This window comes from Bos indicus x Bos taurus, chromosome 16 (genome assembly GCF_003369695.1).
Source record: "Bos indicus x Bos taurus breed Angus x Brahman F1 hybrid chromosome 16, Bos_hybrid_MaternalHap_v2.0, whole genome shotgun sequence".
Taxonomy (NCBI): Eukaryota; Metazoa; Chordata; class Mammalia; order Artiodactyla; family Bovidae; genus Bos; species Bos indicus x Bos taurus.
This window is the reverse complement of record NC_040091.1, coordinates 72,878,253-73,020,209: the sequence shown is the minus strand read 5'-3', so window position 1 is coordinate 73,020,209 and position 141,957 is coordinate 72,878,253. Positions and strand designations below refer to the sequence as shown.

At 49.8% G+C, this 141,957-nt stretch overlaps 3 protein-coding genes across 17 annotated transcripts; 2 read left to right on the top strand and 1 right to left on the bottom strand.

Annotated features, from left to right (window-relative positions):
- The first annotated feature begins 21,473 nt into the window (after positions 1 to 21,473).
- Positions 21,474 to 52,419, top strand: CAMK1G (calcium/calmodulin dependent protein kinase IG). 7 transcript variants are annotated; one of them, XM_027565720.1, is made up of 16 exons: positions 21,474 to 21,696; positions 21,819 to 21,896; positions 22,721 to 22,847; positions 24,816 to 24,975; positions 31,100 to 31,220; positions 37,073 to 37,201; positions 40,102 to 40,176; positions 42,676 to 42,814; positions 43,461 to 43,584; positions 45,270 to 45,345; positions 46,988 to 47,100; positions 47,854 to 47,932; positions 49,811 to 49,898; positions 50,129 to 50,547; positions 51,313 to 51,440; positions 51,575 to 52,419. In XM_027565720.1, the coding sequence occupies exons 5-15, from the start codon at positions 31,129 to 31,131 to the stop codon at positions 51,401 to 51,403; spliced, it is 1,425 nt and encodes a 474-aa protein (XP_027421521.1). In that variant the 5' UTR covers positions 21,474 to 21,696; positions 21,819 to 21,896; positions 22,721 to 22,847; positions 24,816 to 24,975; positions 31,100 to 31,128; the 3' UTR covers positions 51,404 to 51,440; positions 51,575 to 52,419. The 7 variants fall into 7 exon arrangements, with proteins under 7 accessions (XP_027421521.1, XP_027421520.1, XP_027421517.1 ...); XM_027565719.1 differs by having other exon boundaries at positions 21,819 to 21,915; XM_027565716.1 differs by lacking the exons at positions 22,721 to 22,847; positions 24,816 to 24,975 and adding an exon at positions 22,549 to 22,693 and having other exon boundaries at positions 21,819 to 21,915.
- An 886-nt stretch (positions 52,420 to 53,305) lies between these two features.
- On the bottom strand, positions 53,306 to 101,583 carry LAMB3 (laminin subunit beta 3). Of its 8 annotated transcripts, none has more exons than XM_027565712.1 (24): positions 101,539 to 101,583; positions 97,091 to 97,164; positions 95,265 to 95,329; positions 94,047 to 94,201; positions 79,755 to 79,869; positions 79,197 to 79,270; positions 74,670 to 74,861; positions 74,106 to 74,169; positions 73,556 to 73,749; positions 71,563 to 71,683; positions 70,631 to 70,819; positions 68,274 to 68,429; positions 67,752 to 67,948; positions 67,442 to 67,553; positions 66,431 to 66,809; positions 64,914 to 65,074; positions 64,550 to 64,770; positions 64,062 to 64,259; positions 63,386 to 63,530; positions 59,487 to 59,694; positions 58,050 to 58,191; positions 57,480 to 57,656; positions 56,357 to 56,510; positions 53,306 to 53,813 (listed from the first exon to the last, which is right to left on the bottom strand). In XM_027565712.1, the coding sequence occupies exons 3-24, from the start codon at positions 95,290 to 95,292 to the stop codon at positions 53,677 to 53,679; spliced, it is 3,519 nt and encodes a 1,172-aa protein (XP_027421513.1). In that variant the 5' UTR covers positions 95,293 to 95,329; positions 97,091 to 97,164; positions 101,539 to 101,583; the 3' UTR covers positions 53,306 to 53,676. The 8 variants fall into 8 exon arrangements, with proteins under 8 accessions (XP_027421513.1, XP_027421509.1, XP_027421512.1 ...); XM_027565708.1 differs by having other exon boundaries at positions 96,714 to 97,164; positions 101,539 to 101,582; XM_027565711.1 differs by lacking the exon at positions 101,539 to 101,583 and adding an exon at positions 99,659 to 100,607 and having other exon boundaries at positions 96,714 to 97,164.
- Positions 101,584 to 123,998: 22,415 nt separating this feature from the next.
- On the top strand, positions 123,999 to 124,992 carry G0S2 (G0/G1 switch 2). 2 transcript variants are annotated; one of them, XM_027565707.1, is made up of 2 exons: positions 123,999 to 124,152; positions 124,303 to 124,992. In XM_027565707.1, the coding sequence occupies exon 2, from the start codon at positions 124,336 to 124,338 to the stop codon at positions 124,630 to 124,632; it is 297 nt and encodes a 98-aa protein (XP_027421508.1). In that variant the 5' UTR covers positions 123,999 to 124,152; positions 124,303 to 124,335; the 3' UTR covers positions 124,633 to 124,992. The 2 variants fall into 2 exon arrangements, with proteins under 2 accessions (XP_027421508.1, XP_027421507.1); XM_027565706.1 differs by having other exon boundaries at positions 124,034 to 124,156.
- Positions 124,993 to 141,957: the final 16,965 nt, after the last annotated feature.

Genomic DNA, 141,957 nt, shown 5'->3' with positions numbered 1-141,957 from the left:
ACTTTTACCTACCTCTGTGCTTAGACCTATGCATCCAGCTGCCTGGCACAGAGTGGACACTGGTGAATGAACAAATAAATGATGGGTGAAGGATAAACACTAAGACCTCAGCTTAATGAAATAGAGGCTCTCCCTCGCCCCCGCCCCCCTCCCCCAGCTGCTCTGGGCCATACTACTCAAAGTGCCCAACCTGGACCAGAAGCATCGGGAATCACCTGCGAGCAAGGTTTCCAGGATCCCAGGTCATCTAGACCCAGATCCGACCTTGAGAAGCGTTGCTATGTGCTCCTAAGTGGAGGCGGGCTGGTGGACAAGATGACCCCTTAAAAACCCTCATTGCCTTCTGTGTGCCCCCAGTCAACATGGCAGATATCAGACGGCTACGGTCATGGAAGGCTTAGCTTGGGGTTGTAACAGCAGAGCACTGGCCTAGGAGGGGAAAGGTGGAATTTCAACTCTTCCTCTCTGTCTAGCCCTTCCTGCTGTTCTGCTCCTTTGGGGGTCCCAGCTGACAGATCCGAAGCACAGCATGGCTTTGCTCTAACTAATTGCCAACAGTTGGCTGTAGCTACATTCCTTATTCAAAAAGCCTCATTAATCTCCTAATGCCAGTGTAGCCACAGCTGCTAATGGTGCTCTCACCTCGCAGCACCCAGTTCCCGGGGGGCGGCAGGGGAACATCCTGGCTCCTTTTGGCAGCAAAACAACAGGAAACAGCATCCTTCTCAGAGGCCTCAGCCAGTACCTGGGGACAGGGAGCCAGGCTGGTGTGGAACCTGGCTGAGCCCTGCCTCTGGCTGGAGTGGCCCTAGGAGGCCTGCCCCAATTCTAGGCCATCCGTGGGTCAGGAGCCCTGGAGTGATTCAGGCGGTGTAAGAGTGGATTCCAACAACCCTAGAGGAAGGGTATCTGCAACCTCTGGGGTGAGCTGAGCTGCCCTCTCATGGCCAAATTAAGAAGTCTGTCCCTTTATCCCTTGGGTATAGGGATAAGCTCTACCTTGGAAGACCTTGCAGGATGCTTGGAGACACGGAAGAGGTACATTCTTGGAAGTTCATGGTGATGAAGACCTGAAGAAGTTCAGAGCCTCTTTCCAAGACTTGAGTTTGAGGCTTCTCCTATGGCTCAGAGAACAGGATTTAAATGTTCTCCTGCTTCTCCTCCTCAAAGTTCTGCTTCTGTGGATTTGCCTTGCCAAGAATATAAATCCTTAAGGGAAAGGATCGGTTGTGTTTTTCACACCTGGTTCCCAGTACCTGGCCCTGCTACCCCATCAGCCATCTGCCTAGACTCACACCAGGGGTGAAGAAGAGAGTGTGAGGGAGGAAGAAGAGAAAGAAAGAAAAGACAGGGAAGGAAAGAGAGCAAGGTAGCTCTTGGGGGGCAGGTCTCTGAGTGGCGAGAATACGATGAATGTTAAGAATAAGATGCTTAATGAAGGCCGATGCCAACACATCCATCCCACAGCTGTGGGACTGGTCCAGATGGGTGAGCTACTCACTAGCCATGGGACTGAGCTGGGCCAACTTAGGGCTTTATCCTCTTTCTTCTTCTAATGTTTTAATGTGAAAATTTTCAGATAGAAATTTGAAAGAATTATATAAGCAATGCTAATTGCCTAATAATATGGTGGGTATATAGAATTTTTTTTTTTTTTTTTTTGCTGTTTTTGTTCTTTAAATGCACCCTCTGGCCTCTGTCAATTCTATCAGTATTGCCAGGGTGGATGGGAGCAGGCATCCTGCTCCCCACACAGTAGTTGTTAGAACAATACTGCCCTCTGCTGACCACAGGCTGTCATTTCTCTGAGACAGCTCTTCTGCAAAAGACTCGCGAAGTGTTGGATCAGGTTGTTCCTGCCCAGTCATCCGCTTTGTCCCTCTTGTACTGTGCATTGCCAAGATGCCTCCTTAGTGTTGTTGGGACCCATCCAGACACGGCGATGGGCACCAGGACTGAGATGCAGCTGAGCTCAGACAATTAAATAAATGTATTAGGCGAGCTAATGTCCTTGTATCTTTATTGTTACAGCCACTTCCTGAGCCCCTGCTCACATGAGGCTGAGCGCCAGGGCTGTAGTGCAATGCTGTGACACCGTTCCGTGGACAAATAACTTGAACATGCTGAGCCTCATTTTCCTCCTTGGTGAAATGGGGACCACCAGACTCTGTCCTCCCTGGAGAAAGGAAGGACTGTGGAGCAGAGAGTGAGAAAGACAGCAGTAAATGCCCAGGGTTTCAGACACACTTGAAAGAACTAGAAAGCCTTCACCATCTTAAAGCAACAATGAACCCGTTGACTTCAAGTAAATGAAGAGATTTGTTGACTTCAAGTAAAACCCTGGGCCTTGATCTGTCTGCTGTTAACTATCCTGAGATGTTGTTGTTCAGTCACTAAGGCATGTCTGACTCTTCACAAGCCCACGGACCGCAGCACACCAGGCCTCCCTGTCCTTTGCTGTCTCCCAGAGTTTGCCCAAGTTCATGTCCATTAACTCGGTGATGCCATCCAACCATCTCTGAGATAGCCAATGCTTTAATATCTCTACCAGTGGGAAAGGGTGAAGCAGAAGGGATCATCCTAAACAGCAGCTACCTAGAGGGTCAAAGTACCTGTGTAACTGGGAGCTGAGAGACCAGGCCTCCTTTTTCCCTGGCCTTTGCCTCTTGTGCTATTCAGGATCAGTCAGAGCAGTGGTTCTCAAACTTGACCTATGTCAGATTCACCTGGAGCGGCTGTTAAAACCCAGCCTCACCCTCGGCTTCTGATTCAGTATGTGTGCAGTGGAGCCTGAAAATTTGCATTTCTAACAGGATCCCAGGTGAGCAGACCAGACTGAGAACTCCCAGGCTGGGCTGTGCTGCAGTAATGACTCACAAATCTCAGTAGCTTCACACCATGAAAGTTTATTTCTTGTTCATGCTGCATATGGAATACGAGTCAGCGCATCTCCGTTACACACAGTCACTGGAGGACTCGGGTCAACAGATGGCTCATCATCTTATAGCTGCAATTGCTGGAACATCTCACCTTCTAAGCTGCTGTGACAAAGGAAAAGAAAGTGAAGAATCACATTTGGGCTTTTAACTGTCTCAGCCCAGAAGTGAGGACACTAATTATGCGCATTCACATTTCACCAGCCACAACCACTCACAAAGCCCTGCCCATGTTCCAGGTAGAAGCCTGCCATGTCCCTGGAAGGAGAGGGAGTTGGACTGGATGCTGCGGGTCACTTGGACTGCAACCCTGCCCGTCCAGCACATGCGCTCCCTCACAGGAACGTGTGCAACCTTGTCAACGTGGAACGGTGGTTATCGGGACACGCTTTCAGCTTCTTACATGCTGATCATAGAGCAGTGATGGCGATGATGATGGTTACGATGATGGTAATGATGGGAAGATGATGGTGGTGATGGTGGTGGTGGTGATGATGGTGGTGGTGGTGATGATGGTGGTGGTGGTGGTGGTGGTGATGATGGTGGTGGTGATGATGGTGGTGATGATGATCATGGTGATGATGGTGGTGGTGGTGATGATGGTGATGATGGTGGTGGTGGTGATGATGGTGGTGATGGTGGTGGTGGTGATGATGGTGGTGATGGTGGTGATGGTGATGATGGTGGTAGTGGTGATGATGGTGGTGATGGTGGTGATGGTGGTGGTGGCGATGATGATGATGATGGTGGTGGTGATGATGGTGATCACGGTGATGATGGTGGTGGTGATGATGGTGATGATGGTGGTGGTGATGATGGTGGTGATAGTGGTGGCAACGATGATGGTGGTGGTGGTGATGATGGTGATGATGGTGGTGGTGATGATGGTGGTGATGGTGGTGGCGGCGATGATGGTGGTGGTGGTGATGATGGTGGTGGTGATGGTGGTGGTGGTGGTGGTGGTGATGGTGGTGGTGGTGATGGTGATGATGGTGGTGGTGGTGATGTTGGTGGTGGTGGTGATGGTGGTGGTGGTGATGATGGTGGTGATGGTGGTGATGGTGATGATGGTGGTGGTGGTGGTGATGGTGGTGATAGTGGTGATGGTGGTGATGGTGGTGGTGGCGATGATGATGATGATGGTGGTGGTGATGATGGTGATGATGGTGGTGGTGGCGATGATGGTGATGATGGTGGTGGTGATGATGGTGATGATAGTGGTGGTGGTGATGATGGTGGTGATAGTGGTGGCGGCGATGATGGTGGTGGTGGTGATGATGGTGATGATGGTGGTGGTGGTGATGGTGATGGTGGTGGTGGTGGTGATGGTGGTGGTGATGGTGGTGGTGGTGGTGATGGTGGTGGTGGTGGTGGTGGTGATGGTGGTGGTGGTGGTGGTGGTCGTGGTGATGGTGGTGGTGGTGGTGATGGTGGTGGTGGTGGTGGTGGTGGTGGTGGTGGTGGTGATGGTGGTGGTGGTGGTGGTGGTGGTGATGGTGGTGGTGGTGGTGGTGGTGATGGTGGTGGTGGTGATGATGGTGGTGGTGGTGGTGGTGGTGGTGGTGGTGGTGGTGATGATGGTAGGCAATAACCACTGAGTGCTTACTATGTACCAGGAACTAAGTGCTTCCTGTGTGTTAACTCACTTATCTCTCACAACAGCACTAATGGTAAGTACCATTTATGCTTCCATTTTACGAATGAGGAAATTGAAACAACGTGTGCTGATGTAGTTTTCCCAGGCCACACAGGTAGTGAGACACACAGCTGGGATTGCCATCCAGCCAGTCCAACACTAGAGGCCATGTTTTCAACCACTGTCTGCCCCATCACTGTGCAGTTAATTTTATATTTGAAGAGAGAATAGAGGAGACTCTAGTGGGAAGGCCTAGTTTCTGGATAAGCTGATAGTTCAGACTATTCTAAATATAAACAGTTCTACAGAGAGCAACACCACACCAGTAACGCTACTGATATATGGAGTTGGCTCAAGCCGGATATATTAATATGAGATCCAGTTTCAACAGAAGGTCTTTAAGGCCCTCAGTGATGGCCCACAATGTCCAGAAGGCCAAGGAAGTTCCCCTAGAAGAACAGTCTTCCTAGGAGTTTTTCAGTGATCAAAAGGATGAGATAAGACATCTCTTGACTTTTCTTATAGAATTGCCTCCCAGATCATACAGGTCCTCCTAAAATGGGGACCCAGGGATGTCCTTACTCGCACTCTGTCCCTCTTTACCCCCAACCCCTCCCCTTGGCCCTGATCCACCCGGAGGAACATGGCCAGCTGTGATGTGACCATGGAAGTCTCAGCACCTCCTCTCACTACTGTTGAGCTCGGTTCCTATCTGAAAGCATCGTAGGAGCAGGCTTTGAGTCGTAGCCTTGTTGAAGGGCAATCCCAGTGAGTGGTGACTAAAACAGCTCTTCAGGTTAGAATACCTACATGAAAAATGAGCCTTTCTCCCACTGATAGTGATAGGCTCTCAAAACGTCATGGGTGATGCCAGTGAAAACCGTTCCTCTATTGTGTCTTATCAAAGACCCACATTCGGGCTTCCCTGGTGGTCTGCTGGTTAGAATCCACCTGCCAACGCAGGGGACATGGGTTCAATTCCCGGTCCAGGAATATCCCACAGGCCGCTGGAGCAACCAAGCCCGTGGACCACGACTACTGGGCCCGCACTCTAGAGCCTGTGAACCTCAGCTACTAAGCCCACAGGCAACAGCTACTGAAGCCCAGAAGCCTGGAGCCCATGCTTCGCAAGAGAAGCCGCCACTGTGAGAAGCCCATGCATTGCAATGAAGAGTCGCCCCCCTCACTCGCCACAACTAGAGAAAGCCTGCTCTCCACAACGAAAATCCAGCCCAGCCAAAAATAATAATAAATAAATAAATAGATCTTTAACCCTATGTAAATTTAAATCCCAATTTCATAAGAAATGGGGAACGGAGGAGCTAGAAAAAAGTACATCTAGGAGACAGAAATCCAGAGAGTTTGATTTTCCCTCACCAGCGGAGTAGGTCTCTGGTGCAGAGAGGGCCTTCGGCTGATCCAAGAATGGCCAGCAAAGGGCGCTAGTCTACGGCCTCAGTTCAGTTCAGTTCAGTCGCTCAGTCGTGTCCGACTCTGCGACCCCATGAATCGCAGCACACCAGGCCTCCCTGTCCATCACCAACTCCCGGAGTTCACTCAGACTCACGTCCATAGAGTCAGTGATGCCATCCAGCCATCTTATCCTCTGTCACCCACTGCTCCTCCTGCCCCCAATCCCTCCCACCATCAGAGTCTTTTCCAATGAGTCAACTCTTCGCATGAGGTGGCCAAAGTACTGGAGTTTCAGCTTTAGCATCATTCCTTCCAAAGAACACCCAGGGCTGATCTCCTTCAGAATGGACTGGTTGGATCTCCTTGCAGTCCAAGGGACTCTCAAGAGTCTTCTCCAACACCACAGTTCAAAAGCATCAATTCTTCGGCGCTCAGCCTTCTTCACAGTCCAACTCTCACATCCATACATGACCATTGGAAAAACCATAGCCTTGACTAGACGAACATTTGTTGGCAAAGTAATGCTATCTAGGTTGGTCATAATTTTCCTTCCAAGGAGTAAGCGTCTTTTAATTTCATGGTTGCAGTCACCATCTGCAGTGATTTTGGAGCCCCCCAAAAATAAAGTCTGACACTGTTTCCACTGTTTCGCCATCTATTTCCCATGAAGTGATGGGACCAGATGCCATGATCTTCGTTTTCTGAATGTTGAGTTTTAAGCCAACTTTTTCACTCTCCTCTTTCACCTTCATCAAGAGGCTTTTTAGTTCCTCTTCACTTACTTCAATAAGGGTGGTGTCATCTGCATATCTGAGGTTATTGATATTTCTCCCAGCAATCTTGATTCCAGCTTGTGTTTCTTCCAGCCCAGCGTTTCTCATGATGTACTCTGCATATAAGTTAAATAAGCAGGGTGACAATATACAGCCTTGACGTACTCCTTTTCCTATTTGGAACCAGTCTGTTGTTCCATGTCCAGTTCTAACTGTTGCTTCCTGACCTGCATATAGGTTTCTCAAGAGGCAGATCAGGTGGTCTGGTATTCCCATCTCTTTCAGAATTTTCCACAGTTTATTGTGATCCACACAGTCAAAGGCGTTGGCATAGTCAATAAAGCAGAAATAGATGTTTTTCTGGAATTCTCTTGCTTTTTCGATGATCAGAGCTTCAAATTCTGCGCTTCGGTTTGGCCTTCTCTAGTCACTCCTGGAAAGGCACCCTGCTCCAGTACTCTTGCCTGGAAGATCCCATGGATGGAGGAGCCTGGTAGGCTGCAGTCTATGGGGTTGCTAAGAGTCAGACACAACTGAGCGACTTCACTTCCTCTTTTCACTTTCATGCATTGGAGAAGGAAACGGCAACCTACTCCAGTGTTCTTGCCTGGAGAGTCCCAGGGACAGGGGAGCCTGGTGGGCTGCTGTCTATGGGGTTGCACAGAGTCAGACACGACTGAAGCGACTTAGCAGCAGCAGCAGCAGCAGTCACTCCTGGTATTTCTAGGGTTACATCATCGAGAGGGATTTGTTAAACCCAACCACAGGCTATTCAATGATCCTTGTTAGTGCATCAAAGGGAGTCAGTCTTTGGCCTCAAAATGTCAGATTTCTTCCCTGGGGTTTACAATTCTCTCATTTCCTGTTTTTCTTAATAAAAGTTCAAAATCTCCCTGGCAATGATTTTTGAAACACTACAGTTTTCAAGGCGATCTAAAAATACTGGCTATTTTGTTTAGACAGCTATCAAAGATCCAAGGCCAATTATTCCATCCATCTCCCTCTCTCTCACACACACTCACTCACAGATACACACACACACACACACACACACACACACACTTGCTCAACAGACATCATTTTCTGCTAACAGTTGAAGCCTTTGTCCACAACCTGGGGTCTGACAGAAGACAGACGACTGAGAATCAACTAAGTGCTCCAGTCAGCTACCCTGCCCTGAAGGCCTGTGCTGGGAGGGTCTCAGTCTGCCCAGGGGTGTGCTTGGCACTCCCAAGGCACAGCGCTGTAAAGCAGCGACTAAAGCGATTCTCTCTGACTGAACCTCCAGGTGGTCAAAGGCGTGAGATCACGTCTTTCCTTTCCTGCAAGAGTCAGATGGGCCGGCAGTGGGAATGGGGCTGTGGAAAACAAGCGATAACCACTCACTTGTCAGCTAATTGTGACATGCAAAGCATGTTGCTTACACAGCTCCTGGAGGGCACCCCATGGGCTCTGACTCCAGACTGAGAATGAAAAAATGAGGATTGAGGATTTCACATTTTGAGAGAACAAACCACAGAGACAGACCTGGGACCTTCCCCAGCTCGCATTCCTGCCCGTGTTGGGGGAGCGGGGAGGGTGGTAGGCAGGCGCGTCCGGCAATGCCTTGCTTCATCCCTGCCCTGCTTCATCCCTGCCCAGCTGCTCGAGCTTCCTACCCCCAGTTCAGCCCCATCTGTCCCTATGAAGGTGTAGTAGTTCGCTGTGCTGTGCCTAGTCGCTCAGTCGTGTCCGACTCTTTGCGACCCCATGGACTGAAGCCCGCTAGGCTCCTCTATCCATGGGGATTCTCCAGGTCAGAACACTGGAGTGGGTAGCTGTTCCCTTCTCCAGGGGATCTTCCCAAGCCAGGGATCGAAGCCAGGTCTCCCATAGTGCAGGCAGATTCTTTACCATCTGAGCCACCAGGGAAGTCCATGGATACTGGAGTGGATAGCCTATCCCTTCTCCAGGGGGTCTTCCAGACCCAGGAATCAAACCAGGGTCTTCTGCATTGCAGGAGGATTCTTTACCAACTGAGTTACCAGGGAATCTCATTAATTTTCTAGGGCTGCTGTAACAAAGGACTGCAGATGAGGGGCTTACATAACAGAAGTGTACTATCTCACAGTTCTGAAGGCTATGTGTTCAAAACCTCAACGAGTAGTAACGCAAATGTCCCTACCGCTTCCACTCCACCCCTCCAGTTCACATCAAACTGAAAGCCTTCTGCATGGAGTTGGTGGGGTTGATTCCTTCAGGGAGTCACGAAGGAAGGTCTTTTCCTCACCTCTGTCCTAGTTTTGCTGGTTTGCCAGCAATCTGTAGTGTTTCTTGGCTTATCCAGGCTTCCTCCCAATCTCCACCCTCATCTTCACATGGTGTACTTTCTGTGTGCATATCTGTGTTCAAATGTCCCCTTTTATAAGGGCACCAGTCATATTGGAATAGCACCCACCCCGATGACTTCATGCTGACTAATTACATCTGCAGGGATTCTATTTCCAAGTAAAGTCACACTCTGAGTTACTGGCATTGGAGGGGGGTGGTGGTTGGTGATGTATGTTAGGAAATCTCAAAATCCATATATGAATTTGAGATAAATACAGTTCAACCCATAACAGGAGGGTATACCTTCCTGCAACCACCAACTCATCTGCCAGGCCAGATGGGGTGCCCATGTCCAGTGGGTAAAGAGAAAAAGAAACCACCTATTAATTAGATTCTAGATTTAATTTCTCCAGCTTGCCTATCAGTACACAGTGGAAATCCCCCTGAGTAATAACCCAAATGTCCCCTCCTTTTCGACTCCACCCTTCCAGTTCTCATCAAACCGGAAGCCTTCTGCAAAGTTGCCCCAAGTATTACTGCAAATCCTCAGGGGCTGTTTCATGTTGGCCCTTGAGCGAGTCTCTCTGCTGCTGCTCTGAGATGCCTGGGGACTCTGCACATGCCCCTCTGATCTCACCTGCTTTGAGCCACGCAGCTCCTCCCTGGTGACCATCACTGATCCATCACACACCGTCTTCAGTGTCCTGACCTTCTCAGTACCTATCCTGTTGTGCACAGCCAGTTTGAGAATGAAGAGGAGCCCGTCAGAAATGGCTCTTTCCCCTTCATGGAACACTGTTAAGAGGCTCTTTGTGCCTTAATGGCTTACAGAGTTTGCTGAAACGACACTTTCTGGGTTCAGTAAGAAGTGCTTTTTCTTCTGGAGAGCACATATTAGCACCAAGCCAAAGGTGATTCCCAGTGACCACCACCAGTCTATACTCCTCCCATCTAACAAGCAGTGTCTTTCCCAGGAGCAAGCTGATCGTGCCTCAGAGTGCCTTCTCCTGGAGCATTCCTTGGCTCCCCTGCACGTGGGCTTCTATAGAACAATCCTGGTTTCCTAAGATGTGGCCTCTTATATCTGGACCCCATCAGCAGACATACATTGAGGTGCTTTCTCAGAATCTACTCAACCTCCATGCAAGCAGACACTGGCAAGTCAACCACGTGAGGTTCCCTGATGAGACCAGAAGCTTCTTTCTCACACTCACATCTTTCTCAGCACGTCTTAAGAATCTACTAAGTTCTATTCATGCACTAAGTAAGAACTAAGTCTACAAAGATGAATGTGACACAGTCCCTGTTCTCAAAGGATTTGCAGTCCAGCTGAGGAGACAGTCATTAGGGAAATATTTTCAACACAAAATCATGTGCTGAGTGATAAAGACACATAAATAGAGTGATAAAGTGTCACAGACTTTTTTACCTAGTCCAAAGAAGGCTCTTCAAGGAGTGGAAGCCTGAGATGACTTTTAAAGGTGAAGAACACAGGATGGGCATCCTAAGCAAAAGGAGAGGTTCTGCATGAAAAAGTCCATGAAGCACGAAACATCAAGTACCTGCAGGGAGTTGAGCCAGATCTGTGCTGTGCCATAGAGCTTGGATTTGGTCCTGCAAGCAGTGGGGAGCTGTGGGCAGATCTTAATGAGTGATATGTTCAGGTTTGCCTTACAGATCAAGCACTCTAGCAGGGCTAGCAAAGAATGGGGATGGGAGAGAGACAAAACTAGAGGAAGTAAGACCAGTTCAGAGCTCTTATGATGATCCAGGCAAGAGGTGGTGGAGTCAAGTCATGAAGGAATAGAGAATAGAGAACAAAGGGCAAATTCGTAGGAAGTGAAATCAGCAAGACTAGGAGATTTATTGGATACGGAAGCGTGAGGGAGGTTGGGGGACCCCAGATGACTCAGGGGATCCGGTGGATGACCAAGAGGGTAACACAGGATGCAGGCAGAGGAACCTGTCTTTCCAGAGGTGGAAAGACAATGTCACGTTTGGTTTCCTGGCTCCCTATCACCCCTGACGCTTCCTACTCCTAACTTCACATTAGTCATGATGAACTTGAGGGTGTGGGACCCCTGGGAGAGGTGTTCATGTCTTCCCTAAAGAATTTATATTCCAGTAGAGAAAATAGACATGTGCGATCTAAATATGTGTAGACTCAACTACCTATAATTCCACCACCCATTATCTACAATCACAAAATCCACAAAGCCCAGAAAATGCAAAGAAAACGTTTTTTAAAAAATAAATTTGAAGCTCATTTAGCAACAAAACTAAACGTGATTGACTTGTACTCACCACTGATCCATCAACTGTGACCAAGGGTAGGTTCTACATATTCATGATGGCTCCCATCAGAGCCATATGACAAGAAAATGAGAATTTCCCAGCAAAAAAAGGGGTGTACCCAGAAAAGACAAAGGGGGCTGTGAAGACCCCACAGGAGCTGTATCCTCTATTCTCATAAGAACCTGAATGCAGGCAAGATTACTTACTGACAAGTACTTACTTACAAGATTGGATGCTCAACTGCTTCAGTCATGTCCGACTCTTTGCAACCCTGTGGACTGTGGCCTGCCAGGCTCCTCTGTCCTTGGGATTCTCCAGGCAGGAATAGTGAAGTGGGTACCATGCCCTCCTCCAGGGCATCTTCCTGACCCAGGGATCAAACCTGCATATCCTGTATCTTCTGCATTGTCAGGTGGATTCTTTACCCACTGAGCCACCAGGGAAGCCCACTTATAAGATATCTTACAAAATTTACAAGATTATTTCTCCATTGTAGAGTTGAAGAAACTGAGGCTCAGATTTATCTGAAGTCACCCCACAAGGACTCAAACCTAGAATGAAAACCTCGTCTATGAGATGAGAATTTGCAAAGGGCTACTAGGACCTGAAATGTCTTCAAGACTAAAACTTACATGACTTGTCACTTCACTTTCTGGTTGCTTTGGTGATGATTAACCACCACCCACAGACATGTTTAGCACACCTGACTCTAATCCTCCCTTCTCTAATCTGGATTAGGAGCAAGATCTCTCCTAGGAGATTTTTCCTGGATCGAGAAATTGTGTGATGCTCCCCATGGAAAGAGAAAAGCCACAGAACTGTTACTGAATTTTAAAACTAGATGTAGGCTCTGCAGAAAACATGGACAGGGAGTAGGTGTGGATGGTGCGTCCGTGTCTCTGCAGGTGTGGTTTCCATATGCTGCACGTGGCATGTCTAATATCTGAGGGAGCAGGGGTCAGTTCTCCAGGGATCCCATCAGCTGTGCCAGTGTTCCCCTGCTCTAGGCTGGAGGGCTGGCAATGGATACCTGGGTTCCCTCTGTGGAGAAGAGAGGGCAAAGCCACGGTCCAGGACTCTGCATCAGTCCTCCAACTGCAGCTGAGATCCATTCAACCCTGAGCCCCCAGCGGCAGACTCAGACCCATCCCAGCTTGGACATCAGGACTGCCTTCCATTAAGGAGCCTAGAAGATCCTTTTGCTCAATGCTCCTGAAACTCAGTCAGCATCCAGCCTTTCTCGGGGCAAACATTCAACTCAGTGACAGAGTCCCTGTTTCATTCCTGCAGTGAATTCTCCTTCCTGGACCTCATTTCCAACCTGGATTCCTGTGCTGGAATCCCTGCATCAGAACTCTACCCAGTGTCCAGTTCCCGAGGGACAAGGACACTTATTTGCTTTTGTTTCCACCCTCATCTTGGGTTTCCGGGTTTTGCCCTGATAGCCACCCCGTCAAATCTCACCCCCATGCTACCAGCCAGCTGACCTCTCTGAATCCTTATTTATGTTTGCTGAATGAATTAATAAATTACTAGCTGCTATATGGGAAGCACTTAAAGACCAAGTATCTACTCTAAGGACTCAATATTTCATGAAATAACGTTCATCTAATAATTTAGCATTTTGAAAATGATAGCAAAAATGAATAAGAGATGGCCAAACACTGTGGAGAGAATGAATCACTTTGTCACAGAGGATCTCACGGAGGGGGTAAGATGTGAGCTGTTTTTAAAGCACAGTCAGTAATTAATCTTCCCATCAGGAAAGGAGAGAACACTCAGGCAAAGGAGGCGGCCCACACGAAGGCATATGGCAGGATGATCTCAGAAAACTGCCTGCTCCAGGACCCCAACTGCTGCGCCCTGCACACGTGGCCTCTTGCGGGATATACCAGCTGTTACCCATCAGCTCCCTCTCTAGCTCTGCCTTGTTCCCTAATCCTCCCATTCTCAGCCGGTCACAGGCTGCCATGAGGTCAACCTTACCTTACAGAGAAATGTCCAAAATGACTGACATTGCCTTGTTTCAAAAAGCTTCCTGGGATTTTTCCTTCCTGGGGTTGTTCCTCCCAAAGCTTCCTAGGATTGGAAAAGGAACAAGGTCTGCCTTTGGTGCTACCCTTTCCTCCTGTCCCCGGGATCTGCTGTGCCCTCGTCCAGGAGAGGAACAGAAGAAATGCCTCCTCCCCACCCTCCTTCTCATCTTGCAGACCTGGGCCCCCAGCGCGACCCTTTAGGCTCACTGAGGACCTCTGCAGCCCGAGATCAGTCAGTCATTTTCCAGTGCTACTGAGCACACTGACCTTGCCACCACAACCAGAAGGCAATCTCTTGTTCTGTCGGTAAGCTTCTAGTTTGGCTGCTTTCCCCAGAGTTTTGGAAAGCCCGGGCAGACCATTTCCTGCTTCCTCCCATCTGTAGAGGAGGTAGCAGTGCTGAAAGCTGAGTTCAAAACACCGCATAACACGAAGCATCCGTGCCAGCCCGCTCCCCCCACCCCCACCCCGCGTGCAGACTCGCCTCCAGCCCGAGGTACAGAAACTAGCCTTGGACAAGGAGTATATCGTGTCTGTTCCCAGAGCGGGGCCCAGAGCCAGAGACAAGGCCGGCCATTGTTCTCAGCCCGCAGACCTAGCCCTGGAGGCCTCCTGCCTGCAGCCTCTCCTTCCACAAGATGCTTTCAGCGCATCTCCCAAGGTCAGATTTGGACCACAGCACTGTGAACAGTCGGACAAGAGATCCGGCATCTGAATCAACCAATGGTTTTCTTCCTCAGGACTAAACAATTTCTGCTGATTTCTATTTATCATCAGCTCTATTATTTAAGTGTTCTATCTCAGGAACAATGGGAGATGAGAACATTTGGAGAGTGATGCTGCCAGCAGCCTTGGGAGCACTTCCCTCTCTGAAACTTTGGATGCAGGGAGAACAAAGGGGCTCAGCTACCCTCGGCCAGGGTGGACAGAGGGCCACGGAAAGCAAGCTTTTCTGTGGCGACTTTTGCGGTGGGCACTGGGGGTGGGTGTGTCCCCAGAACGCTGTCCAGCTCTTAGGTCCTACCATCTACAAAGCACACTCACGTTGTCACACCTACCATCTACGAGGACATGGCAACTTCCCCGTCCGCCCAGCCTCTGAGCTGCCCTCCTCTGTGTGGGGGTCCCTGCCCTGTCTCTCTCTCTTACTCACACCCCCAAAGGGTCCACATCCTGAGTGCAGATCCTTTCCCAGGGAGTTCATGTACATTGTCTCATTTAATTCTTAGGACCCTCTAGCCGAGGACGGTGATTCCCTTAGGTGCATTTTGCATGAGAGAAACAGAAAGGTTAACAAACGTGCCTGGGACCATGCCACTCATAATCAGACACTTAAAAGGCAGTCTCAAGTCTGCTCTCCCATCTGACGCCTAGCCTCCTCACTCTGATGCTCAAGGAGATGTACACATGTTAGAGAATTTCAGGGTGTATCCAGGAAGGCACTCCTGGAGGTGAACTTATGCATTCAGCAGACAAATTCCTCAACAGGTGGGTCCTTCCAGAGCGCCTCTGTGCTGGGCACCGTGGGGATGGAGACGATCAGCAGGTCGTCTCTTTGGTCCTGTCGGGTCCTTTCCAGGTCGGGGGGCCAGGGGACATGGCGGGAGGCTCAGTTATCACCCCTGGAAAGTTTCCAGCAGGTTGACATCCTGCAGATGACTGGTATGAGATCATCCACTCCTCAGAGAGACAGAACATGGGCAGGGGGGGAGGGGGAATCATCTCCATGCCTGGCACAGCCCACCCCACATAGCAGACCCCTGACACAGCCCATCCCCATAGAAGACCCCTGACACAGCCCACCTCCATAGGAGACCCTTGACACAGCCCATCCCCATAGGAGACCCCTGACACAGCTCACCCCCAAAGGAGACCCCGGACACAGCCCACCCCCATAGCAGACCCCTGACACACCCCACCCCCATAGCAGACCCCTGACACACCCCACCCCCATAGCAGACCCCTGACACACCCCACCCCCGTAGCAGACCCCTGACACTGCCTACCCCCATAGCAGACTCCGGACACATACTCGTCAGTTCCTAGAATAGCAAGGAAAAGATCAGGGCTCACCCACCCAGAGCACACATATGGAGAATTTGAGGTGAGGATTTATTGACGAAGGATGGGTCAGAAACAGTCCTACCAGGAAAGAGGTCTGCTCTCCCCCTCAGCCAGAGGGCGGACACCACGTCTGGGCAGAAGGCTGCCACTAGAGGGCAGTGGCGGCTCGCTCTGGGACAGAGGGGCCCAGCTACCCCACCTTCCTCTGGAGAAGCCAAGAGCAGCCCTGCTGTACTGAAACTCTGCCCAAGGCAGGGGACCTGGCGTCGGACACATTGTTTCGACCGGAAATAGACACAGCATTACTTTTCATATTCCACACACATCGTTTCATGTCATTTGACCCTGACAGACTCATGGGGCAGACTGACACTGTTAGCCCAATTTCACAGGGCAGAACAGGAAGATCCTTGAAATTTCCACTAATCCCAGCTTGTTTAGATAGAAAAAAAAAAGAAGAAAAAATGCTTTGGGGACAAATGTTTGGTCACCTAATCCCCAGTCTAGGGCATCTCTGTTTGTAAATGTGGTGACGTGGGCTGAATTCTTCAGTGAAATTTTCACCATCATAATTTTTATACGCCAGTCTATTTGTCCATCCCCTGCAGGGTTAAGAAGAAACAGAAAAGGGAGATTAAAATCAAATTGCACAATAGGGTGCTTTGTAAGCAGCCTTAACAAAACTTTGAATCAGACAACTGATACGCATAACTGCCTATCCACTACCCTTAACCCGCCCCCTACCGTCTTTCAAGGTCACACTGGTGACCTTGGAGAGTCATGATCGATTCCACCAGCTACGGATACAGAAATGGAGTGGGGAATGGGGAAGTAGCCAGAGATGCTGACTGAATAAGCCACCCAACACCCAGTTCTGTGGACCCTAAAGAAATTGCAAGATGCAACAAAACAGAAGAAAAGAACTGTTTGGCATCTTCTTTTGGATTCTGCATGTGCTCAAGGCAGCTCATGGCAGCCTGTTACTAATGCGCTGAACTCCATCATTAACGGGGTCAAACTCAGGACACACCAGAAAACTCTCCTTTTAGGTTTTACTCAGTGCTTTAATTTTGCAGACCTTTGTGGAACCGGCTCTCTGCCAGGCAGTAGGGCCATTCTAGAGGTCACTGAGGCAAGGCTCCTAACCCCTAGAGAACTTGTCACTTACGGGCCAAACTTGACACGTATCAGATGGAGCAAGCTGGATGCCCCTGCAGAGATGGGCTTTGGGAGAACAGAGAGGGTGGTCCCTTTTGCCTGTGGACCCAAAGAAAGGTGTTTAGATGAGGAGACTTTTTATAAGACCACCTCAAATTGAAAAAAATGAGCACACCACAGGCTGCAGGAGCAATGCAGCCCATGCCTGTTCCTGGAAGCACTAGAAATCTGGCGTCTTATCTTTAAAACATAAATACTAAAGTAGCAGGTATCATACTGATTTGCACCTGTGTGCCAGCCTGTCTCTGCTGTCCTATCATTTCCATTCCCTCCCTACATGCCCCCACCCCTCATACCCACTCCTTGAGCTCGTTCTGGTCTCTATTAACCAACTTCAGTGGGAATGTGTTATGACGTCAGTGGGATTTGTTCCTTGGCGGCCCCACCCTGCTCATTATCCTTCCCATCATACTTTGAAGATCTCACACAATTTCCTCCTTTTTGCCTCCACCAGCAGCAATTGGGGCTCCTCTCCTTCCTGCTCCCCCAGCCCAGCCACAATGTACTTCTCTGCTTTTCCAATAGGTATGGCTCCTTCCCGCCCCAGGGCCTTGACACAGGCTGTTCTTTTCTTTTAGCTCATTCTTCTTTCTTCTGACTCCAGTTTCAAAGTCCCTTCCTCAGGGCCAGTAAGATCCCCCTAACATACACTTTCTTAATGCCCTAAACTGTTCTTAGTACTTATCACAATTGTAATTGTCCATATCTGACATTACTGGTGGAACACGGAATTCACGGAATTCATTAGGGGAGGCTGTGCCTATTGCGTTTATCACTGTATGCTCAGAGCTTAGCTTAATCACCCAGGACTGAGGAGGAGCTCGCAAATATTCGCTTCATGAACGAATGGATGGAGGTTGTTTTCCCATCCCTTTTCCACCCTGGCACCTCATCATGTCTTGTCATTTGTTTTCCAGAAAGCGCAATCTGAGATATAATTAAATGTAAAAGGCAAATAGCAACGAACGGCCCCCACTATCTCATTTCTTGACCTTTACTGTTATTTCCTCTTTTTGAATTTATCTTTTTCCTTTATTTGCTGTATGATTCCTCTACCTACAATAGTAAATTCATTTTGTGATTTGAGGCAGTTTAGTAACAGAGTTGGTGCGGTGCATGTTAACTCTTTAAGCAAAAATTAAAAATAGCCATTTTAGCATAAAAAATATAAAAGACAGCACAGACCAAGGGGAGGCAGGACTCTGCTGTTTGACAGGCAAAGGACTGCTCTGTCCTCACGAGTGCACCTCCCCTTTCTCCTCCTGACCCTAACCTCAGGAAAACCCCTTTGTTCATTTGAGGGATAAGTGTGGCCACGTGGAAGCAGCAGAGGTGAGGACCTGGGGATACACCTGACCGCTTCGGCTTTTGCCAACGTCACTGTGAACTTAACTGCTTGATAAGCTCAGACCCACCAGCTATTGCGGGGCGAGAGGACACTCTCTGACTGACAAGGGCGCCCCCTTCAGGCCAATTCCTCCTCCTCCCCACTCCCGCTCCCTCTTCTGGCCCCCATTGCCTTAGGTCTTGGTGACCACACAGTTTCTCTGCTGGCTTTCCAGGCTCTCATCTCTCCCAGCATCAAACACCTCGCCGCTGGGCTCCCATCAGTACCCTCGCTTCTAAACCTGCAGCGACGCTCTGCTGCCTTGGTGGGCAAGCCCAAAGCCCCCCGCTGTTTCAACACCCTGCCCGGCCAATCTAATCTCCCGCTGCACCGCAGGCTGTCATCTCCAGCACGCGTCTTGTACGTTCCAAGCTCTGTGTTTTCCTAATCCCTTCCCCCCCACCACAGCTCCCAGATCTGGGCCTACTCGTCCTTAAGGCCCAGGCTGACTCCCATGAAACTTTTCCATGAAACCTGTCCTGACATCTCAAGCCCACAGCTGGCTCCCCATGGCCGCATCTCTGGTGACAATTGGGAGTTAATAGCATCCTCGCTGCTGTTGCTTTGTCTCTAATTGTTGTCTGTGTTTTAGTTTATGCTTAATAAACATTTTGTTGAATTGCTGATTGGGGGAAACAGTGATAAGGCCATTACAAGAATCTGAAGGGGGTCTAACTGTAAGCATGGATGTGTATGTGCACATGTGTGTGTGTGCATAGGTGTGCATGTGTTATCAGACCCAAAGCGCTCTTCCACCTCCTTGGGAAACATTTTCTAGTCACCTCTGTCAGTACCAGAGCAGTGGATGCTCTGTGCCTGCTCTGACCTGTGATGTCTGGCGTGTGACCCAGTCAGTACCTGCCTTCTGAACTCGGCATGAAGAGGTGACACTGTGCCCCCACGCAGTCTAACACCTGCTGAACCTACTTGCGTTTGCACAGCTGAGAACTCAGTCCCAGCGCTGTGGCTCGCCAGCACCAGCAGTGTGCAGGGAGATGGGAGGGAATTGGCAGGAGGAGGCCAGCGGATGCTCACAGACAGGTCCTTGCCCGATGCAAAGTGGTATCAGAATGCAAAGTACTCTTCACCACAGAGCAACACATTCTGCGTTACAAAGTACAGAACTGACTGGCTTCTGTTTGGACGGTAGAAGCTCTGTGAGTGTGGATTCTGAGTCCGACTTCCATCTTCAATCCCTAGTACAGATCCCTAGCACTGGCTTGATAAGTAGTTAAGGAGTGAGGGTATGTATATGCACGCTGGGGGAGACTTCAGAGGGGCAGAATTCAGCTCCCTACAGAGCTGCTGACATCTTTGGTGCCCATGGAACTTACCGGACAATCTCATACAGTGATAAACTCCCCGGTTCCAGTGTCCAAGCAGGAAAAGGAGAGCTGCCATCAACGATGCTATATGCAGAGAACCTAAGCACTAAGCGGAAGCTAGACCCATAGCAATAATATGCTGTTATTCTCGTGACCAATACTGATGAGTTAGCATTTATTGAGTACTGACTAGTATACCTGCCATGAGAAGTTCTATCTTATTTATTTGACTCTCAAAGGCATTTCTACTTCTGGTGGGACCTATCTGGTTCATCACTAAACACTGGCTGAGTGCCCACCCTGTGCGAGACACAGGAGGGTTAGGGAAAGGAGGTCAAGACAGCGGGAAGAGAGGCAAAATCACTCTGCTAAGAACTCTCTATTGGAGAAGGAAATGGCAACCCACTCCAGTATTCTTGCCTGGACAATCCCAGGGACAGATGAGCCTGGTGGGCTGCCGTCTAGGGGGTCACACAGAGTCGGACACGACTGGAGTGACTTAGCAGCAGCAGCAGCAAAAACTGTCAGTCCCAGAAGGGAGACAGCAGTGGAAACACAGATTAGAATTCAAGGCAGAAAAAGGGTAAGAGAGAGAGCGGTAGATGAAAAGTTTTGGGAACCAGCACAGAGGAGGGAGTGATTATTTCTCAAGAGGTAAGGAAATAATAGAAGGTTTCATGGAGGAGATGGTATTTGATGTGAGCTTTTAAAATCTATAGCATTTCCATAGGCAGAGAATGAAGAAGGGCTATTCTACCCTGATAGAGCTGCAGAAGCAAAGGTCAGGAGCTCTGGAAATCAGTGGCATGTTAGAAATCAGTGTCTTCTATGATGTGGCTGGAGCATCCGCTGGGTGGACAGGGGCACATGGGGTGGGGTGCGGGGTAGTATCGTGACAGATCCTGTAATGCCTGCCATGACGGGATGAGGCGTTTGTATTTTATTCTGTAGGGAATGGATATTTTTGAGGTGATCATTCTACCAAAAATTAAAGTTGGAGAGAGAATAATAGCAGCTCACACTTACCGACAACCTACCAAGTGCCAGTCATCATTCTCAGCCTTCTGTCTTGCTCCACTCAACTAACGCGTGAGACAAGTTCAGTGATCATCCCATTGACCAGATGAGAAAACTGAGGCACAGAGAGGTTAAGCCACTTGTCCAAGGTCACACACCCAGTTAATAGACAACCCAGGCATCCAACCTAGAAGCCTTCTCCAGAGCCTCTTTTAACTATCCCAATGGACTACTTCACCCAGGGACCAATTAGAATCTAGGTTATTACAACAGTACCCAAGAGAGAAGGGGGACCGGAATTAAGGTTGTGGAGATGAAAATAGATGTCCCCTTTTACATAAGAAAGGGGGGCAGGGGATATATATATTCTTTTGTTTGTATCTGCATGAAACGCTGGAGAGACACAGGAGAAACTGGTAAAAGCGACCACTTGTAGAGGGAAGGTAGGGGCAAGGGGTGGGTGTGGAGTGCACGGGGTGAGACGCCTTTCTGTTTGGCTTTCAATAGAATCCTGATTGCTGACCCATAGGAATGTGGTGTTTATTCAAAAAACCCAAGTGATAAAAACTGCAAAGGCACAATTTAAGAGCCTAGAGTTTCCGGAAGGAGGGGAATGGTCTCCTTGGGGGCCAACAGGTTAGGACTGAAAAGAGGATGGCAGACTTAGGGATCGGAATGCTTTACTTCTAAAAACAGGGGACCTACCACCAATACCGGGTGAAGCCATCCAGCACTGTGTCCCCCTGCGGGACACCCAAGTGCTTCTCCTCCCGTTCTGTAAGACCCAGGGGGCTCTACTGTCTCTACCTTCAGCCAGTATAGGTGTCTTATTGCTCAGGAAGGTATCTGAGACAACATATACCAGCTACAGAGTGGTTAAGAGGGAGACTGAGGCAAGCAGTCTCTGATTTTCTGTTACCACCGCATTCAGGCCGATGGCAATCTTTGTCATTTTGTTTTGCCTTTGATTCCTCCCCTCTCTGCATCACACATGTCAACGCAAACACAATCACACACACAGCATAAAAGGGGCCCTGGGCAAAAGGATTTTTTCTGGATCTGTTCAGAGGGAAGGAAAGGCAGAGGAAACGAAGGAGACATGCAAGCCGCCCTAGCTCCTTTTCCTCCCCTTTAAGACTGCTTGGTTACCGTCCTGGGAAAGAAAATCTCTGCATTCCTCCCCTTTAATTCGGTGTATTGTTGAAGAGCTGGAGCCGGCTGAGCCTCCCAGACCTGTAGGAGCTGGAGTAGGAGGACCAGGAGGACCATTCTCTTGGAGTCCCTGGGTAAGATGAACCTGCTTCTTTATTTGGTCCGGGGAGCCTTCTTCGCTTAGCCGGAGGCTGCTGGCACCAAGAGAGTGGGTTTCAACAGCCACTCTTGGAAACAACTTGGGTGTTTATTTCAGCCCCAGGTCCTGTCTTGCCTGACTCTGGAGGTGTCAGAAGGAAGTTGTAGCTGCCTGGGAAGATAAGTCTGAATGGAGGTCTGGGAGGGAATCTCTGGTGAGGGGGCAGACATCTGGCCATAACTTCAGGGCTGGTTTGAGTGGGAACCTTCTGCCCTTCTGGGCAGAGAAAGGGGAGCAAAATATTCGTATGTGCCTCGCCTGCCATGCCCGCCTGCATTCCAGGGGCAGCCCTGTCGGCTCTGTGCCTGGAGGGGCCGTCCATGTGCAGGGTGTCAGGACCGCCAGCATCCTCACCTCCCTCCCTCCTGCTCTGCCTGCATCTCTTAACCTCTGACCCATCTGTCAAATGCCCTGTTCTGGTCCTCCCTACCTGTTCGGTTGTTGTGAGGATTAGGAGAGCCAGTGTGGAGCGGGGGCGGGGAGGTGGGGAAAGGAGGTTAGTAAACAGCCTGTGGCTCCACAGACCCAAGGACCAGCCTCAGTCCCTCCCGGCCAGTCCCGGCTGCGTTAGCATGCAGAACCCGGCGGCGGCACCGCTGTCAGTCACGCGGCTCCTCCCTCGCCTTCCCCGGGGGCGCCTCTGTCTCCCCTTCCGTCTTTCAACTTCCCTAGTTCAGTTCTCAAGTCAGGATGGTCACAGGAGGTCTGGACTCACCACCACCACCCCCATCCGCACTGGGGCCCCTTCTCTCCACGTAACTTTGACGCACGAACATTAACCCTGAAGCTCCCGGAGGCAGTTGTCGGGGCTCTCTCACCGCTGCCCTGGCGGCACTGCATGGCTGGCCAGCTGCTTGTTCTGGAATCAGATCAACCGATGAAGAGGAAAATCTCTGAGAAGGGTCACGGGAGTCAAGAGGGTTCCCTCTTGGGTAAGGAGACCATCTTTCTCATATCAGAGGCTGGAGACAGTCCGACCCCGGGCAGTCCTACTTGGCTGAAGCTTTATCTAGGACCAAAGACAAGACCCCACAGGCCATAGCACAAAGTGCTTAGTAATACCTGATATGGGGACCACACTTGACAGTGAGTAATGTGCTTTTAATTAATCATCTTTAAGACAAGCCCATAGGGTTGGTGGGGCGAGTCGCATTTCCTCTGAGGCTCTACCAGGCAAAGCTGGATATGGTCGTATCCATTTGATGACAGCGGCATTTGCACCCAGATCTTCTGATATAATCAGAGACCTTTCCATGATACTATACTACAGACAGATGTGGTGTGGGTGTGAGTGTTTGTATGTGTATTAAGAGCACTCTTTAGAAAGAGAGGGCAAAACTTTGGGAAAGAAGCTCAAGGTTAGACTGAGAAAAGGTTTGAGCTGGAGCCAGGAGTCACTTAGGCATTAGATAGATGTCCAGCCTCAGCGTAAATTTGAGACAGCTGAGAAATCCAGGCTTCCCAGATAACGGGAGCCAGCCACATGTTCCAGGGGCAATCAGTCTGGTGGTGGGATTATAGGAGAGCACCCTGAGGATGAGGTTGGAGGTAAGTGAAATTCGGACAACCACCTCCAGGAAAGAGGCAACAGGTTCCATGTGGGGAGGGGTGGGGGTTGGACAGGGAGACTGCTGTGGGGGTCTGAAGGGCTGGGGCTTGTGCCCTGCTCTGTCCCTTCCTGTGTTAGATTTAGGTCATTTTTCTTAATATCTCCACCTGTCAGTACCTCCACTACAAAACAGGGTTAACGATCCCTACCTTGGGAGACATTAAACAAGATAATGCAGGTAAAGCGCCCAGCACAGGCATCACCCACCCAGGGATTCAGTCTGCAGCAGCGAAAACCTGAGGGTCTGGGTGCAATTCCTGGCGGTGGCGACTGAGATGAATCCCCCTCTAGGAGGCCAGTGCCTCCCTGACTCCCTGTCCCCCATTCACACACAGACACGCGGCCAGAAATAAATAAGCCTTGGGGCCCAGCCGCAGCCTGCCAGAGGCAGCAGAGTGAATGAGCTGCAGCATGAATGAGGGAGGGCGGCTGTCTGCAAACAGGCTTCGAGCCGGCTCTACAAACGAGTGGTCAAGGGCGAGGGGGCTGGGGCTGGGCAGCCGCCTGCGTGAAACCGAGCTAGCTAGCGATGGGGTTGGGGGGGTGGGGTGGGGGCGCTGCACAGGCTGTGGATGGTTGTCAATGCCCCGGAGCAGGGAGGTGGGGAAGGGGAAGCATGGCATAATTCAGAGCTTCTCAAGTGGTGTAACCCACGCCATCGTGAGCTCAAGATGGTCCTTCCTCCTGCTCCCACTCCCGGCAATCCTTCCTCTCACCCTCCCAGGGGTGCAGTAGAGTGAGCCCCACTTGGGTACCAACGACGCCCCCCTCCCACCCCCCACTTCCCCCACCTCCCGTGTGGAAATGGGTCTTAAAGGCAAAGTGTGGCAGACACACAGTTAAGCCTAGGTGGGATGATGTGAGAGAATAGCATTGAAACTTGTATATTACCGTATGCAAAATAGATGACCAGTGCAAGTTTGGTGCATGAAGCAGGCCACCCAAAGCCGGTGCTCTGGGACAACCCAGAGGGATGGGGTAGGGAGGGAGGTGGGACGGGGGCTCCAGGATGGGGGGCACACATGTATACCTGTCACTGATTCATGTTGGTTATGTATGGCAAAAACCATCACAATATTGTAAAGTAAGTATCCGCCAATCAAAAGTAATTAATTAATTAAAAAATAATGAGACCCTTGAGCGCTGCTTAGAACTAGAAGCCCCGATGGAGATCAGCCCACGGAGAAACCCAGCTCGGGCAGGGTTCCCTCTGTGCTCCAGTAGATCCCTTTTTGGGAGAGCAGCAGATAAAATCGTTGGTCTGCATTTCAGGACCATGATGTATGAAGCGTTATGTGTCCTCAAGCACTTTAGAATCACAGTGAGAAGGAGTCACAGTTGAGAGGCACGTGGGAGCTGAGATCCGCTGGGGAAACAGCAGACTCATGTCTCCTGCTGTGCGCTCACCCCTATTTCAATTGTTTCCCCTCTCCTCCTACCCCCAGCAATTCATCCCCGTGCCTGTAAAGTGGGCTCACGGCTTGAGAGGCTGCAGCATGCTTTTGTGCCCATTGATGTATTGGACACCCACAGGAATTCTGGGAAATGGAGACAGTAGGGATTATTAGTCCCATCCAGCAGAGGAGGAAACCGAACACACGAAGAGTAAGGAACACGCCCAGCTCTCTCCAGTGACTCATGTGTCGACCCCTCAGCCACCAACCCAAACCCCTTATTTCCTCTTTATTTCCTCTGCAAGAGTCACACAATAAACCTCAAGCAGCTTGTGAATTCTGACTTGTCAGTGCAGCAGGGTTTGATTAAACCTAAATGTGGGTTTGAGAGTGAAGTAAACTGCAGGAGGCAATTGAAAAACAACCTTCCTCAGTGACCTGGCGGGGGACAGAAGCTGGCGTGCAGAGATGGGTTTGGAGGCGCCAGATTAGGGAGAAGGCTGGGGAGGCAGCTGGTGTTCCTGGGAGAGTCTGTCCATCAAGAAGTGTCCAGGGGCCTTTCGGGTCCAGGGCCCAGGCCCGGGCAAGCAGACCAGCCACTTGAGCTGCAGCCCATGGTTGGAGATAGGTTCTGACAGCACGCACAAGGCCCGGCCACGTGCCCGCGCACCAAGAGGAGAGCAGGGCTGTGAGTGATGACAGCACGCTGCTGGAAATGTCATATATTGCTCAAGTATGCAATCGCAGAGCATCAGAGCTGGCCCAGTCCCCATTTTCCCCAGCAGGCTCTGAGCAAGCCTAGATCTTCTGGATGCTCGTAGGAGTTGCATAAGGAAAGAATTTACAATTACAATCTAGTAAAGTTGGGAGATGCCAGCTTACAGAACATGAAGCGGTGTCTTTAAAACTCTCAGAGCCTTTAATAAGCTAACATGGATCTTGACTCTCCAAGAAGGGGCGGATAGCAAATCCACTTTGGTTGCAGAGTCTCCTGGGACGAATATTCTTAAAACAAAAAAGTCAAGGAACCCCAATCTAGTTCATTTTCCTGTTTCTACTAAGGAAAAGGTGAAAGCCCAGAGATGTACAGAACTCTGCCTAGGGCTGCACAGCTCACTGGTGCCACGCCAAGACTGGAGCCGGAACCTGACCTCTTTCCAGTGCACTTCTCAGTCCAGGGGATGATGAGAAGTGCAATTTAGTCCAGGAAACTGTGGGGCCTGGGCCAGAAACTGTCCCAGCTTTGGTCTTTTAGCCCCTTTATGGCCAAACAATGTATATATTCCTCTGGTTCTGTGTGCCCTAGCCTGGAGACAGAGAGTACATTCTTATGAAAGATGAGCCAACTGATAACCTCCCTCTTAAGACCCACTGCCCTTTCTGAGTCATGCTCTCAAGGAGTGGGAAACCCCAGAGACTGTCTCAGGTGGGCTGATCCCTCTGGGGTCTGTGAAAGAGCCACACCTGCCCCGCAGGAGGGCTCTGAGGCCTGCCCAACATGCCCCAGAGGCACGCACACATCCTTGCTCAGAGGCCTCAGGTGAGACCCTGGAGAAGAAGGTGCTTCACAGAGACAGAGTTGAGAGCCATCATCCCTGGGTTTAGGCGGCAGACCTGCTGCTCAAAGATCCTCCCCTTCCCTGTGTCCATCTCCCCCACTTTACTCACATCCAGCTTAGAAAGCTACTGTTGGTTTGGGAGATATACATTTGGATTGCGTTGAATGCCTCTGGATTCTACCGTGGTGCCCCTGAGATTTTGGGACATCCGATCAGGTGGGGTGACACTGAAGCAATTAGCCCTGCTGATTCTTTTTTTTTTTTTTTAAGCACCTCGGAGCAGAGTCTTAAGTGGCTATGACTCAAAGTAGAAAACTTCAGCTAAGGAAGCCATGCAGATCAGGGCAGACAGGAATGAGGGTCCAGGGAGAGAGGGCCCAGGGCAGGGTGGGGTCAGGAGGTGACTGGATCCCTATGGGATATGGTGACGACAATGGTGAGGATAAGCTTCCTCCGCCTTCGAGTTCTGTCTGGGGCTAATACTGCCCCCCTCCCACCGCCCCCGGTGACCAGATGGAGCCTGGGAAGGAGACAAGGACAGCAGTGTTCCATGGAAGAAGTATGTGAAGCATGCCTGCCTCCCAGGCTCACAGCCTGAGCATCTCTCACCAGAATCTCATACGTAGCCATGCTGGATGCCACCAGCCCATTCCCAGAAGCTCAGAAAGGGTCACGATCCGGGGCAGAGCCCACCAGAAGGTTGTGCAGCCTTTAGGAAGAACTTTTCCATCCGTGGTCTTCCCGCCCTGCTCCCCCACTCCCCCAAGCTATGAAATTTTCTCCCAAGAGATCAGGAAGGCCATCAGTCTTGTGGAAGACCACACCACAGAGCAGGAACTAAAAGCCAGGCATTGTTCTGCAGGAATCACTTTAGAAGCAAGTGAAAACAATACTGAAGTTTCAACCTCCTCAGAATTTGTTTTTTTTTTTTTTTTTCCTCCACTGAAAGGGCCTCAATTACAGAAGTCGAGAGAGGAGGGGGAAGATTTCCAGGCAAAGAAGCAAGAGGCAGCAATAGCAGGCTGCCCCTGCCCCGCCCCAGCTCAGTGTCCAGTCAGGCCCCCAGTGCACAGGGGCAGCGAGGTCCTGAGATTTCTCCACGATCAAGGAGGGAATGAAGTGGAACTTCAGTGGGGTTTCAGACGGGGGCCCTGAGCTTTCCACGTGGCTTGGAAGATGGAACTGAATCGTTAGGATGGAGTGTATGGGAGTAGGGGTGGGCGGGAAAGATGTTTTCGTATAGCTGAGCTTAGGCTAAGAATACTGTGTTTTTAAGCTATTTAAGAGCAATGGGAAAGAAGGAACAGTGAGTACAGAGCTGCTAATGAGGCGGTGATGCCTCCTGGAGAGTGAGACCATCAATCCAAGGGGTTCCAGAAAGGGGAGTGACGCGCGCCCCGTGGATGGATGGACGTGCACTGGAAAGAAGGCTCTGGGTTGGCTCCTTACTTGGAAAAGGGGCATCTGAAGGCCTGTTGTTCTATGGAGGGGGAGACACAGAGGGAGTCGCACAAACTAATGCTGTTGCTCCTTGTAAGATCCAAGCCTTGACCCTCATCCCCTACAGCCTTCAAGACTTCTCAGCTGTTGTGTATCTAGACAGTAAGATGCATTTGGTCCAAGTCCAGCTGCCAATAACTGTGATAAGTGGAAGCTGCTAGATTTGGGGCTAAGAATCTGCAGAATAGTACCTGGCTAAAGATAGCCCTCTATTCTAATATCTCATCTTCCCCAAAGCAGTCTCTGCCACTCAGCGTTCATTTGTCTCCACCTTGGCGACTGTGCTCTCAAAGTTCGAGATCAGCCCATCACATTGCTGGTGGGTCCTCCGCTGGCCAGTGCCTGGACCCTCAGCTGCTGTGGTCCCTCTTGGCTGCCATCCTGCCAAAAGGAATAAATCAACCAATGGGCCTAGAGATATGAAGGAGGAGTACACTGGGCCTACATCTGGCTGGACCCAATGCTAAAGAATGCTTATCATTGCCCACATGTGTCTTTCATAATAAGAGCCTCTATGGGGCTTCCCAGGTGGCGCTAGTGGTAAAGAACCCGCCTGCCAAGGTAGGTGTAGGCAACATAAGAGATGTGGGTTCAGTCCCTGGGTGGAGAAGGGCATGGCAACCCACTCCAGCATTCTTGCCTGGAGAATCCCACAGACAGAGGAGCCAGATGGGCTACAGCCCTTAGGGTTGCACACAGTCAGACACGACTGAAGTGACTTGGCATGCATTATATAGCCAGGTTGCACATTTACACACTAGACTGAAATGTACAAAGGGAATATAGCTTCTTTATTTCCTATGAAAGCTTCCCCTTGGACTCCAGCCTTACCAGACAGCAAAAAGGGAAACTTTACATTTGACCTTGTCCATTATAACCTTGTCCGTAAACATATGACCTCATGGTTAATAAAGAGTCTCATTTGGCTGATCCAGTGTCTTTGAAGAAAACACACAGCCTTGCGACGACCTTTCCTCCCCCTGTTCTATTTCAAGGTGGCCTTCTGTGTTTAAGGTACTTACTTAGCCTGCTAGTGGCAGGGAGAAGGGGGACCCAGACTTATCAGGGGCCTCGCATCATGGCTCTCGGGGATCTTGCCAGAGGCTGCCCAGGGGCCTCTGCAGTGCACCGGGCTCCATCTGGCCCCTAGGGTGTCATGCTGACACCTTCCACTAAAGCCCTGACCCCAGACATTTGCTTCCATCTGAGAAGCCCTGATTGTAGCTGTCTCTTCTTCTGGACTCTGGTTGACAGGCACCCTGGTAGTTATATATCCCCTCTCCAGGGCCATGGGCAGAGGTAAGCTGGTAGATGTTTACCGTCTGGCTCTTGGGGGCTAAGAGAAGGAGTGGAAGAGAGGTCCCGATGGTAACATTTGCCTGTTTCCATTGTGTAAGTATTCCCATGGTGGCTGATTCCATGCTAACAACATGAGGCCACTGAGCATGGAGCATGTTAGACACCATGAGCTTGTCCAAGCCAGCTGCAGCCCCCTCAGGCCCTGGGAAGCTTCTGGGGTCCCTGCAGTCCATGTGACCCTGCTTTCCCACCCACCCCTGGCCACCCAGAGGCGACTGTTCAATGTGGTTGCGGTCAGAGTTCCTCCTAGGCTTGCAGTCTCCCACCATCAGGGTCCTGGGGAGCCCACTCATCCACGTCCCTGATCTCCTCTGTTCCTGGATGGGTGCTTACTCCAAGAGGGTTAGAAACCAAGATGTGTGCTTCTGCCAACTACACCATCTGTCTTCCCATCTCCTTCTCAGGATCCACTTGGGCCAGAATTGTCAGTCTTTCCACGCCTCTTCCTCCTAGCAAGAACCACGCTCGGTCACATTCTTCTTATTTCCAGGGTCTTAAGCCCCCCAGGTATGACTTAAAGGCAGAGAAGAACCTAGAAGCTACTTTATGACATGAGTCCTCTTTGACCTTCACCTAAAGAAGACCAGGGAGACCTGATCGTTTCTGTAACAAGCTCAGGTTCTGTTCTTTCTTGGTTTATCCAGGCTTTAGCACTGTGTACATACTAGCTCACTTGCTTGGTTCCTGACTTCTCCAGTCTTCTGGCACTTTAAAGCCAGTGTTCTTCATCTGACCACTGGGTTATACACTGAGTACCATAAGCAATGTTACCTAACAGTGAAATGTAACAGGAACCCATTTGTCTAGAAATGCATTGAAAAACACTAAGTAAGACTGAAGACCATAGAACTAAGTGTCAAGAGGCTAGAATGCAGTATAATATAGTAGGAGATCCATAGCTTCTGTTCCTAATCTTGAATAAGAAATCTAGAATGCAAACCATTAGCCCTATAATCTTGGCTACATGATCTGATCTTCAGATACATCCTGAATCATCCTTATAAAAGATTTGAGATCTGCTCTATCTACCACACTAGGATATAAGACCACTTCTCTGGTTCTCCAGTTCTCATTACGTCAGTCAGGAAAACAAACACACACTGACGGATGAAGAGGGTTTCCCGAAGGTACTATCTAGGGGGAGTGAGATAGGGTACATACAGCCCCTGGCACATCGTAGGTGTTGACCGTTGAATAAATACACTATTTAGTACTGAGAGAAGCCTAATATAAACTCAGGGCACATTTCAATTCAGATTTTAATGAGGAACTATTTTTACAGCACCGTGCTAAATGTTGTGGGAGTTGCAGAGGAAAAACGATGCTCATTCATCTACTATTCATTCATTTAACTCAGAATAGTAGGAGAGAAGTTAAGAATAGTAATGATTGGAGGAGGCAGCCAAGCTGTGATAATAGAAGTCCGGCTGAGTCGGTAGTCTGAATCAATAAAAAAAAAAACTTGGGGTTGTCATTTCCTTCTCCAGGGGATCTTCCCCACCTAGGGATCAAACCCGGGTCTCCAGCGTTGCAGGCAGATTCTTTACTGTCTGAGCCACCAGGGAAGCTCTAGTGGTATCATAAACAGTTCAGATCCCTTCAAGGTGGATAGTCCAATGTTAATCTATTTGTAAATGTGTTATTGTCCTTAAAGACATTTGCACAAGGGGGAGTTTCCATTATGAGAGTCTAAGCCCTGTGAGCATGGGACACACTCAATAGGCATGTAGTGGCCTGTCAATAAAATTCATCATGGTAATGTAACCTATTTTTGCCAGTTATCCGGATTTTGCTCCCCGTCCTTACTCCTAGTTGTTACATGAAGGATGTGAGTATTATAGATCCTTTTTACAACTTGTTCTCATCCTATTGGAGAAATTACCTGATCAGATCCTTTCTTCCCTTCCTCAAACCAAGCATCCCCAGAAGCTTCAACTCTGGAGGCGATGGGTCGAAAGGAAGAGGATGACTGCAGTTCCTGGAAGAAACAGACCACCAACATCCGGAAAACTTTCATCTTCATGGAAGTGCTGGGATCGTGAGTCCAGGGGCCGAGGCTGGGGCGCGGGGCTGCCTGCTGGTTGGGGGCGGGTTGGAGACAGCTGTCCTGGGCCAGCAGCAGATGATACACCATCTCAACAGGTTGCAGGAGCAGAGTAGGGGCTTCGAGGGGAGGTTCAGGGAAAGGTGCCCTGGGGTGATACAGAGGTCAATTCAGCCCTTTCCCCAAGGTTCTGCCTTCTCCCACCCCCCGCCCGAGACCCCGCCCTGCTTCCAGATCCATAACAACTTGTGAGTCCTGCCCTGGTTGCAGGGAAGAGGAGTTCTGGAGCACTTCCAGGGATCCAGTGACCTGAACCTTCCTGGGCCTCCTCACCTGGCTTCCTCATTCCACTCCCCTCACAGTGAACAGGTCAAACCCACTGTCTGCTGTCTACAGAAGGTGGTGCTTCTGAGGCTATGAAGCCAATGGGTTACACACACCTGAATTGCCTCCCACCGTCACCATCCTCTAGGGCTTCCCTGGTAGCTCGGCTGGTAAAGAATCAGCATGCAATGAACGAGATCCCAGTTCGATTCCTGGGTCAGGAAGATTCCCCTGGAGAAGGGATAGGCCACCCACTCCAGTATTCTTGGACTTTCCTGGTGGCTCAGACAGTAAAGAATCTGTCTGCTGGGTTCGATGACTGGATTGGGAAGATCCCCTGGAGGAGGGCATGGCAACCCACTCCAGGATTCTTGCCTGGAGAAACCCATGGACAGAGGAGCCTGGCGGGCTGCAGTCCATGGAGTCGAAAAGAGTCAGACATGACTGAGCACACGTGCACGGCCACCACCACCACCATCTTCTTGGCTCCATACTGAAGCACCATGTTGGAAAAATAAAGTCGAGTTATAGCCAAGCTCCTGCCCGCCTCTGGGGTGTCTGTGTCTGCCCCTGGACAGCGCTTGCACGCCTGGTGGAGCAGAGACAGCCTGCCTGGGGCTGACTCTCCACTTAGTCCTGCCTTGCCTCCAGGAGGCCGCGGCCTCTGACGCAGGCTGGCAGCGGCTCCGGGCCACCGGCTCTCATGGCCTCCAAACCCCTGCTGGTCAGCTAATTAGTCTAGGCTAATTGGGCTGGGGATGCGAGGGGCCCTTCGTGGGCTGTCCACGCAAGCCAGCTTTCCTTTGAGCCAACTCTGGCTAAGTTTAGCTCCCTCCTCCTGGCTAGGAGGCAGTGACCTTAGGCAGTGATGCTGCCCACACAGTCTCTGAAACCAGAGAGGAGCCAGCTCGGCCCTGAGAGGAGGCCTCTGGGCCCTCCCATCCCAGGCAGGGGTGGCACTCAGCACACAGGAGGGTCTCAGCGGCCACCCTGGGCCTTAGAGCATCCGCTGTCCATGAAGGGCCTTTGCCAAGACAGGGGTGGTTAGCAGGGGCGTTTGGGCAGGAAAGAAGGACAACTTATGAGTGAATCAAAAATGCTTTGCTAAAAAAATCCAGAGAAAGAGGCAAAAAGAAGCCCAGGTTGACAAGAGTGTATTCACCGTCTACTCAGACTTGTGCTACAGGACATTCGGAGACAGAGGTGTGCCACCCTCAAGGAGCTCAGTGAAGTCTGCCAAGCAGCTTCTAAACGCCAGGGGATAGGGGAGCCACCTGGGGAGCTTATTATGCCTCTAACGTTTAAGTATGAAAATGTTAAGTGAAAGGGAAATAATAGTACAGTGAACTCTGCTATACCTATCACCTAAACCCAATTGTTAACATTTCACTGTATTTGCTTTACACACACACACACTTCACCGCACAATTTGTAAACAAGTTGCATACATCATGACACATCGTCTCTGGATCCTCTGTCTGCGCCACCTGAGAACGAAGGCATTTTCTCCTATATCCACAGTGCCACTGTCACAGTCAAGAAAAGGAATCATTTCCTAGTTTCATTTCAGTCTAGGGAATTTTTGAAAAATACAGCTTCCTGGTCTCAGGATACTAAACTGGAATTTAAAGGGGCTAGGACCCGGCGGCCAGCCATCTATATTTTGTGTTGTTGGTGGTTCTCACGTACCCAGCCCAGCACTAATATGAGGGGAGCAGACAGACAAGACGGGGCAAGTCACAGCTGTTGCAGCAGCTAAGGCGAACAGAAGCTCGGGAGAAGACACCCCTGCGGCGCTCAGGATGGGGACAGGCAGCCCAGGCTGCAGACCCCGTGGCATTACCCAGGTCGGGTGATCTCGGCAGAGAGGCAGCGCCGACTTGCCCTGTTCAGGAAGCGCCAGGATCTCACAATGAAGGCGCCGTCCCCCTAGTCCTCAGCTCCCCTGGAACCACCCATCAGGGGAAAATAGGCTTTTGTGAAATCTATCCAGACATCACCCACAATTCCAGGGCCCTGGGCAGCTGTAGGGACACTTGGCAAAAGTCGTCCATTACAGAGGGTATGTCTTTGAGCACCAGGCCTCCTTTTTTCAAGGCCCAGGAGGAGATTTTTCTTCTTGGTTCCTCCCTTCCTCTTCTAGCACCCCTGCTCCCAGCAAGAGCAGAAAGCTGTTCAGAGCAGGAAACGCAAATCAAGTTCTATCATGGCAAGTGCTCTTAGCACTGAAGTTCAGCCGTCTTGCCTTCTGACCCATGCAACCTTGGCCACTCAAAACTAGCTCTCTGCTCCCCAGTCTGGCAGACGGCACAATTAAGTCCTCTAATCCCTCTCTGCCCCTGCTCCACACACACACATAAACACACACACCATGCATAAAGCAGCCTGAGCAGAAGAGCAGTAATTACCACAACATTGCACAACCCTAGGAGATGCCACTCACTGCAGGACAGATCCCCCAGGAAGCTCTTAGTTGGATCTCTTTTTCCAAGTGGACTCAGAGGGGGTGTCAGCTTTGAAATCAGGGAACCATCCTCGTGCGGTTCCAAAGATACAGGCAAAAGGAGAAGTCCGAAGGCAAACCTGAGAACATCACAGGTGGGAGGAATCTTTAAGGCCGTGTGGTTCAACGCTCCTTTATAAGGAAAGCAAGGTCTTCAGAAGAGTGGAACACAGTGATAATCCCAGTCCAAACTTCCTACCCGTTCACCCATCCAACCTCCCTCCCTCCATCCGTCCATCACACAAACACATGAGCACTTTCCACCCAGAGCCAGGCATAGGACCCGGTGTCCCTCCGCATCCATCTCCCCTCGTTCTCTGCCTCATCCATAACAAAGGGGCTGGACCACCCTCCAGCAGCCCCACCCCTCCCTGCTGTTCTGCGCTTCCAGGCTTTTTAATCCTGCTTCTTCCTCACCCCCACCTGAAACATCACTTCCAACTTGTTTTTTCCCTGGGCTAACCCTCACTGATCCCTTAAAACTGAGCTCAGCATGTTCTTAAGTCAGAGGGCCACGAATGATGTGATTCTCAGCCAACCCAAGAGGTCACTTTGTACACATTAGGGGGAAAAAAGGCCCTTTTCTCTAGCTCGTGGTCCAGAGTAAAAATGTTATCGTAATTATTGTATGAAAAGATACAGTGGCTCTGAGGTGACGGCCTCTGCTGGGGTTGTGCAGTGTGTGACCCACCCTCCCAAGCACAGCCAAGGCCCTCTCTTTAGTGTCTGTTTCCTGTGGGGTCATAGCATTTCCTGTGGATCTGTCTGTGTCTTATTTCTGACACTAGATTCTAAGCCAGACCAGTACTAATCCCAGGGCCTGACACAGAGAGGTTCTGTCAGCTCAACCCGCGATCTTGGAAAGCCTAACAGCATTTTTCAAAGTGAATGCTAATTGCTCGTTTGTCTGGGCTCTTCACTAATTTACAGGCTGCTTAAGAGCAGAATAAAAACTTTCCTTTTTATCTCTAGTGTCTAAGACTCAGTAGGTGCTCAATAAATCTTGATTGGAGGGATGGGTGAATGAATGAATAGAGCAAGCTCTGAAGGCTCTAATTAACTCGGATCCAAGTGCAGCTGGGGGAAGCAGGAAACAGACACCGGAAACCAAGCGCTTTCTAATGCAGATTCTGGATGTCCTTCCGGAAGCTGGACTGCCACTAGCCTCCATGCTAGAACCCCCAGATGGCAGGGAGAGGATGGCTCCGCTATTTCCCCCCCAACTCTGTCTCGTCTCGTTACTAACCTGTGTTCTCCCTAAAATAGTACTTATAAGGGTAATAGTATTTTACACGTGTGGTTAACTAGATGGCAGGTACACTTTCATGCACTTTACACCTGCTAACTCACATACTCTCCTCAATGTCCCTATGAATCAGATACTATTGACATTCTCATTTTTTGGATGAAGAAACTGGGTATATGACTTGTTACCCAAAATCTGAGGTTCTAACATCAGGCCCCAGCATCCACTGTTCACTAAATGTTGTTATAGCCTCGTCTTTAGAGGACCAGCGCCCCCGACACAGCCCTTAAACCAAGAAGCCTGCAGTTTGGAATCCTACCCTGTGTTCTCACTGGGTTCCAACTTCTCCATCTTCAGACAGCCTGCCCAGAGCAGCTGGGCTCTGTTTTTCGTTCTCACAGATACTACTGAGCAAGCAGATGCTCAGCCCCCTTGCCGCTGATGGTTGGATCACAGTAGTCATCAGCCTCTAAAACTAACAGAGGAGTCTTTTCTCTCTCAGGTTAGAGCCCCATCTCTCAGTGCTACTTCTAACTGCCAAGCAGGGACAACACCATGCTGAAAGTGAAAGTCGCTCAGTCGTGTCTGACTCTTTGCGACCCGGTGGACTATACAGTCCATGGAATTCCCCAGGCCAGAATACTGGAGTAGGTAGCCTTTTCCTTCTCCAGGCGATCTTCCCAACCCAGGGAGTGAACCCAGGTCTCCCACACTGCAGGTGAATTTCTCTACCTGTTGAGCCACAAGGGAAGCCCAAGAACACTGGAGTGGGTAGCCTATCCCTTCTCCAGCGGACCTTCCTGACCCAGGAATGGAACCGGAGTCTCCTACATTGCAGGCAGATTCTTTCAGTTCAGTTCAGTTCAGTCGTTCAGTTGTGTCCAACTCTTTGCGACCCCATGGACTGCAGCACGCCGGGCCTCCCTGTCCATCACCAACTCCTGGAGTTTACCCAACTCATGTCCATTGAGTCGGTGATACCTCTCATCCTCTGTTGTCCCCTTCTCCTCCTGCCCTCAATCTTTCCCAGCGTCAGGGTCTTTTCAAATGAATCAGTTCTTCACATTAGGTGGCCAAAGTATTGGACTTTCAGCTTGGGCATCAGTCTTTCCAATGAATATTCAGGAGTAATTATTCCTATCAAGGAAGCCCACACCATGTCGGGAGAAGACAAGTAAATTGACTCTGTAGTGACCTCTCTCGCTCTCTCTCTTTTTTTTTTTTTTTTAATTAAGTTTTCTCAGAATGTACAGTTGTAGCATTTGTTCACGCATCTTCACCAGCAGCTAGAGTGTCTCCACCATTGGTGTTTCTGGTGTAAATTACTTGAGCTCTGTGCTTTGAAAGCAGCTTAGTGAGTCCTTTACTAAGGAGCTCCTGAAGGCTGCCCTAACTGGGGAACCACGAAGCTACAGCAGTTGGGGTTGTAAGCGTATAGTTGGGCACTTCTTTACAGAATTTGCCATACGCTGCCTCTCTAAGATCAGCAGTGGCCTCTCCTTAAAAGGTTTGCCAAGAGGAGAAATCTGCAGACCTAAAGCAGAGTTTCTGAGAATCATTTCCAAATCGTGGAACTAGGCCAGAGCAACCAGCCCTCTAGCCCCTGAGTCAAAGAATACAATGGCATGTCAGATAGGATCTGCCATGGTGCCCATGATGACAATGAAGCAAATTACCAGCCACACCTTCTTTCATCTGCCCTTTGCTTTTGTCTCCAGCAGGGTTCCCTCGCCTGCCAGTACTAATGTTTATCTCTTGGTGTTCTCTACTCAGAGGAGCGTTCTCAGAAGTTTTCCTGGTGAAGCAAAGGGTAACTGGGAAGCTCTTTGCCCTGAAGTGCATCAAAAAGTCACCTGCCTTCCGGGACAGCAGCCTGGAGAATGAGATCGCTGTGCTGAAAAAGTGAGTGGGTCTTACTGTTGGTCAAGGACGACCAGGGGATCACAACCTTTCCTTCACAAATGACCTTTGAGAGAGACTGAGGTGGGATTTCCACCCCAAAGGTATGAACTCCCTTTGCTCGAGCTGATGAGTCAGTTTGATCCATCAGCTATATTAGCCAGACAGCTATCCTAGCTGATTTTTTTTTCATCAAAACAACTAGTGATCAACTGAGAGCAGAGCTGGTGGTACACATAGACCACAAAGTAATTAGCTCAAAGGACCAAAAATCAATTGAAAGTCAACACCAGAAAGAAGTAACACTTAAGGAAGTAGTACAGAAATGGCAACCCACTCCAGTGTTCTTGCCTGGAAAATCCCAGGGATGGGGGAGCCTGGTGGGCAGCCGTCTCTGGGGTCGCACAGAGTCGGACACGACTGAAGTGACTTAGCAGCAGCAGCAGTACAAGATTTGGAAATGAGCCTCAATTTCTTCTAACGCAAATGTAGGTTCAGTGTTCCAACTATCACGATGGAGACAACACTAGCAAGTCATCAAATGTTTACAACAGGACTCAGAAACCAAACCCCTACGGAACTCCTACAGTAATCCAAAAGTGATTAGGCATCAGGACCACAAAGATGAAGTCGAAAAAACGCTTTATCCTCAGGAACTCATATCTTTGTTAGCAGAGACAGAGGTGCCCATAACAAATGCCAGTCCCATTGGTTGTGAGCCACACTAGCAAAAGGCAGAGTGTAGAAGAGACAGAGATTCGTGTTGCCTGTATGTGTGTCTTCGTGAGTATGAATTTTAGGTACATTTTCAAAGACAACAGACCTTGATGGGTGAGTAGCATTTTATGGAGACAGGAAGGGCAGTGCAGAAAGAGAAGTCAGGTCAAGTGTAGCATAAATATGAACATAGGATCATGGAAGGGCAAGGGACATGAGGGGAGAGTTAGAACTGAAAAGCCCCTGAACTGAGAGTGGGCGCCGTCAAGGGACAGGTGAAGCAGCAGAGAAGGGGACCTGAAAGGGTGTGGGATGCCATGAGAAAGAATATCGGCTTTATTCTGTTGGCAGAGAAAAGTCATCAAGGGGTTTTAAGGCAAAATTTCCATGGTCGGTTTATATTTTAGAGCCATCCCTCTTAAGCATGGTGGTGGATGGATTGGAGGGTGCCAGCCTAGAGGGCAGAAGACCAACTGCCAAACTTTCTCAATCATCGAGGCCAGGGATGAGGACCAGAGGTGGTGGCAAGATCACGTGGCAGCAGGAAGACTGAATCCCAGAGATATTTCAGAGAGCGAGGTGGTTGGGGTTGGCTGGAAGGAGTATAAAAGAAAAAAAGCATTAAAAAAGACCTTGAGATGGAGCTGTTCTGTGGACAGGCATATCATTCATTGCTTAGGACAGCAAATGGAAAGGATGTGTAGGCTGAGACGAAATAGCAATGGGTTGCAATATATTGAATATAAATATCCACCTACCTCTATACATATTGAATAAATATATCCAGCTATCTCTACATAGGAGTGTCTGGTAGAAGTGTTGGTCTGGGCTCCAGAGAGATTAGGGTAGAGAGAGACTATAGGCTCACTGGTCCTTCTTATCATTACATTGTATCCAGTCCCTAACAGCATAGATATTCAATAAGTGTTTGTTCAGTGAGTAAATCATCAATAGATTACTGTTAGCATCATCAGCTTATAAATGTAGATGAATCCATCACAGTCACTGCATGGAGTCTGTATTTTTTTTTAACATCTTCAAGATGCTAGCTACTCCTGATTATGTGCTTACTATTCCTCAAGCGCTGTACTAAGCATTTTACGTGTCTTATCACTTTTCATCCTGATATAATTCTATGGGAGGGATATACTGTATGGACAAGGAAAGCAAGGTTTGAAAGGTTTGAGTAAACCAGCCAAGATTAGCCAAGTAGCAAATGGACCTGAAGTCAGGTCCAGCTGTCTCCAAGTTGAAGTTAATCCTTGTACTGCACAGCCCTGGGTAAAACTACCTCTTCCCCTGGGTAGAGACTTTCCTCCTGGATGGGCATGCACAGAATTGCTGCTTGCAAACCAACCCCTCAGTTAATATGATTATTCTGCTTGACTCAGCCTCTGAGTAATCCCAGACAAAGGTAGTCCAGGGCAGGGTTTCTTGGCCTAGGTGCTACTGACATTTTAGACCAATTAATTCTTTGTTGTGTTGAGGGTTCTCCTAAGCATTGCAGGGTGCTTAGCAACATTACTGTCTCTACCTACTGAATGCCAGGAACACATCCCCCGTCCCCAATTGTGACAAACAAAAACGTCAGTAGGTATTGTCAAAGATCCCCTGAGGGACAAAAGAGCCCCCGCTTGAGAATCACTGATCTAAGGCTTCCCATGGAACTGACCCTCAAAATGAGCATCTGTCTTACTCACAATATCCTGGAACAATCATCTTGCAATGCTTCCTTCTAGGTTATCCATGAGGAGGCTTAGCTAACCTACATCCCAGCTGTTGAGGGATCACACTTGATGGGATGTTTCCGAAGGAGACCTGGAGCCCCATTTTTCAAAATAAACTAATGATCACAGATCCCTCAGCTTCCCTCAGCTCTTTGAGCTTTCTCTCTAGGTAAAGTTTAAAGAGATTCCTGGAGTAACAGTGAGGTGTTTGTTCCTTGAAGTCAGGAGGATCAGTTACCCACTCATAAATGCGAATTGAATACCATGCTGGGAATCTTTTCTTTGGAATTTCTTTGTGACTGCCTACTTATCAGGAAGGCGTCACAAGGATCCTGTCTTCCTAAACATTGTCATCAGAAGTCTCTGAAAGAAATCAAAGTCCATCTAAGCTAGATCTGCTTTCTCTGTCTGGACCACGTGAACCATAGGTCACTCACGGTGACCCTCTCTCTTCCTCAGGATCAAGCACGAGAACATTGTGACCTTGGAGGACATCTATGAGAGCACCACTCACTACTACCTGGTCATGCAGCTGTAAGTGCATGGCGACCCTCTTCCCCGACACAGAGTCTGGTGGGGCCTTAGAAGCCTAGAAGAGGTTTGTCAGTGGTAAGGGAAGGATTGTGATTAAAAGACAAATCAAGGATTAGTTCAAGAGGCTTTGACATGCCAAGAGTTCTTTCTGGTTGTGGACGTGTTCTGAGTGGACCGAGAGTTAAAACTAGGGCTGATAATTGAGTTGGTATGAACCATTGTAGCCTTACCACTTGTTGAAATGGCTGTAGCCCTAACTTGTCCATCCTTCCCTGCTTCCCCATGCCTCTCAGACTTTCTGGACCGCCTCACAACCCTACAATTGAAAGGGTAGTGCCCAGCATAGCAGGAGGCCTCCAGAACCTTCCTCTGGCACTGTGGCTTGAGTCCATTTTGACCCATAAGTCCATGGTCCATAAAGAAAATGAAGTGAAAGTGTTAGTCGCTCAGTTGTATCCGACTCTTTGCAACCCCGTGGACTGTGGCCTGCCAGGCTCCTCTGTCCATGGGATTCCCCAGGCAAGGATACTGGAGTGGGTAACCTTTCCCTTCTCCAGAGGAATCTTCCCAATGCAGGGATCAAGCCCAAGTCTCCTGCATTGCAGACTAATTCTTTACCATCTGAGCCACTAGGAAAGCCCCCCGTGTTCTCTAAACTGGGTATTAAATATCTTAGCATCACTCCAGGGTAAAATTACCATGGAAGTAGAAGCCATAAGTAGATAGATAGCAATTCAATAGAAAGAGTGACTTTCTCAAAAGAGAGCCACCCAGTGTTAAAAATAAGCTGAGACTGTTCCTGTGTCCGTGTATTGGATAGAAATGGTGCCACATTACAAAGGTGTCCATGTGATGGTAACATCCAGATAAAAGCTATGCCTGAGAGTGACTGATATAGGGCTAGTCAGTGCCCCTGAGGGCTCATCCTTAGGCTCAGAGATGCTTCTGTGTATAAGGTACACACTCACACACACACTCACACACTCACACATACACATACGCTAACCCTGCAATCTCAGCAAAGGTGGATGCAGTCTTTTTGACTGATAGGCTGATTCCCCAGAATTTTATTGAGTCTACTCAGGCTGTTAACTCTTGGACTCACGTGAGGCCCAGTGAATAGTGGTAGCAAGCAGCCAAGGGAGTGAGCTTAGAGGGACCCAGAGCAGCACGAACAAGTGAGCAGGGATCACATGGCGTCTTAATGAGACCAAGTCAACAGAATTAGCACAAGTCACCCAGGTGGGAGGGTGGGCAGGTTTAGATGTCACCAAAGTACTGCCAAGGGCTTCCCAGGTCGCTCAAGTGCTAAAGCATCTGTCTGCCAATGCAGGAGACACAGGTTCAACCCCTGGGTCCAGAGGATTCCCTGGAGGAGGAAATGACAACCCACTCCAGTATTCTTGCTGGAAAAATCCCGTGGACAGAGGAGCCTAGCAGGCTACAGGGTAAAGAGTCAGACATGATCAAGCACGCACCGATGCACAAAGTCCTGCCAAGCCTTCTAGAGCATCAGCTCTAGGACCCAGGCTGCTGTGAGTCAGGAATCCACAGTCAGGGACAAAGAATATCTTTCTCATGAGCCTCCAGCTCCCACAACAGAGCCCAGAGCTTCAGGAAGAAACAAAAGGAACAGGACGGTGTGCATTTTGATTAAAGAAATTTCTGCTCCCTTATTGCTGCATGGTGCCTACGTGTGTGGATATCCACAAGCAATGTCACTTGTAGAAACTGCAGGGAGCCAAGTTCCATCATAATACATAGAAATATTAAGAAGATGCCAAACAATATAACAACCTGTCTTAGGGAGGGAATTCTGTGCCACTGACGCGTTCCAGCACTGACAGAAAACTTGGTGCAAGTAGCTAGAGAACAGCAAGACGTGAGGTTGGACCTGATCTTCAAGCGCCTGTGAACTCTCAGATACTGTACCACACGAGCCTAAAAACACTGCTATGACCCCACCTCATAAGTTCAGCTTTAGGTAACTCAGTTTTCCAAAATGAGGAAAGAAATCCTGGCAGAAGCCCAGTTAGCCTCATCTGGACTTCCTTCTCTTTCCTACTTTGTCTGATTTCAGCTTCACTTCTCCCTTTTGTCATGGCTCCCTGTGTCCCAGGCCAGGAAAGAAGGCAGCTGTGAAATATGTCCACAGGAAGCAACGATTGGAATATAGTTGATTTACAATGTTGTATTAGTTGAAAACTGACTTCTTGCGAAACCCTAAACCGTGGTATTTTCCATTTTAAAAGAGAGTTTCTAGAGAGAGGTCAATGATTGGCTAAAAGAAATGACTCCCTAGTGATAGCACTCCAGGTACTCAAAAGGATGTATCCTGAGATTGGAGTAATTCCCCCGGCATCCCTTGAACGGTGGTGCATGGAAACCTGCCTTCTCCATCAAAGGGCGCTATGTCCCCAGAGCTCGAGAACAAAGGCATTCACATCCCTTTGATTTGAAATAAGGGCTGGATTCCTGCACTTGCCCCTGTGTCCACAGTGTTTCTGGTGGGGAGCTGTTTGACCGGATTCTGGAACGGGGCGTCTACACAGAGAAGGATGCCAGCCTGGTGATCCAGCAGGTGTTGTCAGCTGTGAAATACCTCCATGAGAACGGCATCGTCCACAGAGACTTAAAGGTGCTGAGATGGGGCCCTCCGGGAAACATGGAATGATTCTTTGGGAAACTGCATGGATCGTGGGCAGTCTAAGCTCTGTAAAATGAGAGAGTTGAACCAGATGATCCCTAAGGTCCCTTTCACTCTCGGATTCTAAAACAAATCTTGGGTGACTGAACAATCATTGTTAATTTGTACCTCAGCCTTTTTCTGATTTTCACTATCCTCACCCTACGAGGTTACCGAGAAAATCCATGCTGTTCCTTGAACACAGCCTTGAATACAGTATTTAATAAATACTTATTGAGAATCAACATTGCACCAGACATGTACCAGAGTTTAGAAAGATCAGACAAAATAAGGGTTGGTTTCCTCAAAAAACAAAACAATTTTGGAGTAGTTGGGGATGAGAAGAAGGAAGGGTTAGTACATCAATAGCTATAAAGCTAAGTAAAGTCAGGGCCAAAAGCAAAATACATGGTGCTGAGTTATGGTGAATGAAGGTCAAGTAGGAAGAAGATAGGAAAAACAGAGGGAAATAAGTCTGGCCTTAAAGTCAGAAGCCCAGGATACAGCTTCCTAAGAAATTAGATATGGGGGAAAGGAAATAAATGTGTGTTTCAGGTGATTGTATCCTACGTTACATGATATTTCTCTTCCCTCACAGCCTGAAAACCTCCTGTACCTCACCCCCGAGGAGAATTCTAAGATCATGATCACAGACTTCGGGCTGTCCAAGATGGAGCAGAATGGTGTCATGTCCACTGCCTGTGGGACCCCAGGCTACGTGGGTGAGTCTGGGGACAGAAGGGAGGTTGACCAGTTGGCTACATCCCTCCACGTGGATATTACTCACAGAAAAAGACTGCTGTGAGGAGACAGTGGGATCCCAGTACAGCAGTCACGTGTGAGGTTTAGGGCCACCCAATCTATCTGGTATAAGGTTTGAGTAACCCAGTTGGTAAAGAATCTGCCTGCCATGCACTAGACCCCAGTTCGATTCCTGGGTCAGGAAGATCCGCTGGAGAAGGGATGGGCTACCCACTCCAGTATTCTTAGGCTTCCCTGGTGGCTCAGCTGGTAAAGAATCCACCTGCAATGCGGGAGACCTAGGTTTGATCCCTGGGTTGGGAAGATCCCCTAAAGAAAGGAACAGCTACCCACTCCAGTACTATGGCCTGGAGAATTCCATGGAGTGTATAGTCCATGGGGTCACAAAGAGTCAGACATGACTGAGAAGCTTTCATTTTCACTTTCAATCTATCTGAAACGCCTCTGCCTGCTCCCAAACCCTACATCTTTTAAAGACATCCTACCCTGAGCCTTCCCACTGCCCTGTCTATACTTTGGCTCTCATTTTTGCAGCAAGGCTTCCTGCTTTTGTTTTTCCACCTAGACCAGGGACAGAAACAAGACCACAAACCCAGAGATCTGTAGATTGCAGAGGGGTTGGCCAGTAGCCCCCCTCTCTCCTTTCTCCCAGTCTGGAGGAGACCTCAGCCCCCCCAACTGCTGGTATCCTGGAGGTGCAGTGTTGAGTTTGAATCTGAGGAACTTAAATATGGGCACCCAAATATATACCCAAGGACATAGCCTAGGAAACTGGCAGAAGTGGGGCCCCCTGCCTCATAGCTCTGTAGGCTTCCAGGGCCCCCCAAAAGGTGCCAACAGGCAGGGTACCAGGAGAAAGCATTCCTGGGCTCTTGGAAGGAGAAAGCCAAAGCTTAGAGCATCCACGTCTGCCCCTTCTCTCTTGGCCACTCATCAAGAGTAGTTGGGGCTGGAAGTAGGAAGTACAACCCTGACTCAAGAGAGGGAATCTTCTCTCTCCCTGAAAGAGAGGTGGTTACTTACCAACAGGTTTTGAGTCCACTGGATACAAATCACTGGTATCTGGGATAAATACCGAAGGCAGCTCACTACTGCTGCAGAGCTGCCAGTCAAAGGAAGACATGGCCCATTCCCTCATGGAGCTCTTGGGCTGATGGGGAAGATGAAGGCCTGCCCTTAGGAGGTAACAGAGACTGATGGGACAGTTCCTACCTGCCGTCTGGAAGTTCCTCAATCAATGGAACCTCTGTTTTCAGGGAGATCCCCATCTCGTGAGAGGAAAAAGTCCTTACCTTGCAGATTTCCCTAAGGATCCCTGCCCTGGGGGTCTCCCATCTGAGTGGAAAGCTACAGACCCTGCCTCCAGAGTACTAAGTCTAAAGGAGGAAACCTAGCCCTGGAGATCCCCAGTCTGATGGAGGAGTCATGGGGCCTGTCATGGGACCTCCTCGTGTATTGGAGAAAGATTTAGCCTGCTGGGAGAGACACTGTCTGTGTTGTAGGAGAATGTCTAGCCTTAAACATCAACTCATCCCAGGTGCTACCCTAACCCTCTTCTCTACGCCTCTTGCTGACCTTTGACGTGCATCCCTCACCCTCTGCTCTTGCTCCTGCTCAGCCTGACTCTTCCTATGGTTTACTGCAGCTCCAGAAGTGCTGGCCCAGAAACCCTACAGCAAGGCTGTGGATTGCTGGTCCATCGGCGTCATCACTTACATATTGTGAGTAGAAGCTGGTGTTGGCCCAGCTCCTGAGGAGTCTCAGCGCCTGCTCACCCTTTCTTCTCTCCTCCCCATCTCAGCACCTCAAGCAGCATCCACCTCCAAAGCATGTGCACGTCCACGTGCATTCACACACACACACACACACACACACACTTACTAATGCACACAGCTCCAGAGGATCTTGTCCTGATCGCCACTCAGTTATAAAAACAGAGTTCAGTGTGAACCCACTGTGCAGCCACACGGCACTCCCGCTTTCTGCATCCCACCCCCATTTACTGTATATAAATGTACTGAATCCCACTCTATAGAATGAACAGTTAAAGAAGGAGGAGACATCCTAAACTTAGAAGCCAAGGGGGCACAATATTCGCGTCTCAGATTTCTCTCCTGATAACGTCAGCCCAAGGCAAAATGATGGCCTGGATGAACCTCGTCATGGTTCCTCCTCCACAAGCCTAAATGAGGTCTATTTGCCCTGCAGTGACTCGAGAGCAATCCCCAGCTCCCCCTCGCAATTCGAATGGAGACTGGACTTCTTGTTCTCAGGCTCTCCTTTCCAAAGCTGCTCACCACCCCCTGCCCGGCATCCCTTCTCACTGATAGCAAACTTTGCTCTTGGAAAACAACCTGAAATTAATCATTTCCTCCTCAGTATGGATGCATTTCTCTATTTCCTCAAAGTATGTTGAATAAGTCTTCTCTTCAATGATATACTCAACAAATTGTCATTGGCTGTCTCCTCTGTGCCAATCAGTGGTTTAGGTTCTAAAGAATGAAGAACAAAACAGCCTAAAAAGAATCCCTTGGAAAGTTACATTCAAGTAGACATTTCTACCATCCTTCTTGAAGATAGTTGATACATCATCTAAAGAGTCAAAGTTCCCTGGTGGCTCAGATAGTAAAGAATCTGCCTGCAACGCAGGAGACTTAGGATCTATCCCTGGGTTGGGAAGGTCCCCTGGAGAAGGGAATGGCAACCCACTCCAGTATTATTGCCTGGAGAATCCCATGGACAGAGGAGCCTGCTGGACAACAGTCCATGGGATCGAAAAGAGTTGGACATGACTGAGCAATTAACACTTTCACTTTTCAAGAATCATGGGGGCTTCCCCAGGGACTCAGTGGTAAAGAATACCCCTGCAATGTAGGAGCCGCAGGAGATACAGGCTCAATCCCTGGGTCAGGAAGGTTCCTTGGAGGAGGACATGGCAATCCACTCCAGTATTCCTGGGTGGAGAATCCCATGGACAGAGGAGCCTGGTGGGTTCCAGTTCATAGGGTTCCAAAGAGTCTAACACAACTGAAGTGACTTTGCACCCATGTAGAGTCAGGGGAGGGAGAAAGTGAGGGTTTGGGGGATATAATGTAGGATATAAAGGGCCACCTGTTCCAAACTTTGGTTCCTGCATAAACATCTGATGGAACCTGCATCATTCCTGCATCCGTTGGACATGACTGAAGCAACTTAGCACATGCATGCATCATTCATGAATCAGGGGCAGACCCATGTACTGGTCACACTGCTGACTGGGGACCCTTGTTGCCTGCCCGTGTATATAGTGGAGGCTGGGCAGAGGGGAGCGGCTGGCCCAGGACGGGGTCCTTCAGCAGCATATACCTTGCTGTTCCACCGCAGGCTGTGTGGGTATCCCCCCTTCTACGAAGAAACTGAGTCTAAGCTGTTTGAGAAGATCAAGGAAGGCTACTATGAGTTTGAATCTCCGTTCTGGGATGACATTTCTGAGTCAGGTAAGACCAGTCTGAGGGAAAGACAAAATAACAGGTTCAAGGCAGAGGCTGCCAAGAGAAGAGAGCTTAATAACGGATGACAGTCCTGGCTCTTAACGGTCCCAGGGGAATCTGACAGAACAGGCTGCCAAGGAAAGTGGAGAAATCTTCATCTGGTTCAAAGGCCAAATAAATGATTTGCATCTAAGGTTCCTGCTTTTGTTTTCCTGGAGGCAGAACCGTGGGATGCCTAGAAAAGCAGGGAGGTACTTCAGACGAGGGGCCAGGAGGGCAGAGCAAGCCCAGGGGCGCGTTCCAGGCAGGAAGGACAAAACCAAGACCGAGTTTTGCCTTTCGCCTGTCCAGCCGAGAGCCTGCAAGGTCTGTGTGAGCGACGGCCATCAGTATTTGTCCTTGGGTCCATTTAAGTGGGGATCAGAGCTAAGCCAGCATTCACGCCTGTGCCCATGTGTGGTGCTGGCCCCTGACTGGTGCAGGCGGGCACCCGCGTGGCGTCAGGCACGGGGTGCCTCGTGACCAGAGATGTATCTGCAGTGCTGTGTGGGTGACACAGCTGCGTGGAGCCACTCTGGTGGTTTCAGGTGGGTTGCTGCTCGGTGGTTTGGATTCTTTTTCTCTTTCAAGACTCTTAAAATTGCCTCTTTGGAAGATGAGCTAAAGATGCCTTCTGTGCCACCCACCAGCCTGGAAGTGACTCTCCATCAGTCATGAGATCTGGTCCTTAGCTGTTGTGTCTTTGGTTGCGCCCCACAGCCAAGGATTTTATTTGCCACTTGCTGGAGAAGGACCCGAATGAGCGGTACACCTGTGAGAAGGCCTTGAGGCACCCCTGGTGAGTGAGGCACGGGTGGGCTCCACACCCTTGCTGTTGCTCCTCGGACACCACGCTGACTTTTTCACAACGCATTTCCCTGGAGTCTGCTTGCCCTGAGCTGTTTACTGGTATAGCACCCAAAGGGCACAGATCAGATCAAGCCAGAGATATAAACAGCATTTAATGAGGTGGATTCTGATCCAACAGTAGCAGCTGGATCATCAAATCGGGAATCAGATGCAGCCAGATAGACAACTTTACTCTGCTTAAGAGCATCATCTTACTCTGGGATCAAAGCCTATTCCATGCGAGGCGCTTTGAGAACAATCACAAAGCAACCAATTGGTAAAGCAGGTAAGGGGCTTCCCAGGTGGTGCTAGTGGTAAAGAAACTGCCTGTCAGTACAGCAGATGCAAGAGACAGGAGTTCGATCCCTGGGTCAGGAAGACCCCCTGGAGGAGGGCTTGGCAACCCACGTCAGTTTTCTTGCCTGGAGAGTTCCATGGACAGAGGAACCTGGCAGGTTACAGTCCATAGAGTCTCAAAGAGTTGAACACGACTGAAGCGGCTTCACACACACACACATACACACAAAGCAGGTAAAGAAAGTCTTGAAACACTTCCTTTTCTGTGTGCTACCCACCTGCTGGAAAATTTACAAGCTCCCCAGTTCCTACTGCAGCAAGCCATGGTTTTCCCTAATCTGGCCTGGCCTGTCACCTCCAACTTCATTTGTCAGGGTTCCCAACACACCTTCTCTATTCCAGAAAGGCCTAATGACTATTTTTCTCCTACCCTCTTCCATCCCAAGCTCTTTCCACATTTCACCTTGGGTCACATGTTCACCACCTCGAGGGCCCTGCCGTGGATGCGCATCCTTCAGGATCCAGAGCCGTCTGTGTCCTCCTCTGAAGCCCTGGCTCCTGCAGTCTAGACAGACCTTCCCATCTCTCTTTAACAATCACACAGCTCACCATGAATTACTCTAGTTCATGGCATGAAACAAGGCTTCCAACCTGCACTGTAAGCCCCCAGTGAGCAGGGCCACATCTGTTACTTCTCCAGGTCCCTTAGTACCTAGGAAATACTGTTTACACGGCAAGTGTCTGAGGACACTTAGAGATGGACGGATAAGAGGCTCAGGGGACAGGGAACAGGCAGCCTCTGTGGGGGTGGCCTCATAGAGGAAGGCTTCCGAGAGGAGGTGGCTTCTGTGCAAAGTTTAGAGTCAAAGGATAGTAACAGCCAAATGCCCTCTGACACTGGGCCATGGGTAAGGGATGGGGTATTAGTAAATTTTATTTCTGTAAAATGCCAGATAGTAAATGTAGTAAATGTTTTAGGCTTCGCTGGCCATATCGTCTCCATGGCAACTACTCAATCTGCCCCTCGCAGCATGGAAGCAGTATAGCCCATAGCTGAATGAATGGGTGTGTTTGTGTCACAGTAAGACCTTACTTACAAAAGCAGGCAATGAGGCTATAGGTTGCCCACCCAGCTCAAAAGCAAGTTTCTAAAGTGTAGTAATACTGATGTTAGTTGCTCAGTCATGTTTAACTTTCTGAGACCCCATAGACTGTAGCCCACCAGGCTCCTCTGTCATGGAATTCTCCAGGCAAGAATACTAGAGTGGGTAGCCATTTCCTTCTCCAGGGGGTCTTCCTGACCTGGGGATCAAACCTGGGTCTTCTGCCTTGCAGGCAGATTCTTTACCATCTGAGCCACCTAGGAAGCCCTTCTAAACCATAGGCCCCCTATGACCTTTCCAGGGGGTTCCAGCCCTTGTCCTGGGGAACTCCAGGCAGCTTACCCTGGATCTGCATGCCCAGCCCCTGCCCAACCCCTGACGGAGTCCCCGTCACCACCACTAGCCAGGTGTCCCCTCCACATCCACAGGATTAACGGAAACACAGCCCTCCACCGGGACATCTACCCATCAGTCAGCCTCCAGATCCAGAAGAACTTCGCCAAGAGCAAGTGGAGGGTGAGTTGTCCTCTCCAGGAGGCGGGCAGGCCGTCTGGGCCCTGGAGGCTGGGCTGGGGCAGCTGGGGCGGGGGGCTTTCCTTGGGGTCTCCCGGCAGACGCTGGAGCTCCCTGGACCCTTCTGTGAAATGAGAGGTGCGCACATTGGTTTCAAGCGTCCATGGGGCAGAGGGAAGGCTGGAGGCCCTCTGGGGTGGAGACGGTCAGAGACGGGTCTCGTGTCTCCCCAGCAAGCCTTCAACGCAGCGGCCGTGGTCCACCACATGCGGAAGCTGCACATGAACCTTCAGAGCCCGGGGGTCCGGCCTGAGGCGGAGAACAGGCCGCCCGTCCCTGCAGCCTCGAGACCCACCTCCCCGGAGATCACCATCACCGAGACAGCCGCCACCCCGGGCCCAAGCGCGGCGGCCCCCACGCTGACCCGGCTGCCCTGCCGGCACGGCCCCCAGCCCGCGGCCCCCGGGGGCAGGTCCCTCAACTGCCTGGTCAATGGCTCCCTCCGCATCAGCAGCAGCTTGGTGCCCATGCAGCAGGGGCCCCTGGCCATCGGGCCCTGCGGCTGCTGCTCCAGCTGCACGAACGTCGGGACCAAAGCAAACGCCTCCTACTGCTCCGAGCCCACGCTCCTCAAAAAGGCCAACAAAAAACAGTACGTATTTCCAGCCCCAGGCTTAGTCCTGCTCAACCTGGGGCTGAAAGAACTCAGGACAATGCAGCTAAAAAAAAATAGACCTGGGAGCCTCTCCCACTTGGAAGCAGCTCCGTGGTGTAGAAAAGCTCTGGAAAGGGTCGGGGGCGTCAATGGAGATGCCTCCAGCCCAGTCCCCACCCCTCACCAGCTGTGTGGCCCCCGACATGTCCATCTGTGTCTCTATTTCCCCGTCTGTAAAATGGTTTGATTGGATCACACCTGCTCAGTCTGCCCCACAGGAAAAGTGAAAGTTGCTCAGTCGTGTCTGACTCTTTGCGACCCTGTGGACTATAGCCCAATGGGCTCCTCTGTCCATGGGATTCTCCAGGCCAGAATACCAGACTAGGTACCCATTCTCTTCTCCAGGAGAATCTTCCCATCCTAGGATCGAACCCAGGTCTCCTGCATTGCAGTCAGATTCTTTGCCTTCTGAGTTACCAGGGAAACCCTACAGTGTTGCTGTCAGAGTTTAGTGAGGCATCAGGGACTATAAACGCCTGCAGGAAAGTGTGTACCTGTGAGTGGTGGGGGTTAGATTCCAGGGACACTGTGTTTTGGGAGGACTAGGGGGCTTGCTTATCTCATCCGTCTTCTCTGTAAAGGCTTGTACTTTCTGCACCTCATGAAGGGAGGTCTGAGTGGCTGCCACAGGCACAGAGGGCTACCGCGGCCCTTCCTCCTTCTCCAAATACTCCACAGCCTGCTGCGACGTTTCCTTTCCAGGAACTTCAAATCAGAAGTCATGGTACCAGTGAAAGCCGGCGGCAGCTCCCACTGCCGGGTGGGGCAGACTGGAGTCTGTCTCATCATGTGATCCCCAGGGCCCATGTCTGTCTCACTACAGTTTTCAGGTGAGGGGACTAGAGGAAGGAAGGCCTCAAGCTCAGGGGGAGAGCCCTGCCCCGGAGTCTCCACAATGGGCTACAGAGGGTATTAGAGGCGGCAGCACCCCCCAACCCCAACCCTCAACCCCTTTCCTCTCCAGGAGAGATACTCAACTCTTCTTCGCCCTTCCAAACCTGGAGTCTACCCTGCGGCGGGAGGGAAAGCAGCAGACCAAGACCTGATCGGATGCAGCAGCCGGCTGCCGCCCAGGCCAGAGCCTCCCTGAAGGCCCAGGAGCGAGCCCCAGCCGCGGTGGAGCTTCGGGAAGCTGCGGGCAGGAGAAGTGGCATCCTCCCGGGCCTGCCTGCTCCATGCCCCCCACCCCGACACACCCACCCCTGCTGGGGTGGCTCTGTGCAGGGTGCGTAGACAGCTCGTGCCCAGGTCTGTGTCGTCGTGAAAAGCTTAACGGGCTGGCCCATCTGTGTTGCCATCTCTGAGCAAAGCCATATGAAGCAGCTACCCTGCCTCCCCACTCAGCACACACATGCTCCTGCCTCTCCTTGACAGAGGGGCCTGTCAGTCTGCATGAGCGACAGGCAGCATCGCAGTCTGCCTGTGAGCTCTCCGAATTCACCTCCCAACTCCCTAACTCCCAGATGATCCACTTCTGATCGGCCTATGCCTCCACCCCCGTCCAAAAGCAGTACCACACCCTCCAAGATGAAACAGAAACCCACCACTAGGTACTGTAAGCACTTTTTATCCTGGCCGGACGCCTCCACACACACACACACACACACACACACACACACACACTCAATTAAGTAAAAATTGGAAGTCGACTGTTGTCCTTTCAGCCTGTCATTCAAATCCTGCTTCTGCTCCTTTCTCTCCCTGAAAATCAGGCTCATTGTTCTTGTCCCGCCCCTGTTTTCTTGTCCTCCGCCCCCTCCGGCTTCCTGCTCTGTGTTGTGCTGAATAAAATGGACATATTTTTCTCTATGAGACTTCTTTTGGTCCTTCTCTAAGTCAGAAGCAGCCCAGGGGCTTCTGGGCTTTGCGGAGTGGAAGACGCATGGAGAGCTGGAGGTCAGGCAGGATCTGGCGAGGGCAGGAGCTCTGTGGGGTGGGCCAGGCACCCAGTGTCGTGAGCTATACACATCGACTCATTTTCCTCTCCAACAGCCCCTTGGAAGTAGGCGCCGTTGGAACCCAGACAGCCCGGCCCAGCATCCATCCTAATGCCTGTAACAGATGAACGTGGGTTTGAGGCTCAGCTCAGCCCTGCCTGCCACATCTGTGAGCCTCTGGGGCCTTGGTCTCCTCGCCTATCAAATGGGAACAACACTGCCACCCATATCATGAAATAAAATGCACACGCTCCATAAATACTGTGATCCGTAACGACCATGCGGTTAATGTAGACAGAACACCAGCATGGCGCCTGAACCACAGTTAACACACAAATATTCGTGCCGCTTGCATATCTGCCGACACGCACACACACACACACGTTTATAGCTTCTTTTTAAAATCCCAAGAGACACAAAGTCTAGTCTTAGTTCTGCCTCTCGGAGCTGTGTGATTTCAAACAACTTCCTCCCCATGTCTGGGTTTCTATTTCTCCATCTACAAATGAGAAACTGGATAGTTGTTCAAAGATGAAAACAGCTCCTCTGGCCTCTTAAGGAAGGAATTCAGTCAGTTCCTGGAGCAAATGGGCCCCGTCTCCCTCAGTCTGGGTGGTGCGCCAGCTAGACTGGGCAGAGAGTGTCAGCCTATGCTTCATATGCCACCAGGCCTTGGGCTTGAGCAGGGGAGCACCCAGGGACCCCAGACCAGAGACAGAAACAGGCGAGAAAGGTTTATGTAACAGGGAGACAGAATATTTCCCCTCTTTGGACCTCCAGGCTCCTTTCCCAAGATTTTTATTGGACTTTTCCCTTGTGCAACGTTTTGAGTTACAGTTCTGTGTGGGCCCAGGACTTCAGCCTCAGTGGAGAATGAAGGGCAAGGACCCTGCCCAGCCAAGCGCCCTGCACTGGAGAGCCGCTGGACATGGTGACACGGGCCCGCCTCCACGGTCGCCGTCACCCAGCTGTAGCTGCCCCACCGGCCCAGGCTCAGCTGCATCCTGGGGGTGGTTCCGGCTGTGCTTTAGGCTGCGTAAGAGTCTCCTGGAGCAGGAAAGAACTGCCAGCCAGCCAGGGCCCCGGGAGCCGAGAGGGCAGATGAGGGGGCGGCGGGCGAGGCCCCGCCTCACTTGCAGGTGGCGTAGTAGAGCACGCGCCCGTTGATGTGGTTCCGAATCTGTTCCACGCGCTGCTCCAGCCCCGTCAGGTCCGCCGAGCGGAGCACGATGGCCTGGCTCCCCTGAAGCAGCTCTGACTCCATGTCTGAGGGCCGAAGGAACAGCCGGAGTGGGGAGAGGAGCCGGTGAGATGCACCGAGATTCCCAACCCTTCCGTCCCCTCCCGCCCACCTGGAGCTGCACCTGCCCGAGAAACCACCTCCACCCCGAGGGGAGCCTGGCCCCCCAAGGCAGCTCTCCCCAGCCCCTTCTCCCACTTTTAGAGAAACCAGGCCAGGACTGGACCCGGGGGTCCCCTGCCCCTATGGTTCTCCTCGGCTCTAGGCGGAGCAGTCCCAGGCCGATGGTGGAGGCCCCTGGCACCAAGGTTAGACACTCGCTGTGGTGGACCCGGTCAGCTGCCATCCCACCAGGGATCCTGGTGGGCACCAGGGCAGAAGAGCTGCAAGGCTGGATTCCTCCCCGTTTTCTCTCCCCGACACTCCAGATACACCTAGTCCTGCCCCACTGGTCCATTACGCATCCCACCTCCCAGGTTATGTGTGGAGGATGTGAAGGACTCCGAAGGGATCTGGTCCAGCCTGTCCCTCCTGTTGTCCTAGGCAGCTCGGCATTCATGGGAGCTGGTACTCAGCCTCAGCCTCAACTTCCCAGAGCAGGGCGGCAGTGGGGGTCACTGCCTCACAAGGCTCCATCCTCAGGCAGTCCTCATTACAAAATCTTCTCATTAAGCCAGAATCTGAGCATGTCTTGCTTCCACCCCGTGGTCCTGGGTCTGTCTCCTGGGCTGTTAAGACTCGATCTGCTATGCCTCCTACACGGCAGTCCTTCACATGTCTGAGCCGCATCTTCCCCAGAGGAAACCGCCCTAGTTCCTTCCTCCATGCCTCACCTGATAGAATCTCTAGGCCTTCCCTACTTCCCAACTCTGCTCACCCCCGCCCTGACCCCCGATGTACACCGGTTCATCAATATCTCTTCTGGAGATGTACTGGCCCCCACTGAACCCCATCTCCCAGGTGAGACTATCAGTGGAGTGTAGCAGGGGTTATTACCAGGTTGACATTCAGCCAGTAGGCCCCCATATGGACCTATGGGCCATGATAAGTAGTGACATTTTATTAGCTGCTCTTCTCCCCCTCCGTTCTCATTCCTAGGGGCTCCCTATGCATGATCTTCCCCATAACCCTACAATTAATGGTAAATTCCAGCAAGCAGGTAAATGCTTGCTTCAGTGAGTTTTTTCCTGGCTGGTAGTAGGCGTAAGACACACCAGTTACTACATATTTTTAATATCGCCCTTGAGCCATTACTCCCCTTATTTTGGCTGCTTTGCATTTATTAGCTCTTCTGTCAGGAGCAAGGCACTTCTGGCTTATATCAAAATTCCTGCATCTTTTTCAGGTGAGTAACAATGTGTAAGCATTTATCACTTACCAGTCATAAAGTTTTTAGCTACATTAGCCCCTGAGTAGCCCGGCCTTACCTGAGCTATACTTCTGAGTGCAGACAATGCCAGGTTGAGAGAGAATGTTTCTCTTCACTTAATTGTATCCTGTTAGCTTCAGCCCATCCTTCTGAGACTCAGAATGCTAGTTCTGTCACCCAGTGTATCTGCTACCTGCCATCCCCAGATTTGATTAGCACATTCTCTGTCTTCATACAGAACGCTAATGGACAAGGGCAGGGCAGGCACTGGCCCGGGGCTGGGCTCCTCCATCTGGGTCAGCCCCTCACACCTCCTGCTTCAGGTGCAGCTGGCCACAGCCTCGAATCCACTCACTGTCGACTCACCAGCCCACCTTTGTCCATTCCGTCCGTCTGGCTAGCCAAACAGAATTTTGTCAAAAGCTTTCTCCAAAATTCAAAGAAACTCTGGTCGTGGCATTCACAGGGCACCCCAGGGCCGTGACCCCATCATCGCATCCTAAGAGACTGAGCCTGGAAGCCCCTGTTCGCCTTTCTGGGGAGCCTCAGAACGCTTTTGAAAGCTCCATTCATTACGACTTGCTGGCTGGTTTCCTACTGCCTCCAGGGCTGTGTCTATCCCCCTCCTCCTGGCGTGCGGGTCGGCCGTGGGCACCAGCCACGTGTCTCCTTGCTCCTTCGCTACCACGAGTTTCGTCCTCGTCAACTCTCCTCCCCAGGAGGGTGGTCCTGCCCATATCCTCTATTTCCTCCCTAACCACCCTGTCCTGATGCCCCTCCTCCTCCTCACAGCCTCATCCTTCCAGGCCCACCTCAAATCTGATCTTTTTTGAACACTGCCGTCACTGAACATTTCCCTCTGACATTATGTATCCTCTGAGCCCCTCAAGCGCCTATTATTCAGGCTTTCATCACAGATCTCCTTGTGCTGTTAAATGCAGTTTCATGAAGCTAATGGCCAACAGGAAAAAATGCCCCCCTCTGAATTGCAAGCTCCTCAAAGGCAGGCCTAGTTTTGTGAACATCACCACATTGCTCACAGCCCCATTCTAGGCCTTGTCCCTGTTAGGCACTCAGGAAATCCCAATTGCTCTCACTCCCCTAGTACTGCTAGCTCCAAAGGGTGGGCCTCAGAAACCCTGGGTTGGCAGCAGCCTTCAGGGATGCCCCGCGGTCCAAGGCCCTGGACCACTCCCTCACCTCTCATCCTGTCCATCATCTCCATGGTCTCCCCAAACAGTTCCTCCGCCTCCGTCTTGACACTCAGAATCCGGCTGCCCTGTTCTCCCAGCATGGAGCTCTGATCCAACCGGTCCTTTAACTCAGCGTATTTTTGCTTTACTCTCTCAAACCCCTGAAAAAAAGGAAAAACCATTTCTGCATCACCATCATCACCATCGTCCAAAGTCCTAAAGGCCTTTGGCTAAAGGAGTTGATATCACCCACATCTGGACACGGAGATGAGGTGCCTTTTAATATCCCCCATGGGGTGGGTCTGCTCTATAAAAGCCCCTGGGCCACAAATCACACCTTAACTTCTGTACTTCCCTCCATCCGCAGCGCCTGTCGCTTCCCAGCTCACTGCCAGCGCAGGGCCGGATACATGGCTGTCACTTAATAGCATGCCTGGCAGCTTGGCCATTGTACCAGGACCACCGGCACCCTGGAGATGTTGAGAATGGCCCTCTGACCTTCTCTCTGATCTAATTCTGACAGTGATGGGGCTCAGGTTGTGCTAAATCAAGAGTGCCTGTCTGGGCTGGGAAGCCACAGACAGAGGATAAGCTCTGGGTCGGGTGTCAAGAGCCCTGCTTTGTAGACAAGCGTTGTGCCTGGACAAAATCCACTTTGTCTGTGAAAGGAGAGGAACTGGACCAGCTGTTTGCAACATCCCCAAAGTGGCTCCACCAAAAGCAGCCAAAGGTGTAAGAATCCAGAAGCTCCATCTACCCCCCACCCCAGGTATATTTCAGAGTAACTGGTACTTAAAGTGCTTTGGTGGGGGAGGTGCTTCCTAGGTGATGCTAGAGGTAAAAAACCCACCTGCCAATGCAGGAGACATAAGAGACAGGTTCGATCCCTGGGCCAGGAAGATCCCCCTGGAGGAGGGCATGGCAACCCACTCCAATATTCTTGCCTGGAGAATGTCCATGGACAGAGGAGCCTGGCGGGCTACAGTCCATGGGATTACAAACAGCTGGACAGGACTGAAGCGACCATGCCCATGCAAAATGCTTTGGAGCCGTGGTCTTATGAAGTGTACAGAGCCCACTCCTGCTCCCACTGACAGTGCTTCCTCGGGCTCTCTCTGCCCTCTTCGTACCTCCTGCGCGTTCAGCGCCTCCTTGCTGGCTTCCTCTGCCAGCTGTCGGGCCTGGGCTGCCTGTGCCTGCTGCTGCCTGGCCCGGCGGCCAAGCTCCTCCATCCGTGCTCGGAAGCCCCCCAGCTGCTGCGTCATGCCGGTCACCAGTCTTTCTGCTGGTCCCAGTACCTGCTGAACCTTTGTGGAAAAAGAGAGACCGGGGGTTTGGGGTGGGTCTCATAGGCAGCGACCTTCGGTCTTCTTTCCAGTTTTTGGGCCACAAAAACTGATGCCTCCAATCAGGGCATCACTATCACCCCCATCCAATCCCCTAACTGCCCCCAGCATACAAGCCTCCCAGCCTTCACTGGCTCAGCTGACCATCCCCCCTTACTCCTGCCGGAGCTCACAGGCCACCCCTGCTTCTGCATCAGCCACGAGGCCAGAAAACTAAAAGCTCGAAGCCAGGCCAAGGCTTGTAGCCCCTGATTCTTTAGGGCCCCATCTCAGCTCCCAGCCAGGTCCCTTCCTGACACTGTCTCTGCCTCGTGCCCGGGTCTGAACGTTCATTCCCCCACGTGGGACACTTACCTCAGCGACCCTGTCCTGGATGAGCCGCATGGAGCGGCGGGTGCCCCGCATGGTGTCCTGGGCCTCCTGCAGCGCCAGCGTGCCCTGCCGCAGGGCCCCCAGGACTTCCTCCACCTGGCCCTCCACCGCATGGGCCCGGCTCCTGGGGCGGGACGGGCACAAGGGACAGTGGAGAATTCACTCAGGGAGAGCTCTGAGTGAAGGCGCTCTCCAGTCCCGGACAGTACCTTCTCCAGCCAAGGAAAGAGGCTGAGAAGTAACTCAGTAGTAGCTTTCCATTCCAGGACCCTAGCAAGCCCCCCTCCCCATGCCAGATGGAAGGATATTCCTGGAAGGCGGAAACCAAGCCTCTTTACTGCTGTCTCCTCTGGGGACCAGCGCAACACGCTGCAGGAGCCCAGGCCATGATTACGGCTGAGTTTAATAAGGTGCGCTTTCCCCAACCACGTGATGAAAGTGATGAACACCTCGTGATGAACGTGAAAGAGGAGAGTGAAAGAGTTGATTTAAAGCTCAACATTCAGAAAACTAAGATCATGGCATCCAGTCCCATCACTTCATGGCAAATAAATGGGGTAACAGTGGAAACAGTGGCTAACTTTATTTCTTAGGGCTCCAAAATCACTGCAGATGATGACTGCAGCCATGAAATTAAAAAATGCTTACTCCTTGGAAGAAAAGTTATGACCAACCTAGCAGCATATTAAAAAGCAGAGACATTACTTTGCCAACAAAGGTCCGTCTAGTCAAGGCTATGGTTTTTCCAGTAATCATGTATGGATGTGAGAGTTGGGCTATAAAGAAAGCTGAGCTCCAAAGAATTGATGCTTTTGAACTGTGGTATTGGAAAAGACTCTTGAGAGTCCCTTGGACTACAAGGAGATCCAACCAGTCCATCCTAAAGGAAATCAGTCCTGAATATTCATTGGAAGGACTGATGATGAAGTTGAAACTCCAATACTTTGGCCACCTGATGTGAAGAGCTGACTTGTTTGAAAATACCCTGATCCTGGGAAAGACTGAAGGCGGGAGAAGGGGACGACAGAGGATGAGATGGTTGGATGGTATCACCGACTCAATGGACATGAGTTTGAGTAAGTTCCAGGAGTTGGTGATGGACAGGGAGGCCTGGTGTGCTGTGGTTCATGGGGTCCCAAAGAGTTAGACACAACTGAGCAACTGAACTGAACTTCCCCAACCACAAGAGCTGAGGCGGCCCTTGGGGACGGTGTCCAGTATGGAAGGCGGGGCCACACTGAGTGAACCTGAGCCTGGACGCTGGGTATCACTTGACCATCTGCCACCACAGTCAGCACCCCTCCTGTCTCCCAGGACCCCCCTGATTTATAGAGGTTCCTCTCTTGCTTCCAGCCACATAGCCAGGGAGCAAAACCCCAGCCCAGTCCTGGGAGAAGAGTTCAGGACGCCAGGCCATACCTGGCCTGCTCGGCCTCGGCCTGCAGCCTGCGAGCCCGAGCAACATCCTGCTTGGTCTGGGACAGCACCAGGTCCACGTTGGGGAGCCTGGCCGCAATGGCCTGGATCTCGTTCATCTTCTGCAGGACTGTGGCCGAGTCGGTGGGCAGCCACAGGGCCAGCACAGCCTCGCTGACCTCCTGGATGGTGGCTGTGTCAGTGTCGGGATCTGGAAGACAAGCCGCCCATTGGACTGGGGGAGCCCAGCCATGTTCCCCCAAGGTCATAGGCCTCCCCCAGGCCCAGCGGCATCCGTGGCATCTCCGACTAGCCTGCCCACAGAGCTGCCGCCCTCTCCTCCCAGGCACCCTGCTCTGAGAATTTCCGGGCGCCTTGCTGTGGGAGGAGGGGTGTTGGCACAGCTGTGGCAACTATGTGGCACCACAGGAAGTTGCAGGCTGGAGAGAGGAGGCAGTGCCAGGCAGCTGGCCCCGAACAATGCCTGGAGCGCAGACGTAAGCGGCCCCGGAGTGGGGACACCAGCCAGGAACTGGAACTGCTTCCTTGGCAATAAGACCCCTGCCACGTGCCCCCTCCACCTCGGGCCAGAGTGCTTGTTTGTGCAAAGGCAGATGATCATCAGGGCTTTGCTCACACATCACCTTCTGAGGGAGGCGGGCCCCGGCCATCTGATCGAGGGTGGTAATCTGCACCCTCTGCCAACGTTCCCTCTCCTCATACTCAGCTTCATCATTCTCCCGAACGTTTATCACCACCCACATGCCGAACAATTTACTCGTTTGTCAGATCTTCCGTCTGACTCCCCACTAGAACGTAAGCAACGTGAGGACAGGGACTGCCATTCAGCCACGGCTATAGCCCAGCCCCGAGCACGGTGCCTGGCACTCGGAGGCACTCTGTATACAGCGAATGAGTGGCTTAAGGGGCTCCAGACCCAGGCTTCCCCTTTTCTACTCAAGCCACCTAGGCCAAGTTAGCTAGCTTCTCTGAGCTCAGTCTCCCAATCTGTGGAAGGAGCTGATAGGAAACAATTATCAGGAATTTCACAAACCACCTCCGGGTCAGAGAGTAAGATCAGATGTACAGAGGTGGCGTCTCCTTCCCCGTGGTCACTCTACAGATTCCACTGGTACCGCTGTGGGAAGGAAGAGGGCATTGCCTATCCAGATGGTTTGCCCCGTGACTGGGACTTTTCTGGGGGCCCCAGGTCTAGCCTTATTCTGCAATCAAAAGCTTCCTCACCAGGTGGCTACACAGGTCCCAGACCAAATCCCCTCCCCATGCCAGATGGAAGGACATTCCTGGAAGGTGGAAACCGTGCCTCTTTGCTGCTGGGTTCTTACGGGGCCAGAGCAGCACATTGCAGGAGCCCAGGGCATGACTGCAGCTGAGTTTAATCAAGTGAGATTTTCCCCAACCACCTGCTTTCACAAGGACCTCCCAGTAGAGACCATCAACTGCTCGCCTAACCCAGAGTCCTACTCTCAAAATGCGGCTTAGACACGCCTTCCTAGACAACAGCCCACGGCTAGCACACCCCCACCGAGCGCCTGCCCTTCCTCCATTCCGTTTCACTTCAGCTGCGCCCGAGGGCTTGGTCTGAATCACACAGTTTCGTGGGCTTCTGAGTCTCAGGGTGGGCTCAGCAAACTTTCACCGCTCTGAGCAGCAGGACGTGGGGCGCAGAGGCTGCAAACCAGATGGACTTGGTCCCTGCCCTCGTGGAGCTTGGAATCTAGCGGGACCAGGGAGCACAACCCTGGGTGATGGGGCCAAGCACGGGGTGTGAGGGCGGCACCTGCGGAGGGGCATCTAACCACTTAGGTGCCCTTGGAGGGGCGGCTAACCCGCTCTGACGGGTCCAGAGAGGCTTCCTGGAGACTGAGATACTTAGAGGATGCTTAGAGGGTGGATAGGAATTAGCAGGTGCAAGGCAGAGCAGGGGAGAGAAAGCAAGAAGATGAATATGAGCAAACACAAGGCAGCAAGTGTGTGTGTGTGTGTGTGTGTGGCGAGGTGGGGGGCCTCCATCTCAGAGTGCAATGATCTAGAGTGTGGACCCTGGAGTTAGGCGAGCCCTACCCACACCCGCTCCAAGCTGGGTGCCCGTGGGCAGGCTTCTTAACCTCCCTGTGTCTGGCGTCCTCATCTACAAAGTGGCAGGCGTGCAGGATTAAATAATGTAATCCACGTGAGGCACTTTAGAACAGTGCCTGGCGCGTAGTAAGAACTCCGTACACCTGATTTACTATTTTTGTCACTCCCGTTGAAGACCTGGGAAAGACGGGGTCCCCTCCCTCCTCCGCTGGCCTCACGCTCTCCCGCCCTCGCTGGGTGACCCTGCGTGCCCACAGCAGCTGCTACGCATGCCGCTGCAGTAGGAGCCTGGACACGAGAACCCACGGCCTTGGAGACTGTAAGAACCACCCTGGCTCCTTCCCGTCCTGGCTGAAGCCCCTCTTCTCCTCTCTGCCCTGCGTCCTGTCCCAGGATTCAATCTGAGTTGATGGGGCAGCAGGCATCCCGCAGCCCGGCAGCTCCCTGCCCATTCACAGGAGCTGGGGCAGCACCCCAAGGAGAGGCTCCCGACCCCCTCTCACCTCTGGGGTCGATGCAGGAGGAGGGGGTCAGCCTTACTCGGCTTCACTCGGGGGCAAGGCCTCCTTATCTGGGAGGCTGAGCCCCAAACTCTGGCCTGCCCCTTCGTCCACTGTTAGGCCCCACTGGCCAGCATGCACGCGGCACGTCCCCATTCTGAGGATCTCCAGGGGGTGCTGACTGCAGCCTGGCCTGGGGCCACTCGGGGCACATCAGGCGGATCCTTCCTGCTTCTCTCCAACCTGCCACATGCACTCAGGAGGGAGCTCTGGGCTCTTGGAGCCAAGGCACCCCAATAATAGCAGGAGGAAATACTGTTACACCAGGCCCTTGGCTCCCAGCCAAGCAAATACCCTGGCAGGGACCAGAAATATAGTAATATCGGTTCATATTCTTGAGGAACCTTTCATTTTTCAAAACACATTTTCCATCAGTTGCTTGATGCCCAGAATAAACTTGTAAAATACTCTCATCTCAGTTGGCAGAAGCGAACATGGAGGCAAAGAGGAAAGCAACTTGCTCAAAGTTCAACAAATTTCCTGAGCCCTGTGCTGGGATCTTTGCCACTCCCCAGGGCAGCTCAGGAGTGCCTCGGGTTCCTTTAATCATTCAGCCAACACTGGGTGCTTTTTCAGGGACACAGTGAACAAGACACACAGCCGTCTCTGGCCTCTTGGAGTTGAGAGTCTGGTGCGGAGACAAGCAACACCCTCGTTGACAGAAGAATTCAACAACCACAGGCTCAGAGCAGTGAAGGGCCGACTCCAGAGGGGGCTGGGGGAGGGGGTTGACCAGAGAAGGTGATCAGGAAAGTCCCCTCGAGGGAGATATGTACACTCAGACCTGGAGGGCAAGAATCAGTGACCTTGGAGACAGCATTCCAGACGGAGAAAGAGAGAGAGCACCCCTGAGGTTAGCGAGAGCTGACCTGTTCAAGGACAGTTTGTGAGTCAAATAGAGAGCTGGCCTGTTCAAGGACAGTTCGTGAGTCAAACAGACGGGCTCCAAGCCACATCCAGGAGGTGACAGAGGCTGTGGAATGAAGGATGTTAGGTATGCATGGAATGCCACCCCACCTGCACATGTTTCAAAGATGCTTCAGGCTGTTGGGTGGAGAACAGGCTGGAAGGAGATGGGAGAGGAAGCAGCCACCCAGGTGAAAACGCGGACTGGTCAAGGGTGAGGAGGCGCTGATGGAGGAATGGGAAGTAGGGGGTGGGGGATCGGGGGACAGCAAACAGGGCCCTGCGGGCCAGCAGGCATGGACACATCAGCCCAAGGGAGGGTGAGGACCGGCTCACCTGAGAGGAACTCCCGCACCTGCCGGATGAGGAGCCGCGTGCGTCTGACGTCCTCCTCCATCTGGGAGCGGCTGGCGCTCACCTGCGTCTCCAGGCGCTGAGTGTCCGACTGGACCTGCGAGGCGGCCTCCTCCGCTGCCCTGATCTGCGGACACACGCTGTGTGTCAAAGTCCTCTCGGCGGCCCCCATGGAGGGGGTGGGGGTCTGCAGGCATTGGCTACCCGGGATCCACCTGGGAGACGTGTAACTAGCTTTGTTTGGCCTCACAAGAAGTGATGTAGAAACACTGGCCTCCATCTCTCACTTGCCGTGATGCCTGCCGCCTGCTAAGTCACTTAGGTCATGTCTGAGTCTTTCGTGACCCCATGAACTGTAGCCCACCAGGCTCCTCTGTCCATGGGAATTCTCCATGCCAGAGTACTGGAGTGGGCTGCCATTCCCTCCTCCAGGGGAGACTGAACCTGAGTACCTTATGTCTCCTGCACCAGCAGGCAGGTTCTTAACCACTAGAGTCACCTGAGATGCCCCACTGGCTGTGGGGCCATGCGGGCAAGTCAGCTGACACCTCTGGGACTGTGTCTCCTGGCTGCCAAACGGGAGCTCTGACTCGCCCGGGGGCTCTGTCCCCTCTGCCTCCCCCGACTACGGGTGCCCACCGCCACCCACCACACCTACCATCTGCCTGGTCTGCTGGAGCTGGGCGCCGAAGGCCCGCAGCTGCTCGGCCACCTGTCCCGCCGTCCGCAAGGCCCCACCTGCCCTGGGGAGGGCGCCTCTGCAGCGGGAGCCACAGGCCGTGCCGTTGTCTCGGGGACAGAGCTCCCCAGGGCAGGCTCCCGGGGTGCAAGGCATCTCCCTGGAGCCCCCACAGAGCTGTGGAGAGATGGGGGTGTCAAAAGGGGTCCCCGAGGCTCTGCAACAACCACTCCCATCCCACACCTGGGAAGCCAACAGCCAACAGACATCTCTGTGGCAACCGGGCCCCCAGAAACTGGTTGGCTCAGTCGCTGCTGAGCAGCCCATGCAGGGGCTGAGGGTCAGGATGGGTGGGGTGGTGGTGGGGTCTACACAGCCCCTGTGGGAACGGCGGGGCAGCCATTGGTGTGTGACAAGCCGGGCCAGGGGGCCAGAGGGGGAAAGTCGGGCTCCGCAACAGGCGTCACCTGGTTGATAGTGGGCGTCAGATCAGGCACGGAGGCCATCTCCAGCCTCAGGGCCGCGAGCTGGGGACCACCGGCTCCTGGTCCTCCTGCCACCTGCTGCTCCAGCCTCTCCACCTCTCTCCGGCTATCCCTGAGCTGCAGCAACCGGCGGGAGCTGTCCGAGACCTGCTGAGCAGCCTGGGATGACCGCTGATGGGCTGCAGTCAGCATGCGGAAGGCTCCTGGTGCAGGAGGGGAAAGAAGAGAGGTTCACTGAGCCAGCCCTGGACCCCCCAGGCCTGGAGGCGGAGGACCAGCGGGAGGGGAGCTGAAGCCTGGCCCAGCGGGAGAGTGGGGTCTCCACGCTCCCCCTCACCCCGCTCACCTGAAGGGTCGGCACTGCTTATCTTTTCAAACTGCTCCCTCTTGCTCTGATATGCGACGAGGAGGCGATTGAAGCTCCTGTCCAGACTCCCCAGGTCTCCCGGGAGGGACAAGGTCTCCTCCTCCAGGGGCAAATCAAGCTGTAGGCCCTGAAGCGTCCGCCTAAGGTAGGGGGAGAAGTTTCCACTAAAATACAGGAGAGGGGCTGCCTCCCAGACCCAGCCATGCCCCCGGAGAAACAGCTACTGAGTCAGGAGAAACAGAGGCCATCAGGGAAAGCCGCAGACGGGAGAGGATTCTGCCACGCTAAAGCCAGCATCGTCTCCCTCCATCCATACGCAGGCAGATCCAGAAAAACCTCTCTCTCCTGGATGGGTGTGAGCCTAAGGCTCCCAGCTCTCCTCTGCGTCCCCACACCAGCTTCCACGAGGAGCTTCCCTGACCCTCTCCTCCTGGGGTCCCTACAGGCTGCCATCAGCCACGCCTGGACCCGGGGCACCCGGGTCTCTCCTCTCCCCACCAGGGCTCCCAGAGCTGCTGACCTGTCGGTCTGTTTCCGCCCGAAGGGGGTCACCTGCCCTGACCCATGGTCACTGAGTTTGCAGAGACTCCTCCCTCCCCGGCCCTCTGCAGCTCCACCTGACCAGTCCCTGCCACTAGCCTCCCCTTCTCCGTGGCCAGCCTCTGCTCCATGTGCACCATCCTTCAGGAGGCCCCTCCAGGCCGGCACGCCCAGCCCATTAGATACCCATAGGCTCCCTGCTCAGCTCTGAGACCAAGGCCAACCACATACCGGGGTGGCTCGGGCCCCCCACGGTCAGCGAGTCAGCGAGGGCTCAGGGAAGGCAAAACTCATTATGAAAACTTCGGAACCAAACCTCACTGAGAAGAGGCCTCTGCTGGTAGGAGGGGGCTGTGGGTGGGACCGCTCCCATTCCAAAGGCAAACACAAGTTATTTTCAGAGCCCTGCCTCTCGGATGCCCTCCATCAGGGTGACTCATCCAGAGCTGACGCCCGCAGGAGCACCAGGCACTTGGGCTGGCGCCTGCACTCCTGGTCCCCCACTCTGCCCCTCTGTGGATAGCTGGTTCTGTCATGTCACCAAGCTGTGCCCATTTCCTCACTGGCAAGACTGACATAGTAACACCCATTCCACCAACCTCCCAGGACTGCAGTGACGGTGAAAAAGAGAGGTGTCCAAGAAAAGGCTTGAAAGTGAAACGTGGAAGTTGCTCGGTCTTATCCGACTCTTTGCGACCCCATGGAGTAGCCCTAGACAGACTAATCCTCTGTCCATGGGATTCTCCAGGCAAGAATACCAGAGTGGGTGCCATTCCCTTCTCTAGGGGATCTTCCCGACCCAGGGATCGAACCTGGGTCTCCTGCATTGCAGTTAAGTTCTTTATCTTCTGAGTCACCAGGGAAGCCCTAGGAAAAGGCTTGGTAGACGGTAAAGGGCTGTAAGCAATATGGGCCCCTCCGTGGACCCCAACGGCTCGGTGGGGAGAGGGAATGACCTGATGGAGAAGACGGCATTGGCCACCTGGGCCACCTCCTCCTCCGTGACCAAGGCATCGCCGAGGGTGGCTTGGATCTGCTCAATCTTGCTCTTGGCGTCCAGCATCCGCGAGGCCAGACCGTGGTCCTCCAGGCCCGGCTGGGGCCACAGGGCGGCGGAGGCATTGCGGAGGCCGGCCAGGCGGAGGGCCCTCTCCCGGAGGCCGCCGTCGTAGGTCTGGAAGCAGGGGTGGCAGGCCACGCACACCGGGGCGCGGTCGCAGTAGCCCCGCTGGCATTGGTCGCAGCGCGGCCCCGTCAAGCCGGGGCGGCAGAGGCAGCGGCCCGAGGCCTTGTCGCAGCCTGGCCCCTCGGTGCCCCGGAAGTCGCAGTCACAGGCTGGGGCGGGAGAAAGGATGGTCAGGGGCCAGCGCTCCAGGCCGGGGAGCCACGGCGAGGGCGGCGGGGCTCACTCAGCAGCCCCTTCGTGCAGGCGCGGCCCCGAGCTTCGCTCCCCGAGCGCACGCGTGCACTCTGACCCGCACCCGCTCTGGCGGGGTGGGCACGCTTGCTCTCCCGCCATCACGGGCGCAAGCACCCGAGGCAGGGTGCCCCTTCCCAGGCGAGGAGGCCGAGGCCCAGAGACGGGGAGCAACCCCGCCGGGGGCAACAGGGCTGGGAACAGACTGGGGTCTGCCTGCTCTCGCCACCACTTGCCAAACTGACCACCGCGGGGCTCACTTTCCGCATCAGTGGAGAGGGAGGAGGGGGTTGCCCCACAGCTGGGAGACGCTTTCTCAGGGAAGAGAGGCGCAAAGCAGCCCTCCTGTCACCGGGACACGGGGACACGGGGACATGGAGACATAGAAACACGGGGACATGGGGATGGGCTAGCAGGGGCCAAGTACTCTCACGGGCTGCCAGGGCCCAGCCCCCGTGGACCAGACACCACAGACCCACACGCCCCCCAGCACAAGCCCAGCCGAGCACGCACCCCCCACGGCGTAGCCCCCACCACTCAGACAGCGCACCTCGGCATCCTGCGGCTGCATCTCCATAGGTCCTGTCGGGACACTGGCGGATGGCTGCGGCGCGGCAGGTCAGGCCCCCGAAGCCTTCCCGACAGGCGCACTGCCCTGTGAACTGCGGGGGAGAGCGGGTCAGCGAGCGGGACTCCCCGGCGCACCCCAGCCGCAGGGGCTCCCGCCAGGACACAAGCTCCGCAGTCAGACCCAGGACGCCCCGCCGCAGGCGCACGTATTCGGGCCTGCCAAGGCCGAGAGCCACAGGGAGGGACGTTCCGGGGCTCTCCAGGGGCGTGGGGGCCAGCCCGCAGTGTACCTGGTTGCACTGGGGGCCGAGGGAGTTGTGTGGGTCGCAGGCACAGGGCTCGCAGCCCCGGCCGCTGGCCAGCTTCCAGTGGTGGGGGGCACATTGGTCACACTTGGGGCCCACCACGTGGGGCAGACACACGCAGCGCCCAGTCTCCTCGTCACACGGCACGTCCCGCCGGGCGCCCAGGACACTGCAGTCACAGCCTGCACAGGAGAGGGGCCGCTGAGCTGGGGGCGGGGCACCCAAATCCGTCCCCACCACCCCCCAGAGGACACGCATCAGGGAGACGAACCCGGCGGGGCCGCTCCCCCGCAGAAAACCTGGAAAGCCAGGCCGCCACGCTTTCCCTCCAGTCCCAGCACCTGGCCACTTGGCCAGCCGCCCGCCTCCCCCGGGCGGGCTCTGTCCCCCTTCCAAGTCAGGCCTGCAGGAGGCTGCTGGCACAGCGGCCAGGCACACCGCATGGGGAGCAGGGCCGGCCCCAGGGCCGCTGCCCCGCCCCACGGCAGGCTGGGACCCTCTACTCACGGCGGCAGCCCTGCGGGTTGGAGAAGGTGAGCTCCGTGAACCCCGGCTTGCACAGGTCACAGCGTTCCCCCTGCACGTGCTCCTTGCACACACACTGGCCAGTCAGGGGGTCACAGGGTGCTCCAGGCACTGCCCCGTCGGGATCACACTCACAGGCTGCAAGACAAAGGCGACACCAGGGGGGCAGAGAGGAAAAGCAGAGCATTGGGAGCGCATTCTGGTTCAAATTCTTATCCTCCCTACCCCACTTCCTGGCTTACGACCTGACCACCTTAGTCAAGTTATTTAAGGTCCCCTGTGCCTCAGTTTGCTCATCTATAAAATGGGGATAATTATATAACACTCATGGAGCCTCTTATGAGGAATAAAGCAGGTAGCACAGGGCTTGGCACATGTTGCTGTGCTGTGCTGTGCTGTGCTTAGTCGCTCAGTCGCTTCTGACTCTTTGGGACCCCGTGGACTGCAGCCCGCCAGCTTCCTCTGTCCTTGGGATTCTCCAGACAAGAATACTGGACTGTGTAGTCTATTCCTTCTCCAGGGGATCTTCCCAACCTAGGAATCAAACCGGGGTTTCCAGCATTGCAGGCAGATTCTTTGAAACTCATTGCAATGTGGATTCTCCTGCATTGCTAGCTGAGCGACCAGGGAAGTCCTTGGCACATGTTATGTAGTACGAAAGTTTCAGTTGGCATGATATACTGAACAAACCACTCTGTGGCCAGCACTGAGCTGGGCACTCTTACGTGTTGCCTTATGTAATCCTATCATAACCCTGAGAATTCACCATGCTTATCCCTATTGTACAGATGAGGAAACTGAGGCTCAGAGATGTTCCAATAACATACTCAAGGTCATACGGCAAGTAGTGCTGGAAATGGAAGTCAAACCCAAGCTTTTCTCATTCTTTCCGTAAGCAGATCATATCAACCGCAAGTGAACCAACTTTCTTTCACCCTAACACCTGGCCCCTTTCACAGCTTTCAAAATAGAGACTCTTACTTCTGGAAAGTTTTGCCTGATTAATCCACCTGAATCAGAGTGCTTTCGATTCGAATTGTACAAACTCACTGACCCTTGTTGTATGCGCACTATGTCGCTTCAGTTGCGTCTGACTCTTTCAAACTCCACGGACTATAGCTTGCCAGGCCCCTCTGTCCATGAGATTCTCCAGGCAAGAATACTGGAGTGGGTTGCCATGCCCTCCTCCAGGGGATCTTCCTGACCCAGGGATTGAACATGCATCTCTCGGGACCCCTGCATTGCAGGTGGGTTCTTTACCGCTGAGCCACCCAGGAAGCCCCACTGACCCCTGTGAATGTGTCTAGTCACTCCTGGGTCTCTTATGTTTCTTCAGTAAACATTTCTGGAGCATCAGTTATTCATCTGTCATTGTGCTAGGGCCCAAGGATACAAGAATAATCCCTGCCATAGAGGAGTTCTTAATGCTGGCCGAAACAGAAAAATAAGCAAACCACATTACAACCTGGTTCAGTTCAGTTCAGTTCAGTTCAGTCGCTCAGTCGTGTCCGACTCTTTTCGACCCCATGAATCACAGCACACCAGGCCTCCCTGTCCATCACCAGCTCCTGGAGTTCACTCAAACTCACGTCCATCGAGTCGGTGATACCATCCAGCCATCTCATCCTCTGTCGTCCCCTTCTCCTCCTGCCCCCAATCCCTCCCAACATCAGAGTCTTTTCCAACGAGTCAACTCTTCACATAAGGTGGCCAAAGTACTGGAGTTTCAGCTTTAGCATCAGTCCTTCCAAAGAAATCCCAGGGCTGGTCTCCTTCAGAATGGCCTGGTTGGATCTGGTAAAGGCAAGTAAACGGGCCAAGTGCACCCTCATTTTCCTGCGTGTGTGGTTTCTACTACCAAACAGTCTGTGTGTTTCCTGACAGCAGCAACTGTATCTGATGTTGACTTTTTTCTTTCCTATGCTCAAAAAGGGCTTCCCTGGTGGCTCAGATGACAAAGAATCTGCTTGCAATGCAGGAGACCCGGGTTCAATCCCTGGGTTGGGAAAATTCCCCTGGAGCAGGGCCTGGCAACCCACTCCAGTATTCTTGCCTGGAGAAACCCAGGGACAGAGGAGCCTGGCGGGCTGCAGCCCATGGGGTCGCAGAGTCGGACACGACTGAAGTGACTAAGCAGCAGCATACTCAAAATAAGTTCTACATAATGACCGACTGACCAATTGACTGACACCCAGAGAGGCTGGGTGACTCGCTTAGGAAGGCACAGCCAAGTCAAAACAATTGCCCCCAAGTCTTCATGGGGACTTCATGTGAGTCCTCAGGGACGTGTGCTCTGTTGAGCCCAGAGCAGATTAATAGACAGATGAGCCCCTACTCACGGATACAGGTCTCCTGAATGGGAGCCCCAGGACGCCGGTTCCGGAAGTAGTGCAGCTGACAGCGTTCACAGTTCCTGCCCTCAGTGTGGTCCCGGCAGTTGTCACACACACCTCCGTGCGCCCCCTGGCTGGCAGCAAACACGGCTGGGTCAAAGTGACATGTCTCTGAGTGTCCGTTGCAGTCACATCCTGAAAAAGGAGATTCCTGGGGTTGAACACTAGACCAGCCTCGTTGGCATCTACAAAGCACGCTCCATGCTAACTTGCTGGCATCCCCAGTGACTCTGTAAGATGCCCAGGTCTGAAAAACGGGGACACTGAAGCCCAGGGAGGCTTGTCTAATTTATTTCAGTTCATACAGTAAGAAAGGAAAACAGAGAACGCGGGCCTCCCGACTCCCAATGTGGGGACTCATCCCAGGATGATATCCGTGTGGGGCCAAAGAGAGAGCTGTTCAAACGTCCCATGCCAACCCTCCCCCACTGCCACCATGGGTCTCCTGCTGGGTCACTGTCGTTCTCTAGGCTGGGACCCTGGCTGTCCTCATTTATGGAGGGAAGGGCCCTGCCCCCGGGGGCCCATCTGAAAGAGAAAGAATGACAACAGGGAGACCAAGTGTGTCCTACACAGGATAAAGCACTGGAGAGGCTGGAGGAAGGAGGACCTGGGTTAGCACGAACGGCATGTGGCATCAAAAATATGAACCCACCCGTGGTCCCTGTGAGGTCTGGGCGGTGGGAGGATGCGACTCACAGGCCCTCTCCTTCCCCAAAGAGCAAGGAGAGCTTTAGTTACGGGGCAATTGGTTTAGATTTAAATATTAATAATAAAGATGAGATTCTCCCCGTGTCCCAGAGGAGGTCATCACGGCCCAGAGAGGCCAGCACCCCAGCCAGTGGTTGCAGGGGAGGTGGGGGGTCCCAGGCTCATACTCTGGCATTCGTGGGGGTCCTGGTCTTCCGCGGGTCTCCAGGGCCAGTTGTTGTAGAAGGGCGCGCAGCGCTCACAGTTGGGGCCGGCGGTGTTGTGTTGGCAGACACAGACCTCATGGACCTGGGGGCGGGGCCATCGGTCACCAGGAGGAACCATCACAGGAGCGTCCCAGGGACAGACTTGCCCTCTCCTCTCTGACCCTTCCGCTCGGCTTAGACCCCAGGGTCCAGCTCGGACCCCAGCTCCTCCAGCCTGCACTGAGCTCCTCTGACACTCCCAGAGGCCGGCTTGTGTGGTACACGTGTGCGTGTGTACATACACGTGTGTTTGTATGCATGCACATCTACACTGCTCCTCCTGTTGGGGTTTTAAAAGCGCGGTCCTTGCATTTTGGTATGGTATCCATCCCCATACTGCCCAATGCAAAACAGCGCCTGGAAGGTTGCTCCCACAGCCTTGTTGGTAAACTGCAATTCTTGTGGGCCCTCTGGAGATTTTATTCCAACAAGCTATGACTGCAGTTGTTTGGCTAATGAGACTGTGATGATGAATTGTTACTAGACTCATTAAGGTGCAGAAATAGAATAGCAATTGTGTGCTAATCGTCCTCCAAATTAAGCTCACCACCCGCTGGCTGGCATCCAGGACCCGCACTGTGTTTGCTCCAAGCTCGCCCTCCACTCGCCCCTAACAGCACAGCTGAGCTGAACTGGCTGCTCCCTGTACAAGCCCCACGTCTCCCCACCTTGTGGCCTGTACTGATGCTTTGCTTCCTTCCTAGAAGTCCCTTCCCCCTCTATTCACCAGCGAGATCCTTCCCAGCTGGAATGGCACATCCTTCATCAGGCCTGCCTGCTCCCTCTAACTCCATGGATTTCAACTCTGGACGCACTTAAGCATTATTTGAGGAGCTTTATATATATAAATGCTCAGGCCCAATTCCATCCAATCTCAGGGACAAGGCCCAGACATCAGTACTTTATAAACTGGTGTTTCCATGGAGTAGCCAGAGTTAAGAACCACCGGGGCTGGGCAGGCCCTCGCCCTCCTCTACATCCTTATACGCCAGTGATCACACTCAGCCTGTGTTCTGGTCTTGTGTTTTGGGGCCCTAACGGCTGTCACATCCCTGGCACCAGTCTCCCTCTGGCCTCCTCTGCAGCCTGGGGGAAGCACTGGCCCAGAAAGTGGAAAGGAAAAGGCTGTGCAATGTTCCTGTCCCCTTATTTTCCCTAGCAGGCCACCTGATAGGATTTCATCGTGTGCCTTTATCACTAGAACAAGTATCCTGCTCCCGATTGTTAATATTGTAGAAGCAGGAAAGTGAAATGACAGCTCCCTCTGCTTCTTGGTCCAAGGGTCTCTCTCCTCTGCTGATGGCTCTCAAGCCTGGCTTCCCAGCAAACGCCCCTGGGTCACTTGTTAAGCTGGAGCTTCCCTTTCTATCCCTGACGCATCTGACTCAGCTGCTCTGGGGTGAACTCAGCATCCGTGTTAGCCTCTGTTCTCTCCTCCTGTCCCATATCTCACCTCTAAAGGGAATTCAAAGTCCCCCAAACCAGGGACTCTCAATCCTGGCAAGCTGTTAGAATCACCAGGAGCTTTAAATAATAATAATACAATTAGAGTGTCTGAGGTAGGGATCCCGGTGATCTTTTTAGCTCCCCAGGAAATTATGATATATGACCAGGGCTAAGAATCAATGCCTTGAGCTCCCTGCAATACCCATGCATGTACTTCTACTTACACGTATACTTATACTTACATCTATGTTACTGAATAAAAATCATCTCAAATAATAAAGCAGATCCAAAGAAGTGCTACCAAATGGGACCTTGAAAACAATAACCATTTACACTCATCTTCGCCATCGCTAAAACAGTCAATACTCAAGTCTTCAATCAAGTGCCCCACCCCTCTCCAGGGGTCCCGAGGATGCCCGCAGTCTGCCCCGCCCACTCCCCTCTCCCTTCCTGCCCTGGGCTGCCACACCTGCACGGTGCTGGAGGGGCTGGCAGGAGTTCTGGAACTGGGGGCGCAGCGGTCCGCATGGCCATGGCAGAGGCAGCTCCCATGCAGACGCAACTGGGACACAGCGTAGTAGGCACTGGGAGGGTGGTAGCCCCTCTGGGGCACAGGCGCCAGCTTGGTGAAGTTGACCCTCAAGTTGGTGATCTCCCCCAGCTCTGCGGAGAACGAACAGCAAGGAGGGAGGGGGCAGGTATGGGGGGAAAAGGAAAAAAAAAAAAAAAATGAATTTAGACACAGAGTCTCCTAGGGCAGGACAATAAGGAAAGGAACTCTGGTCTCACTACCCATCTTCCCCAACCCTCCTACAACAGAAAAGACCCCCCACAACCCTGACTCGGGCCTTATGAGTGGCTGGCCAGCACCATACCCCTACGAGCTTAAGCAGGGCCGGTATTCAATCCAACCACGTTGACAGAGGCAGCAAAAACTAGGAAATGTCCATGATCTGAGCTGCAAGCCTATTTTGTTCTCTACCCACAGTCCCACGGGCTAGAGGAGTAGCCACACTGACCTTGAATTTTTTGACTTTGTGTGGCTGGGATCCCAGAGGCTAAATCCATAAGGTTGAGCTGGACCTGCAGAGAGGCGGAGTAAGGGGAGACCCAGGAAGAGGTGAGCTGTGGCCAAGCCCAGAAGTCCTCTTTTCCATTTGATGCCCTGCCAAATGTCTTGAGGGTGTCCAGAGGGCTCCTTCCCAGGTGGCATGGTGGTAAACATATGCCTGCCTACATGGAGCCGCAAGAGATGTGGGTTTGATCCCTGGGTTAGGAAGATCCCCTGGAGGAGGAAATGGCACCCCACCTCCAGCATTCTTGCCTGGAGAATCCCATGGACAGAGGATCTTGGCGAGGACAGAGGACCCCTACAGTCCGTGGGGTCGCAGCCAGACATGACTGAGCATGCACTCACATGTACTTCTCCTAGAGGGGTCACTGTTGGGGAGCTCAGGAAAGATAGCAAGGCTCTGCCCGAAGGAGGGGGAGGGTTCTCACAGATTCCCCAAAGCCTGGGTGACCACGTGACAGGAAGTGGGAAACCTCTCCCCATGCCTATTTTTCAGGGTGCCCTCTCCTACCTTGGCCCCGTTCGGGTGCCCATTAGGCCTCTGGGGCAGAGTCTGGCACCGAGCATCCTGCCAGCCCTGGGGTTGGCCCTGGCGGACCCAGGGGAAGGCAGAGCCGCAGTCAGCAGCCAGGTACTGGTACACCTGCCAAGTCTTGCCGAAGTCCGAGGAGCGCTCGATCAGCAAGCCTGCAGGCACGGGCCCCTGCAGGGACACACAGGGTGGGGGGGGGTGAGGGAGGCCTGAGTGACCCCGCCTGGGGGACACGGTCACAGAAAGACGCTCTTAAGTGCTGGCGGCCCCTGAGAACCCCAGTGAGGAGGGAAAAGGAGGGCTGCACGGAGCAAGTAGGCTCAGGGGCACTGCGGTCTGATCCTGCTGGCAAACCACGGGCCCCAGCAGGTTTTCCCTGCTTCTGCAAACTAACAGAAAGCAGATCTAACTTCCAGAAGGCACGATCCCTACTCAGTCCACCAGGCTGAGGCAGTCAGGCCAGAAAATTCTCCCACGGGGCTTCCTACAGCCAAACACTGATTCTGTCCTTTCCTCTTTTTTCTCCCACATCCATGGTCAGAGCTCAGGTCCCTGATCGCGCTCAGCCTGGATTCCTGCAACAGCCTAGAACTCAAGCCCGCCTCAGCCTTTCCAAGCCACGCCCCCACACTTCACCTGCAGGGTTATCTGATCACATGGCTCCCTGCATGAGACCCTTCGATGGGTCTGCACTGGCCTACTTCTGCCCTCAGTGATTCCATCCATTTCTCATGGCTTTCCATGTTGTCTTTATGCTGACAGCTTCCAGCTTGGAAAACTTCTTTCGGTTCAAAAACCCAACCTCCACACAAAGAGAACTTCCTTTCTAAAACGTAAAACGGGCTACGACTCTTCTCTCCTCAAAACCTTCCAATGGCTTCCCTACTCTGTTTCTTTCCAAGCTTTATTGAGATATTATGGATGTGCAATATACGCCAGTGCAATATACGCCATCATCAAATGTGATGATTTGATAGTCATATATAACAGAATGATTATTACAATAAAGTGAGTTAACACGTCTATCCTCTTACATAATAATCTTTTCCTGTGTCATGATAACATTTCAGGTCTACTCTCTTAACAACTTCCAGGTGTCTAGTACAGTGTTAATAATTATAATGGTCACCACGTTGTCCATCAGATCTTCAGAACTTATGCATCTTATACCTGGACCTTTATATCCTATGAGCAGCACCCCATACCCATTTCTTCCTCCCTCCAGCCCCTGGCAATCACCATCTTCGTCTCTACGTTGATGAGTTCAGGTCTTTAAGATTCCCTATATAGGGCTTCCCTGGTGGCTCAGACGGTAAAGCGTCTGTCTGCAATGCAGGAGACCCAGGTTCAATTCCTGCGTTGGGAAGATCCCCTAGAGAAGGAAATGGCAGCCCACTCCAGTACTCTTGCCTGGAAAATCCCATGGACAGAGGAGCCTGGTAGGCTACAGTCCATGGGGTTGCAAAGTGTCGGTCACAATTGAGCGACTTCACTTTCACTTTCTTTCATATATGTGAAGACATGTGGTATTCATCTGTCTGTCTTAGTTCACTTAGCAGAATGCCCTCAAAATCCATTCATGTTGTCCCAAGATCTCCCTCCTTCTTCATGGCTGAATATTCTAGACTCTGGGTGTGTGTGTGTGTGTGTGTATACACGTGTGTGTGTGTGTGTGTGTGTGTGTGTACATGACATTTTCTTTACCCATTCATCCATTGATAGACACTTAGGTTGTTTGCATCTCCTGGTTATTGTGAATAATACTGCAATGAACATGGGCGTTACAGACATCTCTTTGAGACAGTGACTTCATTTCCTTCCAGTATACAACTGGAAGTGGGATTGCAGGATCATATGGTAGACTTTTTTTCTAATAACTTTTTGAGGAACTTTCATACTGCTTTCCACAGTGGCTGCACCAATCTACATTCCCTCTAAGAGTAAACAAGTGTTCCCTTTTCTCCACATCCCCACCAACACTTACCTCATCCGTCTTATTTTGGCCACACCACACGGCTTGCGGGATGTTCCCCGACTACAGGGATTAAACCCAGGCCATGGCGGTGAAAGCCTGGAATCCTACCTGCTAGGCCACCCTGATCTTGATGATAGCCATTCTGACAGGTATGAAGTGCCAGCTCACTGTGGTTTCCACTTGCTTTTCCCTGCTGGCTAACGATGCTGAGCATCTTTTCATGGACCTGTTGGCCCTTTGTACGCCCTCCTTTATTAGAGGCATTATCTATGAGGCATAGAGGATAGATAGAGGATTATCTATCCAAGTCCTCTGCTTGCTCTTCCTGAATAAATCTGAACTCCTGACCATGCCACTGTGCACCTCCATCTCCTCACGCCCTCAGTCACAGCCCGTTTGCTCCCTCCTCAGAGCCTTTGTTCATGTGGCTTCCTTGGCCTGGGATACTCCTCTCCCCTGGTGGGTTCTTTCTTTTGTTCTCAGCTAAATGTCACTTCCTCACAGAGATCTTTTTATACCCACCTAACCTGCGTTCTTCTGCCCACACTCTGCCCACCCACCACATCATTTCCTATTCTGGGATCTCATCTGCTGCCGTCGTAAATGTCACCACAATTTCCCATTACTTATCTCTTGGTTTCCTGGGTTTTTTTTTTTCTTTTTCTCCCACCAGATCAGGGTGTCCCAACCTTGGCTTGGCACTGTTAATATCTGGAGTTGATTAATGCCTTGCCATGGGGACCATCCTCATCATTATAGGATGGTTAGCAGCACCCCTGACCTCCACTCACTAGATGTCAATAGCATGACCACAGCTGTGCCAACCACAAATTGGTCTATAAATGGCCAAATACAACCTGGTTGAGAGCCATGACAGTAAACCACAAGCACCCCTGTCCAGCTGGTTCACAGTTGTCCCCCCAGCATCTAGCACGTAGTAGTCATTCAGTACATTTGTTGAATGAATACATGAATCTTTCATCCACTCTCCTTCTCCCCATTCACATCTGTAAACTCATCTCTCTTCAGTCTGTAGCCTCCCGTATCCTTACCTCTCACCACCATACACACATTTGCCCTTCCAGACCCTGTGTGCATTCTTTTGCCCCCTCCCCCAATTATATACATTCTTGTCTCTTGCTTCTTGGTCTTTGTACTTTGCTATTCTCTTTGCCTGGAATGAACTTAATCTTCTCCTGGCTATTACCGGCCTAAGAAGTTTCATCTTCCTGTGGGTGTATTCTCTGATCATCCCCACCAAAGACAGATCAAGCTGGGTGCCCCCTTGCTAATGTCTCTAGTACTTCTTCCTACCAACATCAGAGCACACGTCCCACTGTCTTGCTACTGGTTCTTTGTCTTGAGGATTGTGATCTAGTTTTATTCAGCTGTTTAGCAACATATAATCGATGTTCAATACGTGTGTAGCAAGAATGGACAAATGAATGGGTGATGACAAAGCAATAAGACCACGAGTATCCATCCAAGTGAACGTTGCCTCTCAAAGCTGTCACCATTAGGGACTGGGCATTTATTCAAATGGCTCTAGCATTTCTCAAAATACTTGAGACCTATTCTTGAGGCTTCTTTGGTGACTCAGAAGGTAAACAATCTGCCTGCAATGCAGGAGACCCCTGCACTGGGTCAGGGGTCTTCCCTGGAGACCCTGCATCTTCCCTGGGTCAGAAGATCCCATGGAGAAGGGAACGCAACCCAGCCAATATCCTTGCCTGGAGAATTCCATGGACAGAGGAACCTGGTGGCCTACAGTCTATGGAGTTGCAAAGAGTTGGACATGACTGAGCAACTAACAGTTTCTCTTTTATCATTCTTGAGGTGAGGTTCTTACAGCAACTTCCTCAGTCATGTAGGAATTAGGTCCTATTGCTTTATATTCCCAGTTCAATATTACCTATCCTGATCATCTATTCTCATCAACCAAGATTTATCATTAAATATTTGAATATTCCCGTAGAAGGAATAAAATCAAATCTCTGTAAAGGAAAAGAAAAGACCCTGTCACTAATGAATGAAAATGTGCCCTCCAAAAGGCATATCTCCAAAGGCTAGACTCAAAACCTGACAAGTAACGGCACTGAACGAACCAATGGCTCTGAAAGCACATCTCACATGTGGCTTGGCCAGTTCCTTGCTGTTGGTTAAACTCCATCTCATCAGCAAAGTTATTAAAACAGAGTATACACAGAGTATACACAACCGTATGAGCTGTCATTACACAACTGTATAAGTAGAATTGGTCTTGGAAGAGCTGAATTAATTAGATGGGCTGAGGATGGGAGGTGCAGAAAGGTAGAGGACAGAGGGGGCCTGGAGGTGCCACTGATCTCCCGGAAGTGGTACTTCTGCTGTCACCATGATATAGGCTCAGGGTTAAGTGTTGCCCCAACCTGAGGAAGGGAGACCCACCCCGCATGTGGTACCATCACCTCCAGCCTGAGCTCCCCATGAGTCCAAGCCCACGTGGCCCAGAGTCCCCCTCTCCTACCCACTGCCATACCCAGGAAACACACCTTAAAATCCATCATGATGTCCTGAAGCTGGAATTTCCTGTCCAGGTCCAGCTGCAGAAAGACAGGGCTCACATCTGGAAAGACACAAAACCCAGGAACTTTAGAGCAGAGACTGTCTACCTTCCCAGGCTCCAGGAAATCTAACTCTGATTTTCCCATCTCCCTCTCAGAGAGGCGTGGTGCCAGTACGTTTCTACGTATAGCACCTATTCAAGATCCCATGTCTTCTCGGCCAAATTTCCTTCCCACTGTCCCTTGATGTCTTTAAAACCTTTAGACTTTCAACTCCTCAGCCCAACACAGATCTGTTCCCAAAGCCCAGTTCCTTCAGCAAGCCCACTGCGACCAAGTAGGATGAAATGAAGGCATTTCTCTCTCTTCTTACCTTTTCATTAACCTCCAATAAATTCTTCTACCTACAACATCCGAAAGGCCTCAAATACAAAGACAGAAGGTTCTGCTCACCAGCCACCCGTGTCCCACCACCATAAGAAAGCCATGGGAAAACCCAAAGGGCCCCAGGGCACCCTGCACGTGGAGGTGGTGGCAGGCGCTTACCGTTCTGTGACTGCCACCAGCGCGTGGGGCCCGAGGATGAAACCACGTTCTCCACTTGGTGACTGTTGTAATTGTGAGCCACCCTGGAGTCACACTTGCAGCATTTCATCTGCCACTGCGGAAGACATCAGAGACTCACAGGTGGGGCCTTTGTGTACTGGGAATTCTCCCTGTGTATACTGAGAGCCCAGAGCATTCTCTCCATGGAAATGCTCCCCTAAGGGATTCATGGATTTCATTAATACATTTAGAACGACCGGCCTCTCAAAACAAGACTAACTGGTCATCTTTCCATTTAAGTCCTCTGTGTCAGCCCCCAACACATAGCTAGATAAATAGTAAATAGATGCTGTCATTGGGAGAGAGGTATGAGGCTGTAAAAACTTAATTTTTGTATATGACCTTGCCTCAGAGAGAAATGTGCAAAGAGTGCTAAGGGCAAAAAGAAGAAAGAAGGAGAAGCTCACGTCGATTTAGTAGCCTAGCAGGCTACAGTCCACGGGCTCAGACATGACTCAGTGACCAAACTACCACCACCACGTCCTAGGTGTAGGCTAGAGAGTTCTATCACTCATCTCACTGAATCCTGGCAGCCTGGGGAAAGTGGAGTTTCTTAGGATTAGGAAAGGGGACAGGAAAAAAGGACAAGGGAATTTGGGGTTCAGTCTTAGTTCTCCTCTGTCAATTGAGTGGATATTGAAGTAGAGTCATTCAATCATTTGACAATATTCATTAAGGCCATACTACATCCTAGACCCTGCTCTGGGCTCTGGAGTTGTAATAGTGAACAAAATAAAGACCCAGCCATCAGGAAGCCAACATTCTAGTACCATTTAGATGATCTTAGAGGCCTTCCAGCACTTGACATCTGTGACTTTAGGATCTTTCCCAGTTTGGCATCCCCTACCCACAGGAGTCATGTATGGATGTGAGAGTTGGACTATAAAGAAAGCTGAGCACCGAAGAACTGATGCTTTTGAACTGTGGTGTTGGAGGAGACTCTTGAGAGTCCCCTGGACTCCAAGAAGATCCAATCAGTCAATCCTAAAGGAAATCAGTCCTGAATATTCATTGGAAGGACTGATGCTGAAGCTGAAACTCCAATACTTTGGCCACTTGATGTGAAGAACTGACTCACTGGAAAAGACCCTAATGCTGGGAAAGATTGAAGACAACAGAGGATAGATGGTTGGATGGCATCACCGATGCAATGGACATGAATTTGAGTAAACTCTGGGAGTTGGTGATGGACAGGGAGGCTTGGGGCGTTGCAGTCCGTGGAGTCGCAAAGAGTCAGACATGACTGAGTGACTGAACTGAACTGAACTGACCCACAGGAGAGAAGCCCAGGATGTCCAACCAGATGGAGCTTTGTAGGCAGGTGTCCCAAGGTCAGGAAGGCAGAGGAAGTCTGCAGCCTTGGGGCTGAAGGCAGGGTGTCTTCCCCATGAAGATCTGGGTTAAAGTGGGCAGCCAAGGAGGAAACAGCCTCACCAGGGAGGTCCCCCCAAAACATAACCTTCCTTGGTCTGCCCATACCCTGGAGTGAGACAAGAGACTGAACTGAACCCCATGGGCTCCAGAGCAGGGCAGAGATCATCAAGGAAAAGAACACAGCCAGAGGATTGGCCCTTGTTCTTTTAATTTGTCCATAATGTGTGAATGTGCATACACTTGCATATGTTTGCATGTGTTTGCCCTGGCGCATACACGCACACACACACCACTGAGACATCATGACCTTGCCTAGGTTCTTCATGCAACACACATACAACCTGTTTTCTCTGAGTAACCACGGTCCCAAACCTTGTGTCCAGCAGAAAGAACACTTTTCAGAGGGCTCCAGATTAACGTGCATGTTAAAGCAAGGCTTGGACGAGAACCTCCCTGAATTGCAAGTCCTTCTGGGCAGAGGCGATGGTACCTCCCCACACCCCTTGCCTCTGTTTCCCCTAAGCCTCCACCCAGCAGAACCAGGAGAAAGCTCAGGAAGCCGTCTCTGAGGCTTTGCAGCCCCTGAACCTTGGTCCCATCCAGGGAAGGCCCTAAGCTGGGGAGGATGATCCATCAGAATGGGTGTTCTGGGATTCTGGGATTCTGAACATGTGGATCATCTGAACATGACCCACATGTTCAGCAGACATGCTGAACCTGTGAAGCTGACAGCTCAGTCATCAGACCCATCAGAATGGGTGTTCTGGGATTCTGAACATGTGGACCATCTGAACATGACCCACATGTTCAGCAGACATGCTGAACCTGTGGAGCTGACAGCTCAGTCCCGAAGGGAAGAGTTAACGTGTCAAGTCTGTGCCTTGAGTTACAGAAACTCTTCACCCAACATTGCTCTTCCCCCAGCGCCACTGAGCAAAGCCTGGAACAGTGGATGAAGCCTGGAGGGGAGCCAGGAGTCCTGGCTCTGTGAGCCTCTGCTTCCCACCCCATTTTCCAGCTCCCACCACCAATCTGCAAAACAAGAGGATTGTCCCCTTCCTGGAGCTTGAAGGTGTCCTCATCACTTCCTTAAGTGCTTTATTAAACTATAATTTTGGTATGATATAAATGAACCTATTTACAAAATGGAAATGGACTCACAGACATAGGGAGTAGACTTATGGTTACCAAAGGGGAAAGGTGGGGTGGGGGGAGGGTTAAATTAGCAGTTTGGGACTAGCAGATACAAACTATTACATAGAAAACAGATAAACAAGGCCCTGCTGTATAGCACAGGGAACTATAGTCAATATCCTACGATAAACTGTAATGAAAAAGAATTTTAAATGATTATGAAGTACTTAAAATACTGTGGGGAGATGTTTAGTGCTCACATAATGGCTGGCACGCGCGCCTTATATAAAACAGCAGCCACTGTCCATCCTTTGCCGGGCTACATTCTTCCTCACAGTAAGATCTCCACTTGACAAGCTGTTCATTTAGTGTCCGTGCGTTTGCTCCCAGTGTTTATTTGCCATCTGCCTCCCCCTGTTAGAATGTGGACTCCACAAGGGCAGAACTTACTTTCCTTTATGCTGTATTCCAGTTGCTCAGCAAAGTGCCCAGCACTTAGTAGGTCCTCTGTAAATACTTCTGGAATGAATAGTAAATGCTCACGGAGAAGGCAATGGCAACCCACTCCAGTGTTCTTGCCTGGAGGATTCCAGGGACAGCAGAGCCTGGTGGGCTGCTGTCTATGGGGCCGCACAGAGTCAGACACGCCTGAAGCGACTTAGCAGCAGCAGCAGGAAATGCTCAGGAAAGGCTCGCACTTTCATTTATATTATTGCTTGACCCTCCCTTCCTGAGTTTAAAGAGAGGTGTGAGAGAGTGAGGACATGACCAAAATCAACATGAAATGACTGGAGTGCCGACCACATGCTAGGTACTGTATCAAGAGTTTCAGTGCAATAACCTATTTAAGCCTGACAACCACCCTACGTGTAATATTATTCCCATTGTAGGTGTGAGAAGACTGAGGCTCCAAGAGGCTCTGTGACTTTCCCGATGACTGATGGCTAGTGCCGGCACCAGCGCCAGACAGGATCCCTCCCCACGCCCTTCTCTTCTCCTCCTCTCCTCCTCTTCTCTCTCTCTCCTCCCCTCCATCCCTCCCTCTCTGCCATCCTCTCTTCTCCACTAGGAAACCATTTGGGTGCACTGACATTGCAGCAAGGAAGTACGGTCAAGGGTGACCATCTCTGTCTCACCCACAGGGCTCAGGTCACCCTGAGGCTGACCACAGCAGAGAAAATGCTCTGGGAAGAAAGCTAGTTTGTCAGGCTAACCTCACTCAGTTAGCGCGGAGACTGCACGTATGTCAGCGGCTAACACAAATACCTGAGCACTTAAAATAATCCTTTCTGGGCAAAAGCCGCCTCTTACTGGCATCTGAGTCTCCTCTAGGATCCTATTCTGGTCCCTGGCAGCAGGCACACCCTCCTCCCCACTTTGCCTGGCCTCCCAGAGGCAAACTTCTCCACCGCCCGTCCTCTGTCTGAGCTCAGCACGTGTCCCGTGGAGAGACAGGGGCCAGCTGCCTTCCGGTGACCTGTCATCCGAGCTCCTCTGGGCTTGCTGGGAACGGATCCCAGCCTGTTCTCTGGCCAAGAGAGTGCCAGAGACAAGGCTCTTTTTTTCCTTGGGCCATGGGACACGGGAGCTAGAACAACCCAACCTGGGACTCAGCAAATGCCCTTGATATTAAATGATGGAATATTATGTAACTTTTCAAAAGACTGTTGACAGAAAGATTTTAATTGCATGGGGGAAATGCTTACAATGTTTTATGAAAAAAAATGATAATGTTTTATGAAAAAAGTTGGGCAGAAGCTTGTATATACATCATGATCACAAATCCACATTTTTTAAGGAATCAGTAGGTAGAAGGCAGTGCACCAATATATTAGGTTGAACCAAACGAAATGGCTAATATTGAGCTATCTTGACCCACAAAAATGGCAGCTGCATACAGCTTAACCTAATTACCTCTGGGAAACGGGATTACAGGTAACTTTTTTTTCTTAGTTATTTTTTAATAACTTTCAATGCCTTGAATATATATTAACTTTTATATCCAGGCCTTGTTTTAAACAAACTCAAAAGGCCCAGGATACTCAGCATGGTCTTGCCACCCTGTGTGCTCCCTGTCTTCACAGTCAGTCTGGGGCACCCCAGGCCTCCGCCACCTGCCTCCACATGTATAGACAGTGATGATGGATCAGATGGGCTCATGAGCTGAACACCTATGTGCCTTCATCACAGTAACGTAGCTAAAGGAGGGGTTTATCTCAATCCTCAGACACAGCCTAAGCCTCCAGGCTTGGGACAGGTATTTTAAGCAGCTCTGCTTGTCAACCAACCAGAGGGAAGGAGACCTGAAATAGGGTGGCTTATGGCACAAGCCCGCATGAAGACAGGCTGCCAATTCCTTCTCTTTCTGGGCCTCAGTTTCCCTTTCCATTTTATTCCTGTACGTCTACATGCAGTATGTGTGTAAGAGTGTGTGTGTGAGTATGAGTGAGTGTGTGTGTGTGAAAGAGAGAGAGATTCTCAACACAAGGCCCTTCCCCTCGTGTGTGCTACATGCCTCTGCCTCTCCCAGAGATGGAAGCTCCCAGCCGCAGCTGCCTCCCTCTCCAGGGTCATTTGGCCAGCACTCCCCTGGCTGGACTACCTCAGAGACGCAGCGTTATTATCCATTCAGTCTGTCAGGCCTCCAGCCAGCTTGGCTCCTGCTCATTCTCTGTCTGGAAAGGCTGGGCCTCTTCCCTTATCCTGGAGCTTTCTAGAAGCTCAGCAGTCTGGCTGGAAGACAAACCAGAGAACTATGGGAGGGCAAATGAGACAGCGGGAGCCTCAATCACAGTGGAGAGGGTGGAACAAGGAAGGCAAGGCAAATCAAAGCTCTGTGTCTTAGCAGAAAAGGGAGCGAATTCTGCAGGGAAATGGGAAAACAGGCTCTGCTTAGCCATGGCCAGCTCCCTCCCCCCGAGCAAGTCAGAGACGGCCTATGTCCATCTAAGGAGCTGGAGTCAGGGTCATGGCTGTCAGCCAGGGCCAAAAGAAAGACAGCCGGAATCCAAAAAAAAAAAAAATGCAGCTGCATATAAGACATTCCCTCCACTTCAGCTCCCTCATTGGTAAAGTGCAGGGGTGGGATGAGATAATGAAGCTCCTTCTTGCTCTAACATGTTATTAGAATTCTCCCCAACTCCAGCTTATCTGCTCAGAGGTTAAAGACACTCCAAACAAGAATGCAAAAGAAGCAAGAGAAAAATAAGACGTTGGCCAAACATGGTGCTGGAGAAGCACTCTTCCCAGCAAAGTGAGCAGGGAAAGACGGACCCTGAAGGCCTTGGTCAGCAAGACGAGACTAGTCTCCACTAGACTCCCACTGTGATCTATGTGTGTGTGTGTGTGTGCGTGCGTGCTCACTCATGTCCGACCCTTTGCGACCCCATGGACTGTAGCCCAGCAGGTTCCTCTATCCATGGGATTTCCCAGGTAAGAATGCTGGAGTGGGCTACTATTTCCTACTCCAGGAGATCTTCCTGACCCAGGGATCAAACTGGCGTCTCCTGAATCTCCTACTTGGCAGGCAGATTCTTTGCCACTGAGCCACCTGGGAAGCTCCTCTGATCCACAAGCCTCATCATTTATATGTCAATGGATATTGCCAGCAAAGGTGAAAAATCAGGGCCTGTTTTGGGGCCAGGTGGGAGTGGAGCCCCAGTGCTATGAAGCACTGTCATAAACTAACATCTTGACCAAAGCCTTAACTCAGTACAGCTCTTATCTCCATCGAAACCAAGTTCAGAAAGCTCAGTTCTGAAGCCGATGACCAAAATGATGAATACCACAACACTGCAAAATTACACTGCATGAGTATAATAGCTGAGAAAAGAAGAAAAGGTAAAGGCAAAGGAGAAAAGGAAAGATATAAGCATCTGAATGCAGAGTTCCAAAGAATAGCAAGGAGAGATAAGAAAGCCTTCCTCGGTGATCAGTGCAAAGAAATAGAGGAAAACAATAGAATGGGAAAGGCTAGAGATCTCTTCAAGAAAATTAGTGATACCAAGGGAGTATTTCATGCAAAGATGGGCACAATAAAGGACAGAAATGGTATGGACCTAACAGAAGCAGAAGATATTAAGAAAAGGCGGCAAGAATACACAGAAGAGCTATACAAGAAAGATCTTCATGACCCAGATAACCATAACGGTGTGATCACTCACCTAGAGCCAGACATCTGGGAATGTGAAGTCAAGTGGGCCTTAGGAAGCATCACCATGAACAAAGTGGAGGTGATGGGATTCCAGTTGAGCTATTTCAAATCCTAAAAGATGATGCTTTGAAAGTGCTGCACTCAATATGACAGCAAATTTGGAAAACCCAGCAATGGCCACAGGACTGGAAAAGGTCAGTTTTCATTCCAATCCCAAAGTAAGGCAATGCCAAAGAATGTTCAAACTACCACAGAACTGCACTTATCTCACACACTAGCAAAGTAATGCTCAAAATTCTCCAAGCCAGGCTTCAGCAATATGTGAACCACGAACTTCCAGATGTTCAAGATGGATTTAGAAAAGGCAGAGGAACCAGAGATCAAGTTACCAACATCCACTGGATCATCAAAAAAGCAAGAGAGGTACAGAAAAACATCTACTTCTGTTTTATTGACTACGCCAAAGCCTTTGACTGTGTGGATCGCAACAAACTGTGGAAAATTCTTCAAGAGATGGGAAAACAGAACACCTGACCTGCCTCTTGAGAAATCTGTATGCTGCTCAAGAAGCAACAGGTAAAACTGGACATGGAACAACAAACTAGTTCTAAATTGGGAAAGGAGTATGTCAAGGCTGTATATTATCACCCTGCTTATTTAACTTATATGCAGAGTACATCCTGTGAAATACCAGGCTGGATGAAGCACAAGCTGGAATCAAGACTGCCGAAAGAAATATCAATAACCTGAGATACACAGATGACACCACCCTTATGGAAGAAAGTGAAGAAGAACTAAAGAGCCTCTTGATGAAAGTGAAAGAGGAAAGTGAAAAAGTTGGCTTAAAACTCAACATTCAGATAAAAACTAAGATCGTGGCATCCGGTCCCACCACTTCATGGCAAATAGGTGGAGAAACAATGGAAACAGTGGCTGACTTTATTTTTGGGAGCTCTGAAATCACTGCAGATGGTGACTGCAACCATGAAATTAAAAGATGCTTGCTCCTTGGAAGAAAAGCTATGACCAACCTATATAGCATATTAAAAAGCAGAGACATTACTTTGCCAACAAAGGTCCATCTAGTCAAGTCTATGGTTCTTTCAGTGGTCATGTATGGATGTGAGAGTTGGACCATAAAGCTGAGTGACAAAGAATTGATGTTTTTGAACTGTGGTGTTGGAGAGTCCAGCACCACAGTTGGGTCTTGAAAGTCCCTTAGACTGCAAGGAGATCCAACCAGTCCATCCTAAAGGAATTCAGTCCTGAATATTCATTGGAAGGACTGATGTTGAAGCTGAAACTTCAATCCTTTGGCCACCTGATGCAAAGAGCTGACTCACTGGGAAAGACCCTGATGCTGGGAAAGATTGATGGCAGGAGGAGAAGGGGACCACAGAGGACAGATGGTTGGATGGCATCGCTGACTCGATGGATATGAGTTTGAGTAAGCTCTGGGAGTTGGTGATGGACAGGGAGGCCTGGTGTGCTGCAGTCCATGGGGTCGCAAAGAGTCAGACACGACTGAGCAACTGAACTGAACTGAGACTCTGACCTGAGCATGACACATACATTATCTCATTTTATCCTTCCAAAATCTCTGAGGTAGGCATATTGGATCCAAAGTGGGTATCTTCATTTGACAGATTAGGAAGGCAAGTCCTAGAGAAGCTAAGAAATGTGTCCAAATCCGCAAGACTAGGAAGAGAAGCAGCAGGAATTCCTCTCCCAGGCGCTCTGTCTCCAAACCTTCTCATCCTGTAGGGCTTCGAGGGACACAGCAGTCACGTGACAACCATGGGTCATTGCAGGGACTAGAGGTGGTTTTCAGGATGCTCCTTCTCTTCTCCCCTAGTAAGGGCAGCCTCACCCCCCGCCCAGACTTCTCCAGAAACAGAGGTGTCCTCCTAGACCTGAGTGCAGACTGTTGGTTTGCATTCCTGGACCTCTGAAAGTTCTACCATTGACAGTGGTTCCTTTCACCGCTGAGGGCAAAGGAGCAAGGGCAGAGAGCTTCTAGGGACCTGATTCAAGAAGCAGCGGTGTGAGAGGCCAGGCCAACAAAGTCGTGAGGCTGCCCAAGTTTGTGTTCAGGTTTCCATCTCACCTTTTTACTCCCTTCCCTCCTTTTAACCCCACAAGACGCACTCCCCAGTCCAAAGCTGGTAACCAGGACCCCCAAATTTCACGTTCCACATCCCAAGTTTTGCTTCCCTCTGATAGCGACTCTTTCCCGCAGTGATCTTTTTCATTTTCTGCTATCTCTTCTAAAGTTACTCATTCTTGGTCTCATTCTCTTGGGATCCTTTGCAAAAGCCACAGCTAATTTTCTGATAAGCAAACCCTTGTTGAAATATAAATGATGATAGATTAATATGACGCCATTCCCAAGGGCATCTGTATTTTAAACAAAGAACTCAACGATGTTTCATCCTAATGAAGATTCACAATGGCAGGAGATTTGAAAGTTTCAGATCTGCTAAGATCTCCTGGGAAACAGGAGGGCAGATATTTTGGTCAGAGACAGGCTCAAAGTCCTCTATGAGCAGAGGACAAGGACCTCAGGATGGATTTGAACACATTCTCACATTCTCTGTGTACACGTTAGCCATGCCAGAGGTCAAGAAAACAGATATCTGTCAAACACAGAAAGGCAGTGGTTGTTGGGTGTGTGCCTGTGGGTGTGAGTGTGCTTATGTGGGGTGTGTGTGTGTGTGTGTTAAGAGGAAGGGATGTCAACTGGCTACTGGTCCTCAGCTTGTTTCCAAGAGATAAAAATGACAGCTGTTTGGTTTACACAGCTAATTAACCTGAGGAATGCACTGTGTAAGACTGTTATTAAGGCAGCTGGATAATTAAGTTTTCCCCCAGAAAGGGAGGGAGTGGGGGATAAATAAAGCATCTAAGGGAACAGACACAACATTGGAGAAGACTTTGTCAAGAGCAGAAATCAGGGCTGGAAAGCTTCCAAGCAAAACCCCTCTGTTCCCCAAGCAGCGTGCACCAGCCCAGAGAGGACTGAAGGTCATGGCTCAGCCCCTGCCAGGGCCCACCTGGCAGAGATCATGGCTGACCCTCAGGGTCACATGCAGCCCAGCCAGAAGCCTGGCACACGTGTGAGAGCTGAACCAACAAAGGCTGACTAATTCCCTCATTTCATGAATGGGGAAATGGCGGTCTAGACAGAAGCCATGACCTTCTCAAGGTCACATTCCTCTTCTAAGTGTCAGAGACAGGACCAGACCTAGAAAGTCTTCACCCCCCATCAGGAGACTTCACTAACCACGACTGCCTCTGGGTTATCCAGCAGCCAGACTGAAAATCAGATGTGCGGTGGTCAGTGGGCCAGCCCAAGGGCAGGTTGACTTCAATAATTATGCAACTGCACGTCCTGATCTGAGAAGTGCTCAGGAGAATGATTGACAGGTGGGGCAGCCTCTGCATGCAGACACAGGTCCCGGGAGGCCAGTGGGCAAAGGGCTGGGACATGTAGCCCCTTCCAGACACCAGGCCCATGGTCACTTGGCTCCTTTTTTTATGTGGTCCACACAACCCTGGAGGAGGGCATGGCAACCCACTCCAGTATTCTTGCCTGAAGAATGCCGTGGACAGAGGAGCCTGGAGGGCTACAGTCCATGGGGTCACAAAGAGTTGGACACGGCAGAAGGAACTCAGTATGTGCGAACACAGCAACTCACTGAAGTGGGTGCTATCATCCCTCCCCTTTTCAAATGAGGATCGACGGCTTGGGGAAAGCACAGAAGGAAATGAGGGTATGGAGACATCACAGACATTTTCATCCATGCCTTGGGCTTTAGGGGGAAAGGGTATAGTGAGTTTACCCAGAGGTTACCTAGGAGCTGGAAGAGAGAGAGCCAGTTTCGGTAAAGACCAGTCTGGGTTCAAGTCCGGACAGTTAATGGGTAGTCAAGGCAGGGAGACCCAGAACAGCAAAGCTGGGCAGGGCGTTGGGGGACAAGGCAAAGCTGGCCGAGTCCTAAGTCCTTTGTCAAGGCTGCAGTATGGACACGAAGGCCAATAGGATGAAGCCAGTGAGACAAAAGTAGGCAGAAGAGGCGATGGGCCGACAGGCTAAGACTGGCCCAGGAGAAAGCAGCCATGCTCTGAGGTCAGGAGCTGGGAGAGGCCGTTTTGGAACTGGAAGGCGTCCCCACTGCCCCTGAGTTTCCCCAGAGTTGCCAGGGGGCAGCGAGCAATGCTACAATGTCCAAGAGTCATAAATCCCTAGTGCACTTGCGTTTACGTCACCCCAGAAGGCAGGCAGGCAGCAGGGGCCGGGTGATTTCTGCTGGGCTCAGGGCCCACCATGTCACCCCTGCAAGAAACTAGAACAGAGGCGCTAACCGGGGGCTCTGACTTAACTAAGGTGTATATGTGGCAGGAGGGGCTGGCAGAGAGGGATGGGGAGGTTGGGGCTGAGGGGCAGGCCTTGGCAAGGCAGCTTTGTACCATGCCGCCCTCCTCTCCAGCTGGGCCTGGCCACTGCAGCACCATCTCTAGCCACTCAGAAAACTCAGTTCCTATGCATTTCCATCAGGGAATCCCAGCACACACCCAGACCTTCCCATGGGGATGGGGATAATAAGAGCTACCTCATGGAGCACTGTGAAAATTAATTGAGATAATTTATATAAAACGGACTCAGTCTAATGCCTGAGACATATAATATGTGCTCAATAAACTATAGCTTTACAATAATATCGTTTAGTAATAAAAATAAACTTAAAAACTGAAATTAGAACTCATCAGAGTTGTATCTGGATTCCTAATTTTCATCACACAGCCACCCGTGTGCCCGGGGAGGGTTCAGGGTCCACTCGGACAGAGGAGTATCCATGCCTTCATGTATGTCTTCACTACAGGCAACCAATGGCCTCTGGGAGGGGAGGCCGGGGAGAAAGAAGGAAAGAGAAATCAGACAAGGCGGAGAGGAGGCAGGTGGGGGAGAGAAGCTGGTTCCCCACGGTCAGCTCATTCCCAAAGAAAACTGGAGCAAAGAGCGACACGAAAGACCATTGGTCTAACACTCGTTCATGGAAGAGGAAAGCGAGATTTAGAGGGGGTGATCTTTTGCCCAAGATCACACCATGAGTTAGTGGCAGACTTTGGGCTACACACTGCACTCAAGATGCCCTTCCTCTCCTCTTCCGATAGGTTACATGGATGTATTCCCCCTGGTAGACAAGGGGAAGAAAGAACCAATGCATCTCAACTTTCACAGCAGCAAAATAGCTGAGGTTTATCCATCCCCTGGGTTGCAAAAGTCTAGCCTTCTCTTCTGCAAGCTCCCACGTGTTCTCAAACTGCTGCTTAAGTGCAGGGGAGGCAGTTAGCTCCCTGGGGCATTTGAGAGAGGCAGAGGGCAGGACAGGATGGAGTGTGGCCTAGAGGGAGGGCGGCTGTCCAGGCACGCCTGGTACTGAGCCTCTCTCAGCAGCCTCAGATCCCTGCCTGATTCCCATCCCTGAAGGTGGCTCCACCCAAAGAGAGGACCCAGCAGAGGACACCCTGAAAATTTTAGACATGGCTCAGTGGTACAAAATTGGAGGGTGAGTGGGAAGGAGGCAGCTGGACTCATTCTGTTGTCTGGAGAGCTCCCCACTGCCAGGTTCCCTGATGCCGGTGGAGTAATCTAGGCCCACAGGGAGGACTCGCCTGCTGCTGGCTGTCTTTCCCAACACTGTCAGATGGGCTTTCTCACATCCAAGTGGGTGAGGTGCAGAAACCACAGCCACCTCCGCGCAACACCTCCAAAGCCAGGACCCAGTGCCATCTATGATCACAAGCGGCCAAGAGGACACAGGAGGCTAAGGGAGCAGTGAGGCCAGAGGTGGGGTCAGACGCCAGGCATGGCCCTGAGGACAAGGAGCGCTGAGAGAGAGGGAACCGCAGACACCCCAAGCTGCCTTTGGGCCATCAGCCGCTCACTCCCTTTCTTGCTCTGTCTTTTTAATGCCAAAGATGCAGGGACTCGAGGGAAAACGACTTCCTCCCTCTTTCCTTTGTCCAAATCTGTGTATTGAGGGCCAAAAAAAAAAAAAAAGGCCAAATGAGACAGGCAGCTGGGAAACAAGCAAACACTGGGTGATTTCCACCTTGGGCAACACAAGGAGCAATGAAAGACCTCAAACTTACTGAAGGGAAAAGAAAAGCAAAGTTCCTACCAGAAAGGCCCAGAAGGAAAGCAGGAAAATCACAGTGGCTCTTTGAAAAACAAATCAGTTGCTTAAATAAGCCAAGCGTTCCAATGCCTGGATTTGCTCAGCTGGGCTCCTTATCAGCTCAACCGCTGAGCCTTCTTGCTAACCCCAAGTCCCTTTGCTTTACCTCACCGATCTGTGTCCTTTAATGGCAATTTGAATATTTTCCCAGGGGGAAGGATAATTTAGGAGCTTGGGATTAACAGATACACACTGATGGGTATAAAACAGATAACCAACTTACTGTAGGGACTTACTGTATACCACAGGGAACTATGCTCAATGTCTTAAAATAGCCTATAATGGAAAAGAAACTAAAAAAAAGACGATAACTGAATCACTTTGCTCTAACCCGAAACTAACACAACATTATTAAGCAACTATCCTTCCAAAAATATGTTTATTAATTTTCACTGGAGGATGCTTTCTTGACAGTGTTGTGTTCGTTTCTGCTATACAGCTAAGTGAGTCAGCGATATGAACACGCACATGTATCCCCTCTTTTTTGGATTTCCTTCCCATTTAGGTCATCACAGAACACTGAGTAGAGCTCCCTGTGCTGCACAGTCAGTTCTCATCAGTTACCTGCTTTATACACAGTTGTGTATCTATCTCAATCTCAATCTCCCAATCCATCCCACACACACAAAAAAAATTTTAATTAAAAGGAAATTCTGCAAAATAAATAAATAAATAAAGCCTCCCGCTTCACCCAGGGTGGTGAAACATGCAGACCAAACATGCAGAGACGGGAGGTAAACAGGTTGGCTCTTCACACATGACAATTAGAAAACCCAGAAGGACAGCCTCCAGCCTACAATCACACAGTCTTCCGGTAGCTCCAGCCCCACCCTTAGCCCAACATGGGCAGAAGAGAAGGCAGCAGAGAGTGGCCAGGGCACAGCTCCATTCCCGCTCTGGCAAGAAGACAAGCCATGCACACATCCCAGCATCTGTGTGCCACCAGCCTTGACTCCGTCCGTCAAAGCTGGCACCTCACCCTCCACACACCTAAAGGACTGGTCTTGATCTACTGCTTATGCCCCAGATTTGAGCGACTATCCTGCCCAGGCCCAAGGGCTGAGAAAAACTCCAGCTTTATTAAGCAAAAGAGGAAAAGGAGCTGTTCAGTTATAAGTCATTTTGAGTATGTTTTTCTCTTGCCCATCGAAGGTGGAAATTCCTGAGAGGCAGAGATCCTGCCTTATGCTTTGCTTACATTCCCCACAGTGCATGGGGCTGGGCCCACACCTAGTCCACTCTAAGTGTTCAGTGAACAGGTGGCGGGCTCCTTGCATACCCCCAGCTCGCCCTCTTCCAACCCCTGGAGGCCGTGGAGGAAGAACCTACCTCACCATATTGGGCGCAGTAGGTCTCAGGCTTGGTCAGGCCACAGGTGGATGAAGCTCGGAGAAACCGGGTCCTCCCTATGAGCAGGTCCCCAACGGGTGGATAGCAGGCCCCACGGGAGCATGCTTGCTGGGCACACAGGAGGCTGGGCAAGCCTGAAATCACAAGGGGCTTAGGGGGTGCTTGGGCACAGCCTAAAGAGAGGGCAGTCTAGCCGGCCACCCCAGTGCCCCCCAAGGAAGCAGTCATCCATTGGCAGGGCTAGACCCTCTTCCTTGCCTTCATGCTCTGACCCGCTGGTGGTGGGAACGGTTGCAATCCTGGTGCTGTTTGGTTTTTTAAAAAAGCTGATTTTATAGTCTGTAACTCTCAGCTTTAAAAAAGTAGAAGTTGATCCTGAAATGTGGCATCCATATGTGGCTTTTAGAATTGAGCTACAGACACACGCTTGGCCACAGCTCTCCTCGCCTGTTAATGGAGCAGCGCTGGCTGCTGGCCGTCTGGGGGACACAGGGAGAGACTTTCATTCTGTCTGCTCCTTTATCTCTAAAACTCACGCTGTCACACTTTGCAAATAACCAGCTGGTAAAGAATCCGCCTGCAACGCAGGAGACCCCAGTTCTATTCCTGGGTCTGAAAGATCCCCTGGAGAAGGGATAGGCTACCCACTCCAGTATTCCTGGGCTTCCCTGGTGGCTCAGCTGGTAAAGAATCTGCCTGCGATGCAGGAGACCTGGGTTCGAGTCTCTGGGTTGGGAAGATCCCCTGGAGAAGGGAAAGGCTATCCACTCCAGTATTCTGGCCTGGAGAATTCCATGGACTGTATAGTTCATGGAGATACAAAGAGTCGGACACAACTGAGCAACTTTCACTTCACAGCTGCAGCTCCCTGAATATCGAGAACTCAAGCCATGATGGCTCTGGGACCAGTTAGAGAGTGAGAAGATGGAAAATAAATTCAGCAGCAGAGCACTGGGGCTGCCATGAACCACCCTCAGGTAGGAGGAAGAAGACATTTGGGAGCCTTTCAAGAGTCTCATCTTCTTCAGAGGCCCCAGGACAGAGAAACCTCATGGGCATCCCAGTAGATAAGTGTTCCAAACCCCAGGACCCCGGGTGATGGGTGATGTTCACACTTTGGTAGACTGTCCTCCCACCCACGGCTGGTCCCCTCTCTGCTGTGTGACAGGCCCCAGAAGGACGGGAAGGGATACTCACCAAAATACAGGAGAAGGAGCGGCCTCATCTTCAGTTGACGAGGCGACCTCCACTCAGGACCTCACCTGGGGCAGAGCAAAGCAGCCTGTGTGAAGCCACACAGACCCCTAGGTTGCACTAGCCCTTTGCTGTTTCTGGCTCGAGTTTTCTCAGAAGCCTTTACTCAGGGCCTTGGTCTAGGACACTTCTGAACAGCAGGCGCATCTATAGCCAAAACCTGGAAGACGCTAGAGACCTGGCCCCCTGTCCCAGCTGGCACGTGACTTCCAGGCTGTCCTGGGAGAATGTCACTACATCCTCCTGGACTCCAGCTCCCCGCTCTGAAACAGATGGGAGGGATCAACCCTGCCCTGCCCCCCATGGTCAACAGAGCAAGTTGGGGAGCCAGAAAGGACTAGGCCCTTTGCAGGAGAAGTCTGTGGCCTCAATGTCACCCTAGGAAAGAGGATTGGCCTTTCTCAGGCCCTGGCCCACCTACAGGCCCAACAGCGAGTGGCTCAAAGAGGCTGGTGGCCTGGAGGGGAGCCCTCTCCTGCTGTTGGCATGGTCTCCAGTATCAGCCACGGCCACCCTGAGGGTGAGACTGTGGTGCCCGCTTCTCTAGGCTGAGCAGGTTGTGGAATACAACGGGGAAAGAGAGGGAGGCCTGGAAGTGTTTAAAAAGTGAGTGAGGAATTCATGTGAACTGGGAGCAACTCAAAATGTCTCCATTGATGCACTGGGGCTGTACAGGAGGGCTGGGGTTTGGGAGGTCACAGAGCAGGGATTCTGAAGGAGGCTGGGGTGGGGGTGATACTCGAAGGGTCCTAGAGGCAGGGTGCTGCCCTGCTGAGGCAAGCCCCGCCCTGCTCATGGGGCGCCCACCTCTGCCTCGGATCAGATGCCCACTCTGCTCCAACAACAGCCACACATTCTTTCGGCCTGGATGGAGGAATGGGGGATTTGGCAGGACGGGGCAGGTGGGGACTGGCGACCCCCTGACATCTTTAAATCAAACATCCTGAGGCTTCAAACTCCCTCCAATCCCCTATCAGAGCAGTCAGGGGCCCAGGGAAGAGACAGGTGGCCTGAGCTCACAAAGCTAATTGTGGCCCAAGAGGAAGACCCATCATCTGGCTTCCTCCAGGGGCTGCAACCTCGCCCCCTCCCTGCCTGGAACTAGGCACTGTGAGAAGTTCTTAGAAGAGGCCAGCCCACCCTCTCCTTCCTTCTTTGTGTCCAGCCCCAGCTCTGAACCTGCTGTCTTCTAAGTCACCGAGACGCTTATCAGATGGGAGAAAGCAATCCGAACAGTGGCAGACTCGACACCCAGCCTTTGGATCCCAGTGGGCTCAGCTGAAGCTCCCAGGAAGAGGAAGGAATCTGGACCTGCAGCCAGGCCCCAGACACCCAGGCACACAAGCCTGGGCCCACCCCGCCCCCACGGGGCAGATGAGACAGGTAACAGACCTTGCTCCGTGCTGCTGCTGTTCTTTCTCCCGATCACCTCTCCGAGACGCTCCCCTTGAATGTGGGGGTCTCCTCTCCTGGCTCCCAATTTTTAAACAACGGCCTCACCTCTGGAGACTCCCCGGCTGGGCGTCGCCGGCTGCAGGGCGGGACTCAGGAATCTGGCCGCTGGCACACCCGTCTGCCGTCACAGCACCCCCACCCGCCACCCCAGACAGGACTGGGCAGGTGGAGGCGGTCCGGAGGCCTCATGGCAAGATCGGCAGTGCCCACCTACTTGCTGTGGGGGGGTGGGGGTTGCACCAGGGAAATGTGAGTGATGACTGGAGACCAGGATTCCTGGGGACCGGTGGGGTGAGGGGGTGATGGCCACTCACATTGTGACAGCCGCTGCGCTGGGTGCTTTCCCAAGGCTCGTAGAGGTCAGCCTCTCCCGGGATCCTGGGCCACCCTGGACAGAAGACCATGCAGAGAACAGAAGGATCAGGGCTTGCATATTGGGTATTACAGCCCCAGACCTGTCAGTGAGCTGGAAGGGAAGAAGACACAAACATCGAGGACCCTGGAAAGCACCAGACCCCTCCCAAGGGAAAGCAAAAAAGTGGAAAACCCCTGCTTCTTGTGGGGCAGGGGGGATTAAAAGGTCTGGTTCATCAGGAAGGGGTCAGAGCCCAACCCACCCAAGAAAAGCTTAGGAGGACTCAACAGGCATGAACTCTAAATGTTTCCCCTCTGGCTCCCTCGCAGCCTTGGCAGGGAGCCCAAGGACAGGTAACTACCTGTGAGTCACGGCTCCCAGCTCAGGGAAAGGCTGCTCTCCCAGCCCTTCCCACTGGGCAAGAATGCCTGCCCGGAGGGCCAGAAAACAGATCTGACCACAAGGGGTGGGAAGGGAGGGCTGAGGCACAGCTGGACCGACTTCCCCTGGGCCCCCGCCAGGCCTGAGAACACAGCTGCCTTTGTGGGACGCTGGGCGGCTCCTGGTTCGGGGCTTTGGGCTGCGAGTGGCTGTAATGACAGTCACAGGACCAGAGACAGGGGCTGGTCTCGGAGGACATGCCTCCCCTCCACCAGGCGAGGGTCCGAGGGTTTTTAGAGAGATCTGGAAGGACACCCAGTCCAGATCTTGGCCGGGCACAGCCTACCTGGGCATTGTTTGGACACAGTCACCTCCAAGTTTCTATTAAAAGAGACTCTAATTGAGCTAGTCCAGCCTGTCAGTGTCTCCTAAGCAGGAACTGGAGGGTTGTGTCCAAGAAACTGGTTTGAGAATCCTTCAGGGCAAAATGGAGGATTTTGTGGATTAAATGGTAAACTGGGCATTTCTAACCCTCAGATTTTCATATAGCCCAAGAGATTTAGATAGGCAGGAGAAATACCCTAAGTAGCAAATGGACAATAAGCCGTTTAGATGAAAAAACGGACATTGCCGTACATGTTAGCGTCTTGACCCGTGTAAACATTCCAATAAAATCTGGCTTAACAAGCCAGGATCAGTACAAGCAGCTGGCCTTCCTGGGCCCTGCCTCTGCAGCAAGAACACACACACAGCCCTACAGCCCCCTGCAGGGAAAGGTCACTGCTCACACCCCCGGGGCTTTAAGCCCACCTGCCTGGTCTCTCTCTCCACCCTGCCAACTCCCTGAATGCAGGGCTTCCAGGAAGCCTGGCTGCTCATGGAGCTCTGTCCTGTACCCACCGCCAGGAAGACGATGTGACGAAGAGCTCAGGAATAGTTAACTCAGCAGAAGGAGCAGCTGCTGCCATCCCAGATCCCCAGACAGGCGGGGTGGGCAGGCAGCAGGAGGCTGAGCCCTTTAAACGCCCCTCCTCCTCTCCCCTTAAGAGGCCAGGAGCCCAGGTAAATAGGTGCAGGCCAGGGCAGGTCCCAGCGTGGTTTGGCTTCACAAAGGGGAAAGCCAATTGCTTTGTGTGGGCCCCTGCACCCCATTCCGCGTTCCCAGCCCAGTCCAGGATGTTGCTTTGGCAAACCCCAAGGAGGGCCCAGCCAGCCAGCCTCACCCCTCGGGGATGCTGAGCACTTCCCAGTGGGGATCTAGCCCCCACCCCCCAGCCCCCAGGACAGCAGGGCCCAAGGCACCGGCCGTAAACTTCAGAACTCAGTTTGTTCAGAGACAAGAAGTCTAATACAGAGGCAGAAGCAAGGGCAGGACCTGGCAGGGACTAAAAGCAAGCTGGGCACTGCTCCGACAGCCTCCCCTCCACGTCTCCTTCCTCTCCTGCCACCCACCATCCTGCCCCAGAGCCCCCACCCTCAGCTCCCCAGAGCCTTGGCTTATTAGAACCAATGCTCAGGAAAGGGGTTCTCCTTGACCCCCTGTTCCTCTCGTACTCACGTCTGTCCATCCAGCAATTCTGTTAGCTCCCCCTTCCAAAGGCAGAGGCAGCTGACAGAATTAATCTGGTGACTCAGGCGGTAAAGAATTATCCACCTGCAGTGCAGGAGACACGGGTTTGTCCCCTGGGTCGGGAAGATCCCCTGACGAAGGAAATGGCAACCCACTCCAGTATTCTTGCCTGGAAAATCCCATGGACGGAGGAGCCTGGAGGGCTGCAGTCCATGGGGTCGCAGAGAGTCAGATGTCACTGAGAGACTAACGCACACACGCCCCCAGGTTACAGAAACGACACCGTGTCCGGGCAGGCAAGTCTCCCCCTCTGCCTGCTTGTCCGCCATCCCTCACGACATCTCAGGGGTGGCCTGAGAAGCTGCCATCTCCATCACCCATCTGACAGGCTCAAGCCGTCCATGTTGCCAGGGCGATCAGCCAGGGTCTGATGAGTGAGAGAGAAAGGCCTACGAAGCAAAGAATGGAGGGAAGGAGGGAGAAGAGAAGAGAAGAGGTTGAGAAGGTAAGAGAACCTGGTCCAGGCCGTGAATGCCAAATCCCAGGTGTAAGAGGAAGGGACACCGGGTGACTCACGGCTCGGGCACCACCTGGACCCAGTGAGTCATGGCTGAGTCCTCGTCTGTGGGGCTGGGTGAGCTCCAGGAAGGGCCCTGTGGATCCGCCATGTGACTAAAGCTGGCGTGTCTACACTCCGGCCACAGCTGCTCAGCCGCCCAGACAGTCGGTCACTCCTCACGCAGAGAGAAGAGGTAGGGCTTTCTGAACTCAGGCTGGAGCCCAGCCTCGGGCGGGGACCCGGAGAAGGCAGAACGGGGCCCTGGGCTGCCATCGTGGGGTGACTCTCTTCCACAGAGTCTGTCTTCCTCCTGAACTCAGGGTTTCAGAAAGTCTGGGTTCCAATGACCACTTATTAGGGGACCAAGTTCTTGAAGATGTACCTCACTGTCCTCATCTTCAAAGAAAGGATAAGTGTTCACTTCATGGGGACACGGTGAGTATGAAATGTGGGGATACATCTACAAGCTTAGAACAGGGCCCGACCCAGGCTTTCTGAACTCAGGCTGGAGCCCAGCCTCGGGCGGGGACCCGGAGAAGGCAGAACAGGGCCCTGGGCTGCCATCGCAGGGTGACTCTCTTCCACAGAGTCCGTCTTCCTCCTCCCTCCCCTTCCCAGCCTGAACGGCCATCAGACCTGCAGCACTTCGATCAGCCCAGGCCTGCGGTCTGGGAGAGACCCGGCAGTCGGCCGAAGTTAACCACAGCTGACATCCTCTGGCGAGCTCGCTGCGCGCTGGGCCCTGTTCTAAGCTCGTAAATGTATCCCCATATTTCATACTCACCGTGTCCCCATGAAGTGGATACTTATCATCCTTTCTTTGAAAATGAGGACAGTGAGGTACATCTTCAAGAACTTGGTCCCCTAGTAAGTGGTCATTGGAAACCAGACCAGTTGCTCAGCACTCAGGTTCTTCACCACCGTTACTCAGGCGCTCAGTCATGGACGACTCTTTGAGACCCCATGGACTGCAGCACGCCAGGCTTCCCTGTCCTTCACCATCTCCTAGAGTTTGCTCAAACTCATGTCCATCGAGTTGGTGATGCCATCCAACCATCTCATCCTCTGTCACCCCCTTCTCCTCCTCAATCTTTCCCAGCATCAGGGTCTTTTCCAATGAGTTGGCTTTTTGCATCAGGTGGACAAAGTATTGGAGCTTCAACTTCTTAACCACTACTTAGAGTTTAAAGTGGCCCAAACTCCCTGCCTCCACACTTGGTAAGCCTTGACCAGAGTCCACCAGCCTCTGAACTTGATGTTTCCCAAACCTAATCAGGACCTGATATCTGAAAATTGTGCTTTTGGAGCACTAACATGGACCAGAGACTCCTGGGAAAACACCGATGCTACAGAAACACCCAGAACACCCCCCACGAGGTGACTTTCTGTTTGTTTTCCCATGCAGACAGTGTCTTCTGTGTGGGCACAGGTGGAGAAGTTACTGGGCTCCAGCTGCCCCATCTCAGAGCCTCTGGCATATATGGGCAGGATCTCCCCATCATGCCAACAGGAAGCTGCTCTGAGTGAGGACAGGAGGGCCCCACAAGGGGTGGGAGGACAGAGAAGGTTAGCACGGATTGCTGACAAGATTAAACAAACAAGATAGAATGTGAGGACTGGATGACACAACTCCCCTGTCACCAGAGGAAGGGGAATCCCCTCCTCTGAGCCCAGGGCCCCAGTTTCTTCCAGGTCCTATCTCCCAGGTCCTAGGGTGCATTGCCAGATGCCCCCCCCTCCTGAGGGGTATAGCCCAGTGCAGCCGGCAGTGTGGTGAGGTTGAAGGCTGGCTCCCGGCTCCCCCGAGAAGGAGGAATATCTCGGCATCTCTGCCACTTTTGCTGACCTCCCAAATTCCCGAGCTTTTCCCAGGTGGTGCTAGTGGTAAAGAACCCACCTGACAATGCAGAAGACATAGGAGATGGGGGTTCCATCCCTGGGTCGGGGAGATCTCCATCCGGAGGAAGGCATGGCAACCCACTCCAATATTCTTGCTTGGAGAATCCTGTGGACTGAGGAGCCTGGGGGGTACAGTCCATGGGGTCACAAAGAGTCAGACATGACTGAGTGACTCAGCACCCACGCCTCCTCAGACGGGTTGGCTCAAACCACGGCCCCTCTCCACCCCCCACCGCCCCTCCCTCTACGGTCCAGTCATTGCCCTCCTCGAACTAGGTTCTCAGAACCTAAGTCCAACCTCTGTGCACTTTGGCCACAAATTTGCCATGTGGAGCTGGCCACGTGGCTGAGAGGAGAGAGGCTATACCTGATGCGGGAAATGCAGCCACAGGTGAGGTCGGGACCCACTGGGCATGGCCAAGAGGGACCAGAGTCAGAGGGCAGGGGAAACCAGCCTCGGGAAATCGGCTCCCTGCGCTAGCAGAGGGGACTTTAAAATTCCAAACGTCATCCCTAAAAGGGCCACCAGGAAGAGAAACTCAGGTTCCTACTGTTCAGACTGGCGTCTGAGGGTTGAGTACGGACAAATGAGCCTCTTGCAGTTGGAGGGGGAGTGGGCACAGGTGTGTCTGGCTTCTTGTCTGGAATCAACCGCACCTGAAGGTGTGGAGTCAGCACTTCCCTTCAGTGCTTGTGGCCACATAGGGTCTCTGGATGGACTTGAACAGCTCCCGGACCTAATGCCACTTCTGCTTCTCAACAAAAGCACAGACTTGGGAGAACCCTGCTCTGGGCCTCAGTTTCATCCTTTGTAAATAGACATGTTGGATTTTACCGGTTCTCAATCCAGGCTGCCCTCAGAATTACTTGCAGAACTTACAAAATCATATACTTAGGTCAGGCCCCAGCCAGAGATTTAATGGGTGGGCAGAGGGGCAGGGACATTGACAATGTTTTTAAAGCTCCCTCGAAGCCCCCTCCAGGCTTCCCCAGTGGTTCAGCAGTAAAGGATCTGCCTGCGAACGCAGGAGCCTCAGGAGACACTGGTTCGATCCCTAGATCGGGAAGATCCCCTAAAGGAAGGCATGGCAATCCACTCCAGTATTCTTGCCTGGAGAACCCCATGGACAGAGGAGCCTAGCAGGCTACAGACTATAGGGTTGCAAAGAGTCGGACACGAGTAAAGCGACTTAGCATGCTCGAAGCCCCCTCCAGCTTTAGGATGCCCTGCTTTCAGGGCTGGTGGCTTAGGATAGCACTTAAAAGCCTAGAGTTGGAAGTGAAAGAAAAGTTGGAAAGTCTTGGTTCTTCACTCACCAGCTGTGTGACTCTGCACAGCCAAGGCTACTTGCATCCAATGGGACAAATAACAGTCCACCTCACGGATCCTTGTAAAGATCAAAGGGAACGCTGCATACAGGACTCCCAGCAAAGTACCTGGCTGGCCGTGTGCTCTATCAAAGTCTGTCCCCACGTGTGCGTCACACACACAGGCGTTGGGGTATGAGCAGCAGTCTTCACAGCTGCTTGTAACAAAAGCAAACCCCATTCCATCCAGATGTCTGACAGCTCTCTTACCAGACAGTGGGCCAACTGGGAGGCCTCGGGTCCCCCATTCCACTCTGTTCCTTGGGGCGAAGTAAAATTCTCGAAGAGCAATGATCTGGACCCGAAAGGAAGAGAGGCACTCAGGGGGCCAGATGAGCTAAGTTCCTTGAGAGCAAGGTGACACTTCTGGCCTTCCTAGACAGGGAAAGACACGGGGTGGGGTGTTTACAAACAGAGGGCAGAAGAGCAAGCTGGAGCATAACCGACATTGTTTTATGGCCTCCAAGAGTTAATAAAACCAGAGTCCAACACCTGATAAAGAGAGGAGTCAAAGCTGGTCTGGACCGCAGCTTGTTCCTTACCTCGGAGCAATTGCCCAGCAAGTCTGAGGGTGACAGAGAAAAGGCACTTTTTCCCTCTGGAGCCTCTGCTTTCTGCTGCTGTTGCTTAGGCTAAGCCGTGTCCGACGCTTTTGTGACCTCAGGGACTGCAGCCCACCAGGCTCTTCTATCCATGGGATTTCCCAGCAAGAATACTGGAATGGGTTGCCACTTCCTTCTCCAGAGGATCTTCTAGACCCAGGGATCGAATCTGTGGTCCCTGTGGCTCCTGCACTGACCGGCAGTTTCTTTACCATTGAGCAGCCCGAGAAGTCCATATGTACAATGGGATATTACTCAGCTATAAAAAAGGAATGAAATTCTTGCAGCAGCATGAATGCACTTAGAGATTATCATACCAAATAAGGTCAGTCAGACAGAGAAAGAAAAATATTACATGATAAACTCATACGTGGAATCTAAAAAATAGTACAAAGGAACTTGTTTACAAAATGGAAACAGATCCAGACATAGAAAACAAATTTACAGTTACCACAGGGGAAGGAGGGGAAAGGGATCATTTGAGAATATGGGATTAACAGATGCACACTCCTATATATAAAACAGAAAAATAACAAGCATTTACTATACAGTGAAGGGGACTAGATTCAGTATGTTGTGATAAACTATCATGGAAAAGAGTCAAAAAAAGAATATGTGTGTACATATATATGTGTGTGTGTGTGTGACACAATATTGTAAATCAACTATAATTCAATTTTAAAAAAGAAAAAGGAAAAATACCCAGAGGACAGGGAGAGAATATCCAAAATGTTAACATTTTTCATCTCTTTACAGTTCCTCTGATGCTCTCATCTTCCACAATAAGGCTATTTTACTAGAACAATCAGTAAAAAATAAAAAGTAAAATGTTTCAGAAGGAGAGAGATTTTGTCCACCTACAAGTGATTCATCTTTCCTCTCTTTGCTCCCTCCTTTGCCCTGAACCTTGTCCACTAAACCCACAGACTGCCCCAGTGATCTACAAGTTTTCTACATCTTTGTATATTTCATAACACGTGGTTTCCCCTTCTTAGGAAGTGTTGCTTCTTGAGGTTGTTAGATCTATTTCAAGAAAGCACTTAACGCAGTTCCTTAGTAAATGTGTGAGAAAGTAAGGCATCACTCAACATCACATCTACAATAGCTCATTCAAGCATCACAGCAGACTTTTAGGGTGGCTGTTCGAAGGATTTATTATTATTCCCTTTTTTATAGCTTCAGCATTATTTGGTAGCTTGTTCAAGGTTTCCAAATGCAGTTGACTAAATATGTATCCCCAGAAATTCATATGTTAAAACTCTAACTCCAATGTGATGGTATCAGGAGGCGGGGATGTTGGGAAATAACTAGGTTTACATCAGGTCATGAAGGTGGAATCCTCATAGCAGGATTAGTGCCCTTAGAAGAAGAGGAAGAGACACCAGGGTCTGTCTCCATCAAGTGAGAACACAGCCAGAAGGCAGTCCTCTGCAAGCTAGGAAGCCAGTTCTCACCAGGAACCCACTCTGCTGGCACCTTGATCTTGGACTTCTAGCCTCCAGAGCTGTGAAAATGAATACCATGTTGCTTAAGCCACCTATCTGTGGTATTTTGTTACAGCAGCCTGAAGTGATGAAGACACAGAACTAGTGTTTTAGCCAATATGGGCTTCCCTGGTGGCCCAGACAGTGAAGAATCTGCCTGTAATACAGGAGACCCAGGTTCGATCCCTGGGTCAGGAAGATCCCTGGAAGAAGGGAATGGCTACCCACTCCAGTATTCTTGCCTGGAGAATCCCATGGACAGACGAGCCTGGCAGGCTACAGTCCATGAGGTCACTGCAGTAATAAACTAACTGCAAAATCTCAGCAGCTTAACACAACCAACAAACGTTTATTTGCTGCTTGCGCTGAGTGCAATGCAAGACGACGGCGAGAGGAGGGGGCCTCTGCTCCACACAGTTCCCCAGGGACAGCTACCATCTCGTATCTGCAGCAGCCAGGACCGTGGTCCTAACAGCCTCGGCGACAAGGTTACATGGCACCGAGGAACTCTCTCCAGTTACCCCAGGCTTCACAGTCATGTGCTTAGGACCTACTGGGCAGAACTACTCACAGGGCTCCAAAGAGATCTTTCTGCATGTCCACAGGAGGAAAAGGAAATAGGACTTAGTGACCACATAGTATTGTCCACCACAACCAGTATGTGGTGAAACCAGAATCCAACAGCAGATCCTTAAGTTCCCCAAATCCCTGCTCTTCCCACTCAATGTTTGGCCTCCCCAAACTGACAGAATTTGCTTTTCATAAAAAAAAAAAATAGAATTTTCGTGACAGAATAATTTATAGACTGTGACTCCTCAAGGAAACTGGTAGGGAAAATGGCCATAGTGAATGTTTTAGATTTGCAAAACCAGTCACGTATGAATGTGAGAGTTGGACCATGAAGAAGGCTGAGTGCTGGAGAATTTATGCTCTTGAACTGTGGTGTTGGAGAAGACTCTTGAGAGTCCCTTGGATAGCAAGGAGATCCAACCATCCATCCTAAAGGAAATCAGTCCTGAATATTCATTGGAAGGACTGATGCTGAAGCTGAAGCTCCAATACTTTGTCCACCTGATGCGAAGAGCTGACTCATTGGAAAAGACCCTGATGCTGGGAAAGATTGAAGGCAGGAGGAGAAGGGGATGACAGAGGATGAGATGGTTGGATGGCATCACCGACTCAATGGACATGAGTTTGAGCAAGCTCTGGGAGATGGTGATGGTCAGGGAGGCCTGGCGTGCTGCGGTCCATGGGGTCGCAGAGTCGGACACGACTGAGCAGCTGAACAGCAACAAAGCATCACAAGATGGCCTCATAGAAAAACCTTAAGCACAGGCAGTGACATCTCTACAAGTGGTACCCAGAGGGTAAATATCTTTGAGACATTAACATCACTCCAGACTCTAAGGGAAAACCCATTGGGGATGAGGGCAAATCTTCAAGAAGATTCTGATATGCTGTTAACCAACCATCCTAGTCCATCAGGACTCTCCTCGCTTTAGCCCTGAGTTTCACTTCCCAGGACACCCTTCAGTTACAGAAAAATGCTCAGTCACCTGGTTGCACACTGATACTTTTTCTCCCTGACAGCTTCTGAAGACATCATCTCAAGTGGTTCAGCCATCTCTGCATGAAAATGCACAGTGATCTGAGAAAGCAAAGTTGGCCCTACATCCAAGAAAAACCCAGGAGGAAATAGCATGTGAGAATAAAACTCTCCCACAGGAAAGGGCTCGGGAAGCTATTTGGATATGGGCTCACTTCAGCAAAATGGTCCTCTTTGAGGAGTTGGGGGAAGAAAAGACTATGACTCTGCTTCTACTGCTGCGTCCTGATGTGCAGGAGGCTTTTCCCAGCCAAACATCAAGGATTCATAACGAGTTTATAGATGCATCAACGCCTCCATCTTTTTCAAGTCGAATATCATTAAAACCATCCACGTTCGGTGTCGTCTTGAATTTGTGCTATTCTTGACATGCATGTACACACAAACACATACACAGGTGCACACATACAGAAGCACATACAGGCCTTTGCACTTTTTCCTACTGCATTTTGTTTTGTGAGTTTTGGCTTAGCGCTCCATTTGCGAAGTTGGATTTGGTAAGCACTTTGACCTATACACGCTCCACCATCTCCAGGTTAAAGTCCAGACAGAGTCCACAGTCAGGCTCCCAGAGTCCTGCTGGAAAAAAAGCTGCATTTTTGGCCCTAATTCACACAGCCTTGCTTTACACAAGTGCTCTGATCCAGCCATTTCATTCCCTTGACCACTCTTAGGCTCTTTTCATCTGGCTCTGACTGTCTATATTGCCCTTCCCACCTCTTGTGTACTTGGCCAAATTCTAAATCCAAGATTCAGATTAGATTCTGGATAGGTGATGGCTTCTCTGCTATTTTCTGTAAATTCTTCCCAAACTCCAGTAGTAGACTTTACAGATACAATTCAATTAACAACCAGTTCTAATCTGTCTTGTAAATCCCTTCTTTCTCATATTTACATACTTAGGGCTATTCAAGATTTAGTTACTTTGTGATTTGCTCCCAAATCTGGGTTGCAAACTCCTTAAGGAGAAGGGCAAACCTTGGCCACTCTTTTTATCTGCTGAGTTACGCGCACCCATTGTCTACACATAGTTAAAGGCTCAACAAATGTATCCTGATGTCTTAGTGGGGCTTCCCAGGTGGCACTAGGTAAAGAAATGCAGGAGACATAAGAGGTTTGATCCCTGGGTTGGGAAGATCCCCTGGAGGAGGGCATGGCAACCCATTCCAGTCTTCTTGCCTAGAGAATCTCACGGACAGAGGAGCCTGGCGGGCTACAGTCCATAGGCTCACAAAGAGTCGGACATGACTGAGGCAACTCAGCATGATGTGCTAGTGTGAATCCTTGATGCAAGGAAAAACCTGCCAAAGCGTGTTTGATGAATATGATGTCGTGAATATCATCCTATAACTCCCTCTCAAGACAACATAGATAGAAAATCATCCAGAAAAAGAAACACCATTTTTATCCCCTTAAGAATTAGGACCTGAGAAAATTCACGAGGAGTCGATCCACTGATCAGCAGACTTCCACAGCTGTGCTTCCTGCCCCGTCCACCATGGCTGGGGACAGAATGGCCAGGAGTCAAATTGGAAGTAGATTCAGTATTTGGCATTGAAATATTTCTGGAGTTGAGCCATGGATCCGGGTCCTCAAGACATCCAAGCTTTAAGAAGCCTGAGAGGTAACGAACTGGGTAAATATGGGTCCAAGGGAGGGGAGAGCACAAAGGGAGAGAAGGTCTTGGGAAGTAAGAACTAAACACGATTCAAGGGTTCTTGGTCACTTCCAGAGCCAAGGGACACGTGTAGCAGGAGGTCTGTCGGCCCCTGCCTGTCCTTCCGCCAGGGGTTTCAGGCCTATCTCAACCCTTGGCCAATGAGCGTCAAGCCTGGTCCATTAAGAACCCCACCCCAGGGGCTTCCCTGGTGACCAGTGGCTAAGACTTCACCAGTGCAGGGGCGTGCGGGTTTGATCCCTGGTTGGGGGGGCTAAGATCCCATATGCCTTGAAGCTAAAAAAAAAAATCCTAAAACATAAAACAGAAGCAATACTGTAACAAATTCAATGAAGAATTAAAAAATGGTCCACGGTTTTAAAATCTTTTTTTAAAACACTGGCAACTTAAAAAAAAAAAAAAAGGAACTCCATCCCATAGCTAACTGAGTCTAGGTGTATGAGTTTGTCTAAGTCCATTCACTCACTGGGGACCAGCAGTGTCCCAGGGCTGGCACGAGCATTGCGGGCGACATCTCTCGTTTACATCCCTCTGTGTATCCTGACAGCTGCTCTTCTGGCCTTTCTGCCTGGGTCTCTAACAGGACCCGGTCCCCCTCACCAGTTATCCTCAGGGCCTGAGCTTGGGTCTGAATCGTCCCGGCACAGCAGCCTGCTCACTGACACCCCCTCCGCCCACAGCTTCTGCCTGGTCCTCATCCTCAGACTCTGAGCTTTTCTTCCAGTTTCTCCTCACGTCTCAGCAAACCCTTCTGACTTTTGACCAAGAAACACAAAGACATATTGAGCCATTCATTCACAAAATAAACATTTACTAAGTACCCACCCAATGCCAGGCATCCAGGGACCCCGTAGTAAATAAATCAGATGCATCCCTGTCCAGAGGGCGACTACTGTCTCTTGGGACACAGACATTAAGTACATCATTGCCAAACAACTCATTAATCATGCAGCCAGAGGGATCTCATCTTCTTTCGCTATCCGAGTCACTCTTTCCTCTATTATGCAAACAACCCTAATTCTGAGAATTCTAGGGAGATGCTAACAGATGATGCAAATTCTCTCTAGTCGCTGCTTATTCTCAAGCACGCTTAGCTTCCTTTTTACAATTTCTTCATGCCGCCCCTGATCGCTCCAGCCTGTTTTGGCCCCAAACAAGAATGTGTGGTCCTTTCTCCATTCTCCTAAAGACAAAAGACACAGCTGCTGAGTTTGAGAGGTTTTACTGAAAATATGAAGATGACATAGGGAAATTACAACCTAAAAAGAAACATTCAGCTTACACTGTCTCCAGAATCCATCCAACATTACGGCCGGTTCCCGCTGCCACCTCTCTCCTTAGCTCTATGTCTTCCCCGGGTTGCTGGTACCAGGGTCTTTCCTCCTTTTAACCAGCCAGGAGTCTCCTCTCTTTGTGAACTCACTTCTCCCATCTCACCCCCTGAAGACCGCCATTTACATGGTAAGAACCCAATATGACCCATCAGCTTTGTGATGAAACTACTCACTACGACTTCCCATACACCAGCCTGCATTCATTCATTCTTTCATTTCAGAAATAATTACTGGGGCTTCTCTGGTGGCTCAGTGGGAAAGGATCCACCTGCCAATGCAGGCAATACGAGTTCGATCCCTCGCTGGGGAAGATCCCTCGTGCCTCAGAGCAACTAAGTCCGTGTGCCACAACTACTGAGCCTGGGAGTTGCCACTACTGAGCTCATGGGCCCCAACTACTGAAGCCCACACACCTTAGAGCCCCGGCTCTGCAGCAAGAGAAGCCACCACAATGAGAAGGCTGTGCGTCACAACCAGAGAAACGCCGAAAATAAATAATAAATAAGTACAGTTATTTAAAAAAAAAACAAATAATTACTGAACATGAATTTTATACTGGGCATTGCACTAGGCTAGGCCAAAAAAAAAAAAAAAAAACCAGCAAACAAGATAGACCCTTCCCTTCCGGAGGAGACACACGATAAAGAAGTAAACTTCGACAATTGAAGCTTTTAGTGCTTTGTATTAAAAATTTTTAAAAACCAGGGTGATATGATAGATGGGAGTCTCGGAGTGTTGGAAGTATCACTTTGGAAAGGATAGGTAAGAGAATTCTCTCCGAGGAGGTGACCCTCGGGATAAGCCTGAGAGATACAGGGCTGGACTTTGCAAGGCAGGACTCAATGCCCCCCTCAAAGCTTGTGCCAGCCCTGCACTGGTGGGCCCCAGTGAATGAATGGACTGAGACAAACACAGCCACCTAAACCCAGTTAGCTGTGGGATGGAGTTCCTTTTTTTTTTTAAACACGTATCTAAGGTGCCGGCAAAGTAGAGGCAACAACATTTATTTTGAAAAATTTTAAATCTAATATATTTTAAAAGACACAACAACAGGCACCTCGGGCAGAATTAGAGTTCTGTCTCCCCTACATATGTTTTAAAGTTTAATACTGTTTTTATTTTTATTTACAAGGGCACATTAGAGCCCTCAATATTTTCAGGGATTAGAACCTCTGAAGTCTTACTCAGCCCTAGGGGATAACAGAAAAGTGTGTCTCAGGCAGAAGAAAGAGAAGTCCAAAATTTCTGTGGCTGGAAAGAGTGTGGCGTCTTCTGAAGGTAGGAAGAAGGGAAGAGAACTGTATGACTGAGGTGGGAGCTAAAACCAGTGGGACATGTGGACAGGGGCATGTCTCAGACAGGGGGTGGTTTCTAAACACTGGGTTATGTGTTTAAATTAGGAGAATTCCCTATTTTTTTTTTTAAATTTCTGATGCCCCCAGGCCTAGGGGGTGGGGGCTTCCCTGGTGCTTCAGATGGTAAAGAATCTGTTGTAATACAGGAGATCCAAGTTTGATCCTTGGGTCAGGAAGACCTCCTGGAGAAGCAACCCACTCCAGTATTCTAGCCTGGAGAATCCCATGGAGAGAGGAACCTGGCAGGCTACAGTCCGTGGAGTCACAAAGAGTCGGACACGACTGAGTAACACACATGGGCTGGGGGGTCGTGAAGTTGGTATTTTTGAAAGTTCCTCAGGTGATTCCAAGTTGTAGCCAGGATTAAGACCACTGACATGGGGCCTTGTAACCAATTAGAGAAAAAGAAAAGTGAAGGTGAAAAATACAGACCCTCGAGTCAGACAATCTGGTTTTGAATCCCATTTCTGCCTCTGACTAGCTGTGTGATCCAAAGCACACTACTTAAGCTTTCTGTTCCTCAGTTTACCCATCTGAAAAGTGGGGACAATAGTTTACCCACTTTGTAGGGTTGTTTGTAGGATTAACGAGGTAATACATACAACAGTCTTAGAAAGCATGTATTAAGGATGCAATGACTCTAGCTTTGACTACTCTTTGTGAGCAATAAAGGCAGCTTAGCTCAGGTGGCAGGTGCTAGAGGTGAAAAGACAGAGCCAAGTTACATATCTGGAAGCAAACAAAGCTTGCTGAAAACTGGCTGAAAGAGATGAGGCAAAGAAGGGAACACGTGCATACCTGTGGTGGATTCATGTTGATGTATGGCGAAACCAATACAATATTGTAAAGTAATTAGCCTCTAATTAAAATACATAAATTTAAATTAAAAAAGAACAAAACAAAACCAAAAAGCTGGTTTCCATGTTTGGGACTTTAAAAGTTGGGAAGGATGTGGTTAAAATTTTACCAAGATTGGGAAGACTAGGAGAGGAGTACATTTTGAAAAAGACAATGAGAAAGTTCCATTTTTACGTGTTTATTAAGTTAAAAACACTATATTCGATACCCAAGAAGAGGTACCAGGACAGCTTAATGTGTCACCCTGGAGCTCAGATTTCAGAATCAGCATATAGTGTTCCATCCAACATGGTAGACATTAGCCACACTTACAAGGCTATTTAATTTAAACTTAGGTTAATTAAAATTGAATAAAATTAAACATTCAGTTCATCAGACACTTTAGCCACATTTCAAGTGCTCAACAGCCACATGAAGCTAGTGGCTACCATGTTGGATTTAGAACATTTAAATCCAGCGCAGATTTAGAACATTTCCATCACTACAGAAATTCCTATAGGAAAGCACCACGCCTCAATCCATGGAATTACAGGAAATCCTCTTTGAAGTGGTTCATAATTCTGGCTACACATTGGAATCACCCCAGGAATTAGGAATCAGTTCATCTGGGGGAACTTCCAGGCAATGGTAATTTCTAAAAGCTGCCAGGATGATTCTAAAGTAGAGTCAGAGCTGAAAACCCCAGACCTACGGAGATAATACAGGTGGAGAAGCAGGTTATGATAGAACCCTATGGTACCCCAATCTCAAGGGCAGTGATCCTCAATTTTCGCTGAACACTGGAATCAGCTTTAAATATTACTAATGCCTGGGTCCTACTTGGAGGGATTTCTGATTTAACTGGCCTAGAATGCAATCTGGTCTTCAGAAATTTTAGAAGCTATCCAGTTACTCTAATGGGTATTCAAGACTGAGAACCACTGGCTGATAGAGGAGAAAGATGTAACGAAGAAGAGCTAGGAAGAAGCAACTAACACAGCATGATAAAAACAAGAGAGCGCAGTGACCCTGAAGCAGAGAGAAAATGTTTCTAGAAGGAAGAAATGGTTCTATCTGTTGGACAAAATTCAGTTCATTTAGTAAGCTTCCCATTAGATTTTGTTGGGATGGTGCTAATGGGAGCCATTTGGAAGTGGGTCAAAGAATGAATGGTCGATGAAGAAATACAGTGATTGTAGACAACTGTTAGTAAACAGTTCCAGTTATGAAGAGGGGCAAAGAATGCTGGTAGCAGCTGGACAGTGATTTGGGGTCATGGACTAGGTTTTTTAAGACACAGATATTAGAGTATGTTTGTATGTTGATGGGATGCCATAATAAAGGAGAATATGATTATTCAGGAAAGAGGAAGGCTCTGGCAGGAAGTTGACTTCCTATCCAAAATCCCTAGCCTCCTTCCTACTTGCTTAAAGATCCCCAGGGCTTTTCAAGTCCCCAGGGCTGTTGTCCTTTCCCCAGTTCAAAGATTAGCCTTAGCCAGTGGGTCTCAAGCTTTAGCATGGGTCAGAATGACCCACAGGGCTTTTAAAAACACAAATAGCTACTCCAGCATCCAGAGTTTCTGATTCAGTAGGTTTGGAGTAGGGCTCCAAAACAGCAACAACAAAAACCTACTTTTCTCATGAGTTCTCAGGTAACACTGTTCTTGCTCCAGGAAGAATCTTTGAGAACCACTAATCTAAGGTCATGACGGTAATCCTTTCCTGCATAAGTAGCTTTTGTTTCCCTGATAGCTCAATTGGTAAAGAATCCCCCTGCAACGCAGGAGACGCTGGTTCGATTCCTGGGATCAGGAAGATCCGCTAGAGAAGTGATAAGGCCACTCACTGCAGTATTCTTGGGCTTCTCTTGTGTGGCCCAGCTGGTAAAGAATCCGCCTGCAATACAGGAGATCATCATTTAATGCAGTTTTAGGGATGGGCATTTAGTTCAGTTCTGGCCAATGAGAGTAAGTCTCTAGGAAGATTCTAGGAAAGGTTTCTTTGGTGATAAAAGAAAACAAAGAGCCTCTGTCCTTTCACCAGGGGTTGTCATAGTGAATACGATGCCTAAAACAGAGGAAGCTATCTTAAAAATACCTTGTGAGCCAGACTGTGGCAATCTCCATGCTGAAGATGGAACACGGGAAAGAACCGTGTTTTGTTTTGTTTTTTTCATAATGTTACACCACTGAGGGCTTCCCGGGTGGCACTAGTGGTTAAGAACCTGCCTGCCAATGTAAGAGAGATAAGAGATGCAGGTTCTATCCCTGTGTTGGGAAGATCCCCGGGAGGAGGGCATGGCAAGCCACTCAGTACTAGAGCCTGGAGAATCCCTATGGACAGAAGAGCCTATCGAGCTATGGTCCATAGAGTCACAAAGAGTCGGACACAACTGTAGCGATTTAGCATGCATGCATGCACACTTCTGAATTAAACCTGGAAACCCTGTCTTGTGAAACTAAAGCGCTTTCTTACTGTTAAACTGTTTTGGATTAGATTCTCACTTGCAGCCCAAAGCAACCTAAGTTACTCCTAGATTCCCAAGACCTTAAATAGGTGAGCCAGGATGAAGTGAAGGGGCAGCTCTCTATAGGAAGAACTGAGGATGCCTCCTCCCTGGTACTGTGACAGAAGGTGGAGAGCATATGTGTTGACGCAGATAGATTTCGTGGTTGGAAAATGAAGTAGCTCCTCTCTGATTCCTCCTATTCATTCCTTCCAGGGTGTGAGGCATGAGGAAAGAAGAGGATAATAGCCTGTTTGAGAAGAGGGGAGAAAGTCTGGGAAAGTCTTTTTAGAGAATAAGAAAAATGACTAGGAAAACATTAACTTATAGCTAACTGCTCATTTTCAATTTGTGATCTCAAATTTATCGAAAATAAACACCCTAATTGGACAAACGTCTCCAGTTTACTGGGTGCAAATAGATACAGAGCAGATAGCTGACTCCAACCATGGTTAAATCTTTCTGGGTAAACATGACAGAAACAGAGAAAGGCAAGGAAGTACAAGATGTCTTCAGAAAGTGCTTATGATGGTGGGCCATATAATCGAAGCCAGATTCTCCTTATCCTGGGGACTCTTCCACAATCCTCATCAAGTTTTCACTGGGTTTTCTCCCGTCGTCCCAGCGGGAGCGCCTAGCATGCTCCTTGCATTAGCTCCCTATTGCTGCATAGCAAATTCACAGACTTAGTAGCTTAAAATAATATTCAATTATAAGCTCCCACTTACGTAACTCAGAAGTCTGAGCACAGCAGCTCGGAGACTCCCAAGGCTAATATTCAGGTGGCTACATTCTCATCTAGAGCTCAGGGTCTTCTTTCAAGCTGATGTACCTGCAGGATAATTCAGTTCCTTATGGTTGCAGGACACACATCCCATTTTCTCTCTGGCTGTTGGCTGGGAGCCACGTTCACCCACATTCCTTGCCACATTGCCTCCTTCATCTTCAAAGTTAACAAAGGAGATTTTCCCTCACTTTGAATTAGTTTCACACTTTGAATTTCTTCTTCAGGAAGAGCCCAATTCCTTTGAAGGGCTCACCTGCTAGTTTAGGTCTATCTGGATAATCTCCCTTTCTTAAAAGTGGCTGTGTCAGACTTAGAAAACAAACACAATTGTCAGGGATAGTTAGGGATTTGGGAAGATCACGTACACACTGCTATATTTAAAATGAATAACCAACAATAACCTATTGTAAAGCACACAAACCTCTGCTCAATATTATGTGCCAGAACTATTTTGCTGCCTAAAATTCATCAATGGTTCCCACTTCCTATAAGATAACCCATTCAATCTAAGACAAACTGATCAGTTCAGTTCAGTTCAATTGCTTGGTCATGTCTGACTCTTTACAACCCCATGGACTACAGCACGCCAGGCTTCCCTGTCCATCACCAACTCCCAGAATTTACTCAAACTCATGTCCATTGAGTCGGTGACACCATCCAACCATCTTATTCTCTGTCATCCCCTTCTACCCCCGCCTTCAGTCTTTCCCAGCATCAGGGTCTTTTCCAATGAGTCAGTTTTTCCCATCAGGTGGCCAAAGTATTGGAGTTTCAGCTTCAGCATCAGTCTTTCCAATGAATATTCAGGACTGATCTCCTTTAGGATGGACTGGTTGGATCTCCTTGCAGTCCAAGAGACTCTCAAGAGTCTTCTCCAGCACCACAGTTCAAAAGCATCAGTTCTTCAGCGCTCAGCTTTCTTTATGGTCCAACTCTCACATCCATACATGACTACTGGAAAAACTGTTGCTATGACTAAAGACCTTGAGGAGTGATGCATTGTGCTAGTCTGAGAACACTGTCCTGAGCAGAAGAGAGATACTTCCTACCTTCACAGAGCATACAGTCCTGCAATGGACACAGACAATAATTATGACAGGGACAATGAGGTGACTGTGTGGGCACGTGCAGCAAAGGGAACTAGCCTCATCTGCGCAGTAGGGAATGCCTCCACGAGGAGGTGGGGGGATGGTGACACTTGAAGGGTGAGTAAGAGTTCACAAGGTCAGCGAGAAACATGAAGAAAGTGTTCTAAGGGACACGAACAACATGAGGAAGGACCTGAAGTTGTGAAAGAACATAACGGTGTGGGTGGCATCAAGAGAGCGAAGCTTGAGGGAAATTATATATATATAATGAAACTGGGAAAAAACAAAGGACAAGATCATGGGTGAACTTCCAAGAATCTGGGCCATTACCCAAAGGGCAATGTGGGGTCCACTGAAGGGTTTTAAAAAAAGTGTGACATGGTTTGATTTTTTTTTAAGATCACACTGGATTAGATTGGACTGGATTGGATTGAATGAATCAAGACCCAAAGCAGACAGATAAACTTGGAGCACAGTAGTAGTCCAGCTAAGACAATGGGGGCCTTGACTAGGAGGGTGGCAAAGAGGATACAAAGCAAATAAAATCAAGAGATATTTAAGGGGTAGAATGACAAGTCTTGCTGAGTGTTTGCATATGAGAGATGACCGAGAGAGGGGAGCAAAGGATGGTTCCCAGGCTTAGGCCTGAGCAGCTAAGTAAATAGTAAGGCCTAGATTAAGAACAGAGAAGGCAAAGGCACCCCACTCCAGTACTCTTGCCTGGAAAATCCCATGGATGGAGGAGCCTGGTAGGCTGCAGTCCATGGGGTCGCTGAGAGTTGGACACGACTGAGCGACTTCACTTCCACTTTTCCCTTTTATGCATTGGAGAAGGAAATGGCAACCCACTCCAATGTTCTTGCCTGGAGAATCCCAGGGACGGGGGAGCCTGGTGGGCTGCCATCTATGGGGTTGCACAGAGTCGGACACGACTGAAGCAACTTAGCAGCAGCAGCAGATTAATAAAGAAAGTTATGCAGGTTTATGGAGTAAAAATATTGAATTTAGCTTTAGACATGGTAAGCTTGATATCTGCAAGATGTCCAGGTGGAAATGTAGAATAGGAAGGGAGACACACAGGTCTAGAGCTCAGATTTGTATGTCATCTACAAAGAGGCAGTAATAGAAGGCTTGGGAGCACCCTAAATTACCTAAAGAGAGCATGCAGGATAAGAAAAGTGGCTCAGGGCTAAGTCCTGAGAAATGCTGACATTGAGAGGTTAGATGAAAAGCAAAAGTGAGAAAAGAACTAAAGAGTGTCCATAATAGGACAGCAGGAAAACTAGGAGAATCTGATACCATGGAAGCCAAGGAGAATGTGCCTCTAGAAGAAGGGAGTGTGCGAACGTTCCCAGGCATGGCAGAAGCCGGTGACTGTTTATGTAACTGCTCGCTGTCGGCCTCCTGCTTCCTACCAATACTTCCTCCTCCTCTCCTGCCATGTCCCCAAACCCAGCCTTTATGCTCCAACATCCACCTCTCAGACCTCCTCTTGGACCGTGCGATGTCTCTCATGCATCCTCCCTTTTTCCTTCGCAGGCCTCTCTCATCCTGAAGCCCCAGTCCTCAACCCCTCCTTTCCCTCCCAGAATCACCTGGTGAACACTATGTATCCTTTAACACAGCAGTCCCCAAACTTTCTGACGCCAGGGGCCGGTTTCCTGGGAGACCATTTTTCCACGTATGGGGACGGGGCTGGTAGGGCTTGGGGTAGGCGGTAATGCAAGTGATGGGTGCTGGATGAAGCTTCGCTCACTCACCTGCCGCTCACCTCCTGGTGTGCAGCCACGTTCCTAACAGGCCGTGGACCCTGCTGGACCCTGCTTTAACACCCTAACGGCTCAGACATCACCCACTCTCAGGCCTTCTTTGACCATCTCCTCCCCAAATCCGATCCATACATTTCTCATTCTGTTTGTTTCCCTGGCATACAGTTCTGACTGTGCTCATCCTAGTAGACTGTCATAACTTATTTAATGTCTGGGGTCCTCTGCTTGACGATAAGCTGCTTGAGGACAAGGAGGATTTTGTGCTCTGCTTTTTTTTATAGCTATACTTGACATAGTATCAGACATATGGCTGATACTTCAGCAAAGTATCAGCAAAGATCCTGGACCTTATTGCCGCCACTACCACCTAGGGAACACGAATGCCCTGGGCCAGGATAAATGACCAAGAGAATTGCTGACATGGAGCAGGAGGCAAAGAACTGAAGAGTAAATAACGACTGAATCACCTGCTTCGTTCGCACCAGACCGCCAAGCCCATCATAGGGCCCTAGTGTGAGCATCGCCCTCCTTTTACAGATGAGCAAATGGAGACTGGAGAAGTTAAGTCACTTGTCCAAGATCAGACCCTGGAAAGAGGAGTCAGACTTGAAGGAACCCAAGTCTGATTGACCCCAGAACCCCATACTAAGTCCAGCTAGTACTTGCGCTTGAAGGAAGTTCCTTGCATGGATTCAAACTTGTAAAGTATAGGGGTTATGTGGGGAGAGAGAGGTTCCAGAGGGAAGGGATATATGTATACACATAGCTGATTCACTTTGTTGTACAGCAGAAACTAATACAACATTGCAAAGCAAAGTATACTCCAACAAAAAATGATAAAGTAAAAAAAAAAAAAAAAACTTGTAGAGTACAGTACTGGGTGTGTGCTATGTGGGCTGCAGGGCATTTCTCTTCCCAGCCCATGCTGCTGGTTCCAGCAACTAGTGGCTCTGCTTGGCCAGAAGCCATGAGGGACAAAAGCAAAATGTCTATGAACGGTCTGTTCCTCAGTATTGATTTGTCAAGGCCCTGGGGTCCTGGGAGCAGGTTGGAAGGGTGCCTGAGAGTGAGCCAATCACTGCAATGTCAGGCACTCGGTTGGAAATGGAAGTGAAAGGTGAGGGAGTCAGAGTGGAAGGGACTCAGCCGAGTTGCCAGGTCTTGCGCAATTTCAAGCCCGTGGCTCTGAGCCAAGGACAAGACACTGTCCCTAAAATAACCTCCCCAAAGAGTCTTTACTGACCATTTTGCAACCATTATCCCTGCTCTGACTTGCAGGTCAATGCGACTAGCATTGATTGACTCCTATTAGATGTTAGGACTGTGAATGTTACAAAGGCCTGGCCTTCTGTAGACACAGGGAAAGCCCCCAGGACATAAGGCAAGTGCTCTACAAACCAGTACACAATGCAGTGCCAACCTGGGCAGTGCCAGCCACAAAGGCAGCTGGAATTCACAGAATTGGAGAGGGCAGGCAGCAGGGGCCTCTTGGAGCACCTAACCTGGAAGGAGGAAGACAGAGCAGAAAGAGGAGAGCTTTTCAGGTAAGAAGAAGAGGGGCAGCAGAGGTGAGCCATGAGCAACAAGAAGGAATTGTTTCTTGGGCTGTGCAAAACCCGTCTGGGGAACAAAGGCGACTTGCTGAAGAAGAATGAGATATGAGGTTGGGTGAATAGGGAAAATCAGACAGTAGAGTTCCTGGAACCAAGAATATTGACCAAATAAACTGAATATGCAGAATCCAAACGTTCATCACGTGGGCAATGAGAAACCATCCAGGCTTTCAAGAGGCACTTAAGAATAAAAACTTAATTTTAGGAAGATTCATTTGGTGGTAGTGTTTGAGGTGGATTAGAAAACAGAGAACTAAAAACAAACAAAGGGAAAAAAAAATCTGCCCCAAAAGAAAAAAAAAAAAAATACACAAATAAACCCTGAATGCTTCTTTGAGTATCTACTAAAAGTCTGACTGCAGGCAAACTTAATAACCATAGTCTCTTCCCCTGCCAGTCCAATAGGGAAGACACTCATTAACCCCAGGGACTGCAGCCTACCAGGCTCCTCCATCCATGGAATTTGCCAGGCAAGAGTACTGGAGTGGGTTGCCATTGCCTTCTCCAATTAATCCCATAGTTACCTATTTAGGACGTGCTATGTGCCAAGGATTATACTGGGCCCAAGGGAGCCAGTAAAGAATAAAACAAAGTTCTGGTCATCATAAAGGTTATCCTCAGACAATGCAGCAGAAAACACAGAAGCAAATTCATAATTACATCAACATAAATCCAAGCATAAAGGACTATGAAGGAAAATAAAGCAGGGCATTGGTCAGGGAATGGTAGGATAAAGTGGTGTTTAAAATTAAGGTACATGAAATGAAAGTAACTCAAGAATTTGAATAAACTCTGGGAAATAGTGAAAGACAGAGGAGCCTGGCATGCTCCAGTCCATGGGGGTCACAAAGAGTCGGACACGACTTAACGACTGAACAACAGCAAGGGCCTCTGGATTGCCTGGAACTGTTGCGGTTTCAGCAGTGCAAGTCCCGCATCTTACCGAAATCCCTCAGCCCTAGGCAAATGGGGATGGTTTGTTGCGCTACAACTGTGACCTTGACTTAAATACTCTGTGTCTGACCTGCAGGATTCAATACAAGGTTTTGCATCTTTCAAGGGACATCAGCACAGTCAAATCACATGCTTAGTTTCCCAGATCAGATCAGTCACTCAGTCACGTCCGACTCTTTGCGACCCCATGAACCGCAGCACGCCAGGCCTCCCTGTCCATCACCAACTCCCGGAGTTCATTCAGACTCATGTCCATCAAGTCAGTGATGCCATCCAGCCATCTCATCCTCTGTCGTCCCCTTCTCCTCTTGCCCTCAATCCCTCCCAGCATCGGAGTCTTTTCCAATGAGTCAACTCTTCACATGAGGTGGCCAAAGTACTGGAGTTTCAGCTTTAGCATCATTCCTTCCAAAGAACACCCAGGGCTGGTCTCCTTCAGAATGGACTGGTTGGATCTCCTTGCAGTCCAAGGGACTCTCAAGAGTCTTCTCCAACACCACAGTTCAAAAGCATCAATTCTTCGGTGCTCAGCCTTCTTCACAGTCCAACTCTTACATCCATACATGACGACAGGAAAAACCATAGCCTTGACTAGACGGACCTTTGTTGGCAAAGTAATGTCTCTCCTTTTGAATATGCTATTTAGGTTGGTCATAACTTTTCTTCCATGAGTAAGCGTCTTTTAATTTCATGGCTGCAGTCACCATCTGCAGTGATTTTGGAGCCCAGAAAAATAAAGTCTGACACTGTTTCCACTGTTTCCCCATCTATTTCCCATGAAGTGATGGGACCAGATGCCATGATCTTCGTTTTCTGAATGTTGAGCTTGAAGCCAACTTTTTCACTCTCCACTTTCACTTTCATCAAGAGACTTTTGAGTTCCTCTTCACTTTCTGCCATAAGGGTGGTGTCATCTGCATATCTGAGATTATTGATATTTCTCCTGACAATCTTGATTCCAGTTTGTGTTTCTTCCAGTCCAGCGTTTCTCATGATGTACTCTGCATATAAGTTAAATAAACAGGGTGACAATATACAGCCTTGACGTACTCCTTTTCCTATTTGGAACCAGTCTGTTGTTCCACATCCAGTTCTAACTGTTGCTTCCTCACCTGCATACAAATTTCCTACCCTGGTTGGCCTCTTTCCCACCCAGACAGAGGAGCAGAGTCAGAAATTCCTAGCATTGGTGACCTTGGATTTCTCAACCTTCTATTCCCACCATCTTGCACTCAGCCCTAGCTACCACCTAAACCAGGAACAGCAAATCCACCAGTCACCCTAGTCCTTGCCGTTTGCTCCTGTCCTCTGCCCAGCCCTGGCCAGCAAGCTGGTAAGGCCTTCGGGGTCAAAGCCAGGTTATCAGAGAGGGAAACAGGGGAACTCATCTGAGGTGACGTGATGTGCCAGGGTTAGTCACAAGAAAGGGGAACCCCAGATAAATTACAGCTTGCTGACCTTGGGAGACATGCGGCTTGTGTCTCTTGAGTTACAGAAATACCGGAAATGCTCACTGAAGTGTCCATTTTGGAGTTTGGGGGCCAAAGCTCCAAGGGGCTGACTCACCCTCAGAGCAGAAACCACGTGAAAGTCCTCATGTTAAGATGACAACGCACGCTCATTCAGAAGTCACAGTACTTCAGACTCACATAGTTCTTGGGAAAGCTCACAGATCACTTCTGTTGGTTATTAAAGACTTCTCCAAAATTGTAAGAAAGAGTCAAAGAAAATGCCAAGACTGATATTCATCTCCCTGGTTACAGAAGCTTCCTGCCTGACAAGGTTAAAGGAATAATAAGTAGGGGACACAAGCTCCAGGAATCATCCCCATTTGGCCCGTGGTCACCTTGCCTGCTTGTGTACAGATTAAAATGTAGAATTTCAAATAAGCTCTTTAGGTAACCTTGCCCAAGCTGCACACAAATCCTACTAACTGAACTACAGGGTGAAGGGCAGGTGTTACTGTTGTCTTTTTAAACTCATTTGTCCAGGAAATTGCCTCAGACTCCCAAGAAAAATTACTGTTAAAACTTCCAACAAGCCAAATAGGTAATCCCTGCAACAGCCCTTTCCGGGTCCCTCCCCTCGGGCTCAGCCTGACTGACATTGCCAAGCTATTGCAAGGTTGCATCACTGACCTTTGCAATTGTCTGGCCAGTCCAATTTCCCCATCCTCTTCCTGCCCTCTCCTTTTCTCTGCTTGAAGGGCTTTGGCCCAGGGTCTCTCCTTTTCCCCTACTTGCTAACTAACTCTGATCTATGGATAACCAAGGCTAAACCGGAACCCTCCCTGCCCCACCCACCCTCCCCCCGCCCCACGCCACTAAGGTGATGAAGTTTAATCCTGGTTAAAATCAACCTTACCTTCTTCATGCTTCCAAGGGTATTCTCTACTTTTTAGCTTCTTACCTTAATGGTCTACTCTCAGCTTTCTGCTCCTAAACTGTTTCTATGCTAAATAGAGCTGGTACAGCCGTTCTGCTCCCCAGGTCCAGGGGAGTGGCAAATAATTGTTGAGGAACGCAGTAAATATTTGCAGTTCAGGCCAGCAAACTTTCCCCAAGGCCCACCTTTCCATGTTCACCTCGCCCCAATGCTCAACTTCACGTCTTAAGTGGTAGTGGGGAGTTTGGATTTAATGGCAGTTCCCTGATACACAGAAGTACAAACCCCTACGGACACAAACATCACACCACACACACACACACACACACACACACACACACACACACACATCTGTGCATAAAGGGCAGCCTCAATGAATAGTTATCCATCAAGTGACCCTAGCAATGCAAGCACCCATGACTAAACCGGTTAGACCAGACAGAAATATAACTATAAGCACAAACTTCATTCGTTATGCAGAGCCTGGAGACCCTTTCTGTTTTCATAACCGGATCCCTCTTCTTTCCTTCTACCTCAATTCCCTATACGTGCGGGAAAATGACAAACTTTCTTTATGAAAACTAATTTTTCAGTTAAGTAGAACCCCGGCTTCCCTTGTGGCTCAGCTGGTAAAGAATCCACCTGCAATGCAGGAGAACTGGGTTCACTCCCTGGGTTGGGAAGATCCCCAGGAGAAGGGAAAGCCTACCCACTGCAGTATTCTGGCCTGGAGAATTCCCTGGACTGTACAGTCGATGGGGTCGCAAAGAGTCGGACACGACTGAGCGACTTTGACTTCACTTTCAGGTGTCCTCACCAGGGGTCCTTCCAGACCTCCCCGGATGAGGGAAGCTGTGATCCACCCACACCATTAAGAAAGAGGTCGGGAATGGGCGCGGATTCCTCCCGGGGCTCCGGGTCCTCACCTTTGTACTTCCAGGCCCTCCTCCCCGCCCCCGGCCCCAGGCCCCCGCCCCCCGCATCCCGGGCTAGCAACTGCCGGGGCGGCGTGCACAGCTCGTGGCCCCTACCCCAAGGTCCCTGCCCCGCCTCTCCCCTTCCTCCCCCTCCTCTCTCTGGCCGGTGTCCCGGGAGCCCAGGAGGCGGGGCTCGGAGAAACAAATATAAGCGGCCCCGGGGCGCTGAGTCCCCATCCCGAGGCTAGGAGGAAGGCGAGAAGCGGAACGCAGAGGCGCGGGGCCCACGCACACGGCGACCGCCGCCCCAGCTCGGACGGCGCCCCTGTAGGTGAGCGCGGCGCGGAGGAGCGCGGCGGGACGCGGGGTCCCCGGTGCGCCCCCCACTCCCTGCAGGCCTCCCCCCGAGAGAGCCGGGAGCTGCAGCCGGCCTCCGGAGGCTGAAGGTCCCCCTGCCCCGATCCGCTGCTCCCGCAGGTCACCCCCCACCCCGAGAGCCCCGCAGCCCAGATGGAGACGGTCCAGGAGCTGATTCCCCTGGCCAAGGAGCTGATGGCGCAGAAGCCCAGCGCGAAGCTGGTGCGAATGTACGTGCTGGGCGGCGTGCTGGCGCTCTTCGGCGCCGTGCTCGGCCTGATGGAGGCCGTGTGCGGCCCCTTCGCGGCCGCCGGCCGCCGGCGGGAGCGCGAGGCGACCCTGGCCGAGCTGCGGGCCGCCCGGGGGGAGTCGGCCCCGCGGGAGCAAGGCAAGCCGCTGGAGGCAGTCCAGGGCTGCCGGGCCCTGTCCAACCGGCTGCACGCCTCCTAGGAGCTCGGGGGCCGGCGGAGGGAAGGGAAGCGAGACCCCGGAGAGGGGCGAGTGAGCCAGAGCCGGAAGGGCGGGCTCGAGCGGGCGTCCTGTGCTGTCTGAACTTGCTTCTGAGAAGCCACCGACTTCTAGAACTGAACTACCACGCGGATCCACCAAAAGGAACTTGGGACTGAATTCGCTGCTGTGCAGCACTGCAGGAAGACGCCACGTCCAAAGCTAGGTACCTTCAAGCCACCTGAGTGCATCTGGCATTTTGCACGAGGGTGAAAGGAGGAGAAACGCTTTTTTATATTATTGTTGTTTTATTATTATTATTACAGTGACTGCGTTTTGAAATAAAAAAACGTTTTGTATATATCTCAGCATCTGATTCCTGAGGGGGTGGAGGGGGGCACAGTTGCCTAGCATGGGCTCCAGGGAGGGCTGACGTGCTGGGGTCTTACCTAAGGCCAGTGGACTGAGCGTCCACTGAAGACCAGGCAACTTTCGCTTCACTGCTCCCCGACTCTGATATTGATGTTACAGGCTTGTAAGCCTGTTGAGAATTTATTTTTGCTTTGTGTTAAGAATGGCAAGACAGAAGCTTTTCTAAGTCCCACCAGACTTCGCATTTCAAGCTCAGAAGATAAACAAGCTAGAGTAAGTGAAAGAGAGATGCTGTTTAACTCTAGGGCAGAGAACCTGTTTGCCATCTCACACCTGTGCACCAGAGGGCCCTGTTAACAGCTCTTCCCTCCTAACTGTATTTGGGGGCGAGGGGGGCAAGGAGGAAAACTAGCTAGCTGCCAGGAGAAGAGGGAAGGCAATCTCCCAAGAACATTTCATTGAATGTCTAGCTCCACCTAGCCTTCCTCCTCACCAACTGAATCACAGTGGGAAGCTCTCATTTAAGAGGGGGAAAGACTGGTCATCACAGGCTTGAGTCCCCTTCCTCCAGGGACAGAGGTTCCTTTGTGCTAATAACTAGTCTCCGTGGCTCTGTAGGGCTCAGCATATCAGCATAAAAAGTGACGAACAGTGGCTTTTAAAGAAGTAGCTAGGGGCAGGAGCCTGAAGCCACTCTCCTCCTGCCCTTGCCAGGTACGGACATTTCACTCTCACCATCCACGGCTGTGGACTTTTGCCAAATGTAGCAAGGATCCTGCCATTGCCTCTGACCAGACTGTCTCTCCACTACCACCCTCTTCTGCTCCCCCCACCCTCCCAACACACATGCCCTTCCACTTTATTTCTGCCAGCTCACATCCTACCCAGTGTTTCTGGCCCTCATCAAGTGGCATGTCTGCCTGAAATCTATCACTCCAAACAAAAGAGCAGTGAGATTAACCAAGAGAAAAGACATGGATTTAAAGCAAAAGAATAGCAGTGGAACCACTGTTCTCCCAGTTTTCAAAATGGGAAACTTGGCCCTGTATAACACTGGAGTGGGCTGCCATTTCCTTCTCCAGTGCATGAAAGTGAAAAGTGAAAGTGAAGTCGCTCAGTCCTGTCCAACTCTCTGCGACCCCATGGACCGTCTACCAGGGTCCTCCGTCCATGCGATTTTTCAGGCCAGAGTACTGGAGTGGGGTGCCATTGCCTTCTCTGAAGGAGACATAACCTCGTCTTAAATGTCCAGAAAAGGTCTCAGAAGTTCACCCCATCTTATTCTTCCCGTTTTCCTTCCCAAGCGCCTCTCTTACTCTATTATTCTTCCACCGATGCAGCCGCTCCTTGGTCCAGCTGTCAATATCTCAAACCGCCTCCCGCAGTCTCTAATATATTCGCCTCAAAACACTCACTGCAGGACCAGGGTTTCGCCCTTCCTTCATCCTGCTGCTCCTCCATCGAAGGCATCAGCGCCTAAACTCCTGTCCAAGGTTTTCCAGCGTCTCCATGATCTACCCACATCTCAGCCCTCCCACCTGATGCCCTGCGTGAGCCCCCAGGACCCTCCTCGTCCCTTCTGGCCTTTCCCACCTTTGCTCACATCCCTCTTCCTGTGCCCACCCACAGTGCCCACACCTTTTGCAACCACAAACCTCAGGTTCCCCAAGAGAGGGATAGTTTCTAATATTGCACTTCTTGTCACACTGTACTCACGTATTCCGGATTTTGTTTTAGAAGGCAATGCCTATGATTTTTGTTTGCCTATACATAAAACTACATACATTTTACATATGTCCCTAAATATACAGGAAATGCCTGTGTATTTTTAGCTTTGAAGGTTATGCCTCATGTCTGTACATGGAGAAACTACCCAACACAGTTAAATCCAAGCCACCAAAATCTTATCTGTCCTCACTGACCTTGTCATTCCTCTGAGTTCATTCAGCCTGGGTCTCATAGTGGGTCACACACTAACGGACTTTGTAGTCCCTGTTGTTTTGTGGAGGTGGTCATCTCTCTAAGTCTTCTTTGTGTCTTTCACATTTTTAAAGTTTTTTTTTGTGCACGTGGTTTAAGTCACATAATATAAAACATGCTATCTTAACCATATTTCATTGTAGAGCTCAGTAGCACGAAGCATATTCACGTTGTTGTCTAACTCCCAACCATCATCCATCTTTCACATTTCTCACCTTCCGAAACTGAAACTGTCCCCACTAAACATGAACTCCCCATCCCTTCTCAGTGGACTTTCTCACTCTATGAATTTGGCTATTCTAGGTACCTCGTGTAAGTGGAATCAAACGTTATTTGTCTGCACCTTATGTATATATACACTGGAATGCACTTTTAAGGTTAATACATGTCCTACAAACAGAGTGGACCTTTTATCCCTTGTACTACTCAGTAGGTTCTCACTAGCTATCTGTTTTGTGCATGAAAGTGAAAGTGAAAGTGAAGTCACTCAGTCGTGTCTGGCTCTTTGGGACCCCATGGACTGCAGCCTATCAGGCTCCTCTGTCCATGGGATTTTCCAGGCAAGAGTATTGGAGTGGATTGCCATTTCCTTCTCCAGGGGATCTTCCCGACCCAGGGATCGAACCCAGGTCTCCCGCATTGTAGACAGACGCTTTACCATCTGAGCCACCAGCATAGTAGTGTATATATGTCAATTTCAATCTTTGCATTTATCTCACCCCTCTTGTCCCCTCTTGGTGCCCATATGTTTGTTCTCTACATCTATGTCTCTACTTTCTGCTTTGCAATTAGGTTTAACTGTACATTATTCCAGATTCCACATACATGCATTAACATAAAATATTTGTTTCTCACTTTCTGACTTACTTCACTGTGCTTGACTGTCTCTTGGTCCATTCACATCTCTGCAAATGGCACAATTTCATTCCTTTTTATGGCTGAGTAATATTCTACCGTATATAGATATCACATTTTCTTTACCCATTCCTCTGTCAATGAACATTTAGGTTGCTTCCACGTCCTGGTTCTTGTAAATAGTGCTGCAATGAACATTGGGGTACATGTATCTTTTGGAATTATGGTTTTCTCCAGGTATAAGCACAGGAGTGGGACTGCTGGGTCATACGGTAGTTTTATTTTTAGTTTTTTAAGGAGCCTCGATACTGTTCTCCATAGTGGCTGTACCAATTTGCATTCTCACCAACAGTGTGGAAACAGTCCCTTTTCTCCACATCCTCTCCAGCATTTATTGTTTGTAGAGCTTTTGATGATGGCCTTTCTGGCCAGTGTGAAATATTACCTCATTGTAGTTTTGATTTGCATTTCTCTAATAACTAGTGATACTGAGCATCTCTTCATGTGCCTCTTGGCCATCTGTATGCCTTCATTAGAGAAATGTCTATTTAGGTCTTCTGCTCGTTTTTTTCATTGCTTTTTTTTTTTTTTGGTATAGGCTCCATGAGTTGTTTGTCTGTTTTGGAAACTAAACCTTTGCAAGTTTCTTCATTTGCAAATATTGTCTCCCATTCTGAGGGTTGTCTTTTCATCTTGTGTGTGGTTTCCTTTGCTGTGAAGAAGGTTTTAAGTTGAACTAGGTACCATTTGTTTATTTTCATTTTTATTGTCATTACTCTAGGAGGTGGATCAAAAAAGATCTTCCTGCAATTTATGTCAAAGAGTATTCTGCCTATGTTTTCCTCTAAGAGTTTTATAGTGTCCAACCTTACATTTAAGTCTTTAAACCATTTTGAATGTATTTTTGTGTATGGTGTTAAGGAGCATTCTAATTTCATTCTTCTACATTTAGTTGTCCACTTTTCCCAGCAGCACTTATTGAAAAGAGTGTCTTTTCTCTATTGTATGTTCTTGCCTCCTTTGTTAGGGATTAGGTGACCATAAGTGCATGGGTTTATCTCTGGGCATTCTATTCTATACCACTGAGCTCTATTTCTGCCTTGGTTACTACCGATCTGTAGTACAGTCTGAAGTTAGGGAGCCTCATGCCTCCAGCTCCATTTTTCTTTCTCAAGATTCTTTGGCTATTGGGGATATTTTGTATTTTCTTACAAATTGTCAAAATTTTTATTCTAAGTCTGTGAAAAACACCATTGGCAATTTGATAAGGACTGCATTGAACCTGTAGATTGCTTTGAGTAGTATAATCATTTTGAGAACACTGATTCTACCCATCCAAGAACATGGTGTATCTCTCCATCTGTTTGTGTCATCTTTGATTTCTTTCATCGGTATTTTATAGTTTTATGAGTACAGGTCTTTTGGCTCCTTGTTCTTGTTGTTATTCAGTCTCTAAGTCATATCAGATTCTTTGCGACCACATGGACTGCAGTACCCCAGGCCTTCCTGTCCCTCACAGTCTCCCGGAGTTTGCCCAAGTTCATGCCCATTGAATCCGTGATGCCATCAAACCATCTCATTCTCTGTCACCTCTTCTCTTTTTGCCTTCAATCTTTCCCAGCATGAGGGTCTCCTCCAATGAGTTGGCTCTTCGCATCAGGTAGCCAAATTACTGGAGCTTCAGCTTCAGAATCAGTCCTTCCAATGAGTATTCGGGGTTGATTTCCCTTAGGATTGACTGGTTTAATCTCCTTACTGTCCAAGGGACTCTCAAGAGTCTTTTCCAGCACCACAATTTGAAAGCATCAATTTTTAGGCATTCAGCCTTCTTTATGGTCCAATTCTCACATCTGCACATGACTACTGGAAAAACCATAGCTTTAACTATACTGACCTTCATCAGCAAAGTGCTGTTTTTGCTTTTTAATATGCTAAGTTTGTTATAGCTTTCCTTCCAAGAAGCAAGCATCTTTTAATTTCATGGATACAGTCACCATCTGCAGTGATTTTGGAGCCCCCAAAATAAAATCTGTCACTGTTTCCACTTCTTCCCCATCTATTTGCCATGAAGGAATGGGACCAGATGTCATGATCTTAGCTTTTTGAATGTTGAGTTTTAAACCAGCTTTTTCACTCTCCTCCTTCACCCTCATCAAGAGTCTCTTTAGTTCCTCTTCACTTTCTGCCATTAGGGTGCTATTATTTGCAAATCCGAGGTTGTTGATATTTCTCCCAGCAATCTCAATTCCAGCTTGAAACTGAAATCCAGCCCAGCATTTCACATGATGAACTCTGCATATAAATTAAATAAACAGGGTGACAATATACAGTCTTATCATACTCCTTTCCCAACTTTGAACCAGTCAGTTGTTCCATGTCTGGGTCTAACTGTTGCTTCTTGACTCCACATACAGGTTTCTCAGGAGACAGGTAAGGTGGTATCCATGAAGGGGAAAAACCTGCTTAGATCAGAGTAATTTGGGCAGATAAAAGTCTAGAAGCCCCATCACATACATAATAATTGAATGGACGTAGATAAAATGAAATACAGTAGTGTCACATAAAAATCACTTTCAAATCTGTGAAGGGCTGCCATATCGGCCCAACAAAGTCCAATAAAATACACTTATTTTATATGGCTTGAAAAGTGCAGAACTAAAACTAGCAAGTAGGTGTGCAAGGGAGAAGATAATAAGTCATTAAGAAAGCAGAGTAATTCAAAACATAGTGAGTTGCCTTGTGATACATATTAAGCTCCCCTTTACTAAAAATGCCCAAGCAGAGGATGCAAGGGATGGTGCAAACTGCACAGGAGATTTCTAAACTTGGAGGGAGGTCAGTTATATGGTTTCTGAGGCCCCATCCAGTTACATGATGCTAGGATTCTGTTTGATATAACCACAAAATAGGGACTGTATTTCCCATCCCAGCCTGCTTCTCTAGAAACCACTCTCTTTTATGTTTTCAACGCTTCTTTGTTCTTTTTCTTAGCATGTTGACAAATACTTTCTTTCTTGCTGGATGACTATTAAAAGTAATGAATTTAATTAAAAATAAACGATTTCCTGATAATTTACTTACTTTAAAAATATACTATTTCCTGATTAAGTTTACGTAACTAAAGCTCTTTTCTCTTAGAAAATACCTTAACCTCACAGTTGAATCTAATTTTCCTCACAGTTAGTCCTAGTGAAACAGTTATTAGTCACCTTGCTCTTTACAAAACACAACAAAACATAAGTAATATATATACATAGTTTTGTGCTATTAATATAAATAAAGATATATATAGAATTTGGGGCTAATATCTAGTGTGAACTTGTACTATGTGCTAGTGAAAACAAATAGCAGATATTAACTGCACAGATACTTAAAAGTTTCACACTTTCTTAGGGAAAATTTGTTGTTTAATTATAGTAAACAGAGCCAAGCATTAAACCCACTGGCTCCATACGTCACGACTCCCCTCAGGTAACAAGCTTTTTCAAGCCAACCAATCAGTAACAGTCCCTCACTTCTGACCATCATTTAACCAGGAACTGACTCATTCCATAAATATATTTCAGAGTGCCAACCAATCAACAAATAAATATGCTGCTACAGATGAGGTCAGCCTACTTATGTCTGGGAAAGTACACCAAGCTCTGAACTTCATGCTTTCTCAAAATTCAAAAGACACACTTACTGGCTTCCTCGTGTCCAAACTCTACTGTCCTTCAGATCTGCTTCTAGGTAAGTCAGTCTCAACAATAATCTGAATTTGATTGGTTGCACTGAGGCCTCGCTGCCTCTATAATTTCTAATCAAGTATGTCTTTGTATAAAATCATTAGATCTCAGTCTTTGTGTAAAGGGATTAGAAATATTAGTTTACAGGTGCACATTTTGGTAAATAATTATACCAGGACCTTTGTATAAGATCATTAGACATTTTATCTGAAAGGTATGTGGTGTGTGTATCCTCAGTCGCTCAGTCGTGTCTGACTCTGTGATCCCATGGACTTGTAGCCCTCCAGGCTTCTCTGTCCATGGAATTTACTACTAAGTAATCACACGACTGGGGCTACGTAGCAGCAGCAGCAGCAATCAGACATCAGTCTTGTATAAGTTCATCAGACTCTTTTGTTTTGTTTGGAGGCATACCTTTTGATAACTGTATCTGCTATGAAACTACCATTCCCCTGCTTCTCACTTTGCTTTTGCTTTTGTTTAGCAATATTGTCAAGTTTATTTTACATGTTTTTGCTTTGTACTGAAATGCCTTGTTTCTGATACACAAGTAAAGAAATGTCCATCTGGAATGGCCCAATAAGTCAGCATTCAATCCAAGCTGATCCTTGGGGACAATAGTTGGAACTCCATTAGCCTAGTGGCCAATTGAGGAAAAGGTAAATGATCAAACCTGGCTTGGGGTCCCCTTCAAAACTTTCATGGAAGCACCCTTTGCTCACCAAGGTGTGAAAGAAAGTCATTTTCTCGTCTATATTCTGGGTGGAAAATTGTCAGGTGGCATGCATGGCCCTTTCCTAACTTTTGCTTAGAAAGGGAATCCAAGATACCCATTCAGAGGCACACGTCCTTAATAGCCGTTCTTCGGTTCTTCTACATCAAATCTGCAAACTTCTCTTGGAAGAATTCCCGCTTTCTTGTTGCATTATAATCCCTACTCTTGTATTTACTTTGATAAAGGGCAAAAAGTTTGAGTATAGAATAACAATAGTCAGCATGGTACTTTTGACATATCAAAATAAATAAATTAATTCATTTTAGAGGAACACCTAAATAAATTAGTACATTTAAGAGGAACCCCAGGAATTTAAAGAATCAATAGTTTACTTTGATTAGTATGCTAAGGACAAAAAACCAAAATTCCAATCCAGCATGGTCTCTTTCAAAGACTCTAATATTTTCTGAAAGCAACCTTATTTCATTTCTGTCTCTTCCACTCACCTTTCCCTGACCTTCTATAGGAGCCCTTTTTTCAGAGTTTTATTTGAAAAAGAAATAATTACATTGTAAATTTGCTAAGCCAAAAGGCAGTCTTAAAGAACTTAAAATTTAAAATCCAGGCCTGGAGCCATATTAAGAGTTAAAATTAAGGATTTTCCTAAATCTTAGAAAGTCACATAAAAATTTTTTACATAACTTAGGATTTTATTGGGTACTTGTTGTTCTGGACTAGATCTTTACCAACTAGTTCAGTAAATTGTTAATCCTTCAGCTGGAGAAAAATATTTAAAAATAGCAGGGCCAAGAAAGGAAAAATTTAAATAACTCAACTGTGTAAAATGAAAAAAGAAAGTGCCTTAAGAAGGCAAGAAAAAAATAGAAAACATAGCACAAAAAAACAATTCTAAAAGCCTTTCTTTTAAAGATATAGTGGACAAAAAATTAAAAATAATAAATTAAAAATGAAAACAGACTTCAGGAAATTTTCAAAGAGCATTCTGGAGTAGACCCAACAGTTGAAATAAAAGGAGACTTGTCTTTTTCATAGTTTTTTTTTTTTATGAGATCAAATATGAATTAGGAATTTTAATGAGAAAAAAAATAATTGAAATCCAAACCTGGCAGTTGAGAAAATACCCAGTATGTCACCAGACAGTTTCAGAGAGCCTTAGAATGTAAGTGAGCTAGAAATCTGGAGAAGGAAATGGCAATCCACTCCAGTGTTCTTGCCTGGAGAATCCCAGGGACGGGGGGGGCCTGGTGGGCTGTCGTCTGTGGGGTCACACAGAGTCGGACACCACTGAAGTGACTTAGCAGCAGCAGCAGCAAGCTAGAAATCAATAGAACTTAATGGTTCTCCGGATAAAACAACTGGCTCCTGAAAGAAAAATAAGACTAAAAAGTCCTCATCCTTTAAGAATTGGGAGCCCATAGATAATGATACGTGTAGATATTGAAGGAGTAGACGGGTCTTGAGAAGAACCAATGTTCCTTTTTGGCTAAGAAACAGATGACTATCCAAAATCTGCCCAGTGATGCTACTACAAGGAGGACATTCAGTTCAGTTCAGTTCAGTCACTCAGTCGTGTCCAACTCTTTGCAACCCCATGAATTGCAGCACACCAGGCCTCCCTGTCCATCACCAGCTCCTGGAGTTCACTCAAACTCATGTCCATCGAGTCGGTGATACCATCCAGCCATCTCATCCTCTGTCGTCCCCTTCTCCTCCTGCCCCCAATCCCTCCCAGCATCAGAGTCTTTTCCAACGAGTCAACTCTTCACATGAGGTGGCCAAAGTACTGGAGTTTTAGGTTTAGCATCATTCCTTCCAAAGAACACCCAGGGCTGATCTCCTTCAGAATGGACTGGTTGGATCTCCTTGCAGTCCAAGGGACTCTCAAGAGTCTTCTCCAACACCACACTTCAAAAGCATCAATTCTTCAGCGTTCAGCTTTCTTCACAGTCCAACTCTCACATCCATACATAACCACTGGAAAAACCATAGCCTTGACTAGACGGACCTTTGTTGGCAAAGTAATGTCTCTGCTTTTCAATATGCTATCTAGGTTGGTCATAACTTTTCTTCCAAGGAGTAAGCGTCTTTTAATTTCATGGCTGCAGTCACCATCTGCAGTGATTTTGGAGCCCAAAAAAATAAAGTCTGACACTGTTTCCACTCTTTCCCCATCTATTTCCCATGAAGTGATGGACATTAGAACCCAGCGATTCCAGTCCTTCCTAACTGATGTCCCCAAGTCACAGAGAGATCAGAGTACAACAACCCATGTCAATTATACTCCCCACCAGGGCAGTTCAGGTCACAACCAGTTTCCAACCCACTGTCTGGCAATAGACAGGTGTTCATTAAATATTTGTTGAATAGAGAATACATACACGGATGAAGAAATTACACTTTTGTGGATACATTTTTGCCCGTGCCTTAGTCCGAAAGAATGAAGACCTCTGAACTGGGATACGACTCTCCATCATTAGCTGGCGGGAATCAGGCTGGAATCACTGCCCCTGCTTGTGCAGTCCCCAGCCCCTGTGCACCCTGTCTGCCCTCTGCCGTCCAGGCCACACTTCCTCTGATGTGATCACCATAGTGGTCTATGAGTCATCTCGATGATTCCTAAGGAGTTGATAATTAAGAAACATGTAGGCACACAGCCTCTCAGTACATTCGATTGCTGGTCTCTCATGGTGGGAAAGGAAAATCTGCCCAAACCCAGTTCTTGTTTTGATGCTTTCCCCTGAGGCAAAGCCAGGAATCTGAGAGCGAGTGCTTGCTAAAGGTGAGACGGGTTCCGTCTGGTGTGCCTCTGGCACGTTTAGAGCTAGCAGTGGTAACGGACAGGTCTCCAGGGCAACCACTGCCAGGACCACTTCCAAGCATTCCCACCATGTGCGGCCGGGGGGGCCTCTGTCCTTTGGGGAGCCCTGATGCCCAATGCCCAGGACTGGCCCCTTCTGGCTCACCTTTGGGTTTTGACTCCCGGCGCCTCCTGGCTGCAAGCTCAGTCCTAGGATAAGGGCCTTCGTCTTGGCCCATGTTTCACCTTCTTGTATCAGGTGGCAGACTAGCTGGTTCCAGTCCCGATTCAGGTCTTCTGGCTCCTCCCAGAAACCAGCCAACTTCTGAGCAGGAAATCCTGCCCCTCCCCAAAGAGTGGGAAACCACAGAGGAAGAGAGAGATGAAGCAGAAGGGAAGGCAGAGGAGGAGTGAAAGGGAGAAAAAGAAGCAAAAGGAAAAACGAGATCAATAAAAAGAAGTCAAATTTGGTTGAAACCCCAAGGTAAGACTTTTTTAAAACCACAATAATATACAATAGCATCACCACTTGTGTCAGGGCCTAGCCCATAGTAGGTCCTCAAAAAACTGCTGTTGAAATAATGCATCTATTTGGGATAAACTGGAGGGCTGGGCTGAAAGAGATTTCAATGTCAAATGCTGGTCAAAAACAGATAACAAAAAACCCCAAAGAAATGCCCGATGAGCTTTGCAATGTGCAGGAGGAAAGATGTGATAAAACACAGATGGAACCAGATGTCTGTTACTGGCACTGAGTACATTCTGATCATTTTGGGACAGAAAGTTAAGTTGGAACCAAAAGTTGCAAAAATAGTTTTAAAAATGTCTGCATGTTCTGTTGAAATCATACGAAGATTGCAGGTTGTGTTTTTATAAACTGGCTTTAAAGCAATGACGGAGCACAAACACTCAGCTGTATCTTGGGAATTGCTAACAGCGCTGATTCCAGTTATCAGCTAGTTTAATACTTTTAATATTGAGATCCAGAGCTTTGAAGAAGGCATGTTTTATCTCAAGGAGTCTTGTTCAGAGGACTAAGGGAGGCCTAAAGTGATCAATCAAAATTCTTTCTGTGCTGTTCTTCTATTCCTTAATCCCAGTCCAGCCTGCTGCTCGGGATACTGACCTTCTGAGCCTTAAAAGCATCTGATCAGACAGAATTCAAACCCCCTGGTTTCAGGTCCATTAGAGAAAATCTAACAGGAGCAGGAAATAGAATTCCCCACCCTCCACACCCATTTACTCAAATCCTCCCTTGCCATCAACAGACAGTACCGTCCAGAAGGGTCCAGTCAGTTGAGAGGATTAAAAACTGCTAAACCTACGCTTTGGAAAGTGCTTATAGACGACGCTGGTGTGTTTTCACAACAGTTGGCTTTGAAGAGTCCTGCTCCCCCAAATTTTCCAACAGAGCTTACCAATTCAAAGAGACACACTTGAATTTTTTTTTCTTTTAGTGCCAGTATTTTTCTTTGGGTTCTGTGTGAGTAAGTCACAGGAGCTGAAAGAAGGGCGGGAGAAGTGAGGAAAGATGGAAGAATCTCACTTCTGCTTGCTTGCCAAAATTTGAAAGGAATTGCCTTTCCCTCTTATGTATGATGTGAAAATAAAATCCAAAAATCCTAGCTCTTTCTTGATACTAATTTCAGTAGAGCTAAAAAGCTCCATGCATCAAATTTCCAAGCTGGAACAAATCTTAAAGGTAATCTAATTTAATTCCTTTTGTTTGCCAGGTGAGGGAACTGAAGCCAAGACAGGGGCAGGGCCTGTCCAAGGTCACATATATGTCAGTGGAGGAGAGGGAGACTGGAACTCAATTATCTTGGTTCCACCCAGGAGCCTTGCAAGAAACTTTATACAGAAGTGCCCCAAACACCCAAGAACTTATAAACACGGCATCTTCTGATTAAATAAAATAAAATATTCAGTTAAAAGATGCTTAAGTAATCCTTATCTGGAAGAAACAGAAAGAGGGAAAAGATTTTAATAGTTAAAGCTAATAGTTAAGCTTTTCTAGAATCTGTTTTATAACTGTTAGGAAACTGGAGCGAGTAGAAGGGTTTAAGGCAGGTTTGTCACAAAAGAGCTGGAATACTTTACAATCCTACTATTGAGCCAGCTTATCTCTTTATATAATCACATGGTATCCTCCTTTTATTAATACAAATAATTTCTTTTAATTTGCTCAAATTCACAGAGAGAAGAAGAAATTATGATTTTTGCAGCTTTCATTACTAGTCCCAGCACCATGCTAATGTGAATATTTATAGTTCAGTGACTCAGGACTCTCCCCAGATGGACCCCTGCTCCAGCCACTTCAATCTACTTGAGGTCGCTCTGACATCTCAAGCTATCTCTAGACTCCTTACCTAATCACAGACAGTTCCCTCTGCTGGGCACAGCCTTCCCCCAATGTCTTCATCTCCATAAACTGTACTCATTCTTCAAAACTTAGCCGCAGGATCACTTCCTCCAGAAAGCTTTCCCACCGCCTTGGGCTGACTTGGCTACCCTACTCTTTCCCCGTTAGCACCCTATACACATTATTATTACACAATTGTGACCTTAGATTTACTACTGTACTAGAGCTATTATTATGCTACTGTGAGCTTTGACTTACTTGCCTACCCTCCTCATACTTAACTACCATCTCCTTGAAGGAAGACACCAGACATTGCTCAGCTTGAACATTCCAAGCTCATTGGACATTTACTAGTGCTCAATAAATATCTGGGGAAAAAGGATGAGTGAACAAATGAAAGATTCCCCCTTCTTTTCTTCCATTCAAATGACTTAATAAACAGTTTCCCTCCCACAGTCTTGATTTTTGGTATCTTGGGAGGAACAGAAGCTGGCACTACTATAGGCTTTTCAAAAAAGCCTGTCAGGCTACACAAAAGAGCTTCCTAGGGTTAAACATTCCAGTGGACAAACATTTATTTCTACTCCCTTACAAAGTACACCAATCCCAGTAGAATAATGTGCATGCTATAAGGGACAAGGACAAAAGAGAGCCAGCATGGAACCAACGGATGAGAAATGTCAACGCCCTTTCAGAGAATGGAAAGTGGATAGACGAGGGAGAAGTGACTTAGCCAACTGGAAACTATTGAAGCCCAACAGCCGCTGGTAGGAGGAGGGCAATGAGAAGCCATAGAGCCCGGGAGAATCTCAGCGATCAGGGCACCAGGAACTTTGATGCAGAGGAAGAGATGGGCCCTCCAAGAAGAAGGAAAGTTTATTTTCTGGAGAAGTTGGCTAAAGAGGTGCCAGGCTCAGGGACATCAGACACAGCAAAAGGTGGTTCAGGCATAGAGCTGGGAACAGGATGAGAGGAAGCCTCCACACTGAAAGATGAGATTGCCCAGCCCCTTATCCTGACTTAGCTCCCCAAACACACACCGCCCAACTTATACGCCTCTTCGTTCTCCTTACTCCAGTCCACCGTAGGCAGAGGAATGAAGCATTCCTCCTTGGAGAAACTATACAACAAAAGGGAAAAAAGATTATACATACTGATATTTGAGGGTCAGAAGAAATTACTAACAGTAGCCCTTGACAATACTGGTAGCCCCTCAGAGAGAAAAGAAGGCAGTGTATCCATCAGTGAAGATGAAGCAGTCAGTGTTCTGTTCTGTTCTGTTTTAAAAAGAAGTAGTCACGAACAGACAGGAGCTTTGTACAATAAAAATACAACTGGAAATTTAAAACTTAAAATGAAACACAGGAAGATAAAATCGACAAAATCTACCAGAAAGTAGGACAGAAAGGTTAAGAGATGAAAATTAGGGCAAAAACAATAAGAAATTTACAAGATCCAATCCATCCAGAAGCTCTGACATCTTCTAAGTCCAAAAAGAGGACACAGAGAACATGGAGGGGAATATATTAACTAGAAAGATAATTTCTCCAAAATTTCCCGTAATGAAAGATTTGCATTTCCATATTGAAAGGACCCAGTGGGTGTTCAACACAATGAACCAAAACAAAACACAAAACTGTCTCCTCAAAGCACATAATTAGGAATGTTAGAACACCAGGGGGGGATAAGGATCCCAAAAGTTCTAGAGAGAAAAAAAACAGCTCACAAAGCCAGATCAGGAGTCCAAACAGAAATTGAACTTCTCAGTATCCACACTGGAAGCTAGAAACTGAAAGGCAATACAGCAACGTCTTCCAATTTCGGAAGAAAATAATCCCCAATTTTGAAATCCTTCCTCAGCCAAACAATGAATCAGGAAGAGGGTAAAGTAAGGACGCTGGCAGAGCTGACATCTTGGCCTGTACGTGACCAGGCTCTGGTGGATCAAAGCCCATGCAAAAGTGTTCGATGTGAAACAGCACCCCACAGTCAGTTCCCTGTTATTCATGAGGAAGCAAGCCAAGAAGAGCTGGGGTGGTCAGGTAGATGTAAAGGGAGGTCCCAGCTACCAGCCTATCAAGCTCCTAGTCTGGATTGGAACAGGAAGACCAGGGGCTCCAAAACGAATGTCTCCAAAGGAAAAAATATATAGATTATCCAATTAATTTGACTAATCTATTTGAGCCATATTGCTTTTACCAGAGGATTTGGAGAACATGACAACTGAGTAAGCAAACAAACAAAAATGAGACGATTATTAACTCCTGGTTGGGGGCGGGGGGCGGATAGAAGAAAACAAACAAAGAAATGCAATCATAGTACATCAAATTGTTGAGCTGCAAAAAGTCAGTCATAATAATATGAACACTGACTAATGATTTAATTAAAATTGTGATTTAATAGTGTTAGGAAGCTAGCTGGAAGGGAATGAGTGTCTGCGTGTGCTGTAAAATAAAACAGCAAGTCCTAATATTCCTTAGTGGGAAATCAATAAATAATTTCTAATGTTACAAAACCAAGAATGGCAGTAAATGTTTTAAAATATGGAGTTAATCAGAGGAAAGAAATAGGATTTTAAAATGTGACTGCCCTTGAAAGGGACCTGGGCATGGGGAAGGGAGAGGCAAGGGTGGCTGTTAGCATTATAAGCCTTTTGATATCATGTGACTTTGTAGACACTGTTCCTGTATTATAGTAATGAATACAAAAATTACTTGGAAAGGAAAGAAGGGAGAGAGGGGAGAAAAAGAAGGAAAGAAAGAAAGGAAATGACTCAGTCACAACAGCATTCGTGGATTACATTCTATTGCCACTCCACATGTTGATGGCTGGAGCCATTAAATTCAGTCTCCAACAAGCTCTACTTGAAGTATTTCCCTAACTACCCAGAGGTGTTTGCCAGTCTGTTTGTCTAAAGGCTACTTCAGAATCTCCTGGGCACTTTGCAAAAATACAGATTCCTGGGTCCCAACCTTGATGGCTCCCATTCAACAAGCCTTGGTGGGGCCTGGGAATCTTCCCTTAGCGCCCCCCAGATGATTCAACTGCACAGCAAGTTTTAGGAATCACTGGACTAAAGCAGAAACTGTGAGTGTGTGGAGGGAGGGGTTGGGGGTGGGGTTATGTGATTTTTGTGTAACTGTTTCTGTGTATATGTTGGTGTATTGTGAGCCCGTCTTCTTCCTCCCTCCTTCCCTCTTTCATCTTCTCTTATCTTAACCTATAAACCCCTCTGGACTGCTGGACCTCATTCCTGAAATTTTAAACCCCAGGAGTCTGTGCTTCCCAGGTGGCACAGTGGTAAGGAATCCACCCGCCAGTGCAGGAGACTCGGGTTCGATACCTGAATGGGGAAGATACCTTGTAGGAGGAAATGGCAACCCATTGCAGTATTCTTGCCTGGGGAATCCCATGGACAGAGGAGCCTGGGCTATGGTCCATGGAGTCATCACGCGTGTACGCACGCAATCTGAGCTTTCTCGCCCAGCCCTGGGGCTCCCTCTGCTGGCAAAAACCTGTCAAAACTCTTAACGTCCTAAACCTAGAAATTCTCCCTCCGTTGCTATAAGGCCCTTTTCCCAGGCTGTTTCCAAGCCCTCAAACTTCATGAACCTCCCATCAGACAGAAAAGGAAAAATTCAACCAACCTGGGAAAGACATCTGCTTTACAGGTGTGACTGTACACAGACCAGGAACAGAGCAGGGGGAGGCAGAAATGAGAATAAAAGTTACATATTGTGGCTAAACGTGAGGGAAAGGAGACCTTAAGCGATTCAACTTCCCACCTTCTTCCTCTCCCACCCTCCAACAGAAATGGACAGATGGAGAAGTCAGATCCATGTGCCTCTCAAAAATCAAAAATCGAAGGAAGGAAACACATTAGGCTAAAAAGCTCGCTGAATTTAGGAGACTGCAAGAGTTTGATATCCACCCTCACCTTATTTCCTTGAGTCTCCACATGCCCAGTCCTCAGACCCTGTAAATCTTGCCGCTCCAGGGATTCTCTAGCCAGGGACTTTGTTGGATCTTTCCCACAAGCTGAAAACACGCTCACCCCAGAACTGTATCTGGGACAGAGAAGATACTCAAAAACATTTGAATGAAACCTTAGCTCACTGCTGTCCTAAAGATCAGAACCTTCCTTCAGATCTGCACATCCCCCAACCCAAGCTCCTCAAAAGCTCCTCTCCCCTACACTCACACTAAACACGTTCTTTCCTCAAATACATCCCTCCTCAACCCGTTGCGTTCCGGCCTCAGTGCCTTCAGAGCCCCGACAGGCCTCCAGCTCAGTTCAGCTCAGTCGCTCAGTCATGTCCGACTCTTTGTGACCCCATGGACCGCAGCATGCCAGGCTTTCCTGTCCATCACCCACTCCCAGAGCTAGCTCAAACTCATGTCCATCGAGTCAGGGATGCCATCCAACCATCTCATTCCCTGTTGTCCGCTTCTCCTCTTGCCTTCAATCTTTCCCAGCATCAGGGTCTTTTCCAATGAG

Coding starts and splice junctions, on each gene's coding strand:
- CAMK1G (XM_027565716.1), top strand. CDS start 22,600: ATGGCTGGCCAGCTGCTTGTTCTGGAATCAGATCAACCGATGAAGAGG. Junction 47,933..49,810: donor AAGGCCTTGAGGCACCCCTG/GTGAGTGAGGCA, acceptor CCACATCCACAG/GATTAACGGAAACACAGCCC. Junction 49,899..50,128: donor TCGCCAAGAGCAAGTGGAGG/GTGAGTTGTCCT, acceptor GTGTCTCCCCAG/CAAGCCTTCAACGCAGCGGC.
- LAMB3 (XM_027565712.1), bottom strand. CDS start 95,292: ATGAGGCCGCTCCTTCTCCTGTATTTTG. Junction 79,271..79,754: donor CTGGTGGCAGTCACAGAACG/GTAAGCGCCTGC, acceptor GTGTCTTTCCAG/ATGTGAGCCCTGTCTTTCTG. Junction 56,511..57,479: donor AGGCGCTGAACGCGCAGGAG/GTACGAAGAGGG, acceptor CCTTTTTTTCAG/GGGTTTGAGAGAGTAAAGCA.
- G0S2 (XM_027565707.1), top strand. CDS start 124,336: ATGGAGACGGTCCAGGAGCTGATTCCCCTGGCCAAGGAGCTGATGGCG.